We start from the raw sequence: 144,179 nt of genomic DNA, 5'->3' as shown, positions 1-144,179 counted from the left end.
TCAATGAACAACAAGAATTAAGAAGGGGAAAGCCCCAATATCCTATCAACTAAGATCATCCACTTTTGTCAAAGTAAACTTTTTTGTAGAAGTTAAGATACCAAAAATTGATCATTTTTAACTACACAAAAATGATACAATATCTTGATTCAAAAATGATAAAAACCCCATTACAAATGAAATATATAAAAGAATAGAATATAAAAGATAAAGATTAGGCCTACATGAGCAAGGTACTTATGAACTATAATAATTTTGTATGAATCGTAGATATCAAGTTCCTTTTTATCCATCAATCAAGAAATATAATGATGTTAATGGTAGCTTGCCAATATTGAAGGTAGCTCCATTTAATAAAAGCATTAAATTAGGGGCTATGTGTATCCTTACAATAAGGTTCCTAATATAACTCCTTCCATCCAAAACCTAAACCATTATTCCAAAATCCTTGAATCATAAATTGGAACAAATGAAAAAACAAATCTAACAAAGAAAAAGATCAAAATCAAATTTCAAATTTTAAATGTTGATGAATAAATAACAGTAAAAAAATATATATATTTGAATCCTAGAGTGAAGTGCAGTGGCAACTCCAATAAAAGAAATTTGTTAAAAGAAAGAAGGCAATTCTAAGAGATTTCCATAATCCATCATATAAACAAGAGTGCAGTTTCTCGATTTGATTGTGTGGAAGATTTTTGCAATGAATAATCACACAATTTGTATTCAAAATGGTCATTAATCATACCACACAATTTGTGTTAAAGTTTTGGTCCCCAAAAAAATCTAAATCTAATATCGAAACTCCATTTTCCATCAGCAAGTTTGTAAAATAAAATTACCTACATCCAAAATGTCAAATAATATATTTTTTGTCTAGCATCGTTCACTTTTAAATTAAGGATTGATGGTGATTTAGTTAAGTTATCAATAAGTTTTTAATCAATGTTATAAGTTCTTTTTGGACCATGTTATAAATAGTTGATGACTTCTTGCTATGATTGATGTTGCACAGTGAGTTGCAAGAGTTTGGACTTTGCCACATCAAGTTATCTTTTAAGGCCACATCGAGTTGCAAAGATTCAGTTTTTCAAAGGTTCGAGATAAAATTGTGAATCTCAGCATCAAGGGGGGTATGTTGGAAACTGATTCTGAACTGTTAGTTCCACCTTCGAAACATGAAGTTCCATCATTATGAAGGCTTACTGCTAAACTCACTGCATCAGAAACCCACCTCCAGTTAAATATTTAGGACTGTTAGTTTCTTTATGCGAATAATCTTTATTGTTAAAAATAGTTTGATAAATAGTTTTTATTATTTTTCTTACGAATAAAGTATGTTGCCCACGCAGTAAGTTAAATATGATGCATGTTGAAAATATGAATAGGTAGGTGTAGAGGCTACAACCTCTATAATTACACGTGGAGTCCTGCTACAACAAATCTGAAGAGCTAGGAGTCCTGCCACAAGTGGAAGTCCTCATAATTACACGCGCATTAAACAAAATTTGATTTTCAACAAATCTGAAGAGCCTGTATTAGGCCCTGGTTCTATTTACATTGTACACGTACAAGTCTTAAGAGTCATAATCCCTGGTCTATATAACTGTAAACTGCCTATCTCGCCTTGCTCCCATGCAAATAATCAGTCTTCTCTGTGTATTGTCTTGCTGCCATGGAAATAACCAATCTTCTGTGCCTTCCTGAAATAATGTTTTGCCCGTCTCTTTGCCTTGCTCTCACCTGCCCTGTTACCATGAAAAATGATGAGTATGCTTACAATAACCCAAAATCTATTTTCCTCGCTGCACCATACTATGACGTATTCCTTAACCATCGAGGTGCAGATGTGAAGAAAACCGTAGCAAGCCTAATCTTTCATAATCTTGAGAATAAGGGATTGAAGGTCTTCGTTGACAAGAAATCAATCCAAGTTGGGAACAGCATACCTCAGTCAATAGAGGATGCTATTTACTCCGCATCTCTACATATTGCCATTATGTCTGCGAATTATGCAGAAGGAGCTGAATCTGATCCTCAAAACTGGGGCTCCCATCATACCTGTATTTTGTGGAGTTAAGCCTTCGGAGCTCCGAATGAAAGACAAAGATAGTGTGTATGCTCCAGCCTTTCAAAAGCATAAGCACTCTGGGAAATTTGAGGTCGATACAGTTGATGAGTGGAGGAAAGCACTTCATGAGATTTCATATATCAAGGGCTATATTTTTAGAGGGTATAATTATTTATTGCTTTGTTTGCTTCAGTTAACGAAATTCATGCTTTCACTTAGATGTAATGAGTAAATCAAGAGTCGATGTAATCTAAAGTCTATGAAAAAAGCATGTACCATTTTGCCATCAATTTCTTTTGATACCTCAAATTGGAGGAGAGAAATTTGCTAATTTCATAGTCTGCTATGGATTTTAAAACATTATATCTGTAGCGCATGCTATTAGGTTACGAGATTAGTTGTTCATTTTAAATTTTAAGTTTTCTAATTAATATTGTGCCTATAAAATTGAATAAGAGATTTATTGTGTGCATCGTAGAGATCAAGGAGAGCTGCTGGCGCAAATTGCATCTAGTGTCGCAGAGCTTACTGAGAGAAGGAAATGTCAACCGAAGCAGAGAGACAAAGGTAATTGACGCAACAGTCCTGTAATTCGATCATAAGAAATCGCTCAATTTCCTAGAGCAAATATCAGTCCAGGTTCATATACATATACGATGAAATTGTAGAATTAGTAATGGAAACAACGTAGAAGTTGTGGAAGAAATAGGTCTCATCAAATGACGTTCTCCGCCTTATTTTATGAGCCCACGGCTTAATTCCCTCAGCAATAGGTACACTAAATTTCTATGTTATATTATGTGGCTGAAATTTCCTTGAGGAACGGATGTGCTTAGGATGGTTGACATTGACATCATGTGACATTGATTCATACAATTCACTTGGCATTTACTCTTTAGGATCTTGATCAGTGCTCTTAGCAATTTGAATAAGACCTCTACGAATGTCCAAACAGTTTAATTTTGTTATGGGGAGTTTGTTGGAACCCATCAACTATGAAAGGTGGACTATATATCATTATCTAATGCTACAATATCCTTCTTCAGCAGTAATTCCGTCACCATCTTACTGTTCTTTTAATTTTTAACTCAAGTGCTAATGAGCACAAGGATTATATGTGTTAGTTGTATTGAGATCCAACATAGAGAGATATGATGGAGGTTATCTACTGAATATGATTATCATGTGTATCAAGATCTATTTGGATTTATCAATATCTTTTAAATAAGGATTATATATCTATTAGTTCTATTGGGATCCAATATAGAAAGATATGATGGAGGCAATGTACTGAATATGATTATCATGTATATTAAGATCTTGTAGCATCCTAAACTGTACTCCTTTACAATTTAGTCCACATTTTGCGCCCTCACCTTAATGTTTGTCCCCCAATACTTAAGTAAGACCTGATTATGCTTACATCATGCAAATATGGTCTTACTTCAATTCATACACCACATGGCCCCTTTGTACTAGCCCTAAAATGGGTTAGGACCAAGGCGTGGCCCCTTGGTCCTCATTGGGACTAGAGCACCACACCTTGGTCCTCCCTATTTTCACCCCCTTTGAACCCTTTGGGCATTTTCAAATTTGCACAAGAAACCTAGCCCTATGTCGGCCTAGGTCAGAAAATCAACATTTTTTTTACGAGCAAGTATATAAAGAGGCTTTCCCTTATCATTTTGAGATACATATATAGATAAAAGAATGGAAGGGCGAAATTATAATCACAAGGTATTCAAGCATTGAAGCATTCATCATCAAACACTTCTAGAGGTCTTCAAAGATGCATTCTTCATTCATCCATTGTGTAGCGACATGACATCTTTCATGTGCAAGCATGTGTGTGTGATTAGGGTTTTGTCATGTTCATGAAATTTCATATATCATATGTGATTACATTCAAGAAGCAAAGCATTATTATTAGTCATTGCATATCTTAGGTAAATACCTTAATTATTTATTTTAGTATTTGCAAGATTTGATTCAAAGTTGATTCCTCAACCGAGGTTTGACTTAGGCAAACCCCTATTCGCAACCTATTTCCCTTTCTTTATGTATAGAAAACAAGTACAAAGATATGATCTTAAAAATCGGCATCATTTAGAGAGATGAATCAATCCCCCTTTGGTGTGGAAAAAGTTCGGACGCCAAGGGTGAATTTCGCCATGATCCTGACATTTTAGGGCTCTTTTAGGGATCAGGTTTGAATTTTCTTATATTTCTTAGATCCAGGAGCATGCCTCAATCCGATGATTGTAGATCACTGTTTCTATGTTCTTACCTTCATTTTCAACTTACAAAAAAGGGCAAACAAATTCATTCCTTGAATCAAATCAGTATTTTTAGTCTTTATCCTTGCTGATTTGTGACTAAATCTATTAGATCCAAACCCTCTTTTGAATGTAATTGGTTCATAACTAAAAATTAGTAGTTTTCATTCTTCTTGTGGTGGAAATCCTAATTTTTCACCCACTTAACATTTTTGTGAATGTGATGTCTTACACCTTTAATTTTGATTTATGTTCTCAGATCTGAGTATTTATGAAATTTAAAATTCAAATTTTCATTTACAATTTTGATTTCCAAGTGAATTTTAAAAATTTAGATGTTCATTTCAAAACCCCAATTTTTAATCCTAAAATTAAGCTTGTGAGTTGCCTAATTTGGATTAATTACTTTAGATTTAATTAAGAAACATTTCAAAATTCAAATTCAAATTCATCGATCTCATTTTAATCAAATAATATAAATTTAGAGGTTTAATTCATAAAAACCCTAATTTATTTTGGTTAATTTGATTTGTGGATTGTTTCACTTTTCACATCAATTTTTAAATTTGATTTTAAAACTTAATAATGGCACTTAATAGATCTAATTTTTTCTATTTCACATATGATTACCTTGGTTTTTACTTATATTTATCAAAATAATGTTTTGGATAATGGCTTCTTTCATTTCACATTGCTTCTTTTCATTCATAGGACTTTGGCATATTATGTTTTTAGGGTTTCAAAAGTCCTTCCTTTCAATCAATTTGATCTCAATTCTTTCATTTATAGTTCATGTTGTTTTATGGTGATGTTTTTAGCACAGTACATTTCATATTTAGATCACCTCAAAGCTTTTGTAGATCCCAATCCTAGAGATGCTAATGGAAAACCTAATTTTTGTATCTCGCCTAGGGTATCTATGTGAATGAAGAAAGATATAATACTCCGATCAATGATCTCTCTAATAGAGAGAAAGCATTGAAGAGAAACATGGCCCCATCTTCTTCTCATACAAATACCCTAGTACAAGGGGGGCAAGATCAAAACATTGGTGTTTCCATCTCTCTAGATCTGCTTTACTCTCCTAGAGCCTATCATAATCATCAAAACATTGGTGTTTCCATCTCTCTAGATCCGCTTTACTCTCCTATAGCCTATCGTAATCATCAAAACATTTGTAAAGAAGATGATTTTATTCATTTCATTCATGACCTATCTCCCAACATAACATTAAGCAGAGATGATGCCTTAGATGATAATGATCTTCATTCTCAATCTACCAAAGAGGATATGCATGATGGTAGAAAGGAAATTCCTCATCCACAAGATATTCCTTCTAAACATCCTTACACTACAAAGTTCAAATAAATTTATTACAATATTCCCTCACCATATCAATTAAAGGATTATTATAGGAGTGGTTTTATCATGATATCAAAACAAAGTTTTAGAGGACAAAGACTTGGAAAATTTAAACAAGGAAATAGAGTCCCTATAAACCCTGCTACACAAATTACCATAGAAGGCCTAGGAATTCATAATAAATCTCGTATGGATGACTTTGGTAGGATTCAAGAATTCAAAGACCATCCTACAAGACAACAAGCCATTCGTGCAGCTAAAAGTACTTCTTCTTCAAAATCTATTTTTTGTTTATTTCATCAAACTCATGATCATCATGCTATTGATTGTCTTGATTGTCATAATGCAATAAAAGAACTTATTGATAGTGGCAAAGTTAAAATCATTGATTATAGTCCTTCTTCTTCTAGTAATAACCCTTGTCCTAAATCTCAAAAGAATAAGCCTACACCTATTGAGATGATCAAGAATAATTAGCAACTCGACTCTTTTGGAAATTTAAGTATGACAAGAATGTTGCTTTTCCTTTTGTGAAGTTTAGCACTAATCATAAAAGAGGTAGTGAATATTGTATTTTTTGTCATGGTGGTTTACATTCTCTCGGAAAGTGTAAATCATTTAAGGAATTTGTTCAAGAACACTACAATCTTTCTCATATATGTCTTTCAACATATCTTTCTCTCTTTCTTGGTGAAAAGGTAGCACCTCAGCACTCCTTTCACCTTCATGTTGTTGCTCACCCTATGACACAAGTAGTTAACTTAGTTGGGGGCTCTTTCCAATTAGAGGTGGTTCTTTTTCAATTTCAAATATCTTGGGGTAGCAACATGATTCTCTTTTCTCTTCCTAAAGTTTCAACATTTTCTTTATGGAATGTATTCTTCATAACTTGATTTCCTCTCTTGCATAGAGTTATCCTTCATGTGAATGCATGTGTGCTCCTTCGTTAGGAATTATTCTTTTTTAAAAACAATACATCTCTTATGAATAATATCTCTTTAGGAAATGTGTGATTCTTCATCTTAATTTTTCCTTATCCTCTTGCTTGGGGGGAAAGGATGGATTTTTTTCCTCTCTCTTTCTATCCAAAGTATCACTATTCCCTTTAGGGGTTTCACTTTTCATGTGTTGACATCCTTTCTTGCATAGAATAGTATGTCTCTTATGAATCATCTCTCCTTAGAGGAGTTTGTGATCTTTGTTTCTTTCTCTCTCTCTTTTGAAGATTACCTCTTCTTTAGAGTTAGATTTTACATATACTCATATCATTTCTTGCATTGGATATTTATTCATCTGAGTATGATGCAGGTGCATTGTGCTAGATTCATCATCAATCCTGTCACCACATCAGCAGGAGGATAATGAAACAATCAATAGAAACTAAAATGCTAAAGATTGGAAATGGGCCAATTAGGATGGGCATCAAAAGGAAGAAGACCGATAGGCAAAAAGAAGTTGGAATGAATAATGAATGGTTAGAATTGGTAGCCGAATAGTTAGGGGAAATTGAGTGGCCAAAGGAGAAATTGAATCGACTAGGCAAACAGAGCTTTTAAAAAGATAGAGATTAGTTTAGTAAGTGTGTGTGTTAGAAGGAGGTTCAGCCTATAGGCAGAACCACAAAAGCCAAAGTATAGATGTTTATTGAGTTGCAAAGGGGAAGTCGACCGACACATGTATGACCAGTTAGTTTATTGTAAACATCTAATATTTTATGTAGCCACCCTCATATGTTGTGTAATAATAAATTTAACCTTTTTGGTGTTCACATTTACTTAGTTGGTTGTTGTTGATGATTCCCATTCTCATTGTTATTAGATGCCAAATACATTGTTGTTATCGATTTCGATTATTCACTTTTTTATTCCTATCACAAATCTTTCAAGAAGTCTGTAGGTATTATTTTGTTTTTCTAACTTCCTCTCATTATTGTTTGAGAATGGAGTATGTGTTTGGGGTTTAGCTGAAGTCTCCTATGGCAATTGCTATCAGAGCCCAAAAGATCTGGCCAAGATAGTTCTATGTTTGTGATTGTGTAGGTTGAGAGGATAACCTAGTTGTTGGTTGCCAAGAGATTAGGTAGATAAGGGAAGAGACACCTAGGTGAGGCAAGAACATGATGAAGTAGAGTGAGAGAGACCTGATTGAGGGAATGTACCTTTTGAGAGATTATTTGTGAGGTGATGATTCATGGAAAAAGAAAGAGGAAAAGAGGAAAAGAAAACAAGAAGAGAGAAAGAGGAAAGAAGAAGAGATGAGACAAATAGAGATTAGAGAAATAAAGCAAGAGTTGGAATGAATGATACTGGAGATGCAAAAAGACATAGAAGAACTGAACAATAGAATTAAGATGCAACAACAAAGATGGCATTTGACAATTAAAAGAAAAGTTGTGTGGCCTATTCAAAGGTTAATTAAAAAAAACAAAAACAAGGACAACAGTATGGGTAGAGGTAAATCTAATGGGTTTTTATAATGATGTTCAAGTACACTCCATAACAATGAATAAAGATGAAGAGTCTAGGCATAAGTCTAGTGTAGACATTGGGAGGTATGATGAAAATGAAGAAGTCCAAAATAGTTTGGTTAAGGTAGATTTACTTAAGGTTGTTAATGACTATGTTGTAGTTGATAGACCAATGGGTGAAATGGAAAACAATGGCAAACCAAAATATCTATTGCTAGCACAAGGATGCTGAGAAAAGTTAGGAGAAATGAAGACATATGCAAAGAAAGACATGAAGTGGATAGTAAAAGATATTGTGAATGATGGCATGTCAGTGAAAGTGGTGTCTGAGTTTGAAGACATGGGATCATAGATTACCATATTATCATTTATGTTGTTGAATGGTTGCAAAGAAAATACTATAGGAATTTGGTAAACAACAAAGAAACATCCAGCAAGTAGCTCCGTTGGAGAAGTGTGATATGGATTTTCGAGTGACTATGGAAGAAATGAAAGAAAAAGTATAGAGCCTAGTGTTGATTAATTGCCCCATGTGTAAGAGAACATGATATTTTGTCTCTTGGGAGTTTGATGCGGGAGCATCGCACTAGATTGATCAACAACCCTGTGACCACAGTAGGAGGATAATGAAAAAGTTAGGAGAAACTAAAATGCTAAAGATTGGAAATGGCCTGATTAGGATGGGCACCAAAAGGAATAATATCAATAAGAAAAAGGAAGTCGAAACAAATAATGAGTGATGAGAATTGGTAGCCAAATAGTCAAGAGAAATCGAGTGACCAGAGGAGAAATTGAATCAACTATGCAAAAAGAGGTTTTAAAAAGATAGAGAGCAGTTTAATAAGTGTATGTGTGTGCATTACAAGGAGGTACAGCCTGTAGGCCAAACCACAAAAGCCAAAGTGTAGATGTTTCTTGAGTTGCAGAGGGGAAGTCGGCCGATAGATATATAGCCAATTAGTTTATTATAAACATCTAATATTTTATGTAGCCACCCTCATATGTTGTGTAGTAATCAAGTTAACCTTTTTGGTCTTCACATTTTCTTAGTTGATTATTATTGATAATTCTCATTCTCATTGCAATTGGGTGCCAAAGGATCAAAAAAAGTGGAAGGAGGAGCTAAAGGGGAAACATAATATGTTGGGGAGGGGTCGCAGCTTCCATGCAATCACAAAGATGATTGGCTGCCACTCCCACCAAAACAAATCCTTCTTTCATTCCTTTATGGGATTCTTCTTAGAACACCCTACCATCCAATGGTAGAGTAGAAGCAGAGGTTGTGCCATGCGTGGCCTTTCTTCATAAGAAAAGGCTTTCACACCCCCTCTGGAAATCCTTCTCACTTTCACAACATATCTGACAATAAAAATACTCACATAGGAGAGAAACACCCTTTCGGTATCATAGAGCATACAGCAGCTCCATGCACGACCTTGCTCAAACATCATCTTCCTTGCAAAAGAAAGAACCGCTCTTAGAAAATGAAAAGGGTTCTTTTCTCTTCTACCAATCAATTCACCACCCTATTGTATTTATAATCAAAACATTTCATCTAGTGATGCACATTCAAGTGAAAGATCATCATTTTGGTGCTTTCAACTCAACCTACTAGCTATGGATTCTAGAAATCATGCCTATCAAGTCCACTGCATCCTGCTAAGGTTCATCTTGTGTGAATGATTTTGTTCTAATTTTATTCTTCTTTAATGTACATTTTTTTCTTTAGAATCCCTATCAATAGGTAATCTCTGATTTCATTGGGGAAATCATGATCATTCATCTCCAACTCAGAGGTTATCCTAATCCTTTCATACCTCTCAGACATCATCCTTGCTTGTCTAACCAATACCGACTCAATAGAAATCTTCAAATTAGTCCCTCAAAAATGAGTCAGCATCCAAGTGTCCCAACTTGCTCCTATCTTGTTTCAAGTCGACAAGCCTGTAATCTATCCAGTCTATCTTTCTGTCGTGGATGACAATCAATACCCTTAATGACCCTCTTAAAAATTATTTTGCAACTCCATCGTAGATCTTTCCAGCCTGGAAAATCAAACCATCACTAATGGTCAATCTTATATTTGACCTTCCATCATGGCTTGTGGACCTGTTAAATCACGCGACGTAGAAATGCCAACTCACCTTCTAACCCAATGTTGTCATCAGCCACACTATCAGTCTTCTCAGTCACCTAGGAGATGTGGCATCATCTCATGATGTCGCACTTCATAACCTTCTTGGTTTTTCCTTCACGGGGTTACAAGGAATGCTGGATCTATTTTCTCTTTATCTTATAGTCATAGTGTCCACCAACCTTTGTGATTTTAAAAAATCAAGCACCTTTTTCATCCATATTATAACATAACCATCTATTTGGAACACGTGAGAAATGATGGGGCCATTATTAGGCTGGTCTTTACCTCCTGAGAACTGGTACTATGAGGATTTTGAACAGCCAAACCATCGTTGTACCCTTCTCCATCAAGGACATGTGGCATCATCTCGTGATGCCGCAATCCTTATCTTCCTTACATTTTCATCTATAGGAAAGTGCGGACTGTCAAATCTACCTTGCCTTATCCACCGGCCAAAATAATTAGAATTTTTAGACTTAGGAAAATATAAGGGGCAAATACAATGGCCCCACTAACGGTAACCAACCGTGGGCTTAAGTGGAAAAAGGTAACGACAAAATATAACAGGCTCAGGGTTCTTCCTGCATAAGACTTAATCAGAAATTCACAAACCCTAAACCCTAGACCTTGAACTTTGATAGAGGCCAAAGTAAATCCAAAATGACCAATATTCTGAGTCAAATATGAAAACTCTTCTGCAGTCTTTTTTAGAACTATCAGTGACTCTAGTTGGGGACGTTCATTTCATAGGAGTGAAGCGAGAATTCCAAAATCTTTAGTGAAGCAGACCACTTGCAGAGAAGACCAAAAAGAAATTACCCGGATAGGGCAACTTCAACAAAAAGGAAAGTACACTACCAAAATGAAACCTAACTAATGCTCATGGATAATAACCACTTTAAGAAAAGTAGGGCTTCAAGAATTGTCCATGAGAAAGCAATTCAAGAGGGAAATGGTAACTATTCCATTGGGCAAATAGTCAGAAAAGATTACTCTACCCCAAGTTGCTTGTGGCCTGAAGGTCAAACCATATGTGATGGCCCAATGCCATCTGTCAAAATCAACCAATACTTTCCTCTATCATAAACATGGTTCTCCTCTGAAAGCACTAAAATCAATTTAATAACATATCAAGAATGCCATTTACCAAACCTGTTGGCCCTTTTTGTCCAACTACCATGCTTAAAATTATCATCGCACTCACTATCGAAGCTCTGAAACCTATGAAATGATTGTAAATATTGGTCACCTTGTGACATATATTTGTTGTACTGAACATAGCATATATCTCGACTAAAACCAATATCACACTCTGTAAAAACATCATTTAACTGAAAGAAGAAAATCTCATATTCTGGCACACAACTAAGAAAATAGGCTTGGTTTAAAACATCAGTATGCTCATCGAAAAAGGAACTCCCAAAAGAATCGACTCTCCCACTGTACATAATAAGCAAACTGCTATCAAGAGGAGGAAAAGGATCACAATTTATCATTTAATGTAACTACAAATCATCAAGCCAAAGAAAAACTTTAGCCTTTTTCTTTGAATCCCATTTGATATCAATAATATCAGCAACAAAGGAAACTCACCATTATCATTCAACATCAATTCAGGTATAACATCTTGATCTTCGTAATTATCTATTTCACAAGTTGATGTAGTAGTGTCCAGAATCTCAATTGTATCTTCATACAAAGGGTTAAGAACTATATGAAAAACATTCCCAAAAACATTATGGAAAAGCACTAGCTGATCCATATTTGCATCCTCATCAAACAATGCATTAAAATTTTCATTAAAACCACTGACCATCTTAATTTCACATTCATTTTCATTAGGAATCAAGGAGTCACAATTTGAACTAGAACAACTCCCAACATTATAATCCTCACAATACAAATGCTCAATGTCATGATCCTCAAAGGCTTCAAAAAAGTTATCACGACTATTTTGACCCTTTTGAACTACATCCTTCTCAAACATACAGGCCAATTGAGGGGCATTTTGGTGATGGGAAAACTGAAAAACAATCTAATCCGCAATACTAAAAGTGGCTTGTAATGGGATAACTTATTCATTGGTAAACATAATGCAGCTTTCCATCTCAATAACATCATCAACTAAAATTGGTGGCACCATATCATTCAAGTTATCATCGTCGCACATAATTGATTTATGTGAGAATGAATCAATGTCATCAAAATCTTGCACACCAACACTATTTTCATCAAATATGTAACTTTTCAATTCCTTTTCATATAAGCCACTAGATTCATTTGAGCCATAAGGCTGCAAAAGGACCTTTTGTGTTCTCTCCTCACTGGAAACACTAATGTTGCTATCACATGGTAAAGTGGCTAACATTACCTCCATTTTTGTATCAGTTATGTCATATAATTTCTCATCAACCTTCTCTTCAATAGCATGAGGAATAACCACTGTCTAGGACAAGTTCTCTTCACTCATACTTTTCTTCAAATCATTGGTCATAAGAAGGTTAATGTGATCAAGAGGGATGTAGATGCTTTAACATTGATCTTCATCTTTTTTATCATACCTTTCTTCAACATCTAATGTCTTGGGATAGCATACCCTTGCAGATAGATAACCCTTAGGGATTCCATATTTCAGGTTGTTTTCAACATCCATTGATGTCCTATAATCCTGACGTAGGGTTTTAGGATCCTTGTCTCTCAGCAAATAACTCACTTGCTCATCAAATGCAACCAAGTAAACAACCAAACACACTACATCATTTGGCCTATAATGGCTAGGAATGTCATCCAATGTTCTGCCAAATCTAAGATTATAAATAGGAACTAGTTCATCCTCTTCCTTTTGAATACTCATGAATGTTTTTATAACTGAACTTGGACTAATTCTTTCACCAAATTGTTCTATGAATGTTGTCTTTAGTTCATCCTATGAAGAGACAGAACGTGATGGTAAAAAAGAAAACCAAATCTCTACCATTTTACTTCAAAGACTGAACAAAAAGCTTCATGAAGACATCTTCTTGACTTATCTCAAAATCTCCCATCAATTCAAAAAACTTCTACAGATATTGACAGGTTGATTATAATCTTCTCCCATTGAATTTTTGCTTACCTTAATAGGAACAAGGTTTGGGAAACCTTGGATACCATTAAAACTTAATGGCTTGTATCTTTCCATAAAGAAATCTTTGTTGTGATTTGAAAGAGGTTGCATACTTTACACATTTACATTTGATATTTCATAGGGATATACAGGAACATAATACATATTTTCATTCATTTCCCTACTTCTTTCCTTTATCACAAATTTAGAACATTGCAATGCATAGCTCAAAACATACTTCATCCAATTTAATACAAAATCTGAAAATTGTATCACAAAAGTATGTAAAACAACCATTATTATTCCCTTTCTTAGTGCTTTACTCACTTAATAGAGAAACATTTTCTACATGATTTTCACAAAAATATATTTGACTCGTGAAAATCAAAATACCTGGAAGTGTTGTAGCTATTGCTACCTTCTTTAACTAGGGATTTGAAAAATCACCTTCAATATTTTAAATCTTTAAAACTAATCTCTGATAGAGTCACCACCTCCTTGCAGCAAACAAATATTTGAACAAGTGGAAATTCCTTCACAGGTCAAATTTGTTTCAAAACCAACACTGCAACACCTCCTTATCATCATATGGCATCATATGGATTCCATCCTCAACTTGTCAAGGTACTTCATCATAAGATCTCAAATCTCCTTCATCTCCACTGCAGATTCTTTGCTTCTTCCTCAGTTCTTCTTCAAATTATGCATATTGGTGCAGAGATCTTACAGTCGCCACTCACAACATGTTAGGTATTATGAAATAATATTAAAAATGGATAGATCTAGATAGGAATGACATTGAAAGATTAACTATAGTAGATTCTTCGACAACATTTATGAGAATTGACTCAACTAACAAGGGACAGATTAAGAAGCTCATCACTCTATGAGGCAAAAGGTTTGGGTCCTATGACACGAGAACAAAGCTCAACCATCAAATCACAGAAAGACATGGAAAACTCTATACAATAGACAACTCAATTCTTTTCCAGAGATTCCAAACAACTAAGTCCTCAACAGAATCGCCATTTTTGTTGGTTCCCAAAAATGGGTTTACACTATGAGAAATAGAAACCAAGTTCATTCCTCAAATACTCATGGAGAAGCCAACTCCAACAATTAAAATCCTGAAGAACTTGGACCAGCTACGACAAGGATACAAGATCCTTCTACACTTTGGGCTCTGCAAAACCTGAGAGGGTAATCCCTTTAGTGAACTTCTTGAACTCTGCACCACACTCAAAGATTCACTAAAAAAATGTAGATATTCTCATGTAAAGGCTCGATAGAAAAGGAGAATGCTCAATGATGGAAAATCCTTCAGTGATCCTCAACCTAACTAGAGCATGAGATGGGTCAGACAACTCAAACATACATAAAAAAGTAACGTATTCTAATAATCAACAAATTATAGTGATTCATTAGTGAATTTGAAACAACGTTGATTATTAAAAACAACAACAAGGAGTGATCAGTGCCTTACTCCATTGGGCAACTGAAGATATAACATGTAAACCAAAAATATGACAACATTTTATCTAATAGTATAAGATCTAAGATAATATTGCCTTATAATATATCTCATTCCCAATCCCAACCCAAAATGCTTATTTGATTCCCTACATAAGCCCTATCTCTTTGTAATCCCACTCATGAATTTAATCAACCCCTTAGTTCAAAGCATGAAATGAAAAACTACATACATCATAACAATGCAACAAATGAAAAAATCCTTGATTCTATACATTTGAAAGATGACATAATTATACACTGGAGAGAAATAGATCAAAATTTTATTTTTATTGAATAAAATTACTACTTCTATCACAGAATGAAATTTACATATAACTCCTTCAAGAACCTTCACAAAGCTTGACACTTAATGCTTTTCATTTTTCTTTGTACATGACTTTACAACTTGCTCACTTCACCTAGACTCACTACTAGAACTAGACAAGGAAAACCCAAGGAACAAGAAAGTTTTGAACCCTTAAGAGACTCCCCAAATCCAAACCTATCTAATGGCCTCGATTTCCCTTTTTATAGAAGAAAAGGGAGCAACAAGCTTCAGGCCAAAAGACACATGTCAACAACAAATTTACTCTCAGCAATTAGGCCTAAAAGGCCATATGCAATTTTGTTACAAAGATATTCTATGTTCATGTGTTGGCACCTCTGAATCAATATTTTCAACCAAAAATTGGTAGAAGCAAAATAGTTTTAGCCACACCATTATCACCCTGATGCCTTCGGATGGAGTGTGAGATGTTATGTTTTGTCCAATAGAGCATTTCCCTTCTCGGAAGGGATACTGGGTCCCTGCAAGATAAAAGTTCCCTATAAAATAGAAGAGGACCTCAAACCTTCATGCCCAGGATCAGAAAAAGTGGAAGAAGAAGCTAAAGGGGAAACATAATATGTTGGGGAAGGGTCACAACTTCCATGCAGTCACAGAGATGATTAGGTTCCACTCCCCACCCAAACAAATCCTTCTTGCATTCCTCTGTGGGATCCTTCTTAGAACACCCTGCCATCCGGTGGCAGAGTAGAAGTAGAGCATGTTCCATGCGTGGCCTTTCTTCATAAGAAAAGGCTTTCATGCCCACTCTAGCAATCCTTCTAACTTTCACAACCCCTCTAACAATAAACATACTCACAGAGAAGAGAAACACTCGTTGAGTATCACAAAGCATACAACAACTCCATGCACGACCTTGCTCAAACATCATCTTCCTTGCAGAAGAAAGAATTGCTCTTAGAAAATGAAAAGGCTTATTTTCTCTTCTACCAATTAATTCACCACCCTATTGTATTTAAAGTCAAAACACTTCATCTGGTGATGCTCATTCATGTGAAAAATCATCATTTCGGTGCTTTCAACTCAACTTGCCAGCTGTGGACTCTAAAAATTATGCCTATCAAATCCACTACATCCTACTAAGGTTCATCTTGTGTGAACGATTTTGTTCTGATTTTCTTCTTCTTGATTGTACATTTTCTGCATCAGAATCCCTGTCAACAGGAAATCTCTGATTTCATCGCGGAACCTGTGATCCTTCATCTCCAACTTAGAACTTATCCTAATCCTTTCATGCCTCTAAGACATCGCCATTTCTTGTCTAATCAATCCCAACTCAGTAGAAATCTTCAAATTAGTCTCTCAGGAACGAGTCGACATCCAAGTGTCTGACTTGTCACTATCTTGTTTCAAGTGGACAAGCCTGTATTATGTCCAGTCTATCCTTCCCACGCGGGCAACAACCAATACCCTTAATGACCCTCATAAAAATCAGTTCGAAACTCCGCCATAGATCCTTCCCAGCCTAGAAAATCAAACAATCACTAATGGTCAATCTAATATTTGACCTTCCATCATGGCTTATGGACCCATTAAATCATGTAATGTAGCAATGCCAACTCATCTTCTAACCCAGCATTGTCATCAGCAACACTATTGTTCTTCTCAGTCACCCGGGACATGTGGCATCATCTCGTGATTTCGTGGTCCATAACCTTCTTGATTTTTCCTTCACGGGGTCACAAGGAATGTTGGATCTATTCTGTCTTTATCTTATACGCATAGTGTCCACCAACCGTTGCGATTTTAAAAAATTGAGCCCGTTTTTGCCCAGATTATAACATCACCGTCCATTTGGAAAGTGTGCAAATTGATGGGGCCATTAGTAGGCCAGTCTTTACCTCCAGAGAACCGGTAATATGAGGATTTTGAATAGTCAAACCACTAGTTTACCCTTCTCTGCCGAGGACACGTGGCATCATCTCGTGATGTCGCGATCCTTATCTTCCTTACATTTTCATCTGCGAGGAAGCGCAGACCATTAGATCTACCCTGCCTTTATCCACCAGCCAAAATACTTAGAATTTTTAGACTTAGGAAAATATAAGGGGCCCATTGAAAACAACTTAATGTTTAGGAAATGCAATAGCCCCGCCAACGGTAACCAACCCTTGGCTTAAGTGGAAAAAGGTAATGATGGAATATAACAGGCTTAGGGTTTTTCCTTCACAAGACTTAATCGAAAATTCACAAACCCTAAACCCTAGACCTTGAATTTTTATAGAGGCCAAAGTAAATCCAGAATGACCAATATTTTTACTCAAATATGAAAATTCTTGTGTAGTCATTTTTAAAGCTATCACAATCCATATCACAAATCCCCAACTCTAATTCATCACTCAAATCCTCATCGCCATCTCCAATATACAAACTCACTAGCATAAACTCCCCTATCAATCCTTAATATTTATCCATTGATATTTCCCTTAAAAAATCATAGACTATGTCTTAAGAAAATGTAAGAATGACATAGCTTGGTATATATAGAATATTTAAAGAAAATATTCACTCTAACTATTATTGCAAATAGCTACCTATTGGTTGTTCTCTTTCCTTTTAGAAGGGAGAACCATCCTTCACGCAAAGCCTTCTTTAATGCCAAACCATATCCCTAATCCCTATCACCCATCCATTTCTAAAATCCTTATCCCCATAACAAAATCAAGAAATCCTTGTAGCCTCTATATCCTCTCTCAAACCTTCATATATCTATATCATTTAAATTTAATCCATTTCAATTGAAAAATACATGAAATGAACTCACCTTTAGGGATTTTTTTGTAAAGAATAATGGAAAAAGATCGTAAGCTTCAATGCGAAAGAAAAAATATACCCTCCCATCACAACACTAATTCGATGCCATCAAAACATCTCTCACCATCATGCACTCCATCACTTATTAATCTCACTCAAGGGCTCATTTTACAAAATATATTATTACCTTACCATAATTATAAGTTCATTCAAGAATATCCTATCATTATCCAAACTCACATCACATTTTATGAACCGTTGGATCTATTTCAATAGAAAAATACCAAAGTAACATGAAACAAGCTACGAAAAAATCAAGATCCTATTTGTAATCGTGGCATTCAAGCTAATCTTATATTTTGATGAAGATCCTATCTATGGTCATGAAATCTAATATGATACAATATTTGAGAAAGATCCTACCTTTAATCAATAAATTTAATATTATGTGCCTTCTAAATATAACATATTTGTTAATAAACTAAGACTGTCCACTTTTATCAAAGTATACTTTTTTGTAGAACATAAGATGCAAAACACTAATCATTTCAACTACACAATGGTTCATTATCTTTCTTTCAAAATAATAAATACCCCATTGCAAATTAAATATACAAGAACATAGAATGTGAAGGAAAATGATTAGGCCTACATAGGTAAGGAATTTTAGAACTAGAACACTTGTTCTTGAATCCTATGTATCATGTTCTTTGCTATCCATCAATTGAGAAATCTGATGATGAAAAAGGTACCTCGCCAATATTTAAGACAGTTTCATTTAACACAAACACTAAAATGTGAGCCATGTGTAGCCTTATAGTAAGATTTCTACTAGAACTCCTTACATCCACACTCTAAACCATTATTCCCAAATCCTTAAACCATCAATTAAGACAAATAAAAAAATGATTTTAATTCTAGAATAAATCCGAGTGGTAACTCCATTCAAAAAAAATGTCAAAGAAAGCAGCCAAATCAAAAGCCACGCACTGGTTATAATATATTTTCACCATCTTTTGTAATAATTGTTGGAAACATTGCCTTTATAATAGAAGAACCTACTATTCTTTATGAATAAGAAAATGTCTTTTGAAATGTTAACGTAAAAATTTGTACACAATTTTTCTTAATTTAAAAAATATTTAAAAATATAAAAACAAAATTTTATTTTTCAATACAGCATTTTATAAAGAATTGACAGCATAGAATTTATGTTTTGCAGAATACCTTGTCTAATTTCCTACCTACGGAGAAATCTTATCAAACCCCCACTTCTAAAAGGTTATCCAGATAAACAATTTTGTGACGATTTTGAAGTCAATATCAGAGATTCCAAGATAGTGAATATATTAAAACAAAAAAAAAAATAGCCATAATTCATTTTTCATTACTTACCTATATTCAATGAATATTGACAAGTGGCAGATAACATCCCTAAGCTCATGGGGCAATTTCTAGCCCCACCCCTTTTGCACCCGCTCAATTTTGCATTCCTAAAAGGTAGAGGCTGCTATTTTTTTGGAAAAAATTTCAAATAATGTTGTAGCACAAAAAAAATTCTTCATGGGACTGTCTCTTCCACTAAAATAGAGCCCAAGCCCCTCCCATGGGACCCCAGCCTAAGCGTTGACTGCTTAGATGGCCGGGTCCACTCAACAAGAGATTTCCCGTTTCTAGCATTTCCGTTCCCTCCACTCTGTCCCGTCCAAATAAGAGTCGTCATTAACTTTGAATTTGAACGACGATCCTGCCCAAAAGTTTCAAAGCATTTTCTTATAAAATAAAGCGGGTACTTCCATTTGTCTCACCGCAGTCAAGGAAGTATTTACCAGTTGCATGCCATAGCTTCTAAGGTATTTTTAGGGTTTTTCTTGCTTTATGCAAATAGATTTTTCAACAGATACAAGACATGGGCATCCTCACGATATAATTGATGCAACAGGTTTCCATATCAATCAATTTTACTTTCCAGCGTACTACTCGTCTCTGCCGAAATGGGAGTTTTGGATCAAGGTATCGGTATCAATCAAAGCATAACAAAAGGGTGATTACTATGAGACGTTACAGCTGGAAAGACAACACACGAACTGTTTGACAGCAGGATGTGCACAAACTAAATTTGTTGAATAGGATTCAGAAACTCTCAACCAAATGTGATTGGTGGGTGTAAACCTAGACTCCATAAACCTTTCCCAGTATCGTCACAACCTGTGCGAAAATGGGAGATTTAAAATAGGGTATGGGCATCCATCACCGAGTAAATGATAGAGGAACTCTGTCATATGTTGTAGCTGCAACTTCCCTGGTAGGTATGCATGCAAAATGTGTTGGCTTCAACAAGGCACGTGAACTGCTTGACAGGATGGCTTGAAGAATTATTTCAGAGAGTTTCATGGTTTCTAGATATGAAAAATGTGAAAGCCTAGGCAAGGCATCTGAATTGTTTGACAAAATGCCTCAATGAAATATATCCTCATGAAATGCTCTGATTGCAGGATATTAACAAAATGGGCTAAGGATGTCTGCCTCAATGAAATATATCCTCATGAAATGCTCTGATTGCAGGATATTAACAAAATGGGCTAAGGATGTCTTCTTAGGTTCATGAGCACCAAAACAAATTTTAAGAATTTTAAATATTTAATTTTTTTATTTAATTCATCTAGATTTATGATGGATTGAAATTCTAAAGTTCTATCACACTTTATAATACCAAAGCTTATCCCTAGGTATGGTGTCAAAACCTTTTTTGAAATCTACAAAGTAGCAAAAGGCTTCTTCACCTTGGTTGTCCCAAACTTTTTCAATGAAATCCCTTAGAGTAATGCAATGGGAAATGGTGGAGTGTTAAGGTCAGATACCAGTCTGCTCTCTAGCACTTTTTCCATATTTTTTACCCATTTGCTGATCCTAAATTCTAGCATACTCCCAAAAAGCTTTCCAAAGAGAGGGTTGACCATAATAGTATGGTAATTAGAAGGGTTATTAATGTCTCCTCCTTTGTGGAGAGGAATAGTAACACCAGTTGTCCATTCAACTAGAAAGATGTTTTGGGTAACTTCATTAAAGATCTTCTTGATATGTGGAGCTAGGAGGTCAGCTCCCCATTTTAAAATTCTTCTTGTAGACCATCAATATCTTGTGTTTTACCACTTACCAAATTCTTTATACCTTGTTTGATGTCTATTACTAAAAAAACCTTAGTTGAAGTGTCAATTGTGGGTGGATTTATTTTCTCATTTGTTTGTTCATAAAGTAGCTTCACATAATCCATCCACAAGGCATCTCTAATGTGATTTTCTATTTGCTTTTCCTTTTCTTCAAACTCCCTCCACAATGATTTGAGATTGTGTTTCCCCATGGCAATTAGTTCCTTCCTTCTTCAAATTACATATCTTTCTTTTTTTGATTTTATCAATTTCTTGTATATTAACTTGTTTCCTTGTTTGAGTCCTTCCTTATAAGAGATCTTTTAGCATCCTTTCACTCTTTGTCATACCAAGGATTAGCTAGAAAGATATTTCATACCCTCTTCATAGGTTTACAAAGCATACACACCTTCAAAGATTTGTGTATTAAAAAGATTGGCATGCTATTGTGAACATACTCTTTTTCCCTCTTGTTTCCCTTTTTTCTATACTATATTTTGCCAACTACAAGTGTTTTTCTAGAGCTTCCTTGAAGAGCTCCTGATTTTCTTGATTTATAAGGATTTCACCTTGTGTGATGACCTTCCTGTGAGAGTGTTGATTCTACTCTTCTTGTAGGCCTTAGTGTTTTTAACAAACTTAATACAAAAAGGCATATGATCAAAATTCATCTCTATGGGACAGTCTTCAAAGGTTAAGTCCACCAAGTTGGAAATAAAACTTTGAGAATATACTATGTAGTCTATCACACTTTGTCCATTCTATGTTTCGCAAGTGATACTATTAAATCTCGGCCAAATTTTCATGCCATTACATATGACCAATATAAGCTACAAAGGCCTAACAACTCAGCTCCAAAGTGTGATACACTCCCATTCCCATCTTGTGAAGTCATTTTCTAAAGATGATCTTCATTTTCCCCTAGCCATAAGGGGTTTTTATCCTCCTCTACTTTATTTCTCATATAAATAGATTGATTGTTCCCTATCCTAGCATTGAAGTCACCAATTAGGATAATATCACCTACCATGCTAAAAGTTGAGATATCTTTCTTTAGTGGACCATAAGGGTTTTCAATATCCAAATTCCTCTTCTTGTAGAATTGTGAAACTTTTGGAGCAAAATAGAAAACCACCATCCAATTTGTATCCTCATTATCTGTTATTTTCAACCATATAAACTATTTTATTTGGGTCCTCTTTCTGTAACTTCACAATACCACTCCATATTTATTTTATTAAAATTGTGATCCCTCTGTGCCCTTTACCTATCCCAATCTCTTCATTCCACACAAAAATTTGATGTATTCTTCAAAGTCTGGGATCCTGCATCCATCATGTTCATGTGTTTCCATAAGAACAATAATGTTCTTCCACTTTTTTATGGGCCCCAACCCCGGTCCTCTTCCCCACGGGTAACTTCTCCAATTCCAACTTACCATGTTTGTATACTCTCATGGGGCCCCAAGTCCCTATTTCTTTTGTTTCCAACTTACCATGCTTGTATACTCTAAAGGGGCCCCAAGTACCTATTTCTTGTGTGTCCATTGCTCGCTGATTTTATTTTTTCCATTTTTCAGCCATGCCCATTTTCTTGCATCTAGGTAAATATAAATACGTCTAACAATCCCCCTACTTTTAAGGATCATATATTTGTCCTCCAAGATTCTTAGAGTAACTCTCACATGCCTATCATTTCCTTCTCCTATTTTCTTTATGATCCTATTTGTTGTTTGAATATAGCCTATCCACTTCAACTTGTCCTTGAGAAAATACCTTGCTAAAATATTTGTTCTTTCCTTCTCTCCAAATTCCTTCAAAACTTTGATAATGATATTTATCTCCTTGTCTTGTTTGGCTTTCTCTTCTATTGTTTCTCATATTTTAGAAAATATGACAGAGTGCAATTCCATTTTGTAGAAGACTGCAATTTTTTTATTTAGATAATGACACTTGTAAATCTCAAAAATCAATTATAAATTTATTTATTTTTCAATTAACTGTTCATTCATTTGACAATTAAAAAAATTAAATTTAGTTTAATTTTATAATTTGAAATGATTTGCATGCAAAAAGACAAAATAGAAATAGAATGGAAATTTTGTTGATATCTCTAAAAAATATAGAAAATTTCCATTTAAATATAGATTTAGTTATAAATTTGTTCTAAAACTAATTGATGATTCATTTTTAAAAAATTAAAAATAAAATTTAATTTAATTTTAGAAATTTTATTAAATAGAATATAAATGTTATTTAAATATCTACAATATTTTAAAAAGATTCTATTTATATCTAGATTTCATTTTTAAAGTTATTGTAAAACTAATTGTTGATTCATTTAAAAAATAGAATTGTGTTTACTTTTAGAATTTGAATTGATTTGCATGCAAAAAGAAAAAATAGAATAGAAATATTGCTTATTCTAGATTAATTTTTTTTTTTTAATTTCACAATAAAAAGACACTATTTAAAGTTAGTTGATTTATGCTAATGCCTACACAATATAAGTTAACTTCAATTCAAAAATATATAAAAATATATTTTATATGACTAAAAATATCAAATTACTATTTGAAAATATTTATTTACTACTATTATTATTTAGTATAAAATCGTTACTTTATTTTACTTTAAAGTTATTTATAAAAATATAATTGAAATAATTTATAAAGTATAAAAAAAGTTAATTTGTTTTACCTTAAAGTTATTTAAAAATAGTATAGATTAGAATGTAGGTACCATAATATGTGCTTTTGTTTTTAAAATATTAGGATCCTCAAAGTAATGGGTTCATCATTTTAGAAGTTAGTAAAAGGAAGCATGGATAATCTAGAAAATGATTCCTTCAACAACATTTGATTTTCGTCCAATAAGATGTCTAAAAGCCAAGGAAATCAACATCGAAGAATTATACCTGCATTCAAAAATGATTCATTCAACAACATTTAATTTTCATCCAATAAGATGTCTAAAAGCCAAGGAAATCAACATCGAAGGAGTGGGTGAAATTCCCTTTCACAATCCACAGTCAGTTGCCACAAGAAGCAATATAGTGACATGAAGTTGTCCTACTTTAACTTTAGTGCCTTGCCTTGTAGATTTAAGTTATGCTTCTCAAGTTTGTATGAGTTGATATGTACTACCTCTGTATTTGTATTAATGAAAAATATGATATTTTTGTAGTTAGTATATTTGTGTAGTAATTTATTTTCTTAGAATTTTTTTTTTATGATTCACAGTCAAAGCAAGTGGTATTTTTAGATCTTCTCTGGAGTTAAGAATAAGTCGAATAGACTTGAACTCAAGATCTCTTGTGTAGGAGGCTCATAGGGCTGCATTGTGGGCTTAGAATTTTTATAATCAATATTAGTACATATTTTATGATTCATTATCAAGATAAATAGTTATAGGAAAGTAATGATAGTATGGTAGTAAATTTTTATAGAATTTGGTAAACATTCTAGATTTGATAGTGTAGAATTTTTATTACAGACATTAAATAATTAAAAAGAGAAGATATGATAGTGGATCAAAATAATTAAATATATAAATGAAAGGGTGACACAAGAATAAATAACTTAAAATGAAGCAATAAGAAGCCTAATAAAATTAATTAAAAGAAAACACTATAAAAGAAACTAACCAAACCCTAAATTGTATGTTTGACTTTGAGACAAAATACATTGTATATGAATCAAATATTCAAAAGTCAAATTTTAGAGTGGTTGTATAAGGCCCTGGTTCTATTTACATTGTACACCTACAAGCCTCTAAAGTCATAACCTCGGGTCTATATAACTCTAAATTAATATTGTGCGTATATAATTGAATATGAGATTTATTGTGTGCATTGTAGAGATCAAGGAGCGTTGTTGGAGCAAATTGAATCTAAGATAAATCTGGGCACAAGCACATAATTTGTAAAACAAGTGAACGTGTCAACAAGTCAACAAGTGAACACGTCTAAAGTCATAAGGAAAACAATTTTCAAGCTTATTGACTCCCTTATTAGAATGCATCTAAAGGCCATGTAGGTGAGCTTTTCCTTCACCATATCTCAATTTAATTATTACTTATCTTGTATATAATGACCCTAACCTAACCATAACCCTAAACCCTAACCCTAACAATAATACTTAGTCCTAAACCTAAAACCTAATCCTAACCATACCCCTAACCCTAACACAAACCCTAATCCTAACCGTAACCCAAAACCTATCCTTAATCCCAAGAGTAAATCTAATCCATAATTCAAATCCTAACCCTAAACCCTAACCCAAACCCAAACCCTATCCCTATCCTTAATATAAACCTTAACGCTAACCATAATCCTCACCCTAACCTTAAGCCTAAACCTAACTGTAACCATGATGTTAATAATGACCCTAACCTGAATCCCAACCCTAATCTTAACCCTAACCCTAACCCTAACCTTAACCCTAACCCTAACTTGATGTAAACCCTAACCCTAGAGTCATAATCCTAATTTTGACCCTAACCCTAAGCCTAACTATAATTGTAAACCTAACCTTAAAGCCAACCATGATGTAAACAATAAACTTAACCATAACCCTTATCATAATCCTAACCCTAACCCTAATCCTAACTCTAATCTAACCCTAACCCTAACAATAATCTTTCCCTAAACTTAACCCTAACCCAAATTGAACTTTAATCCTAATCTATTCCTAACCTTAATCTAGCCCAAACCCTAATACTAATTGAACTTTAATACTAATTTAGCCCTGAACTTAATGTAATTGAACCATAACCCTAATTCTAACCCTAACTTCGATGTAAACCTTAAACCTAGTTGTAACCTTGACACTAAACACTAACCATAAACTCAAGTTCCTAAACACTAAACCTTAACCCTAACCATAATCCTAACCGTAATCATAAACCTTAACCCTAACCATGATGCTAAACCAAAACCAAACCCTAACCTTGATGCTAACCCTAACCATGATATACACCCTAACCATTACCATAATCCTAACCCTAATTATAATCCTAACAATGATATAAACCTTAACCCTAACCATAATACTAACCTTAACCCTGATCCAAAATATAACTATAAACCAAATCCTAATCTTAATGATACCCCTTGTTATAATTCAACCCTAACCCTAACTATAAGTATGCTCACCCTAACCTTAACTTTGATGTAAATCCTAAACATAATTATAAGCTTGACACTAAACCTTAACCATAACCATAAATTTAACCCTAATATTAAATCGTAACCATAACCCTAACCCTAACCATAATCCTAATTGTAATCCTAAACCCTAAACCCTAAACCCTAATGTTGATGCTACCCCTAACCATGATATAAACCCTAACCATTATCATAACTCTAACGATAAACCCTAACCCTAATCATAAACCTAACCCAAACCATGATGTAAACCATAACCTTTACAATAACACTAACCTTAACCCTAACGCTAACCATAACCATAATACTCGCAATTAAATAAAATTTTATATTATCATTAAATAAAGTTTAATATGTCTTAGATTTTAGTATTTGCTTTGACCTTGCAAGACATATATATTATAAAAAACAATCTAAATAGATATATTAAATTTCATATATCTATAGGTAATAATATAATAATATTATAATATGATTTATTTTAATAAAAACATACTATATAATTATATAGAGATATCTTTCTAGAGGTACCTATGTTTAATCAATTTTATACCTTAAAGTCAAATAGGCCTCTCGAAAAGAATATCTCTGAGCGTATTTTATATCTATTACTTTAAAATTTAAGCTATATATGCTAGTTATCCAACATTAACTTCTTGATATCCTTTGAAATAACTTGATATTGCCTCCATAAAAGAAGAATAAAACTCTGTATAAAGATTTTGAATTTAAGAAAATTGAAAAATTGAAAAACAAAACACTATTTCTCAGTACAATTTTTTTTAAAATCAATGACTATAAAATTTTGGTGTCTTATGTCCGCTTTGGGGAGGTTATCCAGAAAACGATTCCTTCAACAACATTTGATTTTCATGCAATAAGATGTGTAAAAGCCAAGGAAATCAACATTGAAGGAGTGGGTGAACTTCCCTTTCACAATCCATAGTCGGTTGCCGCAGGAAGCAATATAGTGACATGTAAGAATGTCCATACCGTCTAATTTTGTTATGGGGAGTTTGTTGGAACCCATCAACTATGAAAGGTGATATAGGGCTACAACATCCTTCTTCCGAAGTAATCTGGTCAATATGTTACTCTTCGTTTTATTTTTTACTCAAAGTGCTAATGAGTATAAGGATTATATGTTAGTTGTATTGAGATCCAACATAGATAGATATGATGGAGGTAATGTACTGAATATGATTATAGTGTGTATTAAGATCTATTTGGTTTTATAAATATTTTTTGAATAAGAATTATATATTTTATGTAATTTAATTTAAGATATAGTGATTTATATGAAGGATTAAAGGTAATATGTGAATAATTTAATATTAGATAATGGGATAAATTGTATCTTCAAAATGTTAATCATATAGAGAATAATCTAATTATAATGTCACTGCTCATCTAAGCACTTTTATCAACGAAATAAAGAAGAAGCAAGTAGAAATCAACCAATTCATATGATATGAACACAACCATTATCATCAATTTCAAAAACCAATAAGGTTGTCACCGATCAATTTATCTCCAATACCAAAAACCTAGAAGCATTAATTACCCATTTATTGATCCCAAATACAAAGAACTAGCTAGCACAAGTTATACCCTTAATCCTAATGCATGTAAATGATGGACTTGTAAAGCACTGAGAGGGGGGGAGTGAATCAGTGACACCGAAAATAGTTTTACCTTAAACACTAACCGGTAGATAAACTTAACCAGTTTGTTAAACAATATGCATGCAATCAGAAATGATATAACAACATCCACAATAAGTAAAACATCCACCATAACACAATTGTTTATCTGTGGAAATCCCAAATAGGTAAAAACCACGGTGAGATGGTACTCACAAGTTAACTATCTACAGTAATAGATAACTAATCGGTTAGGGTGTACAAAAATGCTCTGCTAGAAGCGAATCCTATTAAAGATCCCAAAGCTTGGTTAAAAGCTATACCATGTAAAAGGTAGTACCTTGTAATGAGTAACCTCAATGGAGGATTTTTAAATCCAAACTAATGGATCACCTGGTTAGAAGATTTGAACAATGAATCTTGTTAGAGCTTACCTGGCTAGGGGATTTGACTATTGCATCAGATAGAAAACAACAAGTGATGTGATCTAGTGATAGCACAAATTGCTTGCATACATCCTATTCTATGGAGTTAACTCCTCCTTACCAACATACTCTGCGACTAAACACTTCTACCTTCGCACATAACATATCACTTTCGCTCATTTAAAAATAACTAATTGTAATGTCAATAAATAGACATTTAGATTTCATCTCGGCCTCAAGAAATCATAACACAATTACCTAGGTGCAGTGCATTTGGTCAAGTGATAATAACTCATCACAAAAATACCGCCAAATCTTGTCAGTGAGGATAACGCATCACGACTTGTGATAACTCATCACAAAATCAGGATATACCAGTTGGAACAATCAATACCGGTTGGAGTTAAACATATAAACCGTTATCCTTGATACTCTTGTGATAATCTCCATTGGTCTTGATACTCCTTGTTGATGCCGAGTTATGTATAACCATTGGCTATCACCATGCATATATCGGTTGTTACCAAGTACCGGTTAGATATAAACCTCTCGTATACTGGTTGAAGTGTAAACATCTATGAAGTTACACCGGTAGACAATATGAACATATGTGTGTGTATGTGTTTCATCAATGATAACATATGATGAATTCATTACAATCATCATCAAGCCAACAATCTCCCCCTTTAGCATTGATGGCAACACTAAGAAAATTTTACAGTATTACCGCTAAGTGTGCTTAAAATTTTTTTTACACATATACACATGCTCCCCCTTAATACATACATCATACGATATTTTAAAAAACACACATACATATGTTTATACTCCCCCTTTGACAACAATGCCAAATTGAAAAGAAATATATATATATATATATATATATATATATATATATATATATATATATATATATATATATATATATATATATATATATATATATATATATATATATATATATAGAAAAGTTTGTATCACAATGCTTTACAAAAACATAAAAAACTTAATCAAGCATCATGCATACTAAAGTCTCATGAAAATAACATTAAAGTTATTCTTCAAGTGTGATAGGGCATTTTTTCATGTTTCCAGCATCAGTGTACTCAAGTGTAGACTTAATCTGTGTATTGAACTCTTCCATGGAACCTAGTGTTTAGGTTTCTGGAGTTGCTAAGATAGCTTCTGTATTTGTGTAGGCTCTTTGTAGTATGTCCACTTGGGATGTGAGTAGACTCTTCAATTCCTTTAGTGACCAAAGTCTTTTTGTTTTCTCAATATCATAGGTATCCAACCTGTTGTGCAAATCATCCACAGATTTGCTAAAAAAAAAATAAAGTCTTGAAGTGGGACATATGCATTACATATCTTTTCTAGCTCTTTCTCTAATTCAATTTGTTTTTTAGTGATATCAGAATAAAAGAATGAAACATTAGAAGTAGAAGCAAGATATTTTCCTCCTATTTCAATAGCTTTTCTCAATAAATCTTTTGTTAAAAGTTAGAGCAAGTTTCCCTGAATCAATTTCTTTTGTAAGTTGCTCTCCATACTTCTTCTTATAATTTTTTTCAGAATAAGTTTGTGTTGCTTCTTCAAGTGACTTGATTTGGTCAAATGCTTCAGCAACCAATTGACCAAGTTTTCTAATCGGGATTGTCAGATGTCCTATAGAAGTTTTCGGTAGTAGACTAGATAGAATATCTACTGCATTCTGAATTGTTTCAGCTTCCATTCTTTCCTCTTTAAGTCTCTTCTTATGTGCTCTAGATTGCATGATAGTTGCAATCTTCATCATTTCAGATGCACTCATATTATCAACATTTATAGGCCCTGAGATGCCTAATGAGTCATCATCATCTTCATCAGTCTATTGTAAGACTAAAGTTTTTGTTGGTTCAAAATATTTTACCTTAACAATTGCTTTCTCTTGGCCTTTCTCTATTCCCTGTTCAGAAGTTTGTGTGTCAACATTTTCAGTAGATTCATTCTGAGTATCCTATGAAACCGGTGAAGATTCGGGTTTCTCAGGTTGCTCTATTGCTGGTGGAATGTCTACATTTGGTTGAGTTGTCGGTTTCTCAACTAAAGTAACCTGTAAGTCAATGATTTCAGGTGGCTCCATATCTGGTGCAATGATGTCTCCAGATAGATCAATTAAATTCTGAATATCATCAACAACTTGAATAATAGTGTCATCCTTCTTCTTGATAGGATAGACAACATCATCTTGCACAATTTCTTCTTCATCCATTTCAAGTCTATCAACAGTGTCTTGTTTAGCCCTATAAGAATGTATAAGATCTTCTGAGTGTTTGATACTCCGAGCAATCTGATGAGTCTCACTCCCAACAGTTTACACTTTTTCATTGATCATCTTTAATCTTATTTATTTGTAAGGAAAATGAACTTTATACTTATCAACCAACTCATTCAACTCATCCTTGGATAATTCAAGAAAATATTGCACAAGTACATCATCTATGATTCCTTTTTCTTTCTTTATAGCTTGCTCCCATTTATTTAAAAGAATAGTATAAAAGGAATTAGAGATGTCTTTTTCAAGATCATGTGGTAATGTACTGTAATTGCATAAATGATTGATTACCTATTGAATGATTTGCTCCTTTTCTTCTACATTGAAAGAATCAAAATGTTCTCTGACATTGTCAAATTTGTTTCTCCCTAATGTTTTCATCATTCTTTCAAAGTGGGTCTCAGGCTTGTAAGTTGAGATATCAAAAGGCATAGTTGCCTTTGTCACTTCCTTCACTTGCTTAACTACTCTGTCAGTTGCTTTCATCTTTTTGGGTTCTTCCTCAATGTCAGTGCCTTCAGATTCTACTTGGAGAATTATTTTTTGACCTCTTTTCTTTGATTCATTCTCCTTCTTAGCATAAACTTTGGGTGCCAGTTCTTTTTTGGTTTGGACACTTCGTGTCACCCTTGTATTCTTCATCACTGAAGGTGCTTGCTCAGCCTTCTTTTTCTTACCTTTACCACTCGTGATAGGAGCAATACTAGTTTCAGATTGTGCAGTCTGGACTTAAACAATATCTAGTTTTTCCCTCTTTTTATCCTTTAGAGATGCTAACAGGTTATTAGCATAACCAATCAATAAGTCATAGTTAACCTCATAACTCATATCTTCCATTTCTTCTTCTCTAGGTTCAATTGCCTCCATCAAACAAAAATCAGTGGTAACTGTAAAAACAATGTCCTTGGAAAATTGTTTTACCACATCCTCAGGCAATCTTAATCTCATGCTCATTTTCTTCTAAAACTCATTGAAGTATTTGTTCATTGTAGCAGAAAAGGTGTTCTTCACAACCTTAATATTGTTCTTGATCTGGGCAGATACCGGTAGATCCTTAGACCACTCAAGATCACTTATTCCCAGTAGGAAATTTTAAAAATAAAATAATAGACCGATCAGTAATTGTCCAAATTTGAACTTTAGACTACTGTCCTTCTTGATAGATTGAAGATTTAACATTAATTGGCTCCTTATGGCCTCACATAGATCATAATTAACATTTTAGCTATCATCTTGTAAGCAGTATGCACCACTGTTGATGGAACACTGTTTAATCTGCTAGAATAAAATCCCTGATAGCCTATAACCATAGCCGCCAATTTTACTGTTGGGTCCCTAATATTATTGACAGAAAAAGCACGCTTATCAGATGTTGATCCAGTTAGAGTGTATACTGTCTCTTTTGAAATATGCCTCAACACAGGTATTTCATCGGTTGAGTAAAAACCAGTTACAACCTGAATGGCTTCCTTCATTATAGTATGAGTCCTTTCCAAATACATGTTCTCCCCATGAACTCAACTCAAAATAATTTGGATGTTTCTTCTTCAAAATCTTCAAGAAAGTAAGCAGCATTATGAATACCTTTTTCATAAACCATAATATATTCTGATTGAAACTTCCTATTCTCATCGCAAAGGGATTTTAACTCAGTGCAAATAGACAATGATCCTAGATCCTCAGTCTTGCAATCAATGTAGCTAGACAAATTTCCTTTTACTATAACACCACTAGGAACTTGTGACAATGCATTATATGACACAATTTGTTCTGCTTCAACAACTTCTATAGGTTCAGATATTATCATTAATCTCTCTACAAGTTTAGAAGACGATGCCATTTCAAATACACTAGATTCAAAGTAGGATTACTCAAAGAAATACCTGATTTCTCGCATGCTGCCTCATTTACCAGTTGAATGCCCAAATGAACACTAGTTCAGTCTTCTGCAACCTTCAAATCAGCTTGATTACACAAATCGCAATGTAGCTTCAACAAATATTAGCTAACAATTCTTTCTTAGCTCGACAAGAACTCAAAATTTCTTTCTCAAATGCATTAGGGTAAAAATAACAAAGTGAAAACTCATTTTTATCCTTTTTACCTCCTGCATTAAATGCTCACCTGATAGGGTTTCAAACCATAATTTCACTGCTTAAAGATATTAAAAGGGCTTTTTTTATCGGTTTAGGATTTTCCACATTTGGTGAAGGAATAGTTTCTTCTCTAGGTGAGTCATCACTCTTTTTCTTTCATATTTGATTCATTTCTTCTCTAGTTTCCTCAACATTAACTTTCTGCCTTCCTTTCTGATTCTTAGAAGGACTGACAGGTTTGCTATTTATGGATCTATAGAGTTTTGCCAAGTGCCCCGGTTTGTTACAGTGATAGAAGGCCATACTAGATGATTTCCAAGGTCTTGCATTACCTCTCCCAGTTCTTCTTCTGCAATTCATAGGCACATGACCAAAGTTATTACAAATGGTGCAAATGACATTTGTTACCTTTTCCATCTCAAATGGACTAAACCGGTTGTCGTAGGGTCTTTTCCAGTTCATGTGGAGCCGGTTATCAAAATTTCTCATCCAGTTGCCATTTGGTCTTGGATGCATATGCGGTATAGGAGATTTCTCCATATCTGCACTCAATTGATCTATGACCATACATTCTACATGTGAAGCAGTGACCTTCAAATTTCTTGGACACATACCTAGCATTACTATTGTAGCTTGCATTTCTGTTAGGTTTGTCTCTACAAACATTTGTAGTGTGACCAAGTTTATGGAAAACAAAACAAATAGGTTTAAAGACCTTCTTACTGGTAGGTTTCTTGACCTTAGGAGTAGATTTGTTCTTAAGAGTGTCTCTCTTAGTACAAGAGGATTTACCTTTTTTCAAATGTGTGAAAACCAAGTCCAGATGTATCACCCTTCATTCTTTTTGATTGAATTTGTTCTTCCAGCAAGATGGAACTTATGTTTAACTTCTCCAATTTCTTATTTGCTTCAGTAAGCTGTGTGGTGAGACCTTCATTATGTTTTGATAGGTTCTCTCTCAGAGATGATGCTAATTCAAGATCTAGCTGTAGGTTCTCTTTTTCTTCTCTTTTTGCATTCAAATGCTCGTGAAATGTAGCATTCTCTTTCTTGATCTTGGAAATCTCATGATCTCTTTATTTGATAAGATCTTCAATAGCTCTTTTGGCTTCCAGTTCCTGACTCATGTAGATAGTAAGACCTTCTAGCCCTCTCCTTAGATTAAGCTTTTCAATGTTTAGTTTTTCAACTTCCTCAACTAAAGCATCAATATTGGCCTCATCTAAAGAACTATTATCAGATATTTCTAATATTTTTCAGTTATCTCTCTCCCTTTTACTTGAGAAGCTTTCAGTTTGACCCTTAGGGTTTCAAGCTCATTCCTACTAGCCTCAAGCTCTCTAGCCATCTCAAAGTAGATCATATGCCCCATGGTAGCTTTAGGGTTTCCTTCCAAGAGATTAGCCTTTAAGGAAGTTTGGCTCTGATACCAATTGATGGACTTGTAAAGCACTGAGAGGGGGGAGTGACTCAGTGACACCAAAAATAGTCTACTATAAACATTGACTGGTAGATAAACTTAACAAGTTTTTTAAACAATATGCATGCAATCCAAAATGATATAACAACATCCACAATAAGTAAAACATCCACCATAACATAAGTGTTTATAGGTGGAAAACCCAAATAGGTAAAAACCATGGTGAGATGGTACTCACAAGTTAACTATCTGCAGTAATAGATAACTGACCAGTTAGGGTCTACAAAAATACTCTGCTAGGAGCGAATCCTATTAAAGATCCCAAATCTTAGTTAAAAGATATGCCCGGTAAAAGGTAGTACCCTATAAGGAGTAACGTCGGTGGAGGATTTCTAAATCCAAACTAATCGATCACCTGGTTAGAGGATTTGAACAATGAAGCTTGTTAGAGCTTACCTGGTTAGGGGATTTGACTATTGTAGTGGTTAGATAACAACAGGTGATGTGATCTAGTGATAGCACAAATTGATTGTATAGATTTTGTTCTGCACACTTAACTCCTCTTTACCAACATACTCTACAACTAAACACTTATGCCTTTGCACATAACATATCACTTTCGCTCATTTAAAAATAACTAATTGCGATGTCAATAAATAGACATTTAGATTTCATGTCGGCCTCAAGAAATCATAACATAATTACCTAGGTGCAGTGTATTTGGTCAAGTGATAATAACTCATCACAAAAATACCACCAAATCTTGTTGGTGAGGATAACTCATCATGACTTGTGATAACTTATCACACAATCATCAAATATCGGTTGGAACAATCAATACCGATTGGAGTTAAACATATAAATTGTTATCCTTGATACTCCTATGATAATCTTCGTTGGCCTTGATACTCCTTGTTGATGTGAATTTATGTATAACCATTGGCTATCACCATGCATATACCAGTTGTTACGAAGTACCGGTTAGATATAAACCTCTACTATACCGATTGAAGTGTAAACAGCTATGAAGTTACACCAGTGGACAATATGAACATATGTGTGTGTATGTGTTTCATCAATGATAACATATGATGAATTCATTACAATCATCATCAAGCAAACAGTATATTGGTCATCCTCATCACAACCTTTACAAGAGAAATCACTATTCAATCCAAAACCTTAATCCATATCTCGAATCCCCATCTCTAATATAATATCCAACTAGCATAAACTCCCCTATCAATACTTAATGCTTATACATTGATTTTCCCTAAAAAAAATTCCTAGACTATGCATTAAGAAAAGGTAAGGATGACTTCGTTGGGTATATCTTAATAATTGAAGAAAATATTAACTCTAACTATTATTAAAACAACTACCTATTGGTTGTCCTCTATCCTTTTTCTTTTTACAAGGGAGAACAATCCTTCACCCAAAGTCTTCTTTAATGCCAAACCATATCCCTAATCCCTATCACCCATACATATCTAAAATCCTTATCCTGATCACAAAATTGAGAAATCCTTGTAGCCTTCATATCCTATGCAATCCTTCATTCATCTATATTATTGAAATTGAATTTGTCTCAATCGAAAAGTCCATCCAATGAATTCACCTTTTGGGATTTCTTTTTAGGACTAATAAAAAAGGATCTTAAGCTCCAATGTGCAAAAAATAATATTCCCTCCCATCACAACACTAATCTGACACAATCAAAATATCTCTCACCATCATGCACTCCGTCGCCTATTAATCTCACTCAAGAGCTTGTTGTACATAATATATTATTAGATTGTTAAAAATTTAAGTTCATTCAATAATTTTCTATCCCTATCCAAGTTCACATCCCATTTTATGAACCATTGGATCTATGCCAAGACAAAATTCCAAAGCATTATGAAACAAGATACAAAAAAATCAGGATCCTATTTGTGATTATGACATTTAACCTAGTCTAATATTTTGATGAAGATCCTATCTATGGTCATAAAATATAATATGATATGATATTTGAGAAAGATCCTACCATTAATAAATAAATTTAATATTATGTGCTCATCCACATCTAATGCATCTAATCATCAACTAAGATTGTCCACCTCTATTAAAGTATACTTTTTAAGTAGAAGATAAGATACAAAAAATTCATTATTTTAACTACACAATGGTTCATTATCTTGCTTCATAAATAACAAATACCTCATTGCAAATAATATCTATAAATTCATAGAATGTAAAGGAAAAGGATTAGACCTACATAAGCAAGGAATTTTAGAACTAGAACACTTTTGCACCAATCTAAGATATCAAGTTATTTGCTATTCACTAATCAATAAATCTAATGATGTCAATGTTACCTCACCAATATTAAAGGTGGATTCATTTAATGCAAGAATTCAAATAGGGGCAATATAGCCTTATAACAAGATTTTTACTAGAAATCCTTCCATCGACACTTTAAACCATTATTACCAAATCTTTATACCATCAAAACATTATAAGAAAAGAAACAAAAGGATATTATTTCTAGAGTAATGTGGAGTGGTAAATCCAATCAAAGAAAAATGTAAAAAGGAAATGGCCAAATCAAAAGCCACATATTGGTTATAATATATTTTCATAATCTTCAAAATCATCATCAATCCTACCAAATAATATGCATTAAAGTGTTGGTCCCAAAAAAAACACAAAGCCAACCTTACCCATCAAGAACTCTACCTTAATAGGAGACAAAGGAAGGAATTTAAAAGAGAGGACATCAATAGCTCCCTTGCAACCAAGAAACAAGGCATCATCATCCCAACCATAACCCCTCTTGTCATTTCCAACCACAACCATCTCCAAGTCAATAGAAGATGGGTCCATCTCCATAGGAAAGACTGAAGAAAACCAAGGAAGTTAAAACTAAAGAAAAAAGGTCAAGGCCGCATACACAAAAATTAGAAGGACAACTAAAACCCCAATAAAGGTTGACCAAAGAATTGAAATATGAAAGCAATGAAAAGAAGACCCCATCAACACAAAAATCTCAAACCCAAGAGTTTTAAAAAATACCCCTAACTTGAAAACCTCTCCCACATAAGCATAAATCTCAAAAAAACACCAAGAGAGACAAAGAACAGAGGAGCCACCATACGACCCCCTCAATGATAGGGACAAACCTCTAGCAACAAAAGAAGCCTCGAAAGATCAATACATGAAAAAATCCAAGCCCGCATTGCTAGAGGGCTAGAACCCCTAAGATCCCACACAAAGATGGATCACAAAGCCTTCAGCCCACACTTTACCTTAAAAAGATCCCAAAAGGAGTCTGAGAAGAAAGCAAAACATTTCACCAAAAACAAATGATCCAAAAACATCAACACCCCAAGAATGACCCTCAAGAGAAACACAAACTGAAGACCAAGCAAGCAAGAGGGGGGAAAAGCTACCACCTGACACCAACAAGGTAGGAAAAAATAGGGATTGAACAGCCAAAAGGGAAAATGCCCTCCAGCCTAGGTTATCTCCATCAATCTCACCATCTTCCTCTACATCCTAGGACTACTTTTCCACGCCACCCCCACAAGTCTTTGTTGACTTCTTGTTTATGATTTTTCCTTGATGTCAAAATAGATGGGTTGGCTTGGCATCTTGGTGATTTGTTTGGAATACTTAGTTTTGGTATTAATTATATTGTTTAGTACTTGTATTTTGATGTTGGTTTTTATCCGGGTTTTTTGGTACTAATCTCTCAGCTTCCTATGCAAACAGAAGGGATATTCATTCACAAGGTTACATTATACTTTCAGGTGATATATATGTTGTTTTGATCCTGATGATAGTTATGCATGATCTTTGTTGATTACGTTCAGACATATACAGTTGACATTTCATATTCAGATGCTTTGAATTTGAAATAATACTTAGCACATTCACATTTGACTTGAAAAGTCAAATTAATATTTGGGACATTGGCATATATACATATATTAATTGGTCCTTTTGTCACTAATGGTTTACATTGTTTCATCGTATATATATGTCTTGAAAGAATAAACCGTGGAATTGTGGTTATACTTTGTGGGCTCCACTCTTTATATGGTACTTTGCAGTATTGAACACATCGCAGTTAACTACAAGTCTGAACTGGAATGCATATTTTACTATTTGATTGGTCACATCATTTTTATCGATCATTCACATGGTTTAATAGCCAAACTTGAAGTGATAATGTGTTTTGATAAAAAATTTGCTATCAGGAAAAAAGGAAACTTAGACTCTCATGCAAAGTAAACATTTTGTGTCCTTTCTACAGCACAATTTTACCTCACATGAAATTGGTGATGTGGCATTTTTATGCAGTTAAAAAAAAATTCTGTCTTGTTTAGCCGGATTTCAAATGACTATTATACTTTGCAAAGTATTTTGAAGATTTTCGAAAGGAATAGGGCAAACAAACTATGTTTTATCTTTTGGTTCAAAGGTAGGCCCAAACCCTAGCCGCCATGTTGCATACATAAGTCCAGACTCAATATGTTCTAGCAAAAATACTATTGTGGGTTTCAAATATGTTAGACTTTGATGGATGGTGAATTTGTTTATGGACTTGTTTTGAGCTGAAAGCGGAGGTAACTGATATTTTCATGGGATTGGTTTTCCAATTTGAACCGCCATGATTGAGGTAATCTTTTTACATTATTTATGTTTTGATTTGAAGGTGAATTTGCAAGATGAAAAGGAAACGTGAACAAGGAAAAGAACCAGAAAATGTTACTACAAGATTAGTGTTGGTTAGTGTTCAACTAGTCTTGAAAGGATACACTTGTTTTCAAAGAAGTTATAGTTTTAAAAAAAATGGATCATTTTCCCACTTACTTATTTTTGAAAATGAAAGGGGAATATTACAATTGAAAAAGAATAATGTGTGGTTTTATTTTGATAACCATAGTTTACAAACCCTAGCTTGTATGAGATTCTAAACTCGGATTGTTTCTTATTCATGTAACAGTCCTTTGTTTGCAAATGATGAAAACCCTAGTTAACTTGGGTATGTGTAGTGTGGTTGATGAAGATTTTTTTTTAATTGTCAGATTTTGTCCTATAAATTCTGCTCTTGCAGCCATTGTTGTGTTGTTGATTTAGTGAAGATAGAGCAGTTTCAATAAGTTATTTGTGTTAAATCTAAAGAGATTGAAAAAGAACTATAAAACAACAGTTCTTTGAGAAAGATGGTTTAACATATTTGAAAGTTTTTGAAATATCATTTATTCAGAATTGAGGGACTATAATGCATATCTTTTAACTATATACTACTCAGATGTTGTGATTGCACAAATCATTGCAATTACAAGACTTTTGGAGTGTACAGTGTTGGTTAAATTATTGATTACTATGATATTAAGGTGTTGAGTTGGACTCCACTATTGTAGACTATTGAAGTTAGGTGTTGAGTTGGACTCAACCATTGTAAATGGTTGAAGTTTTCAGATTAAATAAAGAGACAGGTTTCGAGTTGTTTTTTATACCCCATGAGGGTTTTTCCACTCAAGAAATATATGTGTTATGTAATGTCTTATGTATTTCATTCTATTACTTATTGATGTGATCTTTTAGTCAATGCTCTGATACTTTAAATGTGTTCAAAATATGTTGATTCTTCATGTGGTCAAATCTGTCATATTTCAAGATTGCAAAATCTGCATTATGTAAATCTGTTTGTTATGTTCTTCACGTATGATTGCTTCACATTATCAAAATTTTTGCAAAGTTGTGATTTGTGAAAGGTGTTATGAGTTGGATGTTAGTTTAAAAGTTTCACTTGCATTCAAATATCATATTGAGTCAAAGTTCATTAAATCCCTACAATATGTTAAATGTCTAATGATTGTCTTAGAGTTTGAATTTGTGCATTTAAAGTGTAAATTCACTTCACTCTTATTCACCCCCCCCCCCCCCTCCTCTTAGAGTGATTCCTCTTCCAACAAGTGGTATTAGAGCGTAGGATCCTGCATAAGGTTTCATACCTAGGATTGATTTTGGTTTTGGAAGTCTGTTGTTTTTTTTGGTCTTTTGGTTATATGGTAAATAGTAGAAGGAACAGGGGTAAAAGAAGTCCGCAGCAAAATTGTAATCAAAAACTTTTGCATGAATCTCATATGAGAAATAATGAAGTTGATAACATAACTATTAATTATGAAATGATTAAATATCCTAATCCTAGAATTCTTCATCTTGAAGAAACAAATTTTGATTTGTGAAAACACAAAATGGAGACATATTTGTCTTCTTTAGGATTTGATGTGTGGGGAGCAATAGAAAGTGGTTGCAATGTATCTACAACATCTCCTCTCACACTTAAGGGGAAGATAGCTCTTAATAACAATGCTAAGGCTTTAAATATTATTTTTAATAGTCTATCAAATGATATCATTTCAAAAGTCAGCCATTGCAGCAATGGAAAAGAAGTTTGGAACAAACTAGTTGAATTAAATCAAAATGCTGAATCCCAAGAGGAAATGTCTTTGAAAACTGAAACTAGTTATGCAACATCTAATAGTGAAGAAGGCACTAATTTTCACAGTTTTGAAAAGAGTCAAACTGAGTCCAAAGAAATTGTTATTGAACTTACAATTGATCAAGAAATTGGTAAACTATTTTTCATAGGGAATGATAAATTTGAGTAGGAATATGTTGATCATGACCAAGGAAGTAAGGTTGATTTGGAAAATGAGCTCCTAAATGCTTTTGATATGATTAAACAACTTAGAAGAGAGAACCATAATTTGAATAGATAAATTCAACAAGAAAAAGATATCAGGGAAAAGCTCTGTTTAGAACTTGTAGAAGAAAAGATACAAGTGGAAGAAGCTAGAAAGATAGAGGAAGAAATCAAGAACCACCTTAAGGTAAAAGAACAAAATATAGAGAGACTTGAATGGGAAGTGGTTTCTCTAAGGAACTTAGATAAAGTTTCAAAATAGCTAAGGGATGAAAAGATTAACGAGAAAAGCTTTTTGTCTCTAGATAAGATCATTAATACACAAAAAGCTCCAAATGACAAAGGGGGTCTAGGCTTACAGGAAGGACAATTCTCTAAGATTATGAAAACCCCTACAACTAAGGTGAATTTGAATTTTCATGCTTCTGATCTATAAATTGCAAGAAACAAACAACATGAGAACATCAACAAGGGAGGAAGAATTAGAACAAACAGATGTCTAAGTTTTGCTTCTTCTTGGCAAGGTAGATTCATGAAGTATAATGGTTCTTTTATGGGCTATTGCTATTCTTGTTTTGAGTATGGTCATAGAGCTTTTGAATGTTGGGTTAACGTCAAAAACAATGATTGGAAAAAGAACTATGATAATATCACATGCTTTAAATGTAACCAATGAGGCCATATTGCAAGAAATTATGATAGATTGTCTCTAAAAGATGGCATAGGAGAACGCAAATCTACAGTTGTTTACTATAAGTTTCATCGATTTAATCATAAAGCAAGGTTTTGCAGGAAGAAATCATTAGGGAAATGGATTTCTATGGGTCTCGAGAAGAAAGAAAGGAAAGGAGAAGGAAGAACTTAATTTTGTGCATGATGCACAAGGATTATCTCTTAGTCTTTAAGTGGTTGCATGTTCTTAGAGGGGGTGATCTAATGTTTAATTTTCTAAGGTTCCCCAAGATGTTGGAGGTAGTCTATTTACCTCATGGGTCAAGTAAAACAGTTTGGTATCTTTCTAATTTTGTTTTGATGATCAACTTTGTGCTTTCAATAAGTTGTTCTCTAAATTGAGGCAGTACGCAAGAATAATGGTTTGTATAGATTTTGTTTGGACAGAATGTTTTGAGAGAACAATGGCTTGTGGCTAATAACTGCAATGATCTAATGATCTAAATGTGCTAATTGCAAGTAGTCGATAATGAAGATAGATCTGGCTGCAATGTGAAGCTTATGTTTCATCAATATCACCATCAGTGATTGGTATGATGTGGAATCTAGAAATTCTTTTCTATTTTATAATGATGGTAAAGACCGATAGTGATTACTTGAAGAGTTATGTTATTTTCTTGGACAACATATTGTTCATCATGACAGGAATTTTTTGTTGACACGTTGAATTGGAGTTTTGTCATAAACTATGCATCTCGATATATATGTGTTAAAGTTGTCATTGAGAATGAATGTTTTGAAAGTGGATCTTGCATTGTGGTATTGTTACATTTCTTAATCTCATGATATCCACAAATGCTCTTTATGTTTTGGCAATGAAAGTCGTTTCACAAACAAATACAGGTGTAACTTTGCATGTTGACAATGACTTTGGATGATAGTGATTTTGTCTTTTACTTAAGAACAATGTATTGTAATGAGTCTTTCTCATTTTGATTTTGAAGTTTATGCTTGATGGAATTCCATGATCAAGTTCAAGGATATAGTCTTGGGCTCTTGAGTAATAAATTAAAGGACTTATAGTAAAGTGTCCTTGACGTCAGATGGTTAAGCTGTTTAATAAAACCTTGCGAACATGATAACCATGGTGTTGTATAACAAGTTAAGCAAGTTGATGTGTAGTACCCCTGCCCTAATCTATTTCTAACCTTGGCTTAATCTTGATTAGTTTATCATAATATTATGTGATAGTTAGATGTTGATTTTACGCATAGCTATTGATGTGGTTTTCTCACTAGTTATATGCAAGTTATTCAGTGTTCCTATTTCGTGATATTAGCATCGGACTAACGCTTTCATTAAGTTATTATATATGTATGCATGTATGTTCTTTGGTTGCAGGAAATTTCAGGTACAACACCGCGTGAGTGCGAGGTTTATCTTCACCTGGATGTGCAGGTTTGAGTGTACCTTTTTAATCCTTAGAGTTGGATTAGGTGGTCGTAAGACCCTAGTTGACTTTAGTCATGCTCAAGTGAGCATCGCTAGTCGTCATCGGTAATCCCCTTTTGTTTGGGTTTGCGAGTCGTCTGTTTGGTTGACCTTCTCGGTTTGCGTGCTTGGTGTGCATGATTAAATTGATTATTTAGTCCTTAGTAATTGTCTTGATTAAATATGCGTTTGTGCATTGATGATTAATGGATTAGATTAATCTGGTTTCCGTTATGTGATTTTCGTTGATATTGGATTGCTTGTTTTAAATTGGGAGTAAATTCGATTAAATGACTGTTTTCGAATATTTATTGCATTTTATATATGCTGATGAAATGAAGTTTTATATTTTATCGCATTAGAGTTAATCGTATTCTGTTGGATTCTGAAATTTGAAAGGTTAAATTGAATTGATTGAGGAAATTGATTTTCGATTTGAATAGCAAGTTAATTTGTTGTTATTTTAGAAAAGAATGAATTTTTGAGTATTTTTGTAAATAAAGTTTTAATTCCAAAAATGGGATTTTTGGGTCAACTCTTCCATATAACCCAAATTTGGGGAGATTTGGAGGGAGGATGGAAAAATTTGGAAAATTCTTGGTGGAGAGGAATTTGGGAATTTTTGGATAAAATTGGAGGTTTTTGGAGAGGAGGCAGTTTTGCTGGATCGAGGAGCTAGGCTCTCCTTCAGCTATGCCAGGAATGCGGGTTAAGGTAGGATCCAACTCTCTCAATTTTAGTTTTTTGTTTGAAATGGAATTGGAGGTTTTATCGTGGCTTTGGATTTCTCCATTGAATGCCATGCTTTTGATTGATTTAGTAATTAACCAGCTTGGCTGGAAGTGTTGTTGAGGTATTGTTAATTCCTCCTTGCTTTTGGGCGTTTTGTTTTTTTTTAATAGTTTGAACTGTGTTTTTATGGAAAATGAGAACATTTAATTTATCATCGAACTGTGTGTTCAATGAAATTTTAAACGTATTTTGTTCTTTTTACGAACTGTGCGTTGTTATTTTTAATTGGGAACAAACCTGGGCGTTTTAATCAAGTTTTTTTTTATCAAATTTCATTCTGGGAATGTAAACCGAACTGTGTGTATTAATGAAAAAATTTTAAACGTATTATTTTATGGAACTGGGCGTGCGTTTTTCGTTGTGGGTTGGGGTTTGGGAGAGCGGGGAGCGGAGCTCCACCCTCTCCCCTCCCCTTCCCCCGCTCGCAACCCCCCCTTTCTCCACCCGCGTTCCCTTCTGTGCTCGCAGCCCACCTCTGGCCGCGGCACACTGCGGTGGCCGCAGGGCCGCGGTGGCCGCAGGGAGCCACGGACCTGCGAGTACCGCAGTGGCGCCGCCCGCATGGGCTCCCCTGCGGTTTGGTGTTGGACGGCATTAGGGTTAGGGCACGGCCCGCCCTCGCCTCCATCCTTTTTTTTTAAATGCATTTTGTTTTGTGGTTTTAAATCGTAGTTTATTAAAAATCATTTTTTTTTAATGTATTTTTTTTAGTATTAAAAAAAAAATAATGCATATGATATTTTATATCATTTTTGTGAAATATTATTTTAATGTTTAAGTTTAATTAGTTGCGTAATTATGATTAAGAGGCAATATCTTGTTAAATGTAAATTGGGATATTAATTAATTCTATAATGGAATTTATAAGTTAGTAATTATCCAATTTCATTTCACGACTTTTGTACCCTTTTCAATTAAGTTCTTCAACTGTAATTTCGCAATTGGATATTGTCGATTATATTCTGACTGATCTTGTTCTAGTAAAATTATACCTTACCTTCTAGCTGACTAGGGAAGATGGCTATTTGATGTAGTATTGTTTAAAAATATTAGAGACTAATATGTTATTGGAAATCGTTGGAATACGATGTAAGTTCTACTTAATGACGTTTTGGATTGGAGATTAAATATCTTATTTTAGTTGATTAATGGTTGTCTGAATTTTATTAATATGAATTGGTTAAAACTCATTATGGCTTAAATTGCCTGTTCGATGCTTTGAACCTTAGGAGTTAGAAAACCAAGAACAACTTATCCCTTGATGAGGTAGATAACTGTAACCTGTTTGTAGATCTTGTAGAAAACTTGATCGATTTCAATGATTAAATCAATTTGAGGAAATATTGTCTTTTCTGATTATTGCCTTGCGAGTTTAATTTCTGTATTCGCCTTTAATTATGAAATGGCATGTTTTGCTTTGTTTAGTAGGACCCTGTCGTATGGATTGACTTGGGGTACCTGTTTCAGTCCTTGATTCTGAGTTGACTATTGTATTGTGGTAGTGTCGTTTTGATCATATCCTCCTTGTGTGTGAGTCGAATGATGATTGTGGTTGACCCTTATTAGTTAGGTCTCTAGTGAGAGTACCGTTAGTAAGTGTGCATCTATGAGTCATGTTTGACCAGATGATTGTTTCTCTCTTCTTGAACTCCGTTCATCTTACCATGTGTATTCCTTGGTTTGAGTTCGTCTGAGTTAGTCTAGTGTCGTATGGGAAAGTGGCTTTCGATTGGGGGCCGCACCCAAAGTGGCTGCTGGATAACCCATCGAAAGTGAGTCTAATAAGTGATAACCTAAGTAGATTAGAAAATAATCTCTAAATAAGATAATGTGCCTCACACATGGGACGGGTGCTAGCATAGACTCGACATGCTGTGAGAAGGCCTGAAATGGCAAACCATCTTCCTTGTCTTCACGAGAGGATGTGTGGGTCCACATGAGGCTTAGATGGGCCGGAAGCTTGGATTAGGTTGCCAGGGTGACTCAGTGTATGGGGCCGGGACCTATGAAGACTTGCCATGGTATCCATACCAGGTTGTGTGATGACACTTGTCCCTACGTTCGCTAGTGTGTTGTCGATTTGTCCTGTTAGGAGTACCTTTGTGAGTCGTCCTTTGTCTCTGCCCTTGTGAGTGTCGGTTCCATGTTAGACCTTGGGTGGTGATGGCTCAGTTTATGGATGCTCTTCTGGACCTTTGTTTTAGCTTTGATTATGTCAGCTGGATCCTGTTCTTTTTAAAGGATCGTTTATGTATTAATTGACCGATGTGGTCATTTGTATATTGTTTATGTATCGCCTTGATGGCTGGATTGTATAGTGTAACCTCTTGTATTCTTAACTTTATTAATTATCAGAGGGGTCTTGCAGTTGAGCAGACCCGGAGATGTAGCCCTTTAGGGGTGAACTCCGAGATCATTATGGTGTTATGTGATGTATTCTCTTATGTTTCCTTTATTCAGCTTTATCATGTATGATTAGCGTATGTTTAAAATGGTTAAGTGGATAAATGGAATTAACTATAAATGCTTATACTCAGTTCTTTATTGAATGCCATGTTGATCGAATGCGTAAGTGTTTGAGATGAGATTATCGTAGATGCTAGTATGCAATCGTCTTTTAAAACGCAATAAGTCGGTATATGAAAAGAATGTAACTTAGAGTAATGAATTATACTTAGTTGTTGTTAAGGAATTTAAATATGCTTGGAAGGATCTCTTATGTTATGATGAAATCCTAGTGTATTAGAATGTTAGATGTTGGTTTGTAATTTTAAATGAAAAGCTTGAATGAAGATTATGAAAAGATCTTATGATGAATCTTCGCTTGTGATTTATATTTCCCTCTTTTGAAAGGAATTATTCTGATTATGAATTATCTCGCTATTAAGATAGTTAGCTTATTGGATTAATTGTGTGAGATAAGTGAGTTGTGAAATTTAAGTAATCTCGTTGGGAAACTCTTTAGGAGATTGTTGTTGATGTCTTCCGCTATGTAATCTGAATCTTTGATATCTTGTTGCATCTTATGTGTTGTAACTTTTAAAAAAAAAATTTGCACTACTTTCTTGCCTTTTTGGCTTATCCCTTCGGGGTTTCCTGGCGGGGCATTACATTTGGTATCAGAGCCCATGTTGCAAACATTGGGATCTCTGGTGTCGCGTGTGCCCTCTATTTGTGTGAGGTGTATCGACCTTATGTGTATGCTTGTCCTCCTTTTGCATGTGAGTGATTGAGCAGACCTTAGCTGGTGTGTAACGTGTGTGTTCACACCTTGTTTTCGCCTTCTTGATGTTGGCATTTGAGTGTTGTACTCTTTAGACTAATCCATTTGGATTGGTCCGTGCTTGTCTTGAATTTGAAAGTGTGAATTGTGTTTGCTAAAAGATTATGATCTAGCTTAATGTTGTCCATTTGAAGGACTAGTATGGCATTTATTGTATGCTTATTTTGTAGAAATTAAATGATCATCACCATTCCTCTCTCTCTCTCTTTCTGGAAATTGAAATGATTAGGATATGTGTAATTATCTTTGATTTGAGTTTCTTGTTGCAAGAGAGAAAAGGTTGTGACTTCTTGAACCCTTGTGTGAGCCTTATGTTGCTTATGTTTTTAGAATATTAAAAGGGCTATGGGTTTAAAAATTTATTTTGGTGAATGGGAGAAAACTGTATGTGTGTGTTTAAAGAATTCTCCATGTGTATGTAGTAGGATTAGCATGATTAAATTCTACCTTAGTAAGGTGCATTGCTATGCGAATAGTCAAATTATGTGAAACTGCTTGGTTTGTAGAAGTGTTAAAGGAGCATGTTATTGTAGCTTCGAGAGAGTAATAATGTGTTTTCTGAAAGATTGTTTTATGTGGTTCATTAAACCAATTTGATTGAAGATTTATTTTAGCAAATGCTCCATTGAACTCACTTTTGGGTATGTGTAATTACCTTAATGTGTTTAGAAAGTGCGAATGAAAAAGCTTGTTTGATGTGCATGCATTAATATGTTTTATTTGGGTAATAGCTCTTTGCTTATCTTTGATCGTAATGTGATCTTCTCTAATAGGTTGCAAATTATGATATGTGTCTGAATTGTATTATTATAAGTGAGCGTTCTTAAGAGGTCTTGCATTATCGAAAAGATTGCTTCTCTTGATCTCTGTTTTGTTTGGAAAATTAGAACCTCCTGTTGCAACCATAATTATTGGAAATGTTTTGTTAGGCTAATTGTCATCCATCTAAACGGTAGCGAAATGAAAACCGTGTAATTGAAATGATAGGCTTATAGTGAGAAATTTAATGTTATAGCGTGATTTGTTGATCTTGCATTTTGTAGGAAATAGTTTGGTTATCAAACTCTCTTTCCCTTCTCTTTGCCTAATCATAAGATTTTTAGAAATGATATTAAAGAGTGCATTGATTTAAATAGAATGTTTATAAAGCATGTGAAATTGTATGTTTGCTTTTGGCTTCATAGTGATAGATGAAATTCTTAAGCTTTAGAAATGAATTTGCTTAGCTAGTAATTTAATTATGAATGCTTAGTGAGATTCGAGAAAGATATAGGAATGATGTTAATTCCTTATATAATTGTAGATTGTTAATAAATTATGTACTTGTATCTAGAGTAAACTTGATTCAGCCATTTATATAGAAAGCATAATTGAAATCTTCCTTGAATAGATGTTAGCGTACTGAAAAGTACTCCCCGTATATGTGACTAAACCAGTATTGGTGTAATTGTGCGTATTATAAGAAACCAGTGCTTATCTTGTGTGCCCATGGATTGGTGAAGTAATCAACCATGGAGGATATGCTGTTTATGAGTATGGGAAACCATACTGTTTATGTGATATTGCTTATTTGTTTCCCTACTGAGTACCAAACCTCGGGTTGTGGGTAACTCGGTATGTTAAGGGGTAGTATTCGAAGCGACCGTTCCTTGAATATTATGGATTGGTGTACGAGTAATGTCGGCGCGAAGCGACTTTAACTTCTCTACTTCGAGGAATGATATAGTTGTACTACTAAACTGTATCAAGGTGTATTCAATACTTTCCCTTTTGATGGATCTATTTATAGGTTCATGAGTGCCAGCCTTATTCCTATCCTTTATTTGAGCATTTTGATGGCAGTTTTTGAGCATACTGATGGAATTCTATTGGAGCATCTGTTGCCTTGTCTTCATGAGAGGCGTGTTAATGTTCTTACATAAGTTGCCAACTGACCATTGTTGGTAGACTTGTGGGTAGACCTTAGCCATGTATACCTCTGGCTTATGGTGAGTATCCTGAGAGGAACATCGCTATGCGGAGTGTGACCAGCGCGTGCCTTATCCGCGGGGTACACTGCCATGCGGGATACGTCCATTGCGTGTGTTGTCCGCTTGGAGTATTGCCATGCCATGCTGAGACATGATGCGGGATGTAGTAGACATTTCCATGTGGCCTACCGCTAGGTATTGGGTAGAGCCATGCCACGTGACGACGTGATGCGGGGTGATGTCGAGGTGCACACTGCCATGCCATGTGGATGTGTGACTTGGCCACACCACATGATGAGCTACTAGGATAGCTAGACGATTGTTCCTTCCTTCCTCGTTGGTGGCTAGCTATTAGTCACGCAGTGATGTTATGTGCAGTTGTGCTATTCTTTATATTTCTTTGGGGATCAGCAGTTTATTTTACTTTGACTTTGAAGGTTGGCCACGATCTTGTGATCTTTTGCACTTTTGATTTGGTGTTGAGATTCCGGATTATTTTCTTTCCTTACTGTTGGAATTGAGGATTTATTATCTTTATTCTTCTGTACTTTGGTGGCTAAACCGGTTTATCCTTATTGTTTTCGTATGCTGGTCTTGTGTTGCAATGTGAATTCCTCTCCAAGAACGTAGGAGACGGGCTTGGATGAGTGTATACGAGGAAGTAGACGCAAGGAACCTTGAGGATGGAGGTATGTGAGGCTGTGATGCAGCTAGTACCCACTACCTACCTATGTGTGGTGACTATCTCTTGGAGGCTAAACACCTTACACAACAAGGGATATTCACAAAGGTCTTGTATGGAAGGTAGCACCGCTATGGTGTGCCTAGCACCATCGAGCCTTTGAGTGAGATATTGGATATTTATGATCATATTGTTGTTCTGAGATCAGGCTTAGAGATGCTGATCGTGCATGTTATCCTTGACCGAACATTAGACATTCTCACATGTGGCCTTTTCTGTTATGCATTCCAGTTATGTGGATGGTTATTATTTGTATCATGGAGTAAATTGTGTTAGCTTGTCACTATGTTATGGGACATAGTCATTGGAAAGGTGTTCTTATGCCTGGCAAGTGTAATCAATTGAGTTATTTTGTTGCTCTTATTTCATGAAGTTAATTTGGTTGTAGAAATTGATATTTTGAGCTAGTTCTATTCAATAAAATTTGAAGATAAAGATGGATTGGTAAAGGAAAATTGATCATTATGGCATGTTTTCTTGTCATTTTTGGTCGATGATTATGATAATTGTTGTTTACCTATTTGTAATGTTTTAATTGGTGTAATGAATGGAAGAAAATTCCTGTTTTCTCTGCTATGATTGTGGATAATTCCTAGAATATTTTAAGGAATGTATGGTTTTAGATGTATCTTGCCAATTGATAATGGCGTTTGTAAAGGATTTGCAATAATAATTCATTTATTTATGAAAAGATTTCTATGTGCAATTTGATCTTTGTTGAATGAGTTTCAAGGCTGATGCGTACGACATGTTCTCCATCTATCCTACGACTTCCAGGAGTAAGTCAGAACCTAGGGGGGGAGAATGTAGTACCCCTGCCCTAATCTATTTCTAACCTTGGCTTAATCTTGATTAGTTTATCGTAATATTATGTGATAGTCAGATGTTGATTTTACGCATAGCTATTGATGTGGTTTTCTCACTAGTTATATGCAAGTTATTCAGTGTTCCTATTTCGTGATATTAGCATCGGACTAACGCTTTCATTAAGTTATTATATATGTATGCATGTATGTTCTTTGGTTGCAGGAAATTTCAGGTACAACACCGCATGAGTGCGAGGTTCGTCTTCACCTGGATGTGCAGGTTTGAGTGTACCTTTTTAATCCTTAGAGTTGGATTAGGTGGTCGTAAGACCCCAGTTGACCTTAGTCGTGCTCAAGTGAGCATCGCCAGTCGTCGTCGGTAATCCCCTTTTGTTTGGGTTTGTGAGTCGTCTGTTTGGTTGACCTTCTCGGTTTGCGTGCTTGGTGTGCATGATTAAATTGATTATTTAGTCCTTGGTAATTGTCTTGATTAAATATGCATTTGTGCATTGATGATTAATGGATTAGATTAATCTGGTTTCCGTTATGTGATTTTCGTTGATATTGGATTGCTTGTTTTAAATTGGGAGTAAATTCGATTAAATGACTGTTTTCGAATATTTATTGCATTTTATATATGCTGATGAAATGAAGTTTTATATTTTATCGCATTAGAGTTAATCGTATTCTGTTGGATTCTGAAATTTGAAAGGTTAAATTGAATTGATTGAGGAAATCGATTTTCGATTTGAATAGTAAGTTAATTTGTTGTTATTTTAGAAAAGAATGAATTTTTGAGTATTTTTGTAAATAAAGTTTTAATTCCAAAAATGGGATTTTTGGGTCAACTCTTCCATATAACCCAAATTTGGGGAGATTTGGAGGGAGGATGGAAAAATTTGGAAAATTCTTGGTGGAGAGGAATTTGGGAATTTTTGGATGAAATTGGAGGTTTTTGGAGAGGAGGCAGTTTTGCTGGATCAAGGAGCTGGGCTCTCCTTCAGCTATGCCAGGAATGCGGGTTAAGGTAGGATCCAACTCTCTCAATTTTAGTTTTTTGTTTGAAATGGAATTGGAGGTTTTATCGTGGCTTTGGATTTCTCCATTGAATGCCATGCTTTTGATTGATTTAGTAATTAACCAGCTTGGCTGGAAGTGTTGTTGAGGTATTGTTAATTCCTCCTTGCTTTTGGGCGTTTTGTTTTTTTTTAATAGTTCGAACTGTGTTTTTATGGAAAATGAGAACATTTAATTTATCATCGAACTGTGTGTTCAACGAAATTTTAAACGTATTTTGTTCTTTTTACGAACTATGCGTTGTTATTTTTAATTGGGAACGAACCTGGGCGTTTTAATCAAGTTTGTTTTTATCAAATTTCATTCTGGGAATATAAACCGAACTGTGTGTATTAATTTAAAAATTTTAAACATATTATTTTATGGAACTGGGCGTGCGTTTTTCGCTGTGGGTTGGGGTTTGGGAGAGCGGGGAGCGGAGCTCCACCCGCTCCCCTCCCCTTCCCCCGCTCGCACCCCCCCTTTCTCCACCCGCGTTCCCTTCTGCGCTCGCAGCCCACCTCTGGCCGCGGCACACTGCGGTGGCCGCAGGGCCGCGGTGGCCGCAGGGCACTGCGGACCTGCGAGCACCGCAGTGGCGCCGCCCGCATGGGCTCCCCTGCGGTTTGGTGTTGGACAGCGTTAGGGTTAGGGCACGGCCTGCCCTCGCCTCCATCCTTTTTTTTTAAATGCATTTTGTTTTGTGGTTTTAAATCGTAGTTTATTAAAAATCATTTTTTTTTAATGTATTTTTTTTAGTATTAAAAAAAAAATAATGCATATGATATTTTATATCATTTTTGTGAAATATTATTTTAATGTTTAAGTTTAATTAGTTGCGTAATTATGATTAAGAGGCAATATCTTGTTAAATGTAAATTGGGATATTAATTAATTCTATAATGGAATTTATAAGTTAGTAATTATCCAATTTCATTTCACGACTTTTGTACCCTTTTCAATTAAGTTCTTCAACTGTAATTTCGCAATTGGATATTGTCGATTATATTCTGACTGATCTTGTTCTAGTAAAATTATACCTTACCTTCTAGCTGACTAGGGAAGATGGCTATTTGATGTAGTATTGTTTAAAAATATTAGAGAATAATATGTTATTGGAAATCGTTGGAATACGATGTAAATTCTACTTAATGACGTTTTGGATTGGAGATTAAATATCTTATTTTAGTTGATTAATGGTTGTCTGAATTTTATTAATATGAATTGGTTAAAACTCATTATGGCTTAAATTGCCTGTTCGATGCTTTGAATCTTAGGAGTTAGAAAACCAAGAACAACTTATCCCTTGATGAGGTAGATAACTGTAACCTGTTTGTAGATCTTGTAGAAAACTTGATCGATTTCATTGATTAAATCAATTTGAGGAAATATTGTCTTTTCCGATTATTGCCTTGCGAGTTTAATTTCTGTATTCGCCTTTAATTATGAAATGGCATGTTTTGCTTTGTTTAGTAGGACCCTGTCGTATGGATTGACTTGGGGTACCTTTTTCAGTCCTCGATTCCGAGTTGACTGTTGTATTGTGGTAGTGTCGTTTTGATCATATCCTCCTTGTGTGTGAGTCGAATGATGATTGTGGTTGACCCTTATTAGTCAGGTCTCTAGTGAGAGTACCGTTAGTAAGTGTGCATCTATGAGTCGTGTTTGACCAGATGATTGTTTCTCTCTTCTTGAACTCCGTTCGTCTTACCATGTGTATTCCTTGGTTTGAGTTCGTCTGAGTTAGTCTAGTGTCGTATGGGAAAGTGGCTTTCGATTGGGGGCCGCGCCCAAAGTGGCTGCTGGATAACCCGTCGAAAGTGAGTCTAATAAGTGATAACCTAAGTAGATTAGAAAATAATCTCTAAATAAGATAATGTGCCTCACACATGGGACGGGTGCTAGCATAGACTCGACATGCTGTGAGAAGGCCTAAAATGGCAAACCATCTTCCTTGTCTTCACGAGAGGATGTGTGGGTCCACATGAGGCTTGGATGGGCCGGAAGCTCGGGTTAGGTTGCCAGGGTGACTCAGTGTATGGGGCCGGGACCTATGAAGACTTGCCATGGTATCCATACTAGGTTGTGTGATGACACTTGTCCCTACGTTCACTAGTGTGTTGTCGATTTGTCCTGTTAGGAGTACCTTTGTGAGTCATCCTTTGTCTCTGCCCTTGTGAGTGTCGGTTCCATGTTAGACCTTGGGTGGTGATGGCTCAGTTTATGGATGCTCTTCTGGACCTTTGTTTTAGCTTTGATTATGTCAGCTGGATCCTGTTCTTTTTAAAGGATCGTTTATGTATTAATTGACCGATGTGGTCATTTGTATATTGTTTATGTATCGCCTTGATGGCTGGATTGTATAGTGTAACCTCTTGTATTCTTAACTTTATTAATTATCAAAGGGGTCTTGCAGTTGAGCAGACCCAGAGATGTAGCCCTTTAGGGGTGAACTCCGAGATCATTATGGTGTTATGTGATGTATTCTCTTATGTTTCCTTTATTCAGCTTTATCATGTATGATTAGCGTATGTTTAAAATGGTTAAGTGGATAAATGGAATTAACTATAAATGCTTATATTCAGTTCTTTATTGAATGCCATGTTGATCGAATGCGTAAGTGTTTGAGATGAGATTATCATAGATGCTAGTATGCAATCGTCTTTTAAAACGCAATAAGTCGGTATATGAAAAAATGTAACTTAGAGTAATGAATTATACTCAGTTGTTGTTAAGGAATTTAAATATGCTTGGAAAGATCTCTTATGTTATGATGAAATCCTAGTGTATTAGAATGTTAGATGTTGGTTTGTAATTTTAAATGAAAAGCTTGAATGAAGATTATGAATAGATCTTATGATGAATCTTCGCTTGTGATTTATATTTCCCTCTTTTGAAAGGAATTATTCTGATTATGAATTATCTCGCTATTAAGATAGTTAGCTTATTGGATTAATTGTGTGAGTTAAGTGAGTTGTGAAATTTAAGTAATCTCGTTGGGAAACTCTTTAGGAGATTGTTGTTGATGTCTTCCGCTATGTAATCTGAATCTTTGATATCTTGTTGTATCTTATGTGTTGTAACTTTTAAAAAAAAAATTTGCACTACTTTCTTGCCTTTTTGGCTTATCCCTTTGGGGTTTCCTGGCGGGGCATTACATTTTGAGATTGAAAGACCCAAGCACATTTAGGAAAGAGTTGAATATTAGGGAACTTTTATACCTATTTTATAGTGATACTAGAACTTGGATGATAAATTTTAACTTACAGTTGGTTTTTGCTAGATGAGAAAATGTGCATGCAGAGAATGTTAGAAAACATGCATAAGGAATAGTTTGAATACCATGATTTGTTGACTTAGCTTGTGATTTCTATTAACTTTTTCTTGTACCATATCTGCTATAGGTAAAAACTGCTATATTTGATAGTGACATATTTCAAGGCATTATATTTCAGTGGATATAGTAACAATAACAGTGACATCGACGAAAGTCTGGATAGAGAGTTATAATACTTAGTGTATTCTTGTTTGATGACCTTGCAGTGGTGTCCAATTTTGATGTAAGAGTGATAACAATAGTTCTTCTAGTGGTTTTCCTTGGTACTTGACTATGTTTGGTACATGAGGATGTTAGTAACTAACAAAGTTATTGATAGTAGCTCAAGTTAATGGATTTTCTATCCAAAGATACAGATGTCATTATTAGTTGACAGGTCTCTTGATTGCTCATGTGATTACCACAAGTAAATATATTTCACAGAGTTGTGTGGCTATGTCTAAAGAAATGGTATATTAGTTGACCTTGATTATTTATTACTAGCTTCAGATGGATATGTACTAGTTGGCATCTTCTCTTTGGTACATTTGATATAATATGGTTGCTTGATTACTTGATTGACACCTTGATTTCCATTTGGTGATATTAAGTTTTCATTGATATTGTTGGCTTCAGTGATTGGATGCTTTCAGCTCTTATTCTATTTAGATTTGTTATCATTGTCTAGACTGATCTCTTGATCATATGTGTAGAGGATATATATTTCACATGGGATTATTCTATCTACATGGGATTATTCTATCTAAAAGGGAGGAGAAACTATGAGCATTTCAGAGAGCATTTGGGAGGGTTTAGTATCTTTCTTCCATTTTTGTATGCTTTCTATAATCTGTTTAATATCTCTCTTGATATGCATTCTTAGGATTGTAGTTTCATTTCTATTTCATTTTTTATTGATACTAATAGTAACATTTGAATCTTGTGTTTCTAACAATCCTTTTTGTAGTGCATCAGATACCATAATCTAGCTAAGAAATTTGAAGACCAAGGAAGTAGGAAAACTCACCAATCATAGACATATGAAATTATTTCTTCATCTCCTCTACAAACATTGTATGTATACCATCATCTCTACCAAAGCTAATCTAATATGATCTCCATATACAAAAGCTATAATAAAATTTACCTTATCAACCCTAATGTAAAGATTACTATTAATGGCACCTTTATTGAAAATTTACTAAAGTACTCATCCAACCTTGTATACCAATTCTGTAGCGACTTTCTTGAGTCCATTCAATGCTACTTTGAGTATGCACATGATGTATAGATCCTTTGATAAATGAAATCAACCAAGTTTATCTATGTAGACATCTTCATCTAAATCACCATTCAATAAAGACAATTTGGCATCAATATAATAAACCTTGAAGTTATTATGAGATGTAAAGGCAAGAAACATTTTGATTACATCCATCCTAGCTATTGGAGCAAACATCTCCTTGAAATCAATTCCTTCCACCTATTAATTTATCCTCTACAAACTAATCTTGTGTTACTCCAAGTCATTTCTCCTTCATCATTCATCTTATTCTAGAGCACCCACTTTATTCCTATGGCATTCTTATAGATTGGTCTAGAGACTAATTCCCATGTTTGATTCTTTTGAATCTAATTTAGCTCTTCTTCCATTATTTGCAACCATCCTTCATCTTTTCTAGCATTAACAACACTCTTGGGATCAATATTTGAAAGGAGAAAAATATTGTCTTTCTCACTTTAGTTTGCAAGTCTTCTCATTGTCTACACACCTTTATTATTTTCACCAATGATCTAATCTTCTGAGTGGTTCCTCTTAACATATTTGACTGAAGTTATAGGAGCTCTCTCTAATTTTGTTTTCTTTGAATCTTCTATCACTTCTTCTTCTCCTTCTATGTTGAGAGGATCTTTTTGTCCATAATCCTTAGGTTATTTTCTAATTAGACTCTAACATTCATTGACTTTACCATTTGTGTTTTCAACCATCTTCTTGAGTCTCTTGTTGTAGCATATATAGACCTTGATTTTACTTGAGCATCTATTAAATATTCCTTCATCATATCTTGATTCAAACTTTCTCAGGTATTATTCATCTTTTTCAATATTGTATTTTCTACCAAAATTTCTAGAATACATAGAAGGAGGAGTCATTTCATACCATATCTCATAAGGAGTTTTAGAGTTGTTGTCTCTCAACTTCACTCTATTAAGAATATAGATAGATGTATGGACTACATATTTTCAATTTACATCAAGAAGACTAGAATATTACAACATTCTTCTTGCCATCACTTGAACTGTTCTATTCATTCTTTCTACAACTGCATTATATTGAGGGGTTCTAGGAGAAAAAAAATGATGCAGAGCCCTCCTTGTAACCTTCCAAATACCTCAAAATGTATGACACTAACCCGTCAAACCAAGAATGGGATCCTATCAAGACAAGGCTCTACAAAATTAGTTAAATCTTCTCACAATCTTCAAGACTCATGCCTACTCAATAGGGATATCTTCCTACAACACACTCCATGATACCTCTGAGGGTTAAAAATTATTTGCATGCTGGTTTTGGGTTATACAAGACTCCCCAATGTTAGACAAAGCACTGGTGGTGAGGTTTCATACCCATTCTTTAAGAAACTCACCCAATTAGGCCTAGTTGCTTGTAGCCCTATTTAGCGGGTAAAGGGATCTTAAGTTCAAATTTTCCCAAATACCTTGGCAAAAAAATTATGTATTTAGACACCCTTTTGTAACTTACACAAATACCCAAAAGGAAGGATCAAGGTCTAGAAAATCAAGGTATTTTCCAGTAGGATGTTGACTATCCTAAAGGGTTAATTAGGCCTCTTTTGTGAAGCAACTATACTTAGATGAATGAACTAGCCTATTAAAGTCCCATGGGAATGTGAGGAACCATAAATAATGAGGGATTCTAGGGTTAAACACCTAGAATCATCACCATTTGCACACAAAGGTAGTTTAGTTGTTCAAGGTCTATGTAGTCACATAGAGATGTCTACCTAGGGTCGCTCCAAACACACTTCTTCCTTGCTTCCCCTGCAAAACACTATTGGAATCCTAGAATAAATTGACCATACTTTCCTTTGACCAAACCCCGTGATTCTTTGATTGGTAAAGTGCAAGATATGGCCATGTAGAAGGGAAAAACCCAAGGTAAACCTTGGTTTTCCGGGTACCTATAGTAAAACTTGAATATTAGGAGCAACACGCACAATAAAGACTTCAAATCAAAGCCAAAAAAAATTTAACTCTCCTCTCCAACCAATTCACATCATTGGGAAAAGGTACCAATCTGTACAGAACCGTACCACAGACAAAAACTCCAGAATTGCAAGACAAACTCAAAATTTCATTAGTTTGTTAAAATCAAATTCTTCTCCATACAACTACTCCTTGGGAATTGGATCCACAAGGTGTAAATACTACTCCACAACTTCTCTCAACTGAAAACCAAGAGGTTAGAGCCATTGGAGGAGTTTCAAATAACAAAAATGCAAAAAGTGCATAAAAGTTGCTCATGACAACTTTTGACAACTTTTGTAAAAGTTGTCAAAATGTCATCTTTTTCCTCCTAAATCCTTGGGTCAAGTTCAACCCCTCCTAAAACATCTTAAAACACATAAAATCAACATATTTGATCCCCTATTGTGCAAAAGTCCTAATTGGCTTATAGAAATACCAAAATAGGAGTTTGGCTCACAAGATGGGGTTCATTATTACAAACACACAATGCATGATTAAAAACCTATGCAAAACATTCTAAAGATGTACTTAATGCCTTAGCCTCCCTTTTCAGAGTCTGAATTATCATCTTGAAGGGTTTGATGGGTTTGATGGGGTACTCCTGTACCAACAAATGTCTCCTAATACCATGATCTACACAATATTAGTCAAACTCATTCAAATTAAATTCACTTCCTCTATTACACCTTAAACATTTTATCTTTGGATCTACCTCATTATCAACCATAGTTTTAAAACACTGGCTCGTTGGAAAGGTACCCTTCTTAGTCAAGCTGGAAAAATCCATCTTTTAAAATCATCTCTCTAGAGTCTTCCAGTGTATGCTTTAAGCCTCTTCAAAATCACTGGAAAATTTGCTAAAGCTATTGAGAAAATTCAGATTGCCTTCCTATGGTTTGGGGTTGAGGAGAAGAAGAGAGTGGCATTCATAGCCTAGGATAATGTGTGTAAATCCAAAAAGGTGGGGGTGGATATGGGCTTGATAAATATTATAACCTTGAACAAAACTCTTCTCGCCAAACAAATTTGTAGAACCTATCAGGGAAATGGAGAATGGAATGATATCTGGAAGGCTAAGTATGTACGGGAGGTTCTCATCATAGAAGATTCCCTTGCCTCTAATAAGATAACAAGTGGCTCTTTTATTTGGAACAATGTTATCTAAGATAAAGGTATTGTTAGTTTAGGTAAAGTTGGGGCCATAGGTAATGGCAGGAAGGCGGACTTCTGGGATGATGCTTGGAATGGAGGAGACCCTCTTAATAAGTGTTCCTCTCATATTCTCATCCAGAATTATAAGGAGAAGTTCGGTGCTCAAGTGGCTGATTACTAGAAAGATCAAAAGTGGGTGGACCTCAGCTCTATTGATCCCAACCTAAAGAAGGTAAACTTAATGATCAACCATGAAATATTAAATACTAGAAGGGAAGACCACATGGTGTGGAGAGAGACCTCTTCAGGGATTTATTCTATTTCATCTCTTGACTTTAAGCTGGCACTACACTACTAATAATCTAACCATAAGAAATTTATGGAATTTTTCCTTCTCTCATATCCTTTGGGGTATATGGAATGAGAGCAATAACATAATCTTCAGGAATGATATTAACACCTCTAAAGTGGTGTGGGCCAAGATAAAATATAATTGTGTTGAGAATGTGATGGCCATGGGAGAGCATTGCTATAATAATAAGGAGGACTTTGATGTTCTCAAGAGCTGGAATATCCCAGCCTACATGGGCACCAACATCAACCAAATCAAAAAAAGTATGTGTAGTTGGTATTTTCCCCCTAATGGTTGGTTTAAGGATAACATTGATGGTGATGGTAAAGGCAACCCAAGGCCTGTTGGTTGTGGTGGAGTTATCCGAAACGGTGTTGGCTTTGTTATTGGGATGGTTGCCTTTCCCTTGGGGATTCAGACTAATCATCTGGCTGAAGCTATGGGCGCCCTCCAAACTATTAAATTAGCTTATAACTTGGGTGTCAAAGTGTTATGGTTGGAAGGTGACTCTAAAACATTATTAATTGCCTCCTTGGTAAACACCAACCCTCGTGGATGATTAAAAACATCATTAATTTTGCTAGGGAGTTGCTTAAGGGGTTTGATAATTGCCACATTTCCTACGATTACAGAGAGGCCAATAGATGTGTTGGTTGGGCTACCAATGAGGAAGTAAGGAGCGAGCAAATAAAGATCTGGAATAGCACACGTGGCATCTTAACTTATGAAAGATTCCATGGTAAGCAAGGTTGGATTTTAAATCATTTCCCAAGATGATAGGGGAGGTCATGGCGGCAGGAGACGGTTTTGTATGCAGTCGAGAAGGAGGTACAGTAATAATTGCAGGATCACCTTGCATGCTTTATGGGTGATTTTTTCCCTATCAAGCGGAAACATTAGAAATTTCTATAGGCTTCTAGTAGTTTCGCATAGAAATTTCATAGCAAAGAAAGGTATTTGAAATAATTCACAGTGGATAGACATCAATAACAATATGGGTGGAAATCACAAGAGAACGAAGGATACCACTATTGATAAATGGAGGAACGGCCTCAAGTCTGGGTGGTACTTCAAACTGCCAAGATGACTGATTTCATGGAGAGAATGCAAGAGAAACGACCCGAAATCACAAGAATTTTTAAAAACGGCTAGGATAAAGGCACATTGACCATTGGTAGCAGGAAGTTCAAGGTGACTAAAACTATGATCACTGGGGCTACAGGTCTTCCAATGGACATCATCAATTTTTATAGGGATAGGAAGATTTTAGATGTGACTGTGAAGAAATTTCCTAAGGATGATGAGGAGAAAGCCATATTGGTGAAGGGAAGCCATACTTACTACTCGCCAAAGGTAATTAAGTTAATTGGCAAAGGGTTTTGCTTGCTATTATACAATTTATCACTTTATATGGTAGATTTACTAGGGTTTAAAGCTATCATTTTGTAATTCTTAACCATTTCCGGTATAAAGAGAAAATTTTCATTCCATACTATCTTTTATGTGCCCTAAATGTTGGGATAAAGGATGCAATTTCCAACCCCCATACCAGTCCAACTATGCATGAGGGTTTGATGGTGATTTTGTATAATCACATCATGAATACTACCGTCCATCTGAACATTGCTAAGGTTTCTAAGTCGAAAGAGGATTTGGATGACTCTGATGATGAGGATGGTGACAGATATGATAGAGAAGCTGAGGCAGAGGATGATTCCCAAATTGTTGGGTCAAGCAAGAGAAAAAGAAAAATAGGGCATGAGCTACATGAACAAAGGGTCGGCCAAAAGGAAGCAGAGGGGGAGGATGATGATAGCTAGTATGAGGTGGAAAATGAGACAGATGATGACATGGATACTGAAAGTGAGGAGGTCCAAATCCTCTTGAGCCAGAAGAAGAAAAGGAAAAATCCCAAAAATGAGAATGTGGGAACCAAGAATCAGTCACCTCTCATGACTGGTTCTAAGGATAAGGGTCTGGTTGGGGAGGACAGGACCATGAAAGAATCTTAGAGCTCTAATGTCATGGAGGTGGGTCTTGAGGTGAATTTAGAACCTGCTGGTGACAAGACCTAGGAAGGCCATCATCTAGATATCAATCGTGGCATAAAAAATGGCATGGATAGCTTCAACAAAGTGTCCCTATGGTTGCATAAGGAAATCACTAGCATAAACACCAAGCAAGCTCAAGAAGCCAGAAAAATTGAGACCTTAGAAGCTACTGGCTCGGGTAAATTTAACTCCCTCCTTGAATATCTCAGTGATCTTACCAAAGCTATTAGTTATGCTAAGGAGATTATTAATGCTCATCGGAATAGCTTCCAAATCTTGGAGAACAGAGCAAGGACTACTGAAAAAAGACTTGAAGGAGTTGAGAGCACGCTCAAGAAGATTGGTGAGAAAAGTCATAAGATCCTTAAGGCCACCACTGCTAGTATGAAGGCTCTTATCAATAAGCTTGAGAATGACCATGGGGATAAGGCCTCTAGGGGAATCATTGATGTGAAGGAAGACACCCGTGATGACAAGGAGACAAGGTTGGGAAGAAGAAATCATGCAAGCACCTGAAAGACGTAAAGCCAAAGCAACAAAATTAATGATATCAAGTGGGAGGCTGATAATATGGTACAACTGGAGCTGGAAGTTACTAAGATGCTTCAAAACTTAACCTAACCTGCGCTCTTTCTTTGTCGGTCCTATTTTTTTTAGCTATCTCTAGGTTGCCATCTTTTTTGCGTGTCATCTATCCTTTTCTTGGTTGATGTCTTTTGTGTTTTTTTGCACTTTAATGTATATCTTTTGATCTTTTGGTTGTAATGGGTTTCAGGGGCCCATCAAAACTTGTTTTCTATTATTCAAAACCATAGTTTTAAAAGTTTTAAAATTATATAGATCTTTTAATTTATCTCTCAAAAATTTAACCCAAATCATTATAAAATAATCATCAATGAGAAATATAAACTACCTTTCATCATTGATTCCTTGTATTCTAGTAGGTTGGCATAGGTCAATATGTATCAACTCCAAAGGTTTCTTAGTAAAATACTCTTTGTTCATGAAACTTGTTGTATTTTTCTTTCCAATTTGATGTTCCTTGCATAGGGTATTTGTATTCTTGATTATATTTTCATATCCCTTATTGTATGAGTTGATCTTAACCATATTATCATAATTCATGTGATCAATACTCTTTTTATATGACCAACATTCAATGGTTTCATCCATCAAACAACTTCAATTTGTTTGCTTTAGATGGCAAACTTTCCCATCAATCCTAATTTCTTCTACAACTAATTTACTAGTATTTCATTTTTTCATTTCACAACTCTTGTTATTAAATGTAATATTTTACCCTCTACTATTCTCATCTAACTAACACTGAGAAGATTATGTTTCATTCCTTTTGCATAAAGAACATCCTTAACTTATTCTTTTCCATCAATTTTTATGGTACCTTTTCCACAAATTTAACTACACCCTTTGTCACCAAACTTAACTGATCCTCCATTCTATATATTAAGGCTTTTTAAATTCCCTTTATAATTAGTCATATGATGAGAGTGCCCATTTTCAATGACACAAAAAATTTACTCTTATTTTGTATGAAAGGCATTCAACACAATCATTGACTTTTCATTGTTTTCGTAAGTGTGCAAGGTACCAAAACTCTTACATTTTCCAACATCTTCCTTTTTGTCACCAACTTTCAAGGCCATGATAGTTTTACATCATTTTAATCATCCTGATCCACATATTTTGAGGAACAATTGTTTTCCTTGGAATACAAACTTCTTTTAAACTTGGCTCTTTTCTTTGTATCTTTTTATTCTCTAAAGATACACTTGGATACAAAATTACCAATTCTCCATAATCAAAATATTTGTAAGGTAACTTACCTTTATACTTGCTAGTTCCTTTCTTTAATATTCTCACAAAGTTTTCCTCAACTTCATCCAAGTCATCATACTGATTAACAACTTCATATTCTACCTTTTTACTAACTTTGAATGATGTTTCACTCTTAGGAGCATCTTTGTTAATTTATTTCATCTCAAATATAGTTAGAGAACCATATAATTGATCAATTAGATAATTATCCAATTCTTTACCTTCTTCTATACTAGATACTTTATAACTGCAAGTTTTAGGAGGAGATCAGAGTGCCTTTTTTACAACCTCATCTTCTTTCAATTCTCCAGCAATGTGTAATTCCCCGCCAAGAAACCCTAAAGGATTCAACTAAAAATCTTGAAAAGAGTGCAAATAATTTTTTTTAAACACTAAAGAGCTTAAAGATGCATTAAATTAAATATTGCAATAACATTTGCACAAGCAGAAGACTTAACTTAAACACCTAAAGGGTTTCCAACGAAGATTACTCAGTTAGTCCAAGTAACATTAAGGTTTATTAATCCAAATAAAAATGAGAATGATTAATCCTACTCATGATAAAATGATTACCACAAGGACAAAAATTAAATTCCATAAGAGATTTAACTCGCATGATTGAATATATACATCTGACATTAGCTACATTACATCACTAAGCTGCATCCATCATAATCCATATTACTGCATTTAATTAATAACCTCATACATACAATTAAGATTAATATCACCTATATTACATTATACATTTAAACCATAATGTCATTCATACATCCAAAATAAAAAGGAACCAAATGAACACATACACCATACAACACCAAAATTGATATCAAAGTTCACCCCTAATGGGCTACATCTTCAGGTCTGCTTCAAATGCAAGAACCTTCTAATAAATAATAGGTTAAAAATATATAAGGTTCACATCAATTACATCCTACCATCAAGGCATACAACAGAAAATAATACATATGACCAAATAGGGACCAAGAGATACATGAATGATTCAAGAAAAAGAAAGAGGATTCATCTGAAACATGATATGGAGTAAATACAAGAGAACAATTGGAGCACTAGAGAAACTAAATCCTCGCAATCCATCATAAGTGTCACATGATCTAACATGAATATCAGGTACTCACAAAAAGCATAAACAACAGATATGATTCCCATAATAGTGTTCCAAGAAAAATCAACAAAAACTGCACACTAGTGAACATAAGGTAAGAGTGTCATCACATAGTTGGGTATGGTTATCCTGGCAAGCCTCCATCAACCATCTAAACCATCGCCTTAGCACACATACGTATTTTACATTAATGACAACACATCAATGATAATAAAATAACTCCATAAGAGATATTAATCACCTAAATATCCACAACACTAAGGGTTGACATCAATGACGATACCATAACACCCAACAAAACTATATGAAATACTATAAAGTTTCCCAAACTCCAAAGGCATACAACATCAACTTGAGCATGAAATTCAATTTGAGGACCAACAACTCTAGAAACAAAAGGATGAATTATCCTACTACTCTTTACAAAATAATATTATCCCCCCCATGATCTAATAAATATATTTTTCACACTAGGAGAGAATTAAAGACATTGCCACTCATCTGAAGACCAAGCTAAGATTCATCACAGATTCACAAAATTTAAGTGTGGAGGTGAGTAGTATCATAGAACAAATACTCACATTTGTTATGCCAGATGTTGTAGATGCTCAATTGCTAGAGAAGAAGCATTGTAGCACAACCGAAGATGATCTACGTGTAGTAGGAGTGGGTAATAGGAGACAAGTAGCTGGTAAGTTTATTGAGTTCTTAAGTTGTAAAAAAATCACATTGAAAAGAATAGTATGAACACCTTGAATCACACAATAAAGTTGATGAGAGGATGCATGGAACAACTAGTCTAATTGCGACTCCCCTCTCCCTTTCTTTAAGACAACATTGTCTTATCAAAGTTGCAAATAAAACAGCTACTCAAGGATAGACAACATGAGCAAGTGGCATTACAAGGTATGAGTTTGTCTCCTATAATATCTATGGTAGAGAAAATTATATATCCTCTATCCTATTTGAAATATCATATATGAGTTGTGGTGGAGAGCCTTTGTAGTTTCTCCTTTAAGAAGATTATTAAATTAGATAAAGTGTTGGAAGCATTGAAGAATAAATTGCAACCTTCTAAAGTGGAGTGGACATCAATAAAGTCCTAAAATAAGACACTAATTATAACATGGATAAGAGACCTAATGGAACCTAATCATATCATACCCCAACAACCTTCATATCCCAATATAAGACACTTTCCTTTTTGGATACAAAGATGATAAAATAAATGAAAGGGATGATATAAAACATTTTAATAAAGACTATACCATGGATCACATCATCACTAAAAGTGATCAATCAACAACAAGAATTAAGAAGGGGAAATCCCCAATATCCTATCAACTAAGATCATCCACTTTTGTCAAAGTAAACTTTTTTGTAGAAGTTAAAATACCAAACATTGATCATTTTTAACTACACAAAAATGATATTATATCTTGATTAAAAAATGATAAATACCCCATTACAAATGAAATATATTAAATCATAGAATATAAAAGAAAAAGATTAGGCCTACATGAACAAGGTGCTTATGAACTATAACAATTTTGTATGAATCGTAGATATCAAGTTCCTTTTTATCCATCAATCAAGAAATATAATGATGTTAATGGTAGCTTACCAATATTGAAGGTAGCTCCATTTAATGAAAGCATTAAATTAGGGGCTATGTGTATCCTTACAATAAGGTTTCTAATATAACTCCTTCCATCCAAAAACAAAACCATTATTCCAAAATCCTTGAATCATAAATTGGAACAAATGAAAAAATAAATCTAACAAAGAAAAAGATCAAAATCAAATTTCAAATGTTGATGAATAAATAACAGTAAAAAATATATATATTTGAATCCTAGAGTGAAGTGCAATGGAAAATCCAATAAAAGAAATTTGTCAAAAGAAAGAAGGAAATTCTAAAAGATTTCCATAATCCATCATATAAACAAGAGTGCAGTTTCTAGATTTGAATGGGTGCAAGATTTTTGCAATAAAAAATCACACAATTTGTATTCAAAATGGTCATTAATCATACCACACAATTTGTATTAAAGTGTTGGTCCCAAAAAAAATATAAATCTAATATCAAAACTCCATTTTCCATCATCCCAAGTTTGGAAAATAAAATTACCTACATCCAAAATGTCAAATAATATAATTTTTGTCTAGCATGGTTCACTTTTAAGCTAAGGATTGATGGTGATTTAGTTAAGTTATCAATTCATTTTTAATCAAGGTTATAAGTTATTTTTGGATTATGTTATAAGTAGTTGATGACTTCTTGCTATGATTAATGTTGCACAGTGAGTTGCAAGAGTTTGGACTTTGCCACATCAAGTTATCTTTTAAGGCCACATCGAGTTGCAAAGATCCAGTTTTTGAAAGGTTCAAGATAAAATTGTGAGTCTCAACATCAAGGGGGGTATATTGGAAATTGATTTTGAACTATTAGTTCCACCGTTGAAACATGAAGTTCCATCATTATGGAGGCTTACTGGGAGTTCCACCGCTAAACTCATTGCATAAGAAACCCATCTCCAGTTCTATATTTAGGACTGTTTATTTCTTTATGCGAATAATCTTTATTTTACAACAATTGTTTGATAAATAGTTTTTATTATTTTTCTTGCACTAAGTTGAATATGATGCATGTCATGCATGAAGTGCATATTGAAAATATGAATAGGTGTAGAGGCTACAACCAATATAATTACACGTAGATTCCTCCTACAACAAATCTGAAGAGCTACGAGTCCTACCACAAGTGGAAGTCCTCATAATTACACATGCATGTATGCCAAGTTGATGCTGGTCGTTGGAATCTTGGTCCCGGTAGCAACCATTCCTTTTCTCCACTCTCCCCTACGGGTACTCTACTCGATGACTAGCACATAAGTCTATAATAGGCATTTTCAACAAATCTAAAGACCTAGGAGTCATGCTACAATTGGAAGAAGATGTCTAAAAGCCAAGGAAATCAACATCGGAGTGGGTGAACTTCCCTTTCGCAATCCCACAGTCTAAGGATTATCGGATGCCACTGGAAGCATAGTGACATGATGTTGTCCTACTTTAACTTTAGCTCTACATTGGCATTTGATTCTTCCAACAGATCAAGCTATTTTGGAATTGGCATTTGATTCTTCCAACAGATCAAGCCATTTTGGAAAACACTATAAAATAAAGTAACAAAAACCTGAATTATGTTAGAAACAGGGGAGGAAATAGGGCAGACAAATACACCATAAACATATTTCATTCATTCCACAAAATGATTACAAAATGCCTCTTTTAATGGAGGTCTTAGATGTTTCTAGAATGGGCAGGAGGTAGCTGGAAACTTCCAGAATTTTTGCATATAAAATAATGTTTGAAGACTATAGATGGTACGGTGGACAGGTTGGAGTAGATGTTGAAAACAAATCCACATCCTGCTAATTTTGTAAACACTTGTGCATACAGAGCATGTGGATGGGGGTAGGTGAGATTAGACTCCAACACTCCCCCTTAATCTCAACTACCAATATTCTATCCATTCTTTTGTTCTTTCCAACTTTCTTCAACTATCTTCCCTTTTTGTCTGTGATCTCTTCTTTGGTTTTCTTACTAACTGGTTGTTGTTACAACTACTGCATTTTTCAGCATTCACAATGTCTTCTCTTTAACTGATATCCTCCTCTGATTTTTTGATTTCTTTCATCAACTTCTCTTTCTTTCTTGTCCTCCAATTTTCTTCAACTGCTATTGTAGTCTCTCAATCTCTTTGGTTTGAAGTCTTCAAAACATCATACAATCAGTAGTTGCCTTGCTAGACAATGGTTTCTTTTGGCTGAAAACATTTTTAATCCCTTTTGGACATTCAAAGCTTTCATTACTTCTATTGTTGTTCACATATGAACATTTGTACAATCTTTTGAACATACCAGTGAGCTTTTTCCAATTAGCTCCATAGGTCCATCCACAATCCATTTTTATACAACCTCTTATTGATTCTTTCTTCCAACACATTTTTTCAGAATGATTTCTCAAACCACAAATTTTACATGGATGCAAATCTCAACACATCTCTTTTCTATGTTCTTCTCTATTGCAATGAGAACACTGGGTTTCTTTCTTTCTTTGAACTGATTTGTTTAAACATATATCATGTTGAACATCATTTTCACATTTGCTATATCCAAGGCCTTCATACTTTGGCCTCATTATAGGCTCAATAGGCTCTCTAATTCCTTGTTCTTGTTTTCCCAATCCTTGACCTTTATAACCCATTTTCTTCATGATTTTTAAACCAATATTCTTATCATCACAACTAACATAATTTGCAAACACATTCTCATCTTCTTTCTTGCATTCTTTATCACAAACAGTTTCAAATAAATCACTTTCACTGAATGATGAACACAAATCTTTTGTGTCACATGAAGCATTACTAACTAGTGGTTCTAACTTCAAACATTCATTCTCTTGTTTCAGATTTAAAATTTCCCTTTTCTGTAAATTGTTTTCTTCTTCTAACCTTTTTGAAATTTCTTCCAAATCATCAAACTTCCTTTTGATATCATCAAATAACTGTAATTTCTCTTCTAATTCCTTATTTTTATCTTTAACTTCATTCAATTCTTTTTCAAGATTATAATTTTCATCTAATAGTTCACATTTTTCCATTTGTTTCTCTTTTAAAAGCATTATCATTTCTGAAATTTTCTTTTTACATTCCTTCAATTCTTTTTCCAAATCTTTTGTTTTCTCTTTCTTTACTCTGTCCACTTTACCCATTGAAACAAAAAGAATTAAACTTACCTTGTTTAGACACTTGTATTTCTGTACTGTGAATTTCCTTTGAACAAGTGATACCCTTCGACTTCCCTTCTCCAATCGGCTTGAGCGTCTATAGTAGCTTCTTCAATAATCCTCTGGCTCTCTATTTTCTCCAATAGTCATCACTGTCCATGACTTTCTTTTCTTCATGGGGCAATGATTTTCATGAGAAGGAACTAAACAAAAACAAAGTAGCGCAGAAGATTACACAGAGGAGTCAAATCAGAGCAGACCATTACAAATCTCTTTCTATGCAAGTCAGAGAGCTTCACAATCCTCACACGATAGCTCAAAGAGATACAAAGAAGAACATGGCATTATAAATTGGGGCACTTAAACCACAATTTGAACCGAGAGCACCCTTCTCCATACAAATAAATAATCAAACCCAAATAAATGATAGTCTTACGGATTGTTATGAGAAGATGCAGCCCTTGTAAGAGGAGATTTATGTTGTTCTAAGTAATGCCCAAAGATCAGCACTCCCTAAAACTGTCATTAGAAAACACAGAGAGAACAACAGCAATCCAACAATCTTCACAGAGAACATTCCTCCAAATTCAGCTCTACTAATTGGCATGCAACTAATCAAAATCTGACTCCCATTGCAAATATGAGCTCTGTCTGGTCTGTAGCAGCGATATCACCTTCAGCAGCTTCAGCGTATCCTGCAATTTGGGCGGCTCCTAAGCAGCTTGTCTTCAAACCAGCATTCCTTCAGATTCATCTGCCTCTCCAAGCTCTTCAAGATCGTATACCATTAGCTCTGATACCAATGTTAGAAACAGGGGAGGAAATAGGGCAGACAAATACACTATAAACATATTTCATTCATTCATTCCACAAAATGATTACAAAATGCCTCTTTTAATGGAGGTCTTAGATGTTTCTAGAATGGACAGGAGGTAGCTGGAAACTTCCAGAATTTTTGCATATAAAATAATGTTTGAAGACTATAGACTATAGATGGTACGGTGGACAGGTTGGAGTAGATGTTGAAAACAAATCCAAATCCTGCTAATTCTGTAAACACTTGTGCATACGGAGCATGTGGATGGGGTGGGTGAGATTAGACTCCAACAAATTATGTGTTTGAATTCAAGACAAATAACATTGTATAGCAATCAAATTTTCAAAAGTTAAATTTTAGAGTCGCTGTATAAGGCCCTGGTTCTATTCACATTCTACACGTACAAGCCTCTAGTCATAATCCCTGGTCTATATAACTGTAAATTAATATTGTACACGTACAAGCCTGTAGAGTCATAATCCCTGGTCTATATAACTGTAAACAGCCTATCTCGCCTTGCTCCCATGCAAATAATCAGTCTTCTCTGATTGTATTGTCTTGCTGCCATGGAAATAACCATTCTTCTGTGCCTTCTTGAAATAATGTTTTGTCCGTCTCTTTGCCTTGCTCTCACCTGCCCTGTTACCATGGAAAATGATGAGCATGCTTACAATAACCCAAAATCTCTTTTCCTCGCTGCACCATACTATGACGTATTCCTTAACCATCGAGATGCAGATGTGAGGAAAGCCGTAGCAAGCCTAATCTTTCATAATCTTGAAAATAAGGGATTGAAGGTCTTCGTTGACAAGAAATCAATCCAAGTTGGGAACAGCATACCTCAGTCAATGGAGGATGCTATTTACTCCACATCTCTACATATTGTCATTATGTCTGCGAATTATGCAGAGTCGACTTCGTGTTTGAAGGAGCTGAATCTTATCCTCAAAACTGGGGCTCCCATCATACCTGTATTTTGTGGAGTTGAGCCTTCGGAGCTCCGAATGAAAGACAAAAATAGTGTGTATGCTCCAGCCGTTCAAAAGCATAAGCACTCTGGGAAATTTGAGGTCGATACAGTTGATGAGTGGAGGAAAGCACTTCATGAGGTTTCATATATCAAGGGCTATATTTTTAGAGGGTATAATTATTTATTGCTTTGTTTGCTTCAGTTAACGAAATTCATGCTTTCACTTAGATGTAATGAGTAAATCAAGAGTCGATGTAATCTAAAGTCTATGAAAAAAGCATGTACCATTTTGCCCTCAATTTCTTTTGATACCTCAAATTGGAGGAGAGAAATTTGCTAATTTCATAGTCTGCTGTGGGTTTTAAAACATTATATCTGTAGCGCATGCTATTAGGTTACGAGATTATTTGTTCATTTTAAATTTTAAGTTTTCTAATGAATATTGTGCATATAAAATTGAATAAGAGATTTATTGTGTGCATCGTAGAGATCAAGGAGAGCTGCTGGAGCAAATTGCATCTAGTGTCGCAGAGCTTATGGAGAGAAGGAAATCTCAACCGAGGCAGAGAGACAAAGGTAACTGACGCAGCAGTCCTGTAATTCGATCATAAGAAATTGCTCAAATTCCTAGAGGAAATATCAGTCCAGGATCAAATGACGTTCTCCGCCTTATTTTATGAGCCCACGGCTTAATTTCCTCAGCATTACGTACACTAAATTTCTATGTTATATTATGTGGCTGAAATTTCCTTGAGCAACGGATGTGCTTAGGATTGATGACATTGACATCTTGTGACATTGATTCATACAATTCACATGGCATTTACTCTTTAGGATCTCGATCAGTGCTCTTAGCAATTTGAATAAGACCTCTAAGAATGTCCAAACAGTTTAATTTTGTTATGGGGAGTTTGTTGGAACCCATCAACTATGAAAGGTGGACTATATATCATTATCTAAGGCTACAATATCCTTCTTCAGCAGTAATTCCGTCAGCATCTTACTTTTCTTTTGATTTTTAACTCAAGTGCTATTGAGCACAAGGATTATATGTGTTAGTTGCATTGAGATTCAACATAGACAGATATGATGGAGGTTATGTACTGAATATGATTATCATGTGTATTAAGATCTATTTAGATTTATCAATGTTTTTTAAATAAGGATTATATATTTTAATAGTTCTATTGGGATCCAACATAGAAAGATATGATGGAGGTAATGTACTGAATATGATTATCATGTATATTAAGATCTTGTAGCATCCTAAATTGTACTCCCTTACAATTTAGTTCACATTTTGGGCTCTCACCTTAGTGTTCATCACCCAATACTTAAGTAAGACTTGATTATGCTTACATCATGCAAATATGGTCTTACTTTCAATTCATACAACACATGACCACTTTGTACTAGCCCTAAAATGGGTTAGGACAAAGGTGCGGCACCTTGGTCCTTATTGGGACTAGGGAACCACACCTTGGTCCTCCCTGTTTTCGCCCCCTTTGAACACTTTGGGCATTTTCAAATTTGCGCAAGAAACCTAGCCCTATGTCGGCCTAGGTAAAAAATTAACATTTATTGACGAGCAAGTATATAAAGAGGCTTTCCCTTATCATTTTGAGATACATATACAGATACAAGAATAGAAGGGCGAAATTATAATCACAAGGCATTCAAGCATTGAAGCATTCATAATCAAACACTTCTAGAGGTCTTCAAAGCTCAATTCTTCATTCATCAATTGTGGAGCGACATTACATCTTTCATGTGCAAGCATGTGTGTGTGATTACGGTTTTGTCATGTTCATAAAATTTCATACATCGTATGTGATTACATTCAAAAAGCAAAACATTATTTTCAGTCATTGAATATTTGAGGTATATACCTTCATTATTTATTTTAGTATTTACAACATATCATTCAAGGTTGATTCCTCAACCGAGGTTTGGCATAGGCAAACCCCTATTTGCAACCTATTTCCCTTTCATTCTGTATAGAAAACAAGGACAGAGTTGTGATCTTCAAAATCGACATCATTTACAGAGACGAATCAATCCCCCTTTGGTGTGGAAAACTTTCGGAGAACAAGGGGCGAATTTTACCATGATCTTGAAATTTTAGGAGCTCTTTCAGGGATCACGTCTAACTTTGCTTATATTTCTGAGATGTAGGTGCATGCCTGAATCCGATGACTATAGATCACTATTTCTATATTTTTACCTTCATTTTCAGCACTTCACCCTAATTTCAGCAATTCATCTTACAAAAGAGGACAAACAAATTCAATCTTTGAATCCAATTAGTATTTTTAGTCCTTATCCATGCTGATTTGTGACTAAATCTATTAATTCTGAACCCTCTTTTGAATGTAATTGGTTCATAACTAAAAACTAGCGGTTTTCACCCTTCCTGTGGTGGAAACCCTGATTTTTCACCCACTTAACATTTTTGTGAATGTGATGCCTTATACCTTTAATTTTGATTTATGTTCTCAGATCTGAGTATTTATGCAATTTAAAATTCAAATTTTCTTTTACAATTTTGATTTCCAAGTGAATTTTATAAATTTAGATGTTAATTTCAAAACCCCAATTTTAATCCAAAAATTAAGCTTGTGATTTGCCTAATTTGGATTAATTGTTTTAAATCTGATTTAGAAATATTTCAAAATTCAAATTCAAATTCAAAGATCTCATTTTAACCAAATAATATAAAATTTAGAGGTTTAATTCATAAAACCCCTAATTTATTTTGGTTAATTTGCTTTGTGGATTGTTTCACTTTTCACATCAATTTTCAAATTTTATTTTAAAACTTAATAATATTAACAAAATGGGTCGAGGATGTCTTCTTAGGTTCATGGAGCACCAAAATAATTTTCGAGAATTTTAAATATTTAAATTTTTTATTCAATTCATCTAGATTTATGATGGAGTGAAATTCTAAAGTTCTATCACAATTTATAATACCGAAGCTTATCTCTAGGTATGGTGTCAAAAGCTCTTTTGAAATCTACAAAGTAGGAAAAGGCTTCTTCACCTTGGTTGTCCCAAACATTTTTAATGAAATTCCTTAGAGTTATGCAATGGGAAATGGTAGAGTGCTTAGGTCAGATACCAGCCTGTTCTCTAGCCCTTTTTCCCTTTTTTTTACCCATTTATGGATCTTAAATTGTAGCATACTCCATAAAAGCTTTCCAAAGAGAAGGTTCACCATAATAGTATGGTAATTAGAAGGGTTATTAATTTCAACACTTTTGTGGAGAGGAATAACAACACTAGTTGTCCATTCAACTAGAAAGATGTTTTGGGTAACTTCATTAAAGATCTTCTTGATATGTGGAGCTAGGAGGCCAGCTCCCCATTTTTTAATTCTTCTTGCAGACCATCAATATCTTGTGTTTTACCACTTACCAAATTCTTTATACCTTGTTTGATGTCTATTACTAAAAAAACCTTAGTTGAAGTGTCAATTGTGGGTGGATTTATTTTCTCATTTGTTTGTTCATAGACGAGCTTCACATAATCCATCCACAAGGCATCTCTGATATTATTTTCTATTTGCTTGTTCTTTTCTTCTAACTCCCTCCACAATGATTTAGGATTGCGTTTCCCCATGGCAATTAGTTCCTTCCATCTTCAAATTACATATCTTTCTTTTTTTTATTTTATCAATTTCTTGTATATTAACTTGTTTCCTTGTTGGACTCCTTCCATATAAGAGATTTTTTAGTATCCTTGCACTCTTTTCCATACCAAGGATTAGCTAGAAAGATATTTCATACCCTCTTAATAGGTTTACAATGCATACACACCTTCAAAAAATTTTGTATTTAAAATATTGGCATGCTACTGAGAACATACTCTTTTTCCCTCTTGTTTCCATTATTTTCTATACTATTTTTTGCCAACTACAAGTGTTTCTCTAGAGCTCCCGATTTTCTTGATTTATAAGGATTTTACCTTGTGTGATGACCTTCCTGTGAGAGTGTTGATTCTACTCTTCTTGTAGGCCTTAGTGTTTATACCAAACTTAATACAAAAAAGGCATATGACCAAAATCATCTCTATGAGACAGCCTTCAAAGGTTAAGTCCACCAAGTTGGAAATAAAGCTTTGTGAATATACTATGCAGTCTATCACACTTTGTCCATTATATGTTTTGCAAGTGATACTATTAAATCTCGGCCAATTTTTCATGCCATTACATATGCCCAATATAAGCTACAAAGGCCTAACAACTCAGCTACAAAGTGTGATACACTCCCATTCCCATCTTGTGAAGTCATTTTCTAAAGATGATCTTCATTTTCCCCTAGCCATAAGGGGATTTTATCCTACTCTACATTGTTTATCATATAAATAGATTGATTGTTCCCTATCCTAGCATTGAAGTCACCAATTAGGATAATATCACCTACAATACTAAAAGTTGAGATATCTTTCTTTAGTGGATCATAAGCGGTTTTTGTATCCAAATTCCTCTTCTTGTAGAATTTTGAACCTTTTGGAGAAAAATAGAAAGCCACCATCCAAACTGTATCCTCATTATCTGTTATTTTCAACCATATAAACTATTTATTTGGGTCCTCTTTCTCTAACTTCACAATACCACTCCATGTTTATTTTATTAACATTGTGATCCCTTTGTGCCCTTTACCTATCCCAATCTCTTCATTCCACACAGAAATTTGATGTATCCTTCAATGTCTGGGATCCTACATCTGTCATGTTCATGTATTTCCATAAGAACAATAATGTCCTTCCACTTTGTTATGGGCCCCAACCCCGGTCCTCTTCCCCACGGGTGACCTCTACATTACTTCTCTCGGTTCTTCTTCTGCGATTCATAGCCACATGACCAAAGTTATTACAAATGGTGCAAATGATATTTGTTACCTTTTCCATCTCAAATGAACTAAACCGGTTGTCGTATGGTCTTTGCTAGTTCATGTTGACTCGGTTGTCAAAATTTCTCATCCAGTTGCCATTTCGTCTTGGATGTATATGTAGTACAGGATTATTTACTCCATATCTGCACTCAACTGATCTATGTCCATGCATTCTACATGTGAAGCAATGACCTTCAAATTTCTTGGACTCATACCTAGCATTAGTATTGTAGCTTGCTTTTATGTTAGGTTTGTCTCTACAAACATTTGTAGCATGACCAAGTTTATGGAAAACAAAACAAACAGGTTTAAAGACCTTGTTACTGGTAGGTTTCTTGACCTTAGGAGAAGATTTGTTCTTAAGAGTGTTTCTCTTGATACAAGAGGATTCACCTTTTTCAGATGTGTGAAAACCAAGTCCAGAGGTATCACCCTTCATTCTTTATGGTTGACGTTGTTCTTCCAGCAAGATGGAACTTATGTTTAACTTCTCTAATTTCTTATTTCTTCAGTAAGCTCTCTGGTGAGAACTTCATTATGTTTTGATAGGTTCTCTCTCAGAGATGATGTTAATTCAAGATCTAGTAGTAGGTTCTCTTTTTCTTCTCTTTTTGCATTCAAATTCTCAGGAAAGGTAGCATTCTCTTGCTTGAGCTTGGCAATCCCATGATTTCTTTCCTTGATAAGATCTTCAGTAGCTCTTCTGGCTTCTAGTTCCTGACTCATGTGGATAGTAAGACCTTCTAGCTCTCTCCTTAGATTAATCATTTCACTGTTTAGTTTTTTAACTTCCTCAATTAAAGCATGAATATTGGCCTCATCTAAAGAACGATTATCAAATATTTCTAATAGTTTTTTAGTTAGCTCTCTCCTTTTTACTTGAAAAGCTTTCAGTTTGACCCTTAGGGTTTCAAGCTCATTTCTACTAGACTCAAGCTCTCTAGCCATCTCAAAGTAGCTCATATCCCCTATGGCTTTAGGGTTTCCTTCCAAGTGATTATCCTTTAAGGAAGTTTGGCTCTGATACCAATTGATGGACTTGTAAAACACAGAGAGAGGGGAGTGAATCAGTGACACCCAAAATAGTACTACTATAAACACTGACCGGTAGATAAACTTAACAAGTTTGTTAAACAATATGCATACAATCAAAAATTATATAACAACATCCAGAAAAAGTAAAAAATCCACCATAAAACAAGTGCTTATATGTGGAAAACCCAAATAGGTAAAAACCACAATGAGATGGTACTCACAAGTTAACTATCTACACTAATAGATAACTGACCAGTTAGGGTCTACAAAAATGCTCTGCTAGGAGCGAATCCTATTAAAGATCCCAAAGCTTAGTTAAAATCTATACCCGGTAAAAGGTAGTACCCTGTAACGAGTAACCTCAGTGGAGGATTTCTAAATCCAAACTAATGGATCACCTGGTTAGAGGATTTGAACAATGAAGCCTGTTAGAGTTTACTTGGTTAGGGGATTTGACTGTTGCAGTGGTTAGAAAACAACAGGTGATGTGATCTAGTGATAGCAAAAATTATTTGTATAGATTCTGTTCTATGCACTTAACTCCTCTTTACCAACATACTTTGTGACTAAACACTTCTGCCTTCGCACATAACATATCACTTTCGCTCATTTAAAAATAACTAATTGTGATGTCAATAAATAGACATTTACATTTCATGTCGGCCTCAAGAAATCATAACACGATTAACTAGGTGCAGTGTATCTTGTCAAGTGATAATAACTCATCACAAAAATACCGCCAAATCTTGTCGGCGAGGATAACTCATGATGACTTGTGATAACTTATCACACAGTCAGCAAATATTGGTTGGAACAATCAATACCAGTTGGAGTTAAACATATAAATCGTTATCCTTGATACTCCAGTGATAATCTTTGCTGGCCTTGATACTCCTTGTTGATGTTGATTTATGTATAACCATTCGCTATCACCATGCATATACCAATTGTTACGAAGTACCGGTTAGATATAAACCTCTAGTATACTGATTAAAGTGTAAACAACTATGAAGTTACACTGGTAAACAACATGAACATATGTGTGTGAATGTGTTTCATCAATGACAGCATATGATGAATTCATTACAATCATCATCAAGCAAACAATATATTGGTCATCCTTATCACAACCTTTACAAGATAAATCACTATTCAATCCAAAACCTTAATCCATATCTGGATTCCCCATCTCTAATTCATCTCTCAAATCCTCCTCCCCATCTCTAATATATTATCCAACTAGCATAAACTCCCCTATCAATCCTTAATGCTTATCCATTGATGTTCCCTTATAAAAATTCCTAGACTATGCATTAAGAAAAGGTAAGGATGACTTCGTTGGGTATAACTTAATAATTGAAGAAAATATTAACTCTAACTATTATTCAAATAACTACCTATTGGTTGTCCTCTATCCTTTTTCCTTTTACAAGGGAGAAGAATCCTTCACCCAAAGGCTTCTTTAAAGCCAAGCCATATCCCTAATCCCTATCACCCATACATATCTAAAATCCTTATCCTGATCACAAAATTGAGATATCCTTGTAGCCTTCATATCCTATCGCAATCCTTCATTCATCTATATTATTGATATTTAATTTGTCTCAATCAAAAATTCTATCCAATGAATTCACCTTTTGGGATTTCCTTTTAGGACTAATAAAAAAGGATCTTAAGCTCCAATGTACAAAAAATAATATTCCCTCCCTTCACAACACTAATCTGACACAATCAAAACATCTCTCACCATCATGCACTCCATCACCTATTAATCTCACTCAAGAGCTTCTTGTACATAATATATTATTACATTGCCAAAATTGTAAGTCCATTCAATAATATCCTATCCCTATCCAAGCTTATATCCCATTTTATGAGCCATTGGATCTATGCCAAGACAAAATTCCAAAGCAATATGAAACAAGATAAAAAAAATTCAGGATCCTATTTGTGATCATGACAATCAACCTAGTCTAATATTTTGATGAAGATCATATCTATGGTCATAAAATATAAGATGATATGATATTTGAGTAAGATCCTACCATTAATAAACAAATTTAATATTATGTGCTTGTCCACATCTAACACATCTACTCATCAACTAAGATTGTCCACCTCTGTTAAAGTATACTTTATTTAAGTAGAAGATAAGATACAAAAGATTCATTATTTTAACCACACAATGGTTCATTATCTTGCTTCTAAAATAACAAATACCTCATTGCAAATAAAATCTATAAAATCATAGAATGTAAAGGAAAAGGATTAGGCCTACATAAGCAAGGAGTTTTAGAACTAGAACACTTTTGCACCAATCTAAGATATCAAGTTCTTTTCTATTCATCAATCAAGAAATCTAATGATGTCAATGTTTCCTCACCAATATTAAAGGTGGATTCATTTAATGCAAGAACTCAAATAGGGGCCATATATCCTTATAATAAGATTTTTACTAGAAATCCTTCCATCAACACTTTAAACCATTATTACCAGATCTTTATACCATCAAAAAATTATAAGAAAAGAAAGAAAATGATATTATTTATAGAGTAAAGTGGAGGGGTAAACCCAATCAAAGAAAAATGTAAAAAGGAAATGGCCAAATCAAAAGCCACACATTGGTTATAATATATTTTCATAATCTTCAAAATCATCATCAATCCTATCACATAATGTGTATTAAAGTGTTGGTCCCAAAAGAAACACAAAGCCAACCTTACCCATCAAGAACTTCAACTTAATAGGAGCGAAAGGAAGGAATTGAAAAGAGAGGCCATCAATGGCTCCCTTGCAACCAAGAAACAAGGCATCATCAACACAACCATAACCCCTCTTCTCACTTCCAACCACAACCATCTCCATAGGAAAGACCGAAGAAAACCAAGGAAGTTAAAACTTAAGGAAAAAGGTCAAGGCCGCATACACAAAAAGTAGAAGGACAACTGAAACCCCAATAAAGGCTGACCAAAGAATTGAAATGTCAGAGAAATGAAAAGAAGACCCCATCAACACAAAAATCTCAAACCCAAGAGTTTTAAAAAATACCCCCAGCCTAAAAGCCTCTCTCACATAAGCATAAATCTCAAAAAAACACCAGGGGAGACAAAGAACAAATGAGCCACTATACAACCACCTCAATGATAGGAACAAACCTCCAACAACAAAAGAAGCCACTAAAGATCAATACATGAAAAAATCCAATCTCGCTCTACAAGAGGGGTACAACCCCCAAGACCCCGCACAAAAATGGATCACAAAGCCTTTAGCCCACACTATACCTCAAAAAAGAGCCCAAAAGGAGTGTGAGAAGAAAGCAGAACATTTCACCAAAAACAAATGGCCCAAAAATATCAACACCTCGAGAACGACCCTCAAGAGAAACACAAACTAAAGACCAAGCGAGCAAGAGGGGGGAAAAGCTCGCACCCGACACCATCAAGGTAGGAAAAAATAGGGACTGAACAACAAAAAGGGAAAATTTCCTCCAGCCTAGGTGATCTCCATCAATCTCACTGTCTTCCTCTACATCCTAGGACTTTGTTTCCATGCAACCTCCACAAGTCTTTGTTAAATTCTTGTTTACGATTTTTCCTTGATGTCAAAATAGATGGGTTGGCTTGGCATCTTGGTGATTTATTTGGAAAACTCAGTTTTGGTATTAAGTATATTGTTCAGTATTTTGTATTTTGATGTTGGTTTTTATCCAGGTTTTTTGGTACTGATCTCTTAGCTTCCTCTGTAGACATGAGGCATATTCATTCACAAGGTTGCATTATTCTGTCAGGTGATATATATTTTATTTTGATCTTGATGAAAGTTAAGCATGATCTTTGTTGATTTCTTTCAGGCATATACAGTTGACATTTCATATTTAGGTGCTTTGAATTTGAAATAATACTTAGCACATTCACATTTAACTTGAAAATTCAAATTAATATTTGGGACGTTGGCATATATACATATACTAATGAGTCCTTTTGTCACTAATGGTTTACATTATCTCATCATATATATATGTCTTGAAAAACTAAATCATTTAATTGTGGTTATACTTTGCAGGCTCCACTCTTTATATGGTACTTTGCAGCATTGAACACATGGTAGTTAACTACAAGTCTGAGTTGGAATGCATATTTTACTATTAAAATGGGCACATCATTTTTATCGATCATTCACATGGTTTAATATCCAGACTTGAAGTGATAATGTGTTTTGATAAACTATTTTATATCGGGCAAAAAGGAAACATTTTGTGTCCTTTCTACAAAAAAAAATTACCTCACATGAAATTGGTGATGTGCCATTTTTATGTAGTTAAAATGTATTTGTGTCTTGTTTATCTAGATTTCAAATGACTATTATACTTTTCAAAGTATTTTGAAGATTTTTGAAAGGAATAGGGCAGACAAACTATGTTTTATCTTTTGGTTCAAAGGCAAGCCCAAACCCTAGCCACCATGATGTATACACAAGTTCAGACTCAATCTGTTCTAGCTAAAATACTATTGTGGGTTTCAAATATGTTGGACTTTGATGGATGGAAAATTTGTTTATAGACTTGTTTTGAGCTGAAAGCGGAGGTAACTGAGATTTTCATGGGATTGGTTTCCTAGTTTGAATCGCCATGATTGAGGTAACCTTTTTACATTATTTATGTTTTTGATTCGAATGTGAATTTGCAAGATGAAAAGGAAACGTGAACAAGGAAAAGAACCAGAAAATATTACTACAAGATTAGTGTTGGTTTGTGTTCAACTAATCTTGAAAGGCTACACTTATTTTCAAAGAAGTTATAGTTTAAAAAAAAATGGATCATTTTTCCACTTACTTATTTTTGAAAATGAAAGGGGGAATATTACAATTGAAAAACAATAATGTGTGGTTTTATTTTGATAACCATAGTTTAAAAACCCTAGCTTGTATGAGATTCTAAACTTGGATTGTTTCTTATTCATGTAACGGTCCTTTGTTTTCAATTTAAGAAAACCCTACTTAACTAGGGTATGTGTAGTGTGGTTGAACAAGATTTTTTTTTAATTATCAGATTTTGTCCTATAAACTCTACTCTTGCAACCATTGTTGTGTTGTTGATTTAGTGAAGATAGAGAAGTTTCAGAAAGTTATTAGTGTTAAATATAAAGAGATTGAAAAAGAATATTAAACAATAGTTCTTTGAGAAAGATCATTTAACATATTTGAATTTTTTTGAAATATCATTTGTTCAGAATTGAGGGACTGTAATACATATCTTTTAACTATATCCTACTCAGATGTTGTGATTGCACAAATCATTGCAATTACAAGACCCTTGGAGTGTACAATGTTGGTTGAATTATTGATTACTATTATGTTAATGTGTTGAGTTGGACTCCACCATTATAGACAATTGAAGCTAGGTGTTGAGTTGGACTCAACCATTGTAAACAGTTGATGTTTTGAGATTAAATAAAGAGATAGTTTCGAGTTTTTTTTAATACCCCATGAGGCTTTTTCCACTCAAGAAATATATGTGTTATGTAATGTCATATGTATTTCATTCTATTACTTATTGATGTGATCTTTTAGTTAATGCTCTGATACTTTAAAAATGTTCAAAATATGTTCATTCTTCATGTGGTCAAATCTGTCATATTTTAAGATTGCAAAATTTGCATTGTGTAAATTTGTTTGTTATGTTCTTCACATATGATTCCTTCACATTATCAAAAATTTTGAAAAGTTATGATTTGTGAAAGTTTTTATGAGTTGGATGTTAATTTAAAAGTTTCACTTGCATTCAAAGATCATATTGATTCAAAGTTCATTAAATCCCTACATTATGTTAAATGTCTAATGACTGTCTTAGAGTTTTAATTCGTGCATTTACAGATTAAATTTACTTCACTCTGATTCATCCCGCCCCTCTCAGAGTGATTCCTCTTCGAACAAGTGGTATCAGAGCATAAGGTCCTGCATAAGGTTTCATACCTAGGATTGATTTTGGTTTTGGAAGTCTCTTGTTTTTTTTGGTGTTTTGGTAATATGGAAAATAGTAGAGGGAACAGGGGAAAAAGAAGTCCAAAGCAAAATTGTAATCAATTTTTTTTGCATGAATGTAATATGAGAAATATTGAAGTTGATAACATAACTAATAACTCTGAAATGATTAAATATCCTAATCCTGGAATTCTTCATCTTGAAGAATTAAATTTTGGTTTGTGAAAACACAAGATGGAGACATATTTATCTTCTTTATGATTTTATGTGTGGGTAACAGTAGAAAGTGGTTGCAATGTATCTACAACATCTCCTCTCACACTTAAGGAGGAGAAAGCTCTTGAAAACAATGCTAAGGCTTTAAATGTTATTTTTAATAGTCAGTCAAATGATATCATTCCAAAAGTCATCCATTGTAGCAATGGAAAAGAATTTTGGAACAAACTAGTTGAATTAAATCAGAATGGTGAATCACAAGAAGAAATATCTTTGAAAACTGAAACTAGTTGTGCAACATCTGATAGTGAAGAAGACATTAATTTTCACAGTTCTGGAAGTAGTCAAACAGAGTCCAAAGAAACTATTATTGAACATACAATTGATCAAGAAATTGGTAAACTATTTTTCATAAGGAATGATAAATATAAGCAGGAATATGTTGATCATGACCAAGGAAGTAAGGTTGATTTTCAAAATGAGCTCCTGAATGCTTTTGATATGATTAAACAACTTATAAGAGAAAAACATAATTTTAATAGACGACTTCAACAAGAAAAAGATATCAGGGAAAATCTTTGTTTAGAATTTGTAGAAGATAAGATACAAGTGGATGAAGCTAGAAAGATAGAGGAATAAATCAAGAACCACCTTAAGGTAAAATAACAACATATAGAGAGACTTGAATGGGAAGTGGTTTCTATAAGGAACTTAGATAAAGTTTCAAAATAGGTAAGGGGTGAAAAATATTAATGAGAAAAGATTTGTGTCTCTAGATAAGATCATTAATACACAAAAAGCTCCAAATGACAAAGGTGGTCTAGGATTACAGGAAGAACAATGCTCTAAGGTTATGAAAACCCCTAGAACTAAGGTGAATTTGAATTTTCATGCTTCTGATCTAGAAATTGTAGGAAGCAAACAACATGAGAACATCAATAGGGGAGGAAGAATTAGAACAAATAGATGTCTAAGTTTTGCTTCTTCTTGGCAAGGTAAATTGATGAGGTATAATTGTTCTTTTATGGGCTATTACTATTCTTGTTTTGAGTATGGTCATAGAGCTTCTGAATGTTGGGTTAACATGAAGAAGAATGATTGGTAAGAGAACTATGATAATATCACATGCTTTAAATGTAACCAATGAGGCCATATTGCAAGAAATTATGATAAATTGTCTCTAAAAGATGGTATAGGAGAATGCAAATCTGCAGTTGTTTGCTATAAGTTTCATGGATTTAATCATAAAGTAAGTTTTTTCAAGAAGAAATCATCAGGGAAATGGATCTCTATGGGTCTGGAGAATAAATAATGGAAAGGAGAAGGAAGAACTTAATTTTGTGCATGATGCATAAGGATTATCTCTTAGTCTTTAAGTGGTTGCATGTTCTTAGGGGGGGTTATCTAATGTTTAATTTTCTAAGGTTCCCCAAGATGTTTGAGGTAGTCCATTTACCTCATGGGTCAATTAAAATAGTTTGGTATCTTTCTAATTTTGTTTTGATGATTGACTCTATGCTTTCAATAAGTTGTTCTCTCAATTGAGGAAATACGCGAGAATAATGGTTTGTAGAAATTTTGTTTGGACAGAATGTTTTGAGAGAACAATGGCTTGTGGCTAGTAACTGCAATGATCTAATTATCTAAATATGCTAATTGCAAGTAGTCAATAATGAAGATAGATCTGGCTGCAATGTGAAGCTTATGTTTCATCAATATCGCCATTAGTGATCGGTATGATGTGGAATGTAGAAATTCTTTTCTATTTTGTAATGATGGTAAAGACCGACAATGATTACTTTAAGAGTTATGTTCTTTGCTTGGACAACATATTCTTCATCATGACAGGAATTTTTTTTCACACGTTAAATTGCAGTTTTGTCATAAACTATGCATCTAGATATATATATGTGTCAAAGTTGTCATTGAAAATGAACGTTTTGAAAGTGGATCTTGCATTGTGGTATTGTTACATTTCTTAATCTCATGATATCCACAAATGCTCTTTATGTTTTAGCAGTGAAAGTGGTTTCACAAAGAAATACAGGTGTAACTTTGCATGATGACAATGAATTTGGATGATAGTGATTTTGTCTTTTACTTAAGGACAATGTATTGTAATGAGTCTTTCTCATTTTTATTTTGAAGTTAATGCTCGATGGAATTCCATGATCAAGTTCAATGATGTAGTCCTAGGCTCCTGAGTAAGAAATTAATGGACTTATAGTAAAGTGTCCTTGATGTAAGATGGTTAAGATGCTTAATAAAATATTGCAAACATGATAACCATGGTGTTGTACAACAAGTTAAGAAAGTTGATGAGATTGAAAGACCCAAGCACATTTAGGAAAGAGTTGAATATTAGGGAACTTTTATACCTATTTCATAGTGATATTGGAACTTGGACAATAAATTTTAACTTACAGTTGGTTTTTGTTGGATGAGAAAATGTGCATGCAGAGAATGTTAGAAAACATGCATAAGGATCAGTTTGAACACCATGCTTTGTTGACTTAGCTTGTGATTTCTATTAACTTTTTCTTGTACCATTTTTGCTATAGATACAAACTGTTTTATTTGATAGTGACATTCTTCAAGGCATTATATTTTAGTGTGTATAGTAACAATAAAAGTGACATCGATGAAAGTCTATATACAGAGCTATAATACTTGGTGTATTCTTGTTTGATGACCTTGCAGTGGTGTCCAATTTTGATGTAAGAGTGATAACAATAGTTCTTCTAGTGTTTTTCCTTGGTACTTGACTATGTTTGGTACATGAGGATGTTAGTAACTCACGAAGTTATTGATAGTGGGTCAACTTAATGGATTTTCTATCCAATGATACAAATGTCATTATTAGTTGACAGGTCTCTTGATTTCTCATGTGATTACCACAAGTAAATATATTTCATAGAGTTGTTTGGCTATGTCTAAAGAAATGGTATATTAGTTAACCGTGATTCTTGATTACTAGCTTCAGATGGATATGTACTAGTTGCAATCTTCTCTTTGGTACATTTGACGTAATAAGGTTGCTTGATTACTTGATTGACATCTTAATTTCCATTTGGTGATATTAAGTTTTCATTGATATTGTTGGCTTCAGTGATTGGATGCTTTCAGCTCTTATTCTATTTAGATTTGTTATCACTGTCTGCACTGATCTCTTGATCATATGTGCAAAGGATATAAATTTCACATGGGATTATTCTATCTAGATTGGATTATTATATATAAAAGGGAGGAGCAACTATGACCATTTTGGAGAGCATTTGGGAGGGTTTAGTGTCTTTCTTCCATTTTTGTATGCTTTATATAATTTTTTTCATTTCTATTTCATTTTTTATTGATACTAACAACACTAACATTTTAATCTTCTATTTCTAACATTCCTTTTTGTAGTGCATCAGATACCATAATCTATCTAAGAAATCTGAAGACCAAAGAAGTAAGAAAACTCACCAATCATAGACATATGAAATTATTTCTTCATCGCCTCTACAAACATCATATGTATACCATCATATCTACCAAAGCTAATCTAATATGATCTCCATATACAAAATGTAAAAGAAAATTTACCTTATCAACCCTAATGTAAAGATTTCTATTAATGGCACCTTTATTGAAAATTTACTAAAGTACTCATCCAACCTTGTATACCAATTCTGTAGTGACTTTCTTGACTCCATTCAATGCTAATTGGAGTATGCACACGATGTATAGATCCTTTGATAAATGAAATCATCCAAGTTTATCTATGTAGATATCTTCATCTAAATCACCATTCAGTAAAGACAATTTGACATCAATATAATAAACCTTGAAGTTATTATGAGATGTACAGGCAAGAAACATTTTGATTGCATCCATCCTAGCTATTGGAGCAAACATCTACTCGAAATCAATTCCTTCCACCTGTTAATTTATCCTCTACAAACTAATATTGTGTTACTCCAAGTCATTTCTCCTTCATCTTTCATCTTATTCTAGAACACCCTCAGTATTCCTATGGCATTCTTATATATTGGTCTAGAGACTAATTCCCATGTTTAATTATTTTGAATCTAATTTACCTCTTCTTCCATTATTTGCAACCATCCTTCATCTTTTCTAGCATTAACAACACTCTTGGATCAATATTTGAAAGGAGAAAAATATTCTCTTTCTCACTTTAGTTTGCAAGTCTTCTCATTTTCTTTTTCACTGATAATCTAATCTTCTGAGTGGTTCCTCTGAACATATTTGAATGAAGTTTTAGGAGCTCTCTCTAATTTTGTTTTCGTTGAATCTTCTATCACTTCTTCTTCTCCTTCTATGTTGAGAGAATATTTTTGTCCATAATCCTTAGGTTATTTTCTAATTTGACTCTAATATTCATTGACTTTAACATTTGTGCTTTCAACCATCTTTTCAAGTCTCTTTTTATAGCATCTATAGGCCTTGATTTTACTTGAGCATCTATCAAATATTCTTTCATCATATCTTGATTCAAACTTTCCCGGGTATTATTCATCTTTTTCAATGTAGTATTTTATACCAAAATTTCTAGAATGCATAGATGTAGCAGTCCTTTCAAAGCATATCTCATAAGGGGTTTTAGAGTTGTTGTCTCTCAACTTCACTCTATTAAGAATATAGATAGATGTATGGACTACATATTTTCAATTTACATCAAGAAGATTATAATATTACAACATTCTTCTTGCCATCACTTGAATTGTTCTATTCATTCTTTCTACAACTGCATTATGTTGAGGGGTCCTAGGAGAAAACAAGTGTCTCCTAATACCATGATCTACACAATATTTCTCAAACTCATTCAAATTAAATTCACTTCCTCTATCCCACCTTAAAAATTTTATCTTTGGATCTACCTCATTAGCAACCATAGTTTTAAAATGCTGGCTGGTTGGAATGGTACCCTTCTTAGTCAAGTTGGAAAAATCCATCTTTTAAAATAATCTCTCCAGAGTCTTCCAGTGTATGCTTTAAGCCTCGTGAAAATCCCTAAAAAGTTTGGTGAAGCTATTGAGAAAATTCAGAAATCCTTCCTATGGTTTGGGGTTGAGGAGAAGAAGAGAGTGCCACTCATAGCCTAGGATAATGTGTGTAAACCCAAAAAGGTGGGGGTGGGTATGGGCTTGATAAATATTAGAACCTTGAACAAAAATCTTCTTGCCAAACAAATCTATAGAACCTATCAGGGAAATGGAGAATGGAATGATATCTGGAAGGCTAAGTACTTAGGAGAGATTCTCATCATGGAAGATTACCTTGCCTCTAATAAGATAACAAGTGGCTCTTTTATTTGGAATAGTGTTAGCTAAGATAAAGGTATTATTAGTTTAGGTAATGTCACGGCCATAGGTAATGGCAGAAAGGTGGACTTCTGGGATGATGCTTCGATTGGAGGAGCCCCTCTTAATAAGTGTGCCTCTTAGGTGCTCATCCAGAATTGTAAGGAGAAATTTGGTGCTAAAGTGGTTGATTACTAGAAAGATCAAAAGTGGGTGGACCTCAGCTCTATTGATCCCAACCTAAAGAAGGTAAACTTAATGATGAAACATGCAATATTAAATACTAGAAGGGAAGACCACATGGTGTGGAGAGAGACCTTTACAAGGATTTATTATATTTTGTCTCTACTCCTTGCTGGGCTAAGGCATGGTATCCAAGTTTGACTCCTAAAATCAATATCTTTTTGTGGATTCTTTTGCAAAATAAGATTCTAACTACTAATAATTTGAGAAAGAGGGGTTTTTGCATCCCTAACAAATGCTATTGTTGTCTCAATGATGAGGAATTAGTGAACTATATTTTTATAAACTGTCCTTTTGTCCTTCCTATCTTGGGTTCAAGATTGTTTTAGAAGCTGATACTACACTACTAATAATTCGACCATAAGAAATTTATGGAATTTTTCCTTCTCTCATATCCTTTGGGGTATATGGAATTAGAGCAATAACATAATCTTCACGAATGATATTAACACATCTAAAGTGGTGTGGGCCAAGATAAAATATAATTGTGTTGAGAATGTGATGGCCATGGGAGAGCATTGCTATAATAATAAGGAGGACTTTGATGTTCTCAAGAGCTGGAATATCCCAGGCTACATGGGCACCAACATCAACCAAATCAAAATAAGTATGTGTAGTTAGTCTTTTCCCCCTAATGATTGGTTTAAGGATAACATTGACGGTGATGGTAAAGGCAACCCAGGGGCTGTTGGTTGTGGCAGAGTTATCCGGAATGCTGTTGGCTTTTATATTGGGATGGTTGCCTTTCCCTTAGGGATACAGACTAATCATCTAGTGGAAGCTATGGGCACCCTCAAAACTATTAAATTAGCTTATAACTTGGGTGTCAAAGTGTTATGGTTGGAAGGTGACTCTAAAACATTATTAATTGCCTCCTTGGTAAACACCAACCCTCGTGGATGATTAAAAACATCATTAATTCTGCTAGGGAGTTGCTTGAGGGGTTTGATAATTGCCACATTTCCTACGATTACAGAGAGGCCAATAGATGTGTTGGTTGGGCTACCAATGAGGAAGTAAGGAGTGAGCAAATAAATATCTGGAATAGCGCATGTGGCATCTTAACTTATGAAAGATTCCATGGTAAGCAAGGTTGGATTTTAAATCATTTCCCAAGATGATAGGGGAGGTCATGGCGGTAGGAGACGGTTTTGTATGCAGTCGAGAAGGAGGTACAGTAATAATTGTAGGATCACTTCATATGCTTTATGGGTGATTTTTTCCCTATCAAGCAGAAACATTAGAAATTTCCATAGGCTTCTAGTAGTTTCTCATAGAAAGTTCATAGCTAACAAAGGTATTTTCAAGAATTCACAGTTGACAGACATCAATAACAATATGGGTGGAAATCGTAAGAGAACAGAGGCTACCACTATTGATAAATGGAGGAACCGGCCTCAAGTCTAGGCGGTACTTCAAGCTGCCAAGAAGACTTATTTCATGGAGAGAATGCAAGAGAAACAACCCGAAATTACAAGAATTTTTAAAAAGGGTTGGGATAAAGGCACATTGACCATTGGCAGTAGGAAGGTCAAGGTGACTAAAACTATTATCATTGAGGCAATGGGTCTTCCAATGGACAGCATCAAGTTTTATAGGGATATGTAGATTTCAGATGTGACTATGAAGAAATTTCCTAAGGATGATGAGGAGAAAGCCATATTGGTGAAGGGAAGCCATACTTACTACTTGCCAAAGGTAATTAAGTTAACTGGCGAAGGGTTTTGCTTTCTATTATACAATTTATCACTTTATATGGTAGATTTACTAGGGTTTAAAGGTATCATTTTATAATTCTTAACCATTTTCGATACAAAGAGAACCTTTTCACTCCATACTATCTTTTATGTGCCCTAAATATTGGGATAAAGGATGCAATTTCCAACCCCAATACCAATCCAACTATGCATGAGGGTATGATGGTGATTTTGTATAATCACATCAACAATACTACCATCCATCTAAACATTGCTAAGGTTTCTAAGTCGGAAGAGGATTTGGATGACTCTGAAGATGAGGATGGTGATAGATATGATATAGAAGCTGAGGTAGAGGACAATTCCCAAATTGTTGGGTCGAGCAAGAGAAAAATAAAAATAGGACATGAGCTACAGAACAAAGGCTCAGCCAAAAGGAAGCAGAGGGGGCAGGATGATGATAGTTGGTATGAGGAGGAAAATGAGATGGATGACGACATGGATACTAAAAGTGAGGAGGTCCAAATCCTCTTGAGCTAGAAAAAGAAAAGTAAAACTCCCAAAAATGAGAATTTGGGAACCAAGAATCGGTCACCTCTCATGACTGGTTCTAAGGATAATGGTCTGGTTGGGGAGGACAGGACCGTGAAAGAAGCTCAGAGCTCTAATGTCAAGGAGGTGGGTCTTGAGGTGAATTTAGAACCTTCTGGTGAATTTAGAACTAGCATAAAAACCAAGCAAGCTCAAGAAGCCAAAAAAGTTGAGACCTTAGAAGCTATTGGCTCAGGTAAATTTAACTCCCTCCCTATATATCTTAGTGAGCTTACCAAAACTATTAGTAATGCTGAGGAGATTATTAATTCTCATCATACTAGCTTCCAAATCTAGGAGAATAGAGCAAGGACTACTGAAAAAAGACCTGAAGGAGTTGAGAGCACGCTCAAGAAGATTGGTGAGAAAAGTCATAAGATCCTTAAGGCTGCCTCTGCTAGTATGAAGGCTCTTATCAGTAAGCTTGAGAATGACCATGGATATAAGTCCTATATGGGAATCATTGATGTGAAGGAAGATACCCATGATGATAAGGAGACAGGGTTGGGAAGAAGAATACGTGTGAGCACCAGAAAGATGCAAAGACAAAGCAACGAAATTGATGATATCAAGCGGGAGGCTGATAATATGTAACAACTAGAGCTGAAAGCTGCTAAGATGCTTCAGAACTTAACCTAACCTGGGCTCTTTCTCTATCAGTCCTATTTTTTGTTAGTTGTCTCTAGTTTGCGAGCTTTTTTGCTTGTCAGCTATCCTTTTCTTGGTTGATGTCTTCTATGTTTTGTTGCACTTTAATGTATATATTTTTATCTTTTGTTTGTAATGGGTTTCAGGGAACCATCAAAACCTGTTTGTTTGTAATGGGTTTCAGGGACCCATCAAAACCTATTTTCCCTTATTCAGAAACCATAGTTTTAAAAGTTTTAAAATTATATAGATCTTTTAATTTATCTCTCAAAAATTTAACCCAAATCATTATAAAACAATCATCAATAAGAAATATAAACTACCTTTCATCATTGATTCCTTGTGTTCTAGTAGGTTGACATAGGTCAATGTGTATCAACTCCAAAGGTTTGTTAGTAAAATATTCTTTGTTCATGAAACTTGTTGTAGTTTTCCTTCCAATTTCTTGTTCCTTGCATAGGGTATTTGTAGGCTTGATTGTATTTTCATATCCCTTAATGTATGAGTTGATCTTAAGCATATTGTCATAATTCATGTGATCAATACTATTTTTTTATGACCAACATTCAATGGTTTCATCCATCAAACAAGTTCAATTTGTCTGCTTTAGATGGCAAACTTTCCCATCAATCCTAGTTTCTTCTACAATTGATTTACTAGTATTTCATTTTTTGACTTCACAACTCTTGTTATTAAATATAATATTTTACCCTCTACTATTCTTATCTAACTAACACTGAGAAGATTGTGTTTCAATCCTTTCACATAAAGAACATCCTTTAACTTATTCTTTTCCGTCAATTTTTATGGTACCTTTTCCATAAATTTCACTACACCCTTTGGCACCAAACTTAACTAATCCACCGTTCTATATATTAAGACTAATGAACTTCCCTTTATCATTATTCATATGATGAGAGTGCCCATTGTCAATGACATAAAAATTTACTCTTATTTTATATGGAAGGCATTCGACACAATCATTGACTTTTCATTGTTTTTGTAAGTGTGCAAGGTACCAAAACACTTACATTTTCCAACATCATCCTTTTTGTTGATACATAATTTTAATCATCCTAATCCACATATTTTGAGGAACAATTATTTTCATTGGAATAGAAACTTCTTTTAAACTTGCCTCTTTTGTTTGTATCTACTTATTCTCTAAACATACACTTGGATACAAAATTACCAATTCTCCATAATCAAAATATTTGTAAGGTAACCTACCTTTATACTTGCTACTGCCTTTTTTTAATATTCTCACAAAGTTTTCCTCAATTTTATCAAAGTCGTCATGCTGATTAACAACATCATATTCTACCTTTTTACTGACTTTGAATATTGTTTCACTCTTAGGAGCATCTTTGTTAATTTATTTCATCTCAAATATAGTTAGAGAACCATATAATTGATCAATTAGATAATTATCCAATTCTTTACCTTCTTCTATACTAGATACTTTATAATTGCCAGTTTTAGGAGGAGATTAGAGTGCCTATTCAACAACCTCATCTTCTTTCAATTCTTTAGCAGATGCATTAAATTAAATATTGCAATAACATTTGCACAAGTTGAAGACTTAACTTAAACAACTAAAGGGTTTCCAACAAAGATTACTTGATTAATCCAAGTAACATTAAGGTTTATTAATCCAAATAACAATGAGAATGATTAAACCTACTCATGATAAAATGATTACCACAAAGACAAAAATTAAATTTCATAAAAGATTTCACTCGCATGATTGAATATATACATCTGACATTAGCTACATTACATCACTAAGCTGCATCCATCATAATCCATATTACTGCATTTAATTAATAACCTCATACATACAATTAAGATTAATATCACATATATTACATTATACATTTTAACCATTCATAATTTTGTATGAATCGTAGATATCAAGTTCCTTTTTATCCATCAATCAAGAAATATAATGATGTTAATGATAGCTTACCAATATTGAAGGTACCTCCATTTAATGAAAGCATTAAATTAGGGGCTATGTCTATCCTTACAATAAGGTTTCTAATATAACTCCTTCCATCGAAAAACTAAACCATTATTCCTAAATCCATGAATCATAAATTGGAACAAACGAAAAAAAAAATCTAACAAAGAAAAAGATCAAAATCAAATTTCAAATGTTGATGAATAAATAACAGTAATATATATATATATATATATATTTGAATCCTAGAGTGAAGTGCAGTGGCAAATCCAATAAAAGAAATTGGTCAAAAGAAAGAAGTTCTAAGAGATTTCCATAATCCATCATATAAACAAGAGTGCAGTTTCTAGATTTGATTGTGTGCAAGATTTTTGCAATAAAAAATCACACAATTTGTATTAAATGGTTCACTTTTAAGCCAAGGATTGATGGTGATTTAGTTAAGTTATCAATAAGTTTTTAATCAAGGTTATAAGTTGTTTTTGGATTATGTTATAAGTAGTTGATGACTTCTTGTTATGATCGATGTTGCACACTAAGTTGCAAGAGTTTGGAATTTGCCACATCAAGTTATCTTTTAAGGCCACATCTGATTGCAAAGATTCAGTTTTTCAAAAATTCAAGATAAAATTGTGAATCTCAGCATCAAGGGGGCTATGTTGGAAACTGATTCTGAACTGTTAGTTCCACCATCCAAACATGAAGTTCCATCATTATGGAAGCTTAGTGGGAGTTCCACTGCTAAACTCGCTGCTTGAAGATGCCAAGGAATTCAACATCGGAGTGCAGTCTAAGTATTGTCGGATGCCGCAGGAAGCATAGTGACATGATGTTGCAGTTTAAGTTTTATTTTTTTAGTCATATTCAAAGCAAGCAGTATTTTTTTTTTTTTTTCTTTCATGATTTATTATCAAGATAAATAATTATAAGAAAGTAATGATAGTATGATAGTATATTTATATAGAATTTGGTAAACATTCTAGATTTGATAGTGTAGAATATAAAATAATTAAAAAAGAAAAGATATGATAGTAGATAAAAATAATTAAATATATAAATCAAAGAGTGACACGAGAATAAAGAATTTAAAATGAAGCAATAAAAAGCCTAATGAAATTTTAAAAAAACCCTAAATGAAAACACTATAAAATAAAGTAACAAAAACCTGAATTATGTGTTTGACTTCGAGACAAAATACATTGTATAGCAATCAAATTTTCAAAAGTCAAATTTTAGAGTGGCTGTATTAGGCCCTGGTTCTATTTACATTGTACACGTACAAGCCTCTAGAGTCATAATCCCTGGTCTATATAACCATTCTTCTGTGCCTTCTTCAAATAATGTTTTGCCCGTCTCTTTGCCTTGCTCTCACCTGCCCTGTTACCATGGAAAATGATGAGCATGCTTACAATAACCCAAAATCTCTTTTCCTCGCTGCACCATACTATGACGTATTCCTTAACCATCGAGGTGCAGATGTGAAGAAAACCGTAGCAAGCCTAATCTTTCATAATCTTGAGAATAAGGGATTGAAGGTCTTCTTTGACAAGAAATCAATCCAAGTTGGTAACAGCATACCTCAGTCAATAGAGGACGCTATTTACTCCGCATCTCTACATATTGTCATTATGTCTGCGAATTATGCAGAGTTAACTTCGTGTTTGAAGGAGCTGAATCTGATCCTCAAAACTGGGGCTCCCATCATACCAGTATTTTGTGGAGTTGAGCCTTCGGAGCTCCGAATGAAAGACAAAAATAGTCTGTATGCTCCAGCCGTTCAAAAGCATAAGCACTCTGGGAAATTTGAGGTCGATACAGTTGATGAGTGGAGGAAAGCACTTCATGAGGTTTCATATATCAAGGGCTATATTTTTAGAGGGTATAATTATTTATTGCTTTGTTTGCTTCAGTTAACGAAATTCATGCTTTTACTTAGATGTAATGAGTAAATCAAGAGTCGATGTAATCTAAAGTCTATGAAAAAAGCATGTACCATTTTGCCATCAATTTCTTTTGATACCTCAAATTGGAGGAGAGAAATTTGCTAATTTCATAGTCTGCTGTGGGTTTTAAAACATTAATCTGTAGCGCATGCTATTAGGTTACGAGATTATTTGTTCATTTTAAATTTTAAGTTTTCTAATTAATATTGTGCATATAAAATTGAATAAGAGATTTATTGTGTGCATCGTAGAGATCAAGGAGAGCTGCTGGAGCAAATTGCATCTAGTGTCGCAGAGCTTATTGAGAGAAGGAAATCTCAACCGAGGCAGAGAGACAAAGGTAACTGACGCAGCAGTCCTGTAATTCGATCATAAGAAATTGCTCAAATTCCTAGAGGAAATATCAGTCCAGGTTCAAATGACGTTCTCCGCTTTATTTTATGAGCCCACGGCTTAATTTCCTCAGCATTAGGTACACTAAATTTCTATGTTATATTATGTGGCTGAAATTTCCTTGAGCAACGGATGTGCTTAGGATTGATGACATTGACATCTTGTGACATTGATTCATACAATTCACATGGCATTTACTCTTTAGGATCTCGATCAGTGCTCTTAGCAATTTGAATAAGACCTCTAAAAATGTCCAAACAGTTTAATTTTGTTATGGGGAGTTAGTTGGAACCCATCAACCATGAAAGGTGGACTATATATCATTATCTAAGGCTACAATATCCTTCTTCAGCAGTAATTCCGTCAGCATCTTACTTTTCTTTTGAGTTTTAACTCAAGTGCTATTGAGCACAAGGAAGGATTATATGTGTTAGTTGTATTGAGATTCAACATAGAGAGATATGATGGAGGTTATGTACTGAATATGATTATCATTTGTATTAAGATCTATTTAGATTTATCAATGTTTTTTAAATAAGGATTATATATTTTAATAGTTCTATTGGGATCCAACATAGAAAGATATGATGGAGGTAATGTACTGAATATGATTATCATGTATATTAAGATCTTGTAGCGTCTTAAATTGTACTCCCTTACAATTTAGTCCACATTTTGGGCTCTCACCTTAGTGTTCATCACCCAATACTTAAGTAAGACTTGATTATGCTTACATCATGCAAATATGGTCTTACTTTCAATTCATACACCACATGACCACTTTGTACTAGCCCTAAAATGGGTTAGGACCAAGGTGTGGCACATTGGTCCTTATTCGGACCAGGGAACCACACCTTGGTCCTCCCTATTTTCGCCCCCTTTGAACACTTTGGGCATTTTCAAATTTGCGCAAGAAACCTAGCCCTATGTCGGCCTAGGTGAAAAATTAACATTTTTTGACGAGCAAGTATATAAAGAGGCTTTCCCTTATCATTTTGAGATACATATACAGATACAAGAATAGAAGGGCGAAATTATAATCACAAGGCATTCAAGCATTGAAGCATTCATAATCAAACACTTCTAGAGGTCTTCAAAGCTCAATTCTTCATTCATGAATTGTGGAGCGACATTACATCTTTCATGTGCAAGCATGTGTGTGTGATTACGGTTTTGTCATGTTCATAAAATTTCATACATCGTATGTGATTACATTCAAAAAGCAAAACATTATTTTCAGTCATTGAAGATTTGAGGTATATACCTTCATTATTTATTTTAGTATTTACAACATATCATTCAAGGTTGATTCCTCAACCGAGGTTTGGCGTAGGCAAACCCCTATTTGCAACCTATTTCCCTTTCATTCTGTATAGAAAACAAGCACAGAGTTGTGATCTTCAAAATCGACATCATTTACAGAGACGAATCAATCCCCCTTTGGTGTGGAAAAATTTCGGAGAACAAGGGCGAATTTTACCATGATCCTGAAATTTTAGGAGCCCTTCTAGGGATCACGTCTAACTTTGCTTATATTTCTGAGATGTAGGTGCATGCCTGAATCAAATGACTATAGATCACTGTTTCTATATTTTTACCTTCATTTTCATCACTTCACCCTAATTTCAGCAATTCATCTTACAAAAGAGGACAAACAAATTCAATCTTTGAATCCAATTAGTATTTTTAATCCTTATCCATGCTGATTTGTGACTAAATCTATTAATTCTGAACCCTCTTTTGAATTTAATTGGTTCATAACTAAAAACTAGCGGTTTTCACCCTTCTTGTGGTGGAAACCCTGATTTTTCACCCACTTAACATTTTTGTGAATGTGATGCCTTATACCTTTAATTTTGATTTATGTTCTTAGATCTGAGTATTTATGCAATTTAAAATTCAAATTTTCATTTACAATTTTGATTTCCAAGTGAATTTTATAAATTTAGATGTTAATTTCAAAACCCCAATTTTAATCCAAAAATTAAGCTTGTGATTTGCCTAATTTGGATTAATTGTTTTAAATCTGATTTAGAAATATTTCAAAATTCAAATTCAAATTCAAATTCATAGATCTCATTTTAACCAAATAATATAAAATTTAGAGGTTTAATTCATAAAACCCCTAATTTATTTTGGTTAATTTGCTTTGTGGATTGTTTCACTTTACACATCAATTTTCAAATTTTATTTTAAAACTTAATAATATTAACAAAATGGGTCGAGGATGTCTTCTTAGGTTCATGGAGCACCAAAATAATTTTTGAGAATTTTAAATATTTAAATTTTTTATTCAATTCATCTAGATTTATGATGGAGTGAAATTCTAAAGTTCTATCACAATTTATAATACCAAAGCTTATCTCTAGGTATGGTGTCAAAAGCTCTTCTAAAATATACAAAGTAGGAAAAGGCTTCTTCACCTTGGTTGTCCCAAACATTTTCAATGAAATTCCTTAGAGTTATGCAATGGGAAATGGTAGAGTGCTTAGGTCAGATACTAGCCTGTTCTCTAGCCCTTTTTCCGTTTTTTTTGCCCATTTATCGATCTTAAATTGTAGCATACTCCCTAAAAGATTTCCAAAGAGAAGGTTCACCATAATAGTATGGTAATTAGAAGGGTTATTAATTTCAACACTTTTGTGGAGAGGAATAGCAACACTAGTTGTCCATTCAACTAGAAAGATGTTTTGGGTAACTTCATTAAAGATCTTCTTGATATGTGGAGCTAGGAGGCCAGCTCCCCATTTTAAAATTCTTCCTGCAGACTATCAATATCTTGTGTTTTACCACTTACCAAATTCTTTATACCTTGTTTGATTTCTATTACTAAAAAAACCTTACTTGAAGTGTCAATTGTGGGTGGATTTATTTTCTCATTTGTTTGTTCGTAGAGGAGCTTCACATAATCCATCCACGAGGCATCTCTGATATTATTTTCTATTTGCTTTTTCTTTTCTTCTAACTCCCTCCACAATGATTTAGTATTGCGTTTCCCCATGGCAATTAGTTCCTTCCATCTTCAAATTACATATCTTTCTTTTTTTTATTTTATCAATTTCTTATATATTAACTTGTTTCCTTGTTGGACTACTTCCATATAAGAGAATTTTTAGTATCCTTGCACTCTTTTCCATACCAAGGATTAGCTAGAAAGATATTTCATACCCTCTTAATAGGTTTACAATGCATACACACCTTCAAAAATTTTTGTATTTAAAATATTGGCATGCTACTGAGAACATACTCTTTTTCCCTCTTGTTTCCATTATTTTCTATACTATTTTTTGCCAACTACAAGTGTTTCTCTAGAGCTCTCGATTTTCTATACTATTTTTTGCCATCATAGGTTTACATCATTTTAATCATCCTAATCCACATATTTTGAGGAACAATTATTTTCATTGGAATAGAAACTTCTTTTAAACTTGCCTCTTTTGTTTGTACCTACTTATTCTCTAAAGATACACTTGGATACAAAATTACCAATTCTCCATAATCAAAATATTTGTAAGGTAACCTACCTTTCTACTTGCTACTGCCTTTTTTTAATATTCTCACAAAGTTTTCCTCAATTTTATCAAAATCATCATGCTGATTAACAACATCATATTCTACCTTTTAACTGACTTTGAATGTTGTTTCACTCTTAGGAGCATCTTTGTTAATTTATTTCATCTCAAATATAGTTAGAGAACCATATAATTGATCAATGAGATAATTATCCAATTCTTTACCTTCTTCTATGCTAGATACTTTATAATTGCAAGTTTTAGGAGGAGATTAGAGTGCCTATTCGAGAACCTCATCTTCTTTCAATTCTTTAGCAGATGCATCAAATTAAATATTGCAATAACATTTGCACAAGTTGAAGACTTAACTTAAACAACTAAAGGGCTTCCAACAAAGATTACTTGATTAATCCAAGTACCATTAAGGTTTATTAATCCAAATAACAATGAGAATGATTAAACCTACTCATGATAAAATGATTACCACAAGGACAAAAATTGAATTTCATAAGAGATTTAACTCGCATGATTGAATATATATATCTGACATTAGCTACATTACATCACTAATCTGCATCCATCATAATCCATATTACTGCATTTAATTAATAACCTCATACATACAATTAAGATTAATATCACATATACTACATTATACATTTTAACCATTCATAATTTTGTATGAATCGTAGATATCAAGTTCCATTTTATCCATTAATCAAGAAATATAATGATGTTAATGATAGCTTACCAATATTGAAGGTAGCTCCATTTAATGAAAGCATTAAATTAGGGGCTATGTCTATCCTTACAATAAGGTTTCTAATATAACTCCTTCCATCGAAAAACTAAACCATTATTCCTAAATCCATGAATCATAAATTGGAACAAACGAAAAAAAAAATCTAACAAAGAAAAAGATCAAAATCAAATTTCAAATGTTAATGAATAAATAACAGTAATATATATATATATATATTTGAATCCTAGAGTGAAGTGCAGTGGCAAATCCAATAAAAGAAATTGGTCAAAAGAAAGAAGTTCTAAGAGATTTCCATAATCCATCATATAAACAAGAGTGCAGTTTCTAGATTTGATTGTATGCAAGATTTTTGCAATAAAAAATCACACAATTTGTATTAAATGGTTCACTTTTAAGCTAAGGATTGATGGTGATTTAGTTAAGTTATCAATAAGTTTTTAATCAAGGTTATAAGTTGTTTTTGGATTATGTTATAAGTAGTTGATGACTTCTTGTTACGATTGATGTTGCACACTAAGTTGCAAGAGTTTGGACTTTGCCACATCAAGTTATCTTTTAAGGCCACATCTGATTGCAAAGATTCAGTTTTTCAAAAATTCAAGATAAAATTGTGAATCTCAGCATCAAGGGGGGTATGTTGGAAACTGATTCTGAATTGTTAGTTCCACCATCCAAACATGAAGTTCCATCATTATGGAAGCTTAGTGGGAGTTCCACTGCTAAACTCGCTGCATAAGAAACCCACCTCCAGTTAAATATTTAGGACTGTTTTAAAAAAATAGTTTTTATTATTTTTCTTACAAATAAAGTATGTTGTCCATGCAGTAAGTTGAATATGATGCATGTAATGCGTGAATTGCATGTTGAAAATATGAATAGGTGTAGAGGCTACAACCTCTATAATTACACGTGGAGTGGTGCTACAACAAATCTGAAGAGCTAGGAGTCGTGCTACAATTGGAAGAAGATGCCAAGGAATTCAACATCGGAGTGCTTGATGCCAAGGAATTCAACTTCCCTTTCACAATCCTGCAGTCTAAGTATTGTCGGATGCCGCAGGAAGCATAGTGACATGATGTTGCCCTACTTTAACTTTAGCTCTACATTAATCCACCCAAGATCTGATTCATTGGAATTGGCATCTTTAATCTTCAGCCGAATATTTCGATCTTAATTAAGGAAAAAAATTGAGATGCCTCTATTATGACATATATGGAAAATATGATATTTTTGTAGTTAGTATATTTTTGTAGTTTTATTTTTTTGAGTCATATTCAAAGCAAGCAGTATTTTTTTTTTTTTCTTTCATGATTTATTATCAAGATAAATAATTATAAGAAAGTAATGATAGTATGATAGTATATTTATATAGAATTTGGTAAACATTCTAGATTTGATAGTGTAGAATATAAAATAATTAAAAAAGAAAAGATATGATAGTAGATAAAAATAATTAAATATATAAATCAAAGAGTGACACAAGAATAAAGAACTTAAAATGAAGCAATAAAAAGCCTAATTAAATTAAAAAAAAACCCTAAATGAAAACACTATAAAATAAAGTAAAAACCTGAATTATGTGTTTGACTTCGAGACAAAATACATTGTATAGCAATCAAATTTTCAAAAGTCAAATTTTAGAGTGGCTGTATTAGGCCCTGGTTCTATTTACAAAAGTCAAATTTTGGCTGTATAAGGCCCTGGTTCTATTCACATTGTACACGTACAAGCCTCTAGAGTCATAATCCCTGGTCTATATAACCATTCTTCTGTGCCTTCTTCAAATAATGTTTTGCTCGTCTCTTTGCCTTGCTCTCACCTGCCCTATTACCATGGAAAATGATGAGCATGCTTACAATTCACATGGCATTTACTCTTTAGGATCTCGATCAGTGCTCTTAGCAATTTGAATAAGACCTCTAAAAATGTCCAAACAGTTTAGTTTTGTTATGGGGAGTTTGTTGGAACCCATCAACCATGAAAGGTGGACTATATATCATTATCTAAGGCTACAATATCCTTCTTCAGCAGTAATTCCGTCAGCATCTTACTTTTCTTTTGACTTTTAACTCAAGTGCTATTGAGCACAAGGATTATATGTGTTAGTTGTATTGAGATTCAACATAGAGAGATATGATGGAGGTTATGTACTGAATATGATTATCATGTGTATTAAGATCTATTTAGATTTATCAATGTTTTTTAAATAAGGATTATATATTTTAATAGTTCTATTGGGATCCAACATAGAAAGATATGATGGAGGTAATGTACTGAATATGATTATCATGTATATTAAGATCTTGTAGCGTCTTAAATTGTACTCCCTTACAATTTAGTCCACATTTTGGGCTCTCACCTTAGTGTTCATCACCCAATACTTAAGTAAGACTTGATTATGCTTACATCATGCAAATATGGTCTTACTTTCAATTCATACACCACATGACCACTTTGTACTAGCCCTAAAATGGGTTAGGACCAAGGTGTGGCACCTTGGTCCTTATTGGGACCAGGGAACCACACCTTGGTCCTCCCTATTTTCTCCCCCTTTGAACACTTTGGGCATTTTCAAATTTGCGCAAGAAACCTAGCCCTATGTCGGCCTAGGTGAAAAATTAACATTTTTTGATGAGCAAGTATATAAAGAGGCTTGCCCTTATCATTTTGAGATACATATACAGATACAAGAATAGAAGGGAGAAATTATAATCACAAGGCATTCAAGCATTGAAACATTCATAATCAAACACTTCTAGAGGTCTTCAAAGCTCAATTCTTCATTCATGAATTGTGGAGCGACATTACATCTTTCATGTGCAAGCATGTGTGTGTGATTACGATTTTGTCATGTTCATAAAATTTCATACATCGTATGTGATTACATTCAAAAAGAAAAACATTATTTTCAGTCATTGAAGATTTGAGGTATATACCCTCATTATTTATTTTAGTATTTACAACATATCATTCAAGGTTGATTCCTCAACCGAGGTTTGGCGTAGGCAAACCCCTATTTGCAACCTATTTCCCTTTCATTCTGTATAGAAAACAAGCACAGAGTTGTGATCTTCAAAATTGACATCATTTACAGAGACGAATCAATCCCCCTTTGGTGTCGAAAAATTTCGGAGAACAAGGGCGAATTTTACCATGATTCTAAAATTTTAGGAGCCCTTTCAGGGATCACTTCTAACTTTGCTTATATTTCTGAGTGAGATGTAGGTGCACGCCTGAATCACATGACTATAGATCACTGTTTCTATATTTTTACCTTCACTTTCAGCACTTCAGCCTAATTTCAGCAATTCATCTTACAAAAGAGGACAAACAAATTCAATCTTTGAATCCAATTAGTATTTTTAATCCTTATCCATGCTGATTTGTGACTAAATCTATTAATTCCGAACCCTCTTTTGAATGTAATTGGTTCATAACTAAAAACTAGCGGTTTTCACCCTTCTTGTGGTGGAAACCCTGATTTTTCACCCACTTAACATTTTTGTGAATGTGATGCCTTATACCTTTAATTTTGATTTATGTTCTCAGATCTGAGTATTTATGCAATTTAAAATTCAAATTTTCATTTACAATTTTGATTTCCAAGTGAATTTTATAAATTTAGATGTTAATTTCAAAACCCCAATTTTAATCCAAAAATTAAGCTTGTGATTTGCCTAATTTGGATTAATTGTTTTAAATCTGATTTAGAAATATTTCAAAATTCAAATTCAATTTCATAGATCTCATTTTAACCAAATAATATAAAATTTAGAGGTTTAATTCTTAAAACCCCTAATTTATTTTGGTTAATTTGCTTTGTGGATTGTTTCACTTTACACATCAATTTTCAAATTTTATTTTAAAACTTAATAATATTAACAAAATGGGTTGAGGATGTCTTCTTAGGTTCATGGAGCACCAAAATAATTTTCGAGAATTTTAAATATTTAAATTTTTTATTCAATTCATCTAGATTTATGATGGAGTGAAATTCTAAAGTTCTATCATAATTTATAATACCAAAGCTTATCTCTAGGTATGGTGTCAAAAGCTCTTCTGAAATCTACAAAGTAGGAAAAGGCTTCTTCACCTTGGATGTCCCAAACATTTTCAATGAAATTCCTTAGAGTTATGCAATGGGAAATGGTAGAGTGCTTAGGTCAGATACTAGCCTGTTCTCTAGCCCTTTTTCCCTTTTTTTTGCCCATTTATCGATCTTAAATTGTAGCATACTCCCTAAAAGCTTTCCAAAGAGAAGGTTCACCATAATACTATGGTAATTAGAAGGGTTATTAATTTCAACACTTTTGTGGAGAGGAATAACAACACTAGTTGTCCATTCAACTAGAAAGATGTTTTGGGTAACTTCATTAAAGATCTTCTTGATATGTGGAGCTAGGAGGCCAGCTCCCCATTTTAAAATTCTTCCTGCACACCATCAATATCTTGTGTTTTACCACTTACCAAATTCTTTATACCTTGTTTGATGTCTATTACTAAAAAAACCTTAGTTGAAGTGTCAATTATGGGTGGATTTATTTTCTCATTTGTTTGTTCATAGACGAGCTTCACATAATCCATCCACAAGGCATCTCTGATATTATTTTCTATTTTCTTTTTCTTTTCTTCTAACTCCCTCCACAATGATTTAGGATTGCGTTTCCCCATGGCAATTAGTTCCTTCCATCTTCAAATTACATATCTTTCTTTTATTTATTTTATCAATTTCTTGTATATTAACTTGTTTCCTTGTTGGACTCCTTCCATATAAGAGATTTTTTAGTATCCTTGCACTCTTTTCCATACCAAGGATTAGCTAGAAAGATATTTCATACCCTCTTAATAGGTTTACAATGCATACAAACCTTCAAAAAAATTTGTATTTAAAATATTGGCATGCTACTGAGAACATACTCTTTTTCCCTCTTGTTTCCATTATTTTCTATACTATTTTTTGCCAACTACAAGTGTTTCTCTAGAGCTCCTGATTTTCTTGATTTATAAGGATTTTACCTTGTGTGATGACCTTCCTGTGAGAGTGTTTATTCTACTCTTCTTGTAGGCCTTAGTGTTTATACCAAACTTAATACAAAAAAGGCATATGACCAAAATCATCTCTATGAGACAGTCTTCAAAGGTTAAGTCCACCAAGTTGGAAATAAAGCTTTGAGAATATACTATGCAGTCTATCACACTTTGTCCATTATATGTTTTGCAAGTGATACTACTAAATCTTGGCCAATTTTTCATGCCATTACATATGCCCAATATAAGCTACAAAGGCCTAACAACTCAGCTACAAAGTGTGATACACTCCCATTCCCATCTTGTGAAGTCATTTTCTAAAGATGATCTTCATTTTCCCCTGGCCATAAGGGGATTTTATCCTACTCTACATTGTTTATCATATAAATAGACTGATTGTTCCCTATTTTTTTTATTTTATCAATTTCTTGTATATTAACTTGTTTCCTTGTTTGACTCCTTCCATATAAGAGAATTTTTAGTATCCTTGCACTCTTTTCCATACCAAGGATTAGCTAGAAAGATATTTCATACCCTCTTAATAGATTTACAATGCATACACACCTTCAAAATATTTTGTATTTAAAATATTGGCATGCTACTAAGAACATACTCTTTTTCCCTCTTGTTTCCATTATTTTCTATACTATTTTTTGCCAACTACAAGTGTTTCTCTAGAGCTCCCGATTTTCTTGATTTATAAGGATTTTACCTTGTGTGATGACCTTCCTATGAGAGTGTTGATTCTACTCTTGTTTTAGGCCTTAGTGTTTATGCCAAACTTAATACAAAAAAGGCATATGACCAAAATCATCTCTATGAGACAGTCTTCAAAGGTTAAGTCCACCAAGTTGGAAATAAAGCTTTGAGAATATACTATGCAGTCTATCACACTTTGTCCATTATATGTTTTGCAAGTGATACTATTAAATCTCGGCCAATTTTTCATGCCATTACATATGCCCAATATAAGATACAAAGGCCTAACAACTCAGCTCCAAAGTGTGATACACTCCCATTCCCATCTTGTGAAGTCATTTTCTAAAGATGATCTTCATTTTCCCCTAGCCATAAGGGGATTTTATCCTACTCTACATTGCTTATCATATAAATAAATTGATTGTTCCCTATCCTAGCATTGAAGTCACCAATTAGGATAATATCACCTACAATACTAAAAGTTGAGATATCTTTCTTTAGTGGATCATAAGCGGTTTTTGTATCCAAATTCCTCTTCTTGTAGAATTTTGAACCTTTTGGAGAAAAATATAATGCCACCATCCAAACTGTATCCTCATTATCTGTTATTTTCAACCATATAAACTATTTATTTGGGTCCTCTTTCTCTAACTTCACAATACCACTCCATGTTTATTTTATTAACATTGTGATCCCTTTGTGCCCTTTACCTATCCCAATCTCTTCATTCCACACAGAAATTTGATGTATCCTTCAATGTCTGGGATCCTACATCTGTCATGTTCATGTATTTCCATAAGAACAATAATATCCTTCCACTTTGTCATGGGCCCCAACCCCGGTCCTCTTCCCCATGGGTGACCTCTACAATTCCAATCTCATGGGGCCCCGAGTCCCTATTTCTTGGGTGTCCATTGCTCGCTGATTTTATTTATTCCTTTTTTCAGCCATGCCCATCTCCTTGCATCTAGGTAAATATAAATACCTCTAACAATCCCCCTTCCTTTAAGGACCATAGATTTGTCCTCTAAGATTCTTAGAGTAAATCTCACATGCATATCATTTCCTTCTCCTATTTTCTTTTTGATCCTATTTGTTGTTTGAATATAGCCTATCCACTTCAACTTGTCCTTGAGAAAATACCTTGCTAAAATATATGTTCTTTCCTTCTATCCAAATTCCTTCAAACCTTTTATAATGATATTTATCTCCTTGTCTTGTTTGGCTTTCTCTTATGTTATTTGTCATGTTTTAGAAAATATGCCAGAGTGCAATTCCATTTTGTAGAAAACTATAATTTTGTCATTTAGATAATGACAATTGCAAATCTTAAAAATCAATTATAAAATTATTTTTTTCTAAAATTAATTGTTCATTCATTTGACAATTAAAAAATTAAATTTAGTTTAGTTTTAGAATTTGAAATGATTTGCATGCAAAAAGACTAGAAATAGAATAGAAATTTTGTTGATATCTCAAAAAGTATAGAAAATTTCCATTTAAATCTAGATTTAGTTGTAAATTTATTCTAGAACTAATTGATGATTCATTTTTTAAAAACTAAAAATAAAATGTAATTTAATTTTATAAATTGTAGAAATTTGCATCAAAAAAGAAAAATAGAATATAAATGTTGTTTAAATATCTACAATATTTTAAAAAGATCCTATTTATTTCTAGATTTCTTTTTTAAAGTTATTGTAAAACTAATTTTTGATTCATTTAAAAAATAGAATTGCGTTTAATTTAATTTCACAATAAAAGGACACTATTTAAAGTTAGTTGATTTATGCTAATGTCTACACAATATACATTAACTTCAATTCAAAAATATATAAAAATATATTTTATATGAATAAAAATAATAAAAAAAGAAACATATCAAATTACTATTTGACAATATTTATTTACTATTATTATTATTTAGCATAAAATTGTTACTTCATTTTACTTTAAAGTTATTTATAAAAATATAAAGGAAACAATTTATAAAATATACAAAAGTTAATTTATTTTACCTTAAAGTTATTTATAAAAAGTATAGAATTAATATGTGCTTTAATTTTTAAAATATTAGGATCCTCAAATTAATGAGTTCATCACTTTAGAAGTTAGTAAATGGAAGCATGGATAATCTATACTTAGAATAGACATGAATTATTATTTCCTTTTGATATTTGACAATGAACTTAGAGAGTATACTAGGAAAGTTTTTCAAGACATTAGATCATATAACATTCTATCTTCTAAGTTCCCAAAGTTCACCATTCTTTTTTCTCACTCCATAACAAAAAAAAATTGAGTTAAGAAAACTTCATTCATATTTTATTTCCCATTCTCCGAGAAAATTCTCAAGAAAATGGGTTTGTAAGTATTGGTGTGCATTTGTAGAATCATGAAAAAATGTTTGTTACAATATCATAAAGCCAATATAACATAATTTGTTTAACGTGTCAAACAATTAGCATCATTGCTTCATTTTTTGAAAATGAACTAGCTTAATTCTTGTATCATAATTTTAAAGATTTATTTTAACCTTAACCCTAAACCCTAATCATTATCGTAATCCTACACCTAACCTTACATGTGATGTAAACCCTAAACCTGTCAATAATACTCACTAAAATATTCACCCTAATCCTAGTCATGATGTAAAACCTATTCACAATCCACCCCTAACCCGAACCTTGATATAAACCCTAACCATAATGCTAACCCTAACCATAAACCTCATCATAATATTAAGCCATAATATTAACCCTAAACCCTAACCCTGACCATACCCCTATCCCTAACCCTAACACTAACCATTATGTAAACTCTAACCCTACCAATAATCCTAACCATAACCCTAAACCCTAAAGATAACTTAGTAACCCTAACCTCAATCTTGAACAAAAACTTATCATAATTATTATTTTATCTTTAATAATATCTCTAACTGGAATCTTAACCCTAACCCTAACCTTAAGCCTAACTTAATAATATCTCTAAGCCTAACTTTATCTCTAACTGAAAACCTAATACCAAATAATATAAATGTATTGGTTTCTAACATAATCCTAATTGGATTTTCCCTGAAAAAAATAACCTAATTGAACTCTAATCACAATTTAAACCTAACCCTAATATAATTGAATCATAACCCTAATTCTAACCCAAATTGAAATATAACACTAACCCTAACTATAATTAAACCCATATCATAATAAAACCTTGACCTTGATAATATCCCTAATCTATACTTAATTGAACCCTACCAATAACCTAATTGTACCATAATTGAAAACTAACCATAGCTAACTTAACCATAAACCTAAAATTAAGCCCTAACTACAACTTGAACCCTAATCTAACCATAATTAAACACTATCCCTAATCCTAATTTATACCTAGCCCTAATGTATTGAATCATAGCCTTAATTGACCTCTAAAATTACCCTAACCATAATTACTAAACCCTATTTTGAACCTAAATCATAACCCTAACCTTGAGATTATCCCCAAACTTTATGCTAACATAACCCATAACCCTAATTAAACCCTAATGATAACCTTGAAACCAAGCTTTATTATATAGCCCTAAACCTAACAACATGATTTATCCTTAAATCCTAGCTCATCATAATACATATCTAACATTAATTGAGTTGTAATACTAACCCTAATCCTTATTAAACGTTATCCCTAATCCTCACACTGATTCTTATTGAACCTCAACCCTTACCCTAAGCATTATCCTATGATAATAACCCTATTCATTAACTAAAATGAATTATAACTATTATTTTATCTATAATACTGCGACTCCCTCTATTCTTGACCCTAACCTGTTAATGACCCTAAACCTAACTATATATCTAATCCAAAACCTAATCCTAACCCTATTCTAACCCTAACCCTAATTCTAACTCAAACCCTAACCCTAATCCTAATTATAATTCTAACCCTAACCATAACCCTAATTTTAATTATAATCACTAATTATAATCTTTAACCCTAACCCTAATTAAAATCACTAAGACTAATCCCAATCATATCCCTAACCCTAATTATAAGAACTAGACAAAATTTGTGCAGTAGATTAGCATGAATTTGAAAATTGAACCAGAAACTTAGATCGGGGAAACAAAAATCAACACATCAAGCCTCCCATAGAAAGCTCTTAAATACAGAACGTGGTTTTTGTTCTATATGGAAGTGAAAACAAATCTTTCCATAGCTAGGAACAACGTGACTTTTATTCTATATGGAAGTAAAAACAAAACTGAAGAGCTAGGAATCCTGGTACAAGTGGAAGTCCTCAGAATTATACGTGCATTCAACAATATTTGTTTTTCGTCCAATAAGATGTCTAAAAGCCAAGGAAATCAACATCAAAGGACTGCATGAACTTCCCCTTCACAATACATAGTCGGTCGCCACAGGAAGCAATATAGTGACATGTAAGAATGTCCATACCATCTAATTTTGTTATGGGGAGTTTGTTGGAACCCATCAACTATGAAAGGTGATATAAGGCTACAATATCCTTCTTCTGAAGTAATCTAGTCAATATGTTACTCTTCTTTTTATTTTTTACTCAAGTGCTAATGAGTATAAGGATTATGTGTTAGTTGTATTGAGATCCAACATAGGTAGATATGATGGAGGTAATGTACTGAATATGATTATTGTGTATATTAAGATCTATTTGGTTTTATAAATATTTTTTAAATAAGAATTATATATTTTATGTAATGTAATTTAAGATATAGTGATTTATATGAAGGATTAAAGGTAATATGTGAATAATTTAATATTAGATAATAAGATAAATTGTATCTTCAAAATGTTAATCATATAGATAATAATCTAATTATAATGGCATTGCTCATCTAAGCACTTTTATCAATGAAATAAAGAAGAAGCAAGTAGAAATCAACCAATTCATATGATATGAACACAACCATTATCATAAATTTCAAAAACCAATAAGGTTGTCACCCATCAGTTTATCTCCAATACCAAAAACCTAGAAGCATTAATAACCCATTTATTGATCCTAAATACGAAGAACTAGCTAGCACAAGTTAAGTTATACCCTTAATCCTAATGCATGTATATGATGGACTTGTAAAGCACTAAGAGGGGGGGGGGGTTAATCAGTGACACCAAAAATAGTTCTACTTTAAACACTGACTGATAGATAAAATTAACAAGTTTGTTAAAGAATATGCATGCATTCAGAAATGATATAACAACATCCACAATAAGTAAAACATCTACCATAACACAAGTGTTTATACGTGGAAAACCCAAATAGGTAAAAACCACGGTGAGATGGTACTCACAAGTTAACTATCTGCAGTAATAGATAATAGACCGGTTAGGGTGTACAAAAATGCTTTGCTAGGAGCGAATCCTATTAAAGATCCCAAAGCTTAGTTACAAGCTATACCCAATAACTAGTAGTACCCTGTAAGGAGTAATCTTGGCGGAAGATTTTTAAATCCAAACTAATGGATCACCTGGTTAGAGGATTTGAACAATGAAGCTTGTTAGAGTTTACTTGGTTAGGGGATTTGACTATTGCAGTGGTTAGAAAACAACAGGTGATGTGATCTAGTGATAGCAAAAATTGCTTGTATAGATTTTGTTCTACGCACTTAACTCCTCTTTACCAACATACTTTGTGACTAAACACTTCTGCCTTCACACATAACATATCACTTTCACTGATTTAAAAATAACTAATTGTGATGTCAATAAATAGACATTTAGATTTCATGTTAGCCTCAAGAAATCAAAACACAATTACCTAGGTGTAGTGTATCTAGTCAAATGATAATAATTCATCACAAAAATACCGCCAAATCTTGTCAGTGAGAATAACTCATCACGACTTGTGATAACTCATCACACAATCAGCAAATACCGGTTGGAACAATCAATACCGGTTGGAGTTAAACATATAAACCGTTATCCTTGATACTCTTGTGATAATCTTTGTTGGCCTTGATACTCCTTGTTGATGTCGAGTTATGTATAACCATTGGCTACCACCATGCATATACTAGTTGTTACCAAGTACCAGTTAGATATAAACCTCTAGTATACTAGTTGAAGTGTAAACAACTATGAAGTTACACCGGTAGACAATATGAACATATGTGTGTGTATGTGTTTCATCAATGATAACATCTGATGAATTCATTACAATCATCATCAAGACAACAATCTTCCCCTTTGGCATTGATAGAAACACTTAGAAAATTTTACAGTAATACCGCTAAGTGTGCTTAAATTTTTTTTTGCACATATACATGTGCTCCCCTTTAATACATACATCATATAAAATTTTAAAAACACACATACATATATTTCTACTCCCCATTTGACAACAATCACAAATTGAAAACAAATATATATATATATAGAAAAGTTTGTATCACAATGTTTTACAAAAACTTAAAAACTGAATTAGGGATCATGCATACACAAGTCTCATGAAAATAACATTGAAGTTCTTCTTAAACTGTGATAGGGCATTTTTTCATGTTTCCAACACATTCTGAGTGTACTCAAGTGTAGACATAATCTATGTATTGAACTCTTCCATGGAATCCAATGTTTAGGTTTCTAGAGTTGCTAAGATAGCTTCTGCATTTGTGTAGGCTCTTTGTAGTATATCCAGTTGGGATGTGAGTAGACTCTTCAATTCCTTTAGTGACCGGAGTCTTTTTTCTTTCTCAAGATCATAGGTATCTAGCCTGTTGTGCAAATCATCCACAAATTTGTTAAAAAAAAAATAGAGTCCTGAAGTGGGACATATGCATTACATATCGTTTCTAGCTCTTTCTCTACTTCAATTTGTTTTTTAGTGATATCAGAATAAAAGAATGAAACATTAGAAGTAGAAGCAAGCTATTTTCCTCCTGTTTCAATAGCTTTTCTCAATAAATCTTTGTTAAAAGTTAGAGCAAGTTTCCTTGAATCAATTTCTTTTATAAGTTGCTCTCCATACTTCTTCTTGTAACTTTTTTCAGCATAAGTTTGTGTTGCTTCTTCAAGTGACTTGATTTGGTCAAATGCATCAGCAACCAACTGACCAAGTTTTCTAATAGGGGTTGTCAGATGTCCTGTATAAGTTTCCGGTAGTAGACTAGATAGAATATCTACTGCATTCTAAATTGTTTGACCTTACATTCTTTGCTCTTTAAGTCTCTTCTTATGTGCTATAAATTTCATGATAGTTGCAATCTTCATCATTTCGGATGCACTCATATTATCAACATTTATAGCCCCTGAGATGCCTAATGAGTCATCATCATCTTCATCAATTTGTTGTAAGACTAAAGTTTTTGCCAGTTCAGAAGATTTTACCTTAACAATTGCTTTCTCTTAGCCTTTCTTTGTTCCCTATTCAGAAATTTGTGTGTCAACATTTTTAATAGATTCCTTCTGAGTATCCTCTGAAACTGGGGGAGATTGGGGTTTCTCAAGTTGCTCTATTGCTGTTGGAATGTCTACTTTTGGTTGAGTTGTTAGTTTCTCAACTAAAGTAGCCTATAAGTTAGTGATTTTAGGTGGCTCCATATCTAGTGCAATGATGTCTCCACATAGATCAATTGAATCCTGAATATCATCAACAACTTGAATAATAGTGTCATCCTTCTTCTTGATAGGATAGACAACATCATCTTGCATAATTTCTTCTTCATCCATTTCAAGTCTATCAACAGTATCTTGTTCATCCTTATAAGATGGTATAAGATCTTCAGAGTGTTTGATACTTTGAGCAATCTGATGAGTCTCAGTCTCAATAGTTTGCACTTTTCAATGATCATCTTCTATAAGGAAAATGAACTTTATACTTATCAACCAGCTCATTCAACTCATCCTTGGATAATTCAGGAAAATATTGCACAAGTACATCATCTATGATTCCATTTTCTTTCTTTATAGCTTCCTCCCATTTATTAAAAAGAATAGTATACAAGGAATTAGAGATGTCTTTTTCAAGCTCATGTGGTAATGTACTGTAATGGCATAAATGATTGATTACCTGCTGAATGATTTGCTCCTTTTCTTCTATAGTGAAAGAATCAAAATGATCTCTGACATTGTCAAATCTGTTTCTCCCTAATGTTTTCACCGTTCTTTCAAAGTGGGTCTCAAGCTTCTAAGTTGAGATATCAAAAGGCACAACTACCTTTGTCACTTCCTTCACTTTCTTAGCTACTTTGTCGATTGTTTTCATCTTTTTGGGTTCGTCCTCAATGTTAGTGCCTTTAGATTCTTCTTGGAGAATTAGTTTTTGACCTCTTTTCTTTGATGCATTCTCCTTCTTAGCATAAAATTTGGGTGTCGGTTCCTTTTTGGTTTGGACACTCTGTGTCACCCTTTTATTCTTCATCACTAGAGGTGCTTGCTCAGCCTTCTTTTTCTTACCTTTACCACTTGTGATAGGAGCAATAGTGGTTTCAGCTTGTGCAGTCTAGACTTGAACAATATCTTGTTTTGCCCTCTCTTTATCCTTTGGAGATGCTAACAGGTTATTAGCATAACTAATAAGTAAGTCATAGTTAAATCTTCCATTTCTTCTTCTCTAGGTTCAATTACCTCCATCAAACAAAAATTAGTAGTAACTGTGAAAACAATGTCCTTGGAAAATTATTTTACCACATCCTCAAGCAATCTTAATCTCATGCTCATTTTCTTCTGAAACCCATTGAAGTATTTGTTCATTGCAGCAGAAAAGGTGTTCTTCACAACCTTAATATTGTTCTTGAGCTAGGAAGATATCGGTAGATCCTTAGACCACTCAAGATCACCTATTCCCAATAGGAAATTTTGAAAATAAAAGAATAGACCGATCAGTTACTGTCCAAATTTGAACTTTAGACTATTGTCCTTCTTGATAGAATGAAGATTTAACATTAATTGGCTCCTTATGGTGTCACATAGGTCATAATTACCATTTTCATCTATCATCTTGTAAGCAGTATGCACCGCTGTTGATGGAACGCTATTTAATTTGCTAGAATAAAATACCCTATAGCCTATAACCATAGCCGCCAATTTATTACTGGGTCCCTGATGTTATTGACAGAAAAAGCATGCTTATCAGATGTTGATCCGGTTAGAGTGTATACTGTCTCTTTTGAAATACGCCTCAGCACAAGTACTTCATCGGTTGAGTAAAAACCAATTACAACCTGAATGGACTCCTTGGTTATACTATGAGTCCTTTCCAAATACATGCTCTCCCCATGAACTCAACTCAAAATAATTCAGATGTGTTCTTCAAAATCTTCAAGCAAGTAAGCAGTGTTATGAAAATCTTTTTCATAAACCCTAATATATTCTAATTGAATCTTCCTATTCTCATTGCAAAGGGATTTTAACTGAGTGTAAATAGATAATGATCCTAGATCCTCAATCTTGCAATCAAAGCATTATAAGACACCTCTATAACACCACTAGGAACTAGTGACAATGCATTATACGACACAATTTGTTCCACTTCAACAACTTCCATAGGTTCATATGTAATCATTAATCTCTCTACAGGTTTAGAAGACGATGCCATTTCAAATACACTAGATTCAAAGCAAGATTATTCAAAGAGATACCTTATTTCTCACATGCTGCCTCATTTACTGGTTGAATGCCCAAGTGCACACCAGTTTAGTATTTTGCAACCTTCAAATCAGCTTGATTACACAAATCGCAATGTAGCTTCGACAAATATCAACAAACAATTTTTTCTTAGCTCTACAAGCACTCAAAATTTCTTTCTCAAAAGCGTTAGGGTAAAATAACAAAGTGAAAACCCATTTTTATCCTTTTTACCTACTGTATTAAATGCTCGCCCGTTAGGGTTGCAAACCCTAATTTCACTTCTTAAAGATACATAGATGTAAAACTGGTTGATAACCGATTAACAAAAAGTTATCAAAATTTCATGCATACAAATTCTCTTACCACTCATTCATTTTCAGGAGTCATGAGGTAGATTTATCGTTAAGTTCCCCTTAGCCATATTAAAAGGGCTTAATTCACCGGTGCAGGATTTTCCACATTTGGTGAAGGAACGGTTTCTTCTCTAGGTGAGTCATCACTCTTTTTCTTTCATATCCGATTCATTTCTTCTCTGGTTTCTTCAACATTAACTTTCTGCTTTCCTTTCAAATTTTTAAAAGGATTGACTGATTTGCTGCTTATGGATCTACAGAGTTTTGCCAAGTGCCCCGGTTTGTTACAGTAATAGAAGGCCATACTAGATGATTTCCAAGGTCCTACATTACTTCTCTCGGTTCTTCTTCTGCGATTCATAGCCACATGACCAAAGTTATTACAGATGGTGCAAATGATATTTGTTACCTTTTCCATCTCAAATGAACTAAACCGGTTGTCGTATGGTCTTTGCCAGTTCATGTTGACTTGGTTATCAAAATTTCTCATCCAGTTGCCATTTCGTCTTGGATGTATATGTAGTACAGGATTATTTTCTCCATATCTGCACTCAACTGATCTATGTCCATGCATTCTACATGTGAAGCAATGACCTTCAAATTTCTTGGACTCATACCTAGCATTAGTATTGTAGCTTGCATTTATGTTAGGTTTGTCTCTACAAACATTTGTAGTGTGACCAAGTTTATGGAAAATAAAACAAACAGGTTTAAAGACCTTGTTACTGGTAGGTTTCTTGACCTTAGGAGAAGATTTGTTCTTAAGAGTGTTTCTCTTGATACAAGAGGATTCACCTTTTTCAGATGTGTGAAAACCAAGTCCAGAGGTATCACCCTTCATTCTTTATGGTTGAAGTTGTTCTTCCAGCAAGATGGAACTTATGTTTAACTTCTCTAATTTCTTATTTCTTCAGTAAGCTCTCTAGTGAGAACTTCATTATATTTTGACAGGTTCTCTCTCAGAGATGATGTTAATTCAAGATCTAGTAGTAGGTTCTCTTTTTCTTCTCTTTTTGCATTCAAATTCTTGGGAAAGGTAGCATTCTCTTGCTTGAGCTTGGCAATCCCATGATTTCTTTCCTTGATAAGATCTTCAACAGCTCTTCTGGCTTACAGTTCCTGACTCATGTGGATAGTAAGACCTTCTAGCTCTCTCCTTAGATTAATCATTTCATTGTTTAGTTTTTCAACTTCCTTAGTTAAAGCATGAATATTGGCCTCATCTAAAGAATGATTATCAAATATTTCTAATAGTTTTTTAGTTAGCTCTCTCCTTTTTACTTGAAAAGCTTTCAGTTTGACCCTTAGGGTTTCAAGCTCATTTCTACTAGACTCAAGCTCTCTAGCCATCTCAAAGTAGCTCATATCCCCTATGGCTTTAGGGTTTCCTTCCAAGTGATTATCCTCTAAGGAAGTTTGGCTCTGATACCAATTGATGGACTTGTAAAACACTGAGAGAGGGCAGTGAATCAGTGACGCCCAAAATAGTACTACTATAAACACTGACTGGTAGATAAACTTAACAAGTTTGTTAAACAGTATGCATGCAATCATAAATTATATAACAACATCCAGAATAAGTAAAAAATCCACCATAAAACAAGTGCTTATACGTGGAAAACCCCAATAGGTAAAAACCACGATGAGATGGTACTCACAAGTTAACTATCTACACTAATAGATAACTGACCAGTTAGGGTCTACAAAAATGCTCTGCTAGGAGCGAATCCTTTTAAAGATCCCAAAGCTTAGTTAAAATCTATACCCGGTAAAAGGTAGTACCGTGTAATGAGTAACCTCAGTGGAGGATTTCTAAATCCAAACTAATGGATCACCTGGTTAGAGGATTTGAACAATGAAGCTTGTTAGAGTTTACTTGGTTAGGGGATTTGACTGTTGCAGTGGTTAGAAAACAACAGGTGATGTGATCTAGTGATAGCAAAAATTGTTTGTATAGATTCTGTTCTATGCATTTAACTCCTCTTTACCAACATACTTTGTGACTATTCACTTCTACCTTCACACATAACATATCACTTTCGCTGATTTAAAAATAACTAATTGTGATGTCAATAAATAGACATTTACATTTCATGTCGGCCTCAAGAAATCATAACACGATTACCTAGGTGCAGTGTATCTTGTCAAGTGATAATAACTCATCACAAAAATACCGCCAAGTCTTGTCGGCGAGGATAACTCATCACAACTTGTGATAACTTATCACACAGTCAGCAAATATTGGTTGGAACAATCAATACCAGTTGGAGTTAAACATATAAATCATTATCCTTGATACTCCAGTGATAATCTTCGCTGGCCTTGATACTCCTTGTTGATGTTGATTTATGTATAACCATTGCCTATCACCATGCATATACCGATTGTTACGAAGTACCGGTTAGATATAAACCTCTAGTATACCGATTAAAGTGTAAACAACTATGAAGTTACACCGGTAAACAATATGAACATATGTGTATGAATGTGTTTCATCAATGACATCATATGATGAATTCATTAGAATCATCATCAAGCCAACAATATATTGGTCATCCTTATCACAACCTTTACAAGATAAATCACTATTCAATCCAAAACCTTAATCCATATCTCGATTCCCCATCTCTAATTCATCTCTCAAATCCTCATCCCCATCTCTAATATATTATCCAAGTAGCATAAACTCCCCTATCAATCCTTAATGCTTATCCATTGATGTTCCCTTATAAAAACTCCTAGACTATGCATTAAGAAAAGGTAAGGATGACTTCGTTGGGTATAACTTAATAATTGAAGAAAATATTAACTCTAACTATTATTCAAATAACTACTGATTGGTTGTCCTCTATCCTTTTTCCTTTTACAAGGGAGAAGAATCCTTCACCCAAAGGCTTCTTTAAAGCCAAACCATATCCCTAATCCCTATCACCCATACATATCTAAAATCCTTATCCTGATCACAAAATCTAGATATCCTTGTAGCCTTCATATCCTATCGCAATCCTTCATTCATCTATATTATTGATATTTAATTTGTCTCAATCAAAAATTCTATCCAATGAATTCACCTTTTGGGATTTCCTTTTAGGACTAATAAAAAAGGATCTTAAGCTCCAATGTACAAAAAATAATATTCCCTCCCTTCACAACACTAATCTGACACAATAAAAACATCTCTCACCATCATGCACTCCATCACCTATTAATCTCACTCAAGAGCTTCTTGTACATAATATATTATTACATTGCCAAAATTGTAAGTCCATTCAATAATATACTATCCCTATCCAAGCTCATATCCGATTTTATGAACCACTGGATCTATGCCAAGACAAAATTCCAAAGCAATATGAAACAAGATAAAAAAAATTCAGGATCCTATTTGTGATCATGACAATCAACCTAGTCTAATATTTTGATGAAGATCATATCTATGGTCATAAAATATAAGATGATATGATATTTGAGCAAGATCCTACCATTAATAAACAAATTTAATATTATGTGCTTGTCCACATCTAACGCATCTACTCATCAACTAAGATTGTCCACCTCTGTTAAAGTATACTTTATTTAAGTAGAAGGTAAGATACAAAACATTCATTATTTTAACCACACAATGGTTCATTATCTTGCTTCTAAAATAACAAATACCTGATTGCAAATAAAATCTATAAAATCATAGAATGTAAAGGAAAAGGATTAGGCCTACATAAGCAAGGAGTTTTAGAAGTAGAACACTTTTGCACCAATCTAAGATATCAAGTTCTTTGCTATTCATCAATCAAGAAATCTAATGATGTCAATGTTACCTCACCAATATTAAAGGTGGATTCATTTAATGCAAGAACTCAAATAGGGGCCATATATCCTTATAATAAGATTTTTACTAGAAAACTTTCCATCAACACTTTAAACCATTATTACCAGTTCTTTATACCATCAAAAAATTATAAGCAAAGAAAGAAAATGATATTATTTATAGAGTACAGTGGAGGGGTAAACCCAATCAAAGAAAAATGTAAAAAGGAAATGGCCAAATCAAAAGCCACACACTGGTTATAATATATTTTCATAATCTTCAAAATCATCATCAATCCTACCACATAATGTGTATTAAAGTGTTGGTCCCAAAAAAAACACAAAGCCAACCTTACCCATCAAGAACTTCAACTTAATAGGAGAGAAAGGAAGGAATTGAAAAGAGAGGGCATCAATAGCTCCCTTGGAGCCAAGAAACAAGGCATCATCAACCCAACCATAACTCCTCTTGTCATTTCCAACCACAACCATCTCCATAGGAAAGACTGAAGAAAACCAAGGAAGTTAAAACTGAAGAAAAAAGGTCAAGGCTGCATACAGAAAAAGTAGAAGGACAACTGAAACCCCAATAAAGGTTGACCAAAGAATTGAAATGTGAAAGAAATGAAAAGAAGACCCCATCAACACAAAAATCTCAAACCCAAGAGTTTAAAAAAATACCCCCAACCTAAAAACCTCTCTCACATAAGCATAAATCTCAAAAAAACACCAGGGGAGACAAATAACAAATGAGCCACTATACAACCACCTCAATGATAGGAACAAACCTCCAACAACAAAAGAAGCCACTAAAGATCAATACATGAAAAAATCCAATATCGCGCTACAAGAGGGGTACAACCCCCAAGACCCCGCACAAAAATGGATCACAAAGCTTTTAGCCCACACTATACCTCAAAAAAGAGCCCAAAAGGAGTGTGAGAAGAAAGCAAAACATTTCACCAAAAACAAATGGCCCAAAAATACCAACACCTCGAGAACGACCCTCAAGAGAAACACAAACTAAAGACCAAGCGAGCAAGAGGGGGGAAAAGCTGGCACCCGACACCATCAAGGTAGGAAAAAATAGGGACTGACCAACAAAAAGGGAAAATGTCCTCCAACCTAGGTGATCTCCATCAATCTCACTGTCTTCCTCTACATCCTAGGACTTTGTTCCATGCGACCTCCACAAGTCTTTGTTGACTTCTTGTTTATGATTTTTCCTTGATGTCAAAATAGATGGGTTGGCTTGGCATCTTGGTGATTTATTTGGAAAACTCAGTTTTGTTATTAAGTATATTGTTCAGTATTTTGTATTTTGATGTTGGTTTTTATCCAGGATTTTTGGTACTGATCTCTTAGCTTCCTTTGTAGACATGAGGCATATTCATTCACAAGGTTGCATTATTCTTTTAGGTGATATATATTTTATTTTGATCTTGATGAAAGTTAAGCATGATCTTTGTTGATTTCGTTCAGACATATACAGTTGACATTTCATATTTAGGTGCTTTGAATTTGAAATAATACTTAGCACATTCACATTTAACTTGAAAATTCAAATTAATATTTGGGACGTTGGCATATATACATATATTAATTGGTCCTTTTGTAACTAATGGTTTACATTATCTCATCATATATATATGTCTTGAAAAACTGAATCGTTTAATTGTGGTTATACTTTGTAGGCTCCACTCTTTATATGGTACTTTGCAGCATTGAACACATGGCAGTTAACTACAAGTCTGAGTTGGAATGCATATTTTACTATTAAAATGGGCACATCATTTTTATCGATCATTCACATGGTTTAATATCCAGACTTGAAGTGATAATGTGTTTTGATAAACTATTTTATATCGGGCAAAAAGGAAACTTAGACTCTCATGCAAAGTAAACATTTTCTGTCCTTTCTACAAAAAAAAATTACCTCACATGAAATTGGTGATGTGGCATTTTTATGCAGTTAAAATGTATTTGTGTCTTGTTTATCCAGATTTCAAATGACTATTATACTTTCCAAAGTATTTTTAAGATCTCTGAAAGGAATAGGGCAGACAAACTATGTTTTATCTTTTGGTTCAAAGGCAAGCCCAAACCCTAGACTCCATGATGTATACACAAGTTCAGGCTCAATCTGTTCTAGCCAAAATACTATTGTGAGTTTCAAATATGTTGGACTTTGATGGATGGCAAATTTGTTTATAGACTTGTTTTGAACTGAAAGCGGAGGTAACTGAGATTTTCATGTGATTGGTTTCATAGTTTGAATCACCATGATTGAGGTAACCTTTTTACATTATTTATGTTTTTATTCGAATGTGAATTTGCAAGATGAAAAGGAAACGTGAACAAGGAAAAGAACTAGAAAATATTACTACAAGATTAGTGTTGGTTCGCGTTCAACTAATCTTGAAAGGCTACACTTATTTTCAAAGAAGTTATAGTTTTTAAAAAAATGGATCATTTTTCCACTTACTTATTTTTGAAAATGAAAGGGGGAATATTACAATTGAAAAAGAATAATGTGTGGTTTTATTTTGATAACCATAGTTTAAAAACCCTAGCTTGTATGAGATTCTAAACTTGGATTGTTTCTTATTCATGTAACGGTCCTTTGTTTTCAAATCATGAAAACCCTACTTAATTAGGGTATGTGTAGTGTGGTTGAACAAGCTTTTTTTTAAATATCAGATTTTGTCCTATAAACTCTACTCTTGCAACCATTGTTGTGTTGATGATTTAGTGAAGATAGAGAAGTTTTAGAAAGTTATTATTGTTAAATATAAAGAGATTTAAAAAGAATATAAAACAACAGTTCTTTGAGAAAGATGGTTTAACATATTTGAATTTTTTTGAAATATCATTTGTTCAGAATTGAGGGAATGTAATGCATATCTTTTAACTATATACTACTCAGATGTTATGATTGCACAAATCATTGCAATTACAAGACCCTTGGAGTGTACAATGTTGGTTGAACTATTGATTACTATTATGTTAACGTGTTGAGTTGGACTCCACCATTATAGACAGTTGAAGCTAGGTGTTGAGTTGAACTCAACCATTGTAAACAGTTGATGTTTTGAGATTAAATAAAGAGATAGTTTTGAGTTGTTTTTTATACCCCATGAGGGTTTTCCCACTCAAGAAATATATGTGTTATGTAATGTCATATGTCTTTCATTCTATTACTTATTGATGTGATCTTTCAATTAATGCTCTGATACTTTAAAAATGTTCAAAATATGTTCATTCTTCATGTGGTCAAATCTGTCATATTTTAAGATTGCAAAATTTGCATTGTGTAAATCTGTTTGTTATGTTCTTCACATATGATTCCTTCACATTATCAAAATTTTTAGAAAGTTATGATTTGTGAAAGTTGTTATGAGTTGGATGTTAATTTAAAAGTTTCACTTGCATTCAAAGATCATATTGATTCAAAGTTCATTAAATCCCTACATTATGTTAAATGTCTAATGACTGTCTTAGAGTTTTAATTTGTGCATTTAAAGATTAATTTCACTTCACTCTGATTCATCCCCCCCCTCTCAGAGTGATTACTCTTCCAACAAGTGGTATCAGAGCGTAAGGTCCTGCATAAGGTTTCTTACCTAGGATTGATTTTGGTTTTGGAAGTCTCTTGTTTTTTTTGGTGTTTTGGTTATATGAAAAATAGTAGAGGGAACAGGGGAAAAATATTTCCACAGCAAAATTGTAATCAAATTTTTTTGCATGAATCTAATATGAAAAATAATGAAGTTGATAACATAACTAATAACTCTGAAATGATTAAATATCCTAATCCTGGAATTCTTCATCTTGAAGAATTAAATTTTGGTTTGTGAAAACACAAGATGGAGACATATTTATCTTCTTTACGATTTTATGTGTGGGTAACAGTAGAAAGTGGTTGCAATGTATCTACAACATCTCCTCTCGCACTTAAGGAGGAGAAAGCTCTTGAAAACAATGATAAGGCTTTAAATGTTATTTTTAATAGTCAGTCAAATGATATCATTCCAAAAGTCATCCATTGTAGCAATGGAAAAGAAGTTTGGAACAAACTAGTTGAATTAAATCAGAATGGTGAATCACAAAAAGAAATATCTTTGAAAACTAAAACTAGTTGTGCAACATCTGATAGTGAAGAAGACATTAATTTTCACAGTTCTGGAAGTAGTCAAACTAAGTCCAAAGAAACTATTATTGAACATACAATTGGTCCAGAAATTGGTAAACTATTTTTCATAAGGAATGATAAATCTAAGCAGGAATATGTTGATCATGACCAAGGAAGTAAGGTTGATTTTGAAAATGAGCTCCTGAATGCTTTTGATATGATTAAACAACTTATAAGAGAGAACCATAAATTTAATAGACAACTTCAACAAGAAAAATATATCAGGGAAAATCTTTGTTTAGAATTTGTAGAAGAAAAGATACAAGTGGATGAAGATAGAAAGATAGAGGAATAAATCAAGAACCACCTTAAGGTAAAATAACAACATATAGAGAGACTTGAATGGGAAGTGGTTTCTATAAGGAACTTAGATAAAGTTTCAAAATAGCTAAGGGGTGAAAAATATTAATGAGAAAAGATTTGTGTCTCTAGATAAGATCATTAATACACAAAAAGCTCCAAATGACAAAGGTGGTCTAGGATTACAGGAAGAACAATGCTCTAAGGTTATGAAAACCCCTAGAACTAAGATGAATTTGAATTTTCATGCTTCTGATCTAGAAATTGTAGGAAGCAAACAACATGAGAACATCAATAGGGGAGGAAGAATTAGAACAAATAGATGTCTAAGTTTTGCTTCTTCTTGGCAAGGTAAATTGATGAGGTATAATTGTTCTTTTATGGGCTATTACTATTCTTATTTTGAGTATGGTCATAGAGCTTCTGAATGCTGGGTTAACATGAAGAAGAATGATTGGAAAATGAAATATGATAATATCACATGCTTTAAATGTAACGAATGAGGCCATATTGCAAGAAATTATGATTAATTGTCTCTAAAAGATGGTATAGGAGAATGCAAATCTGCAGTTGTTTGCTATAAGTTTCATGGATTTAATCATAAAGTAAGTTTTTGCAAGAAGAAATCATCAAGGAAATGGATTTCTATGGGTCTGGAGAATAAATAATCGAAAGGAGAAGGAAGAACTTAATTTTGTGCATGATGCATAAGGATTATCTCTTAGTCTTTAAGTGGTTGCATGTTCTTAGGGGGGGTTATCTAATGTTTAATTTTCTAAGGTTCCCCAAGATGTTTGAGGTAGTCTATTTACCTCATGGGTCAATTAAAATAGTTTGGCATCTTTCTAATTTTGTTTTGATGGTTGACTCTGTGCTTTCAATAAGTTGTTCTCTCAATTGAGGCAATACGCGAGAATAATGGTTTGTAGAAATTTTGTTTGGACAGAATGTTTTGAGAGAACAACGGCTTATGGATAATAACTGCAATGATCTAATTATATAAATATGCTAATTGCAAGTAGTCAATAATGAAGATAGATCTGGCTGCAATGTGAAGCTTATGTTTCATCAATATCACCATTAGTGATTGGTATGATGTGGAATCTAGAAATTCTTTTCTATTTTGTAATGATAGTAAAGACCGACAATGATTACTTTAAGAGTTATGTTCTTTGCTTGGACGACATATTCTTGATCATGACAGGAATTTTTTTTTCACACATTAAATTGGAGTTTTGTCATAAACTATGCATCTGGATATATATATGTGTTAAAGTTATCATTAAAAATGAATGTTTTGAAAGTGGATCTTGCATTGTGGTATTTTTACATTTCTTAATCTCATGATATCCACAAATGCTCTGTATGTTTTAGCAGTGAAAGTGGTTTCACAAACAAATACAGGTGTAACTTTGCATGATGACAATGAATTTGGATGATAGTGATTTTGTCTTTTACTTAAGGACAATGTATTGTAATGAGTCTTTCTCATTTTTATTTTGAAGTTAATGCTTGATGGAATTCCATGATCAAGTTCAACGATATAGTCCTGGGCTCTTGAGTAAGAAATTAATGGACTTAGAGTAAAGTGTCCTTGATGTAAGATGGTTAAGATGCTTAATAAAATATTGCGAACATGATAACCATGGTGTTGTACAACAAGTTAAGCAAGTTGATGAGATTGAAAGACCCAAGCACATTTAGGAAAGAGTTGAATATTAGGGAAATTTTATACCTATTTCATAGTGATATTGGAACTTGGACAATAAATTTTAACTTACAGATGGTTTTTGTTGGATGAGAAAATGTGCATGCAGAGAATGTTAGAAAACATGCATAAGGAACAGTTTGAAAACCATGCTTTGTTGACTTAGCTTGTGATTTCTATTAACTTTTTCTTGTACCATTTTTTCTATAGGTACAAATTGTTTTATTTGATAGTGACATGCTTCAAGGCATTATATTTCAGTGTGTATAGTAACAATAAAAGTGACATCGATGAAAGTCTGTATACAAAGCTATAATACTTGGTGTATTCTTGTTTGATGACCTTGCAGTGGTGTCCAATTTTGATGTAAGAGTGATAACAATAGTTCTTCTAGTGTTTTTCCTTGGTACTTGACTATGTTTGGTACATGAGGATGTTAGTAACTCACGAAGTTATTGACAGTGGGTCAACTTAATGGATTTTCTATCCAATGATACAAATGTCATTATTAGTTGACAGGTCTCTTGATTTCTCATGTGATTACCACAAGTAAATATATTTCATAAAGTTGTTTGGCTATGTCTAAAGAAATGGTATATTAGTTAACCATGATTCTTGATTACTAGCTTCAGATGGATATGTACTAGTTACAATCTTCTCTTTGGTACATTTGACATAATAAGGTTGCTTGATTACTTGATTGATATATTAATTTCCATTTGGTGATATTAAGTTTTTGTTGATATTGTTGGCTTCAATGATTGGATGCTTTCAGCTCTTATTCTAGTTAGATTTGTTATCACTGTCTGGACTGATCTCTTGATCATATGTGCAAAGGATATATATTTCACATGGGATTATTCTATCTATATTGGATTATTATATATAAAAGGGAGGAGCAACTATGACCATTTTGGAGAGCATTTGGGAGGGTTTAGTGTCTTTCTTCCATTTTTGTATGCTTTATATAATCTGTTTAATATCTCTCTTGATATGCATTCTTAGGATTGTAGTTTCATTTCTATTTCATTTTTTATTGATACTAACAACACTAACATTTTAATCTTGTGTTTCTAACAATCCTTTTTGTAGTGCATCAGATACCATAATCTAGCTAAGAAATCTGAAGACCAAGGAAGTAAGAAAACTCACCAATCATAGACATATGAATTTATTTCTTCATCGCCTCTACAAACATCATATGTATACCATCATATCTACCAAAGCTAATCTAATATGATCTCCATATACAAAATCTATAAGAAAATTTACATTATCAACCCTAATGTAAAGATTTCTATTAATGGCACCTTTATTGAAAATTTACTAAAGTACTCATCCAACCTTGTATACCAATTCTGTAGCGACTTTCTTGACTCCATTCAATGCTAATTTGAGTATGCACACGATGTATAGATCCTTTGATAAATGAAATCATCCAAGTTTATCTATGTAGATATTTTCATCTAAATCACCACTCAGTAAAGACAATTTGACATCAATATAATAAACCTTGAAGTTATTATGAGATGTAAGGCAAGAAACATTTTGATTGTGTCCATCCTAGCTATTGGAGCAAACATCTCCTCGAAATCAATTCCTTCCACCTGTTAATTTATCCTCTACAAACTAATATTGTGTTACTCCAGGTCATTTCTCCTTCATCATTCATCTTATTCTAGAACACCCTCTGTATTCCTATGGCATTCTTATATATTGGTCTAGAGACTAATTCCCATGTTTAATTATTTTGAATCTAATTTACCTCTTCTTCCATTATTTGCAACCATCCTTCATCTTTTCTAGCATTAACAACACTCTTGGGATCAATATTTGGAAGGAGAAAAATATTCTCTTTCTCACTTTAGTTTGCAAGTCTTCTCATTGTCTACACACCTTTATTCTTTTCACTGATAATCTAATCTTCTGAGTGGTTCCTCTGAACATATTTGAATGAAGTTTGAGGAGCTCTCTCTAATTTTGTTTTCGTTGAATCTTCTATCACTTCTTCTTCTCCTTCTATGTTGAGAGAATATTTTTGTCCATAATCCTTAGGTTATTTTCTAATTTGACTCTAATTCAATAGATGTAGCAGTCCTTTCATAGCATATCTCATAAGGGGTTTTAGAGTTGTTGTCTCTCAACTTCACTCTATTAAGAATATAGATAGATGTATGGACTACATATTTTCAATTTACATCAAGAAGATTATAATATTACAACATTCTTCTTGCCATCACTTGAATTGTTCTATTCATTCTTTCTACAACTGCATTATGTTGAGGGGTCCTAGGAGAAAACAAGTGTCTCCTAATACCATGATCTACACAATATTTCTCAAACTCATTCAAATTAAATTTACTTCCTCTATCCCACCTTAAAAAATTTATCTTTGGATCTACCTCATTAGCAACCATAGTTTTAAAATGCTGGCTGGTTGGAAAGGTACCCTTCTTAGTCAAGTTGGAAAAATCCATCTTTTAAAATAATCTCTCCAGAGTCTTCCAGTGTATGCTTTAAGCCTCTTGAAAATCCCTAAAAAGTTTGGTGAAGCTATTGAAAAAATTCAGAAATCCTTCCTATGGTTTGGGGTTGAGGAGAAGAAGAGAGTGCCACTCATAGCCTAGGATAATGTGTGTAAACCCAAAAAGGTGGGGGTGGGTATGGGCTTGATAAATATTAGAACCTTGAACAAAAATTTTCTCGCCAAACAAATCTGTAGAACCTATCAGGGAAATGGAGAATAGAATGATATCTGGAAGGCTAAGTACTTAGGAGAGGTTCTCATCATGGAAGATTTCCTTTCCTCTAATAAGATAACAAGTGGCTCTTTTATTTGGAATAGTGTTAACTAAGATAAAGGTATTATTAGTTTAGGTAATCTCACAACCATAGGTAATGGCAGAAAGGTGGACTTCTGGGATGATGCTTGGATTGGAGGAGCCCCTCTTAATAAGTGTGCCTCTTAGGTGCTCATCCAGAACTGTAAGGAGAAGTTTTGTGCTAAAGTGGTTGATTACTGAAAAGATCAAAAGTGGGTGGACCTCAGCTCTATTGATCCCAACCTAAAGAGGGTAAACTTAATGATCAATCATGCAATATTAAATACTATAAGGGAAGACCACATGGTGTGGAGAGAGACCTCTTCAAGGATTTATTATATTTTGTCTCTTGCCTTTATGCTAGCTCAGTCCCAAGACCCTACTCCTTGCTGGGCTAACGCATGGTATCCAAGTTTGACTCCTAAAATCAATATCTTTTTGTGGATTCTTTTGCAAAATAAGATGCTAACTACTAATCATTTGAGAAAGAGGGGTTTCTGCATCCCTAACAGATGCTATCGTTCTCTCAATGATGAGGAATTAGTGAACTATATTTTTATACACTATCCTTTTGTACTTCCTATCTTGGGTTCAAGATTGTTTTAGAAGCTGATACTACACTACTAATAATTTGACGATAAGAAATTTATGGAATTTTTTCTTCTCTCATATCCTTTGGGGTATATGGAATTAGAGCAATAACATAATCTTCAAGAATGATATTAACACCTCTAAAGTGGTGTGGGCCAAGATAAAATATAATTGTGTTGAGAATGTGATGGCCATGGGAGAGCATTGCTATAATAATAAGGAGGACTTTGATGATCTCAAGAGCTGGAATATCCCAGCCTACATGGGCACCAACATCAACCAAATCAAAATAAGTATGTGTAGTTAGTCTTTTCCCCCTAATGATTTCTTTAAGGATAACATTGATGGTGATGGTAAAGGCAACCCAGGGGCTGTTGGTTGTGGTGGAGTTATCTGGAATGCTGTTGGCTTTTATATTGGGATGGTTGCCTTTCCCTTAGGGATACAGACTAATCATCTAGTGGAAGCTATGGGCACCCTCGAAACTATTAAATTAGCTTATAACTTGGGTGTCAAACTGTTAAGGTTGGAAGGTGACTCTAAAACATTATTAATTGCCTCCTTGGTAAACACCAACCCTCGTGGATGATTAAAAACATCATTAATTATGTCAGGGAGTTGCTTGAGGGGTTTGATAATTGCCACATTTCCTATGATTACAAAGAGGCCAATAGGTGTGCTGACTAGGCTGCGAATGAGGCAGTAAGGAGAGAGAAAATAAAGATCTGGAATAGCGAGGGGGAGCTCCCTCATGTGGCATGTGGCATCTTAACTTATGAAAGATTGCATGGTAAGCAAGGCTAGATTTTAAATCATTTCCCAAGATAATAGGGGAAGTCATGGCAGCAAGAGTCAGTTTTGTATGCAGTCGAGATGGAGGTACAATAATAATTGCAGGATCACTTCATATGCTTTATGGGTGATTTTTTCCCTATCAAGCAGAAACATTAGAAATTTCAATAGGCTTCTAGTAGTTTCTCATAGAAAGTTCATAGCTAACAAAGGTTTTTCAAGAATTCATAGTTGACAGACATCAATAACAATAGGGGTGGAAATCGTAAGAGAATAGAGGCTACCACGATTAATAAATGGAGGAACCAGCCTCAAGTCTAGGCGATACTTCAAGCTACCAAGAAGACTGATTTCATGGAGAGAATGAAAGAGAAACGACCTGAAATTACAAGAATTTTTAAAAAGGGTTGGGATAAAGGCACATTGACCATTGGCAGTAGGAAGGTCAAGGTGACTAAAACTATTATCACTGAGGCTATGGGTCTTCCAATGGACAGCATCAAGTTTTATAGGGATATGTAGATTTCAAATGTGACTATGAAGAAATTTCCTAAGGATGATGAGGAGAAAGCCATATTGGTGAAGGGAAGCCATACTTACTACTTGCCAAAGGTAATTAAGTTAATTGGCGAAGGGTTTTGCTTTCTATTATACAATTTATCACTTTATATGGTAGATTTACTAGGGTTTAAAGGTATCATTTTATAATTCTTAACCATTTTCAATACAAAGAGAACCTTTTCACTCCATACTATCTTTTATGTGCCCTAAATATTGGGATAAAGGATGCAATTTCCAACTCCAATTCCAATCCAACTATGCATGAGGGTATGATGGTGATTTTGTATAATCACATCAACAATACTACCGTCCATCTGAACATTGCTAAGGTTTCTAAGTCAGAAGAGGATTTGGATGACTCTGAAGATGAGGATGGTGATAGATATGATATAGAAGCTGAGGCAGAGGACAATTCCCAAACTGTTGGGTCGAGCAAGAGAAAAAGAAAAATAGGACATGAGCTACAGAACAAAGGGTCAGCCAAAAGGAAGCAGAGGGGGCAAGATGATGATAGTTGGTATGAGGAGGAAAATGAGATGGATGACGACATGGATACTAAAAGTGAGGAGGTCCAAATCCTCTTGAGCTAGAAAAAGAAAAGTAAAACTCCCAAAAATGAGAATTTGGGAACCAAGAATCGGTCACCTCTCATGAATGGTTCTGAGGATAATGGTCTAGTTGGGGAGGACAGGACCATGAAAGAAGCTCAGAGCTCTAATGTCAAGGAGTTGGGTCTTGAGGTGAATTTAGAACTAGCATAAAAACCAAGCAAGCTCAAGAAGCCAAAAAAGTTGAGACCTTAGAAGCTATTGGCTTGGCTAAATTTAACTCCCTCCCTGAATATCTCAGTTAGCTTACAAAAGCTATTAGTAATGCTGAGGAGATTATTAATTCTCATCATACTAGCTTCCAAATCTTGGAGAATAGAGCAAGGACTACTGAAAAAAGACTTGAAGGAGTTGAGAGCACGTTCAAGAAGATTGGTGAGAAAAGTCATAAGATCCTTAAGGCCACCTCTGCTAGTATGAAGGCTCTTATCAGTAAGCTTGAGAATGACCATGGGTATAAGTCTTGTATGGGAATCATTGATGTGAAGGAAGATACCCATGATGATAAGGAGACAGGGTTGGGAAGAAGAATACGTGTGATCACTAGAAAGATGCAAAGACAAAGCAACGAAATTGATGATATCAAGCGGGAGGCTGATAATATGTAACAACTAGAGTTGGAAGCTGCTAAGATACTTTAGAACTTAACCTAACCTGGGCTCTTTCTCTATCGGTCCTATTTTTTGTTAGTTGTCTCTAGTTTGTGAGCTTTTTTGCTTGTCAGCTATCCTTTTCTTGGTTGATGTCTTTTGTGTTTTGTTGCACTTTAATGTATATATTTTTATCTTTTGTTTGTAATGGGTTTCAGGGAACCATCAAAACCTGTTTGTTTGTAATGGGTTTGAGGGACCCATCAAAACCTATTTTCCATTATTCAGAAACCATAGTTTTAAAAGTTTTAAAATTATATAGATCTTTTAATTTATCTCTCAAAAATTTAACCCAAATCATTATAAAACAATCATCAATAAGAAATATAAACTACCTTTCATCATTGATTCTTTGTGTTCTAGTAGGTTGACATAGGTCAATGTGTATCAACTCCAAAGGTTTGTTAGTAAAATATTCTTTGTTCATGAAACTTGTTGTAGTTTTCTTTCCAATTTCTTGTTCCTTGCATAGGGTATTTGTAGGCTTGATTGTATTTTCATATCCCTTATTGTATGAGTTGATCTTAAGCATATTATCGTAATTCATGTGATCAATACTCTTTTTTTATGACCAACATTTAATGGTTTCATCCATCAAACAAGTTCAATTTGTTTGCTTTAGATGGCAAACTTTCCCATCAATCCTAGTTTCTTCTACAACTGATTTACTAGTATTTCATTTTTTGATTTCACAACTCTTGTTATTAAATATAATATTTTACCCTCTACTATTCTTATCTAACTAACACTGAGAAGATTGTGTTTCATTCCTTTCACATAAAGAATATCCTTTAACTTATTCTTTTCCGTCAATTTTTATGGTACCTTTTCCATAAATTTCACTACACCCTTTGGCACCAAACTTAACTAATCCACCATTCTATATATTAAGACTAATGAACTTCCCTTTATCATTATTCATATGATGAGAGTGCCCATTGTCAATGACATAAAAATTTACTCTTGTTTTGTATGAAAGGCATTTGACACAATCATTGACTTTTCATTGTTTTTGTAAGTGTGCAAGGTAACAAAACTCTTACATTTTCCAACATCATCCTTTTCGTCACCAAATTTCAATGCCATCATAGGTTTACATCATTTTAATCATCCTAATCCACATATTTTGAGGAACAATTATTTTCATTGGAATAGAAACTTCTTTTAAACTTGCCTCTTTTGTTTGTATCTACTTATTCTCTAAAGATACACTTGGATACAAAATTACCAATTCTCCATAATCAAAATATTTGTAAGGTAACCTACCTTTATACTTGCTACTCCCTTTTTTTAATATTCTCACAAAGTTTTCCTCAATTTTATCAAAATCATCATGCTGATTAACAACATCATATTCTACCTTTTAACTGACTTTGAATGTTGTTTCACTCTTAGGAGCATCTTTGTTAATTTATTTCATCTCAAATATAGTTAGAGAACCATATAATTGATCAATGAGATAATTATCCAATTCTTTACCTTCTTCTATACTAGATACTTTATAATTGCAAGTTTTAGGAGGAGATTAGAGTGCCTATTCGACAACCTCATCTTCTTTCAATTCTTTAGCAGATGCATCAAATTAAATATTGCAATAACATTTGCACAAGTTGAAGACTTAACTTAAACAACTAAAGGGCTTCCAACAAAGATTACTTGATTAATCCAAGTAACATTAAGGTTTATTAATCCAAATAACAATGAGAATGATTAAACCTAATCATGATAAAATGATTACCACAAGGACAAAAATTAAATTTCATAAGAGATTTAACTCGCATGATTGAATATATACATCTGACATTAGCTACATTACATCACTAATTTGCATCCATCATAATCCATATTACTGCATTTAATTAATAACCTCATACATACAATTAAGATTAATATCACATATATTACATTATACATTTTAACCATTCATAATTTTGTATGAATCGTAGATATCAAGTTCCTTTTTATCCATTAATCAAGAAATATAATGATGTTAATGATAGCTTACCAATATTGAAGGTAGCTCCATTTAATGAAAGCATTAAATTAGGGGCTATGTCTATCCTTACAATAAGGTTTCTAATATAACTCCTTCCATCGAAAAACTAAACCATTATTCCTAAATCCATGAATCATAAATTGGAACAAACGAAAAAAAAAATCTAACAAAGAAAAAGATCAAAATCAAATTTCAAATGTTGATGAATAAATAACAGTAATATATATATATATATTTGAATCCTAGAGTGAAGTGCAGTGGCAAATCCAATAAAAGAAATTGGTCAAAAGAAAGAAGTTCTAAGAGATTTCCATAATCCATCATATAAACAAGAGTGCAGTTTCTAGATTTGATTGTATGCAAGATTTTTGCAATAAAAAATCACACAATTTGTATTAAATGGTTCACTTTTAAGCTAAGGATTGATGGTGATTTAGTTAAGTTATCAATAAGTTTTTAATCAAGGTTATAAGTTGTTTTTGGATTATGTTATAAGTAGTTGATGACTTCTTGTTACGATTGATGTTGCACACTGAGTTGCAAGAGTTTGGACTTTGCCACATCAAGTTATCTTTTAAGGCCACATCTGATTGCAAAGATTCAGTTTTTCAAAAATTCAAGATAAAATTGTGAATCTCAGCATCAAGGGGGGTATGTTGGAAACTGATTCTGAATTGTTAGTTCCACCATCCAAACATGAAGTTCCATCATTATGGAAGCTTAGTGGGAGTTCCACTGCTAAACTCGCTGCATAAGAAACCCACCTCCAGTTAAATATTTAGGACTGTTTTAAAAAAATAGTTTTTATTATTTTTCTTACAAATAAAGTATGTTGTCCATGCAGTAAGTTGAATATGATGCATGTAATGCGTGAATTGCATGTTGAAAATATGAATAGGTGTAGAGGCTACAACCTCTATAATTACACGTGGAGTCGTGCTACAACAAATCTGAAGAGCTAGGAGTCGTGCTACAATTGGAAGAAGATGCCAAGGAATTCAACATCGGAGTGCTTGATGCCAAGGAATTCAACTTCCCTTTCACAATCCTGCAGTCTAAGTATTGTCGGATGCCGCAGGAAGCATAGTGACATGATGTTGCCCTACTTTAACTTTAGCTCTACATTAATCCACCCAAGATCTGATTCTTTGGAATTGGCATCTTTAATCTTCAGCCGAATATTTCGATCTTAATTAAGGAAAAAAATTGAGATGCCTCTATTATGACATATATGGAAAATATGATATTTTTGTAGTTAGTATATTTTTGTAGTTTTATTTTTTTGAGTCATATTCAAAGCAAGCAGTATTTTTTTTTTTTTCTTTCATGATTTATTATCAAGATAAATAATTATAAGAAAGTAATGATAGTATTATAGTATATTTATATAGAATTTGGTAAACATTCTAGATTTGATAGTGTAGAATATAAAATAATTAAAAAAGAAAAGATATGATAGTAGATAAAAATAATTAAATATATAAATCAAAGAGTGACACGAGAATAAAGAACTTAAAATGAAGCAATAAAAAGCCTAATTAAATTTAAAAAAAACCCTAAATGAAAACACTATAAAATAAAGTAAAAACCTGAATTATGTGTTTGACTTTGAGACAAAATACATTGTATAGCAATCAAATTTTCAAAAGTCAAATTTTAGAGTGGCTGTATTAGGCCCTGGTTCTATTTACAAAAGTCAAATTTTGGCTGTATAAGGCCCTGGTTCTATTCACATTGTACACGTACAAGCCTCTAGTCTATATAACCATTCTTCTGTGCCTTCTTCAAATAATGTTTTGCCCGTCTCTTTGCCTTGCTCTCACCTGCCCTGTTACCATGGAAAATGATGAGCATGCTTACAATAACCCCAAATCTCTTTTCCTCGCTGCACCATACTATGACGTATTCCTTAACCATCGAGGTGCAGATGTGAAGAAAACCGTAGCAAGCCTAATCTTTCATAATCTTGAGAATAAGGGATTGAAGGTCTTCTTTGACAAGAAATCAATCCAAGTTGGTAACAGCATACCTCAGTCAATAGAGGACGCTATTTACTCCGCATCTCTACATATTGTCATTATGTCTGCGAATTATGCAGAGTCGACTTCGTGTTTGAAGGAGCTGAATCTGATCCTCAAAACTGGGGCTCCCATCATACCTGTATTTTGTGGAGTTGAGCCTTCGGAGCTCCGAATGAAAGACAAAAATAGTGTGTATGCTCCAGCCTTTCAAAAGCATAAGCACTCTGGGAAATTTGAGGTCGATACAGTTGATGAGTGGAGGAAAGCACTTCATGAGGTTTCATATATCAAGGGCTATATTTTTAGAGGGTATAACTATTTATTGCTTTGTTTGCTTCAGTTAACGAAATTCATGCTTTCACTTAGATGTAATGAGTAAATCAAGAGTCGATGTAATCTAAAGTCTATGAAAAAAGCATGTACCATTTTGCCATCAATTTCTTTTGATACCTCAAATTGGAGGAGAGAAATTTGCTAATTTCATAGTCTGCTGTGGGTTTTAAAACATTAATCTGTAGCGCATGCTATTAGGTTACGAGATTATTTGTTCATTTTAAATTTTAAGTTTTCTAATTAATATTGTGCATATAAAATTGAATAAGAGATTTATTGTGTGCATCGTAGAGATCAAGGAGAGCTGCTGGAGCAAATTGCATCTAGTGTCGCAGAGCTTATTGAGAGAAGGAAATCTCAACCGAGGCAGAGAGACAAAGGTAACTGACGCAGCAGTCCTGTAATTCGATCATAAGAAATTGCTCAAATTCCTAGAGGAAATATCAGTCCAGGTTCAAATGACGTTCTCCGCCTTATTTTATGAGCCCACGGCTTAATTTTCTCAGCATTAGGTACACTAAATTTCTATGTTATATTATGTGGCTGAAATTTCCTTGAGCAACGGATGTGCTTAGGATTGATGACATTGACATCTTGTGACATTGATTCATACAATTCACATGGCATTTACTCTTTAGTATCTCGATCAGTGCTCTTAGCAATTTGAATAAGACCTCTAAGAATGTCCAAACAGTTTAATTTTGTTATGGGGAGTTTGTTGGAACCCATCAACCATGAAAGGTGGACTATATATCATTATCTAAGGCTACAATATCCTTCTTCAGCAGTAATTCCGTCAGCATCTTACTTTTCTTTTGACTTTTAACTCAAGTGCTATTGAGCACAAGGATTATATGTGTTAGTTGTATTGAGATTCAACATAGAGAGATATGATGGAGGTTATGTACTGAATATGATTATCATGTGTATTAAGATCTATTTAGATTTATCAATGTTTTTTAAATAAGGATTATATATTTTAATAGTTCTATTGGGATCCAACATAGAAAGATATGATGGAGGTAATGTACTGAATATGATTATCATGTATATTAAGATCTTGTAGCGTCTTAAATTGTACTCCCTTACAATTTAGTCCACATTTTGGGCTCTCACCTTAGTGTTCATCACCCAATACTTAAGTAAGACTTGATTATGCTTACATCATGCAAATATGGTCTTACTTTCAATTCATACACCACATGACCACTTTGTACTAGCCCTAAAATGGGTTAGGACCAAGGTGTGGCACCTTGGTCCTTATTGGGACCAGGGAACAACACCTTGGTCCTCCCTATTTTCTCCCCCTTTGAACAGTTTGGGCATTTTCAAATTTGCGCAAGAAACCTAGCCCTATGTCGGCCTAGGTGAAAAATTAACATTTTTTGATGAGCAAGTATATAAAGAGGCTTTCCCTTATCATTTTGAGATACATATACAGATACAAGAATAGAAGGGAGAAATTATAATCACAAGGCATTCAAGCATTGAAGCATTCATAATCAAACACTTCTAGAGGTCTTCAAAGCTCAATTCTTCATTCATCAATTGTGGAGCGACATTACATCTTTCATGTGCAAGCATGTGTGTGTGATTACGATTTTGTCATGTTCATAAAATTTCATACATCGTATGTGATTACATTCAAAAAGAAAAACATTATTTTCAGTCATTGAAGATTTGAGGTATATACCCTCATTATTTATTTTAGTATTTACAACATATCATTCAAGGTTGATTCCTCAACCGAGGTTTGGCGTAGGCAAACCCCTATTTGCAATCTATTTCCCTTTCATTCTGTATAGAAAACAAGGACAGAGTTGTGATCTTCAAAATCGACATCATTTACAGAGACGAATCAATCCCCCTTTGGTGTCGAAAAATTTCAGAGAACAAGGGCGAATTTTACCATGATTCTAAAATTTTAGGAGCCCTTTCAGGGATCACGTCTAACTTTGCTTATATTTCTGAGTGAGATGTAGGTGCACGCCTGAATCACCTGACTATAGATCACTGTTTCTATATTTTTACCTTCACTTTCAGCACTTCAACCTAATTTCAGCAATTCATCTTATAAAAGAGGACAAACAAATTCAATCTTTGAATCCAATTATTATTTTTAATCCTTATCCATGCTGATTTGTGACTAAATCTATTAATTCCGAACCCTCTTTTGAATGTAATTGGTTCATAACTAAAAACTAGCGGTTTTCACCCTTCTTGTGGTGGAAACCCTGATTTTTCACCCACTTAACATTTTTGTGAATGTGATGCCTTATACCTTTAATTTTGATTTATGTTCTCAGATCTGAGTATTTATGCAATTTAAAATTCAAATTTTCATTTACAATTTTGATTTCCAAGTGAATTTTATAAATTTAGATGTTAATTTCAAAACCCCAATTTTAATCCAAAAATTAAGCTTGTGATTTGCCTAATTTGGATTAATTGTTTTAAATCTGATTTAGAAATATTTCAAAATTCAAATTCAAATTCATAGATCTCATTTTAACCAAATAATATAAAATTTAGAGGTTTAATTCTTAAAACCCCTAATTTATTTTTTTTAATTTGCTTTGTGGAGTGTTTCACTTTACACATCAATTTTCAAATTTTATTTTAAAACTTAATAATATTAACAAAATGAGTTGAGGATGTCTTCTTAGGTTCATGGAGCACCAAAATAATTTTCGAGAATTTTAAATATTTAAATTTTTTATTCAATTCATCTAGATTTATGATGGAGTGAAATTCTAAAGTTCTATCACAATTTATAATACCAAAGCTTATCTCTAGGTATGGTGTCAAAAGCTCTTCTGAAATCTACAAAGTAGGAAAAGGCTTCTTCACCTTGGTTGTCCCAAACATTTTCAATGAAATTCCTTAGAGTTATGCAATGGGAAATGGTAGAGTGCTTAGGTCAGATACTAGCCTGTTCTCTAGCCCTTTTTCCCTTTTTTTTGCCCATTTATCGATCTTAAATTGTAGCATACTCCCTAAAAGCTTTCCAAAGAGAAGGTTCACCATAATACTATGGTAATTAGAAGGGTTATTAATTTCAACACTTTTGTGGAGAGGAATAACAACACTAGTTGTCCATTCAACTAGAAAGATGTTTTGGGTAACTTCATTAAAGATCTTCTTGATATGTGGAGCTAGGAGGCCAGCTCCCCATTTTAAAATTCTTCCTGCACACCATCAATATCTTGTGTTTTACCACTTACCAAATTCTTTATACCTTGTTTGATGTCTATTACTAAAAAAACCTTAGTTGAAGTGTCAATTGTGGGTGGATTTATTTTCTCATTTGTTTGTTCATAGAGGAGCTTCACATAATCCATCCACAAGGCATCTCTGATATTATTTTCTATTTGCTTTTTCTTTTCTTCTAACTCCCTCCACAATGATTTAGGATTGCGTTTCCCCATGGCAATTAGTTCCTTCCATCTTCAAATTACATATCTTTCTTTTATTTATTTTATCAATTTCTTGTATATTAACTTGTTTCCTTGTTGGACTCCTTCCATATAAGAGATTTTTTAGTATTCTTGCACTCTTTTCCATACCAAGGATTAGCTAGAAAGATATTTCATACCCTCTTAATAGGTTTACAATGCATACACACCTTCAAAAAAAATTTTATTTAAAATATTGGCATGCTACTGAGAACATACTCTTTTTCCCTCTTGTTTCCATTATTTTCTATACTATTTTTTGCCAACTACAAGTGTTTCTCTAGAGCTCCTGATTTTCTTGATTTATAAGGATTTTACCTTGTGTGATGACCTTCCTGTGAGAGTGTTGATTCTACTCTTCTTGTAGGCCTTAGTGTTTATACCAAACTTAATACAAAAAAGGCATATGACCAAAATCATCTCTATGAGACAGTCTTCAAAGGTTAAGTCCACCAAGTTGGAAATAAAGCTTTGAGAATATACTATGTAGTCTATCACACTTTGTCCATTATATATTTTGCAAGTGATACTATTAAATCTCGGCCAATTTTTCATGCCATTACATATGCCCAATATAAGCTACAAAGGCCTAACAACTCAGCTACAAAGTGTGATACACTCCCATTCCCATCTTGTGAACTCATTTTCTAAAGATGATCTTCATTTTCCCCTTGCCATAAGGGGATTTTATCCTACTCTACATTGTTTATCATATAAATAGATTGATTGTTCCATATTTTTTTTATTTTATCAATTTCTTGTATATTAACTTGTTTCCTTGTTTGACTCCTTCCATATAAGAGAATTTTTAGTATCCTTGCACTCTTTTCCATACCAAGGATTAGCTAGAAAGATATTTCATACCCTCTTAATAGGTTTACAATTCATACACACCTTCAAAATATTTTGTATTTAAAATATTGGCATGCTACTAAGAACATACTCTTTTTCCCTCTTGTTTCCATTATTTTCTATACTATTTTTTGCCAACTACAAGTGTTTCTCTAGAGCTCCCAATTTTCTTGATTTATAAGGATTTTACCTTGTGTGATCACCTTCCTATGAGAGTGTTGATTCTACTCTTCTTTTAGGCCTTAGTGTTCTTACCAAACTTAATACAAAAAAGGCATATGACCAAAATCATCTCTATGAGATAGTCTTCAAAGGTTAAGTCCACCAAGTTGGAAATAAAGCTTTGAGAATATACTATGCAGTCTATCACACTTTGTCCATTATATGTTTTGCAAGTGATACTATTAAATCTCGGCCAATTTTTCATGCCATTACATATGCCCAATATAAGCTACAAAGGCCTAACAACTCAGTTCCAAAGTGTGATACACTCCCATTCCCATCTTGTGAAGTCATTTTCTAAAGATGATCTTCATTTTCCCCTAGCCATAAGGGGATTTTATCCTACTCTACATTGTTTATCATATAAATAGATTGATTGTTCCCTATCCTAGCATTGAAGTCACCAATTAGGATAATATCACCTACAATACTAAAAGTTGAGATATCTTTCTTTAGTGGATCATAAGCAGGTTTTGTATCCAAATTCCTCTTCTTGTAGAATTTTGAACCTTTTGGAGAAAAATAGAAAGCCACCATCAAAACTGTATCCTCATTATCTGTTATTTTCAAGCATATAAACTATTTATTTAGGTCCTCTTTCTCTAACTTCACAATACCACTCCATGTTTATTTTATTAACATTGTGATCCCTTTGTAACCTTTACCTATCCCAATCTCTTCATTCCACACAGAAATTTGATGTATCCTTCAATGTCTGGGATCCTACATCTGTCATGTTCATGTATTTCCATAAGAACAATAATGTCCTTCCACTTTGTTATGGGCCCCAACCCCGGTCCTCTTCCCCATGGGTGACCTCTACAATTCCAATCTCATGGGGCCCCGAGTCCCTATTTCTTGTGTGTCCATTGCTCGCTGATTTTATTTATTCCATTTTTCAGCCATGCCCATCTCCTTGCATCTAGGTAAATATAAATACCTCTAACAATCCCCCTTCTTTTAAGGACCATAGATTTGTCCTCTAAGATTCTTAGAGTAAATCTCACATGCATATCATTTCCTTCTCCTATTTTCTTTTTGATCTTATTTGTTGTTTGAATATAGCCTATCCACTTCAACTTGTCCTTGAGAAAATACCTTGCTAAAATATATGTTCTTTCCTTCTATCCAAATTCCTTCAAACCTTTTATAATGATATTTATCTCCTTGTCTTGTTTGGCTTTCTCTTATGTTATTTGTCATGTTTTAGAAAATATGTCAGAGTGCAATTCCATTTTGTAGAAAACTATAATTTTGTCATTTAGATAATGACAATTGCAAATCTTAAAAATCAATTATAAAATTATTTTTTTCTAAAATTAATTGTTCATTCATTTGACAATTAAAAAATTAAAATTAGTTTAGTTTTAGAATTTGAAATGATTTGCATGCAAAAAGACTAGAAATAGAATAGAAATTTTGTTGATATCTCAAAAAGTATAGAAAATTTTCATTTAAATCTAGATTTGGTTGTAAATTTATTCTAAAACTAATTGATGATTCATTTTTTAAAAACTAAAAATAAAATGTAATTTAATTTTATAAATGGTAGAAATTTGCATCAAAAAAGAAAAATAGAATATAAATGTTGTTTAAATATCTACAATATTTTAAAAAGATCCTATTTATTTCTAGATTTCTTTTTTAAAGTTATTGTAAAACTAATTTTTGATTCATTTAAAAAATAGAATTGCATTTAATTTAATTTCACAATAAAAGGACACTATTTAAAGTTAGTTGATTTATGCTAATGTCTACACAATATACATTAACTTCAATTCAAAAATATATAAAAATATATTTTATATGAATAAAAATAATAAAAGAAGAAACATATCAAATTACTATTTGACAATATTTATTTACTATTATTATTATTTAGCATAAAATTGTTACTTCATTTTACTTTAAAGTTATTTATAAAAATATAAAGGAAACAATTTATAAAATATACAAAAGTTAATTTATTTTACCTTAAAGTTATTTATAAAAAGTATAGAATTAATATGTGCTTTAATTTTTAAAATATTAGGATCCTCAAATTAATGAGTTCATCACTTTAGAATTTGGTAAATGGAAGCATGGATAATCTATACTTAGAATAGACATGAATTATTATTTCCTTTTGATATTTGACAATGAACTTAGAGAGTATACTAGGAAAGTTTTTCAAGACTTTAGATCATATAACATTCTATCTTCTAAGTTCCCAAAGTTCACCATTCTTTTTTCTCACTCCATAACAAAAAAAAATTGAGTTAAGAAAACTTCATTCATATTTTATTTCCCATTCTCCGAGAAAATTCTCAAGAAAATGGGTTTGTAAGTATTAGTGTGCATTTATAGAATCATGAAAAAATGTTTGTTACAATATCATAAAGCCAATATAACATAATTTGTTTAACGTGTCAAACAATTAGCATCATTGCTTCATTTTTTGAAAATGAACTAGCTTAATTCTTGTATCATAATTTTAAAGATTTATTTTAACCTTAACCCTAAACCCTAATCATTATCATAATCCTACACCTAACCTTACATGTGATGTAAACCCTAAACCTATCAATAATACTCACTAAAATATTCACCCTAATCCTAGTCATGATGTAAAACCTATTCACAATCCACCCCTAACCCTAACCTTGATATAAACTCTAACCAAAATGCTAACCCTAACCATAACCCTCATCATAATATTAAGCCATAATATTAACCCTAAACCCTAACCCTGACCATACCCCTATCCCTAACCCTAACACTAACCATTATGTAAACTCTAACCCTACCAATAATCCTAACCATAACCCTAAACCCTAAAGATAACTTAGTAACCCTAACCTCAATCTTGAACAAAAACTTATCATAATTATGATTTTATCTTTAATAATATCTCTAACTGGAATCTTAACCCTAACCCTAACCTTAAGCCTAACTTAATAATATCTCTAAGCCTAACTTTATCTCTAAC

At 33.7% G+C, this 144,179-nt stretch overlaps 1 protein-coding gene across 1 annotated transcript in view; it reads left to right on the top strand.

The window, feature by feature from the left end:
- The first annotated feature begins 136,164 nt into the window (after positions 1-136,164).
- The window catches only part of LOC131858176 (TMV resistance protein N-like), a 20,519-nt gene continuing 12,504 nt past the window's right edge, over positions 136,165-144,179 (top strand). The window contains exons 1-2 of the mRNA XM_059211289.1: positions 136,165-136,658; positions 136,974-137,062. Coding sequence (XP_059067272.1) covers positions 136,165-136,658; positions 136,974-137,062 — 583 coding nt within the window. The remainder of the gene's footprint in view (positions 136,659-136,973; positions 137,063-144,179) is intronic.

This window comes from Cryptomeria japonica, chromosome 1 (assembly GCF_030272615.1).
Source record: "Cryptomeria japonica chromosome 1, Sugi_1.0, whole genome shotgun sequence".
NCBI classification, from domain to species: Eukaryota; Viridiplantae; Streptophyta; class Pinopsida; order Cupressales; family Cupressaceae; genus Cryptomeria; species Cryptomeria japonica.
Note: the sequence above shows the minus strand (reverse complement) of the source record. Positions and strands in the feature narration are given on the sequence as shown.